This window comes from Sinohyriopsis cumingii, chromosome 15 (genome assembly GCF_028554795.1).
Source record: "Sinohyriopsis cumingii isolate HCF-2022 chromosome 15, ASM2855479v2, whole genome shotgun sequence".
NCBI classification, from domain to species: Eukaryota; Metazoa; Mollusca; class Bivalvia; order Unionida; family Unionidae; genus Sinohyriopsis; species Sinohyriopsis cumingii.
Window position 1 is genome coordinate 66,058,747 of NC_142975.1, and position 122,348 is coordinate 66,181,094.

General features: G+C 34.7%; 2 protein-coding genes across 4 annotated transcripts; both read left to right on the forward strand.

The window, feature by feature from the left end:
* The first annotated feature begins 6,658 nt into the window (after positions 1-6,658).
* Positions 6,659-46,325, forward strand: LOC149781968 (OTU domain-containing protein 3-like). Its single transcript, XM_089936156.1, has 8 exons — positions 6,659-7,335; positions 16,281-16,429; positions 30,524-30,636; positions 35,114-35,236; positions 35,657-35,776; positions 36,253-36,346; positions 37,548-37,756; positions 44,138-46,325. Exons 1-8 carry the CDS (start codon positions 7,112-7,114, stop codon positions 44,315-44,317), a joined length of 1,212 nt encoding a protein of 403 aa, XP_089792282.1. The 5' UTR covers positions 6,659-7,111; the 3' UTR covers positions 44,318-46,325.
* An 18,280-nt stretch (positions 46,326-64,605) lies between these two features.
* Positions 64,606-113,514, forward strand: LOC149781969 (NACHT domain- and WD repeat-containing protein 1-like). Of its 3 annotated transcripts, none has more exons than XM_089936158.1 (30): positions 64,606-64,683; positions 71,855-71,951; positions 74,967-75,218; positions 77,726-77,928; positions 80,825-80,940; positions 82,535-82,710; positions 83,523-83,651; positions 84,247-84,384; positions 84,929-85,131; positions 85,561-85,703; positions 86,167-86,269; positions 86,649-86,861; positions 87,422-87,752; positions 88,364-88,516; positions 88,929-89,078; positions 89,914-90,121; positions 90,859-91,015; positions 91,603-91,774; positions 98,280-98,450; positions 99,100-99,303; positions 99,974-100,195; positions 102,136-102,412; positions 102,752-102,863; positions 104,418-104,595; positions 105,753-105,859; positions 107,272-107,533; positions 108,913-109,059; positions 110,986-111,146; positions 111,941-112,079; positions 112,679-113,514. In XM_089936158.1, the coding sequence occupies exons 2-30, from the start codon at positions 71,888-71,890 to the stop codon at positions 112,744-112,746; spliced, it is 4,959 nt and encodes a 1,652-aa protein (XP_089792284.1). In that variant the 5' UTR covers positions 64,606-64,683; positions 71,855-71,887; the 3' UTR covers positions 112,747-113,514. The 3 variants fall into 3 exon arrangements, with proteins under 3 accessions (XP_089792284.1, XP_089792285.1, XP_089792283.1); XM_089936159.1 differs by having other exon boundaries at positions 84,247-84,378; XM_089936157.1 differs by having other exon boundaries at positions 64,613-64,683; positions 84,247-84,435.
* Positions 113,515-122,348: the final 8,834 nt, after the last annotated feature.

Below are 122,348 nucleotides of genomic sequence, written 5' to 3' on the forward strand. Positions count from 1 at the left end.
TAGTATATACTTATAGTTTGTACGCTGTAACAATGATATACCACTCGCTGCATAAATTTATCATTAAAAGGAAACTTGGCCAACCTCGTTTCCTTTGAATGAAAAATTGATACATCTCGTGGTATTTCATTCATACAGCGTACATACTAACATATGTTCCCTCTCTCTCTCTCTCTCTCTCTCTGCACACACACAATAGTAGTGCGTTGTATCGAAGGGGTCGGACGTTGAGCCTTCGTACTTCACTGTGCCTTTTATGTCTGTGTGAAATAACTGTGTCATGCTTAGCAGCTTTGGAGAGCATCCAATCTTCGCCAATATTGTAAAGAGTCCGTCTCTGCTGACCAGATCATACGCCTTGGTCTATAAAGGCCAGGAAGAGGGGCCTGTGTTGTACTCTGTATTTCTCCTGCAGTTGCCTGACGGAGAAGATTATGTAGATTGTGGACCTCTCTGCGCGGAACCCGCCCTGCGCCTCTGGATACACTCTGTCAGCAACCATCTGCAGTCTGTTCAGGATGACGCGTGCGAAGACTTTACCCACGATGCTGAGAAAGAATATGCACCTGTAGTTGTTTCAATCACTTCTGTCGCCTTTGTTCTTGTACAGGATTACAATGTTAGTGTCTCTCATGTCCTGAGGCACTGCACCCTTATCCCAGCACTGACAGTGGAGGTCGTGCAGATGTGTGAGCAGCACGTTGCAGCCGCACTTGATTGCTTCTGCTGCGATGACATCCTTCACTTTGGCTTTACCGAAGGACAGTTTCTCTAAGGCCTTCTTGAGTTCTGCCACAGTAGGTTTTGCGACCAGTTCGGTCATGAGAGGGAGGTTTTCAATAGTGTTGAGGGCATCGTTGGTCACGTGGTTTTTCCGGGAGTACAGTTCAGAGTAGTACTCCATCTGCTTGTCCTTGTCGTAGATGGTATATCCTGCGGAAGACTTCTGTGGTGATGTCACTTTCTTCGTGGGACCCATTGCTTTCTTTATGCCGCCATACATGCCTCTGAGGTTTCCGATATATGCTGCTGACTGAACGATCTTACAGAGCTGAAGCCAGTATTCATTGGTGCACTAGCGTGCTAACCTCTGCACCTTGCTTCTGGTAGACATGTATACCTGTAGTTTCCTCTGGCAGCGGGGATCGCTTGCATTCCAGGTGAGCACTGCGACGCTCTTCTATGGCTGGCGTGAGTGTGGCAGAGTTAGTTTCAAACCAGTCGTTGTTCGTTGACTGCTTCTTACCAAAGATCCGTGTGGCTGTTCTGTACACAGTCTATCTGATGTGATCCCTTCGATATCCTCAGTGCGTGAATCAACAATCAGGGACATGCTCTTCGCATACGATGCTGCTCTAGCCACTCACACATAAGCTGAGCTACAACACCTGATGGACCGCTTTGATAAGGCATGCGATGAGTTTTGGTTGACCATCAGCCTATAAGAAAACAAACGTGATGGCTTAGGACGCGGATACCACAAGCATCATCATCAACATCTACGAACTTGAGGTATTAAGTCAGTTCACATACATCGGATCTCCCTTCACCAACAACCTCTCGTTCGATGCTGAGAGCAACAAGCAGATTGGAAAGGCATCAACAAATCTCTCCAGGTTGTCGCATAGAGTGTGGAACAACAGTATGCTGACCATGAACACTAAGATCACCATGTACCGTGCATGCGTGCTAAGCAGTCTCATGTACGCCAGTGAAACCTGGACTCTGTACGCTTCACAAGAGAAAAGACTGAGCGCCTTTCACATGTGATGCCTCCGACGCATACTCGGGATCACCTGGAGCGATCGAGTAACAAACAACGAGGTGCTTGAGTGTGCCAAGATTCCCAGCATGATCACACTCCTCCGCCAACGCCGCATTAGATGGCTGGGCCATGTACGTCGGATGGATGACGGACGGATCCCCAAAGACATTCTTTATTCGGAACTTGCCTCTGGCAAAAAGTCGATCGGACGGCCACATCTCCGCTTCAAGGATGTCTGTAAGCACGACATGAAAGCCCTTGATATCAATGTCAACACCTGGGAAGAGCTCGCTCTAGACAGATCAAGCTGGCGACATGCTCTGATCACTGGTCTGAAAGCCGGAGAGGACAAGCAACGCTTGCTAACTGATGAAAGATGATCGCAGAAGAGAAAAAGCAGCTCCAACCAACACCTGACGCAACCTTCAAGTGCAGCAAGTGCGGCAGGGACTGCCACTCCCGCATTGGACTACTTAGCCACAGCAGACGATGCACAACCACCAACCGGGACGTCTCTCGAGACTAACGGATGTCAACTGATATTGATATGTTTACTGTGTATATAATTTGATATGTTTAGAATGTGTACAATTTTGCTGTTTACTGTTAATAGCGTATGCTGTTCATCTGTTGATTACTTGTTCTTTCAAGCGCCCAAATAGCTGGTTAAAACTTTATGTATCGAAAAGGCAAGAAATACAAAAGCAAAAAGCGAAATTCTGTCTTGCCTATATTGTCTTACGTCTTGAAAGATGTTGAAGCATATTTCATAATAAGTAATGGAAGTAATATGCCGCTTTATATCAAGCAAGGAATGCTTTGTTGCGTATTAGTCAAAGTTGTTGATTCAGATTCATCATGCTGTACCTTAATCTGATTAGATCAATCACGTTGTACCTTAATCTGATTTAGATCCATTAAGTTCTAGCTTGATCTGATTTAGATCTATTAATTTGTACCTTAATCCGATTCAGATCCATCAAGTTCTAGCTTAATCTGATTTAGTTCCATGAAGTTGTACCTTGATCTGATTCAGGTTCAAGTTGTACCTTGATCTGATTTAGATCCATCAAGTTGTACCTTAATCTGATTTAGAGCCATTAAGTTCTAGCTTGATCTGATTTAGATCCATCAAGTTGTACCTTAATCTGGTTTAGATCCATCAAGTTGTTCCTTAATCTGATTCAGGTTCAAGTTGTACCTTTATCTGATTCTGTTCCATCAAGTTGTACCTTAATCTGATTTAGATCCATCAAGTTGTTACTTATTCTGATTAGATCCATCAAGTTGTACCTTAATCTGGTTTAGATCCATCAAGTTGTACCTCAAAGTTATTGAGATCCTCCAAGTTGTTCCTTAGGCTGAGTCAGATCGTTCACGGTGTACCTCAGGTTGATTCATATCCTTCAAGTTGTACGTTCGTTAAGTTCTTGTAGTTAGTAGGAAGCGTTCTCCGTCTTAAATCCATTGGCTTTTGTATAAGACTAAGAAATCTCATGGCAAATGGTTCAAAAATCTGATTGCGGCACCGTTACTGTCTATAAAATTTAAAATATGTGAGATGGCAAAAAATCTAAGAATTGTTAAAGCTAAATTAAGAATAATTCTATGTATATGCTTAGGTGTATGCATTTTACGGTTTTAAAATGTAATGTCTAATATTTTTGTCTTGTCTACATGCTTTGTATCTACATCTCACTTATATGGTTGTACTTACAAACAGCTGCTAATAGGGATTATACAAATTGTAAAATTAACTTCGTGTTTTGTCTTAAGTCCGCACTAAGATTCCATGTACTTCATATCGGGTGGCAGCCAATCGCATATTCTTCGTGTGCTGTTTAGTCCACTAACACCAGCTCAGTAATTCCTGCATAGTGATTGTTTTTAAAATTACAGTATTCTTATGAAATGAGTTTCCTATAATCGTCTTCGATTTCCTGCTATGAGAAGGGATCACTCATCAGTTAAGAAATGTCTTTGCTTGAGGTAGTAAGTCAGTTCACATACATCGGATCTACCTTCACCAACAACCTCTCGTTCGATGCTGAGAGCAACAAGCAGATTGGAAAGGCATTAACAACTCTATCCAGGTTGTCGCAAAAAGTGTGGAACAACAACATGCTGACTCTGAACACTAAGATCTGCGTGTACCGTGCCTGCGTTGTAACCACTCTCCAGTACGCCAGTGAAACCAGGCTCTGTACGCCTCACAAAATAAAAGACTGAACACCTTTCACGTCTGATGCTCCCCACGCATACCCTGGATCGACTGGAGCGATCGAGTAACAACCAGCGAGGTGTATGAACGTGCCAAGATTCTCAGCATGGTCACACTCCTCCACCAACGTCGCATCAGATGCCTGGATCATGATGGATGACCAAAGACCTTCTTTATTCGAAATTTGCCTCTGGCAAAAGGTACATAGGACGGCCAAATCTCCGCTTCAAGGATGTCTGCAAACGCGACATGAAAGCCCTTGACATCGATGTCAACACCTGGGAAGAACTTGCTCTAGACAGGTGCAGCTGGCGACATGCTCTAATCAGTGGCCTGAAAACCAGCGAGGACAAGTTACGCTTGCTAGCTGATGAGAAGAGATCTCAGAAAAAAAAGAAGCAGCTCCAACCCACACCAGACTCAACCTTAAAGTGCAGCAAGGAATGCCACACTCATGTTGGGCTCTATAGCGACAGCAGAGGCTGCACAACCAACAACCGGGGAATCTCTCATGGGCGCACTTCCGTCATCTCTCGAGACTAACGGATGCCAACAAGAACGCTGGATCAGTGATATACCACGGGATGTATACATTTTTCGTTTTTGCTGTATGTCTCATTTTTTAGAATTTGATTACAGATACTTTTATTTGGCTACTGTTAGCATTATTATGTACCACAAAATCATGTAACAGAACGTGGTAAATTGTAGACACGACAACCCGAAAGTTGTGACCCTGATAAAACCTTACTGTGGTTCAAATCCTACATGGTCAACAGGACAAACATTGTATCTGCAAATGGATGACACTCCAGCCCAGTTGATCTATGTTATGGTGTTCCACAGGGTCTGTTCTTGGACCTGTTCTCTTCATTCTGTACACTCAGTCACTCTCAAGTGTCATAGATCATCATCCAGTGTCTCACGAATTGTACGCTGATGACAGCCAAATATACAAATCTAGCAACTGAAGTTGATGCTACCATCCAAGGTGTAGAGAGGTGCATTTCTGATGTGAAATCATGGATAACATGTAACAAGTTACAGATGAATGATGATAAACTTGAGGCCATTGTGATCACAACACAAAGACTTTCTCATTCACATCCTTTACCTCAAACAATAAATATCAGCAACACCAACATTAAATTCACACAATCAGCATGAAACCTAGGTGTTACTCTGGACAATACTCTCATATTGTACCAACATATCATGAACATATCCAAGGCTGCATGTCTTGAGCTGAGACGCATCAGCTCAATTCACAAATATCTTTCAGTTGATACCATTAAAACACTTGTGTGTTCATTAGTACTTTCAAGACTGGACTATTGTAACTCAATTATGTCTGGTTCATCTCAATATCTGCTCCAGAAACTTCAAAAAAGTTCAAAACACAGCTGCTCGGATCATACTTAAAGTACCATGATCAGAGCACACCTCCCCGCTGCTCTGTACCCTACACTGGCTATCCATTCGATCCAGAATCAAACACAAAATTTGTTCTCTGTGCTACATTTCACTGTCGGACTCTAGTCCAACATACCTATCCGACCTCACCCATGTGTACATACCAGCAAGATACTTACGTTCCTCTTTTGACAATCGTATACTCATTATTCCAAGTACGAAAACAAAGTCATATGGACAGCGTTCTTTTGCATACCAGGGTCCAGCAACGTGGAATGAATTGCCTACTGAACTTAGACACAAAGGCACAGTGACCACATACAAGAGGGCTCTCAAAACTCACTTATTTCGACTGCGAGAACAAACTTAAAGACCTAATAATGTTTCCTACCTTAAATATTCTCAGCATGTTTTTTTATGTTCTCTAATTTCATGGTGTTTGTTTTTGTAATCATATCATTTTATGTTTTTTATCTTATATGTGTTGTCTAATGTTGTAAAGCGTTTAGAGCTTCTAAAGATTAGGCGCTATACAAAGTCCTCAATATATATATATATATATATATATATATATATATATATATATATATATATATATATATATATATATATATATATATATATATATATATATATATAGTTGAGACCTTTTTTTAATCAGATTGGAAATATATTATGCGCAACTATAAGGTAGAAATCATTAATGAAACCTTATGCATATGTATTCTTTTCTCATATCCATTATGTTTAAGTGGCATGGTATGCATATAGAAGAATTAAACTTTTACGAATATTTGTTGTGTATGTAGATTTCCATATTCAGGTGCATTGCTCACTCTGAGCACACCCCTCCACGGTTTAAAATCAATATTATTATAGGTTTGGTGAGCCTAAGTTGCGAGGCAATTTGGAGTTGTAAGAAATATTATATATATATATATATATATATATATATATATATATATATATATATATATATATATATATATATATATATATATATATATATATATATATATATATATATATATATCTTGAAATAGAGAATTGTTAATCAAAATAGATCAAATTGGATAATTAATATGGGATTTTTTTTAAAGAATAAGAACATAATTTAGATTCAAAACACATCAGAAAATGTTTAAAATATGTCGAGCGGTTTCCTAAAAGTGTATGCATAATCGTACCATGTCCGCGTTATGGCTTCTCTTAGTTTTGGAATAGCAGTTTTAGTTTCACTGATACCCATTTCCGGTTTTATGTGATTGACATTTAATTTCGTAATGTTGGTCAATTAAGTTTTGCAGATCAGAATTGCGCAACTTATAATTAGTTGGTTGGAAATCAAATGAATATTGGAACAGTTCACAATTAAGTTCTTAAAATGTCAAATATACCACTTCTTATATTATTTTTTTTACATAGACAACCATTATAACGCACGTTGCAGAACAGGTTTTTGTCCTGTGCCTGTGGAACGTTCTGCGTGAATGATTATAAACAAGTCAACTGCAGTAGGCCTACCGGGAAAACGCCCCGAGTGTTTTCATTTTCCATATTAAGGAATAAGTAAATAAACCGGGTTTCGAACGAGCCACATGGTAATATTCGGTTAGATGTGGCGGTGTAATCTGTAAATAACTAACCGGATCCACATTTAATTACTGGTATTGTATTGCGAAAAACAGGATTTTATAGTGCTTGGGATTCCAATGTCGGCTAGAGGAATTCAAAAAATCGGGAGGCAACAACTGCTGCTCCCAGCTGGGTTCCGGCAAGATACTGTCACCAGAAAGCGAGAAGAGAGGGCCATTAGAGAAGCTTACAGACATGAGAAAACGATCAGCTCTTATCTATCCGAAGATGAAAATTGTCCTCAGTTTAGCCTGCAGCTGAAGAAGATGGGGTTGGAGTTAAGGGACATACCAGGAGATGGGTAGGTTGCTAGTGTTATTGGTCTTTTGGGTTAAAGCTGCCAAAACAGGCACTTTTCAGTTGCATTCCATTTTAAATCACAATATATCCGCTGTACCTGAGTAAACAAGAGGAACCAGAGCAAGCAAAACTAATGGTTATTCTGATGTTCAGATATGTTTATTTTATTTTTTTTTTGTTTTGATAACATCACTTTAAAGACAGTATAGGCTATACTAATATGACATGAAGAAGAAATGGGAACCAGGTGCTGGTCCCAATGGATATGGATCCAGCAGCCCTGGGATTAGAAATCAAATGATGTAATAATACATGTGCAGAAAACTTAGGAACACTTGTCTTGTATGTATAAAGTGTAAAAGCAATATTCTGAAACATACAATATTGCTGCTTCAATGATTTTGGCAATACTGATAGTTCTGAACATGCCTGTACAAAATTCTCCACCAGCAAAGGAGGTGACACAATTTCTAGACATCATTTTGTCTTCTCCTTATAAAATCAGGTGGAAAAATCATGTGTAAGCTAGGTGGAAAAATGGGGGGAAAGCAAAATATGTAAATGAAAGACACCAGAAATATATGTTTGAAGTTTAGCGAGTGTAATTCTCTTTAATTTCTGTTTAAAAACAGTTGTAATTCTGAAAACTTCCAAGTGTAATTTTCCACAATGCCAGGTGTGTCTAAAACTGCCTTGAATAGCTTTGCACATTGATGAGCATAATTCTGAAAACTGCCATGTGTAACTTTCTACTTTGATAGGGATGATAATTATAACTACTGTGCATAACTTTCCACATTGATGGGCATAATTCAGAAAACTAACAGGCATAAATTTGCTACACTATAAGTGAATGAGCAGTAGGATGGTGTTGGGGTTATATACTGTTGCTTCAAAATCCTAACATCACCCTGGTAATAGTTGATAAAAATGAAGAAGAAAATAACTTTGAGAAGGAGAGAGATATGCATTAAATAACCAAAGACATGGAACAGAAAATATGACTCTGGAATCTTTTCACATGGTTAATTTTTTCATTTAAATTGTGTCCATTTGAAAACCACAAAGTTACAAGACTGAAGAAATTGAAAATTATTTCTGGAAACCATTTCTTAAGTAAATTTATTTACTAAAACAAAAACATTTTGGAACTAACTTTAAACCATGCTAAAAGAAAGTTAAAATTGCATGAAGACTGACCAGACTATGAAATTAGTATCCAGGCTATACAAATAAATTTTTTTAATAAATAGTCTCAATAGAGGGATGACATGATGACCTGTGAAGATGACGATGACATCAATCATAGCGACATGCCATTAAAGCTTACACTCCAGCTGATACTGTCAAAGATATGCTGACATATGAGAGCCTATTGATAAAAATCGAAAGTGTTGATATTGAACAACGTACTACCTACTCTAATAATAAAATAGATACCCTGAGATCTCGGAAATGCTTAATTACGCATGTTTGGACTCAAATATTTATCTGGGATGCAGAACATCATCCACGCAGGAGTCCTACATATGCACTTTTTTGTTGCAAAACAGGAAAGTTTCACCGCACAATAAATATGTTCTTATCACTATGAAAAATGAAACAATGATTTTATTTATTTATTGCCGACTTCCTTTGATCAAAGATCATTGGCTTGCTTTGATAAAGGTGCATGTGTTATTGAAGGTGCTGCTAAAGGTTCATTTTGAAGGACCAAACAAATATCCGTTTGTTATTGCTGCGGCAACATCAGATAATTGTAGAACATTGAAACAAATTTTTCTTTATTTGCTTGGTATATATCAGTGCTTCAAAGGTAATCAGTTTTCTTTGAAGTTGCAGGAAAACTGTTTTTTTCTGTTTCAGTTTTTTTTATTAAATTGCTGTCTTCTGGTCGATTGTAGTCATTTCCCATTCTAACGTTCAGTGGTGGTCGATTGTAGTTAGTCAGTTGCATGGCTATTTTGGTTATATTACAGCATACATTACCATGGCCAGATACCAGCGTTAGTGGATTATGATATAACAATGCATTGTTGGGGTGGTTTGTCAATATGAAAAAATGATTTGTTTGTGTAACAATAGATTCCATTGCATTTTTTATCCAAGTTTGTGAGGGACCTGTCATGGTGCCTTTGAATTTCTTCATTCCAAAGTCAAGACTGTATATACAGTTTTTATCAGCCAAAAATATTGCCACGAAAAATATCTCCAGATGGTATATTTTGTCGCTAATTAGGGGGAAAAGGCGCAATTTGTGACATTGGCGAAGCCCGGTGCAAACCCTGTTATTATGTTTGTTTCTGATTGTAGCCATATAAATATTGCATGCGACCTTGAAATCAAGGCATGTCAAGACTTGGACAAAATGCTGCTTGCAAATTTGGATAAGTATTTTATGGTGAAACGGAAAACTGATGAATATTTTAATGAGATTTAGAACTCTGCTAAAGTTGCTAGAACTGATAGTTCAGATGGGACAGTAGCCAAATGTAAGAAAGTGTGTGATGCCTGGCTTAGTGTTTGGAATAAAAACTTTTCTTGGATTTACAAAATTCATTCTGATTGACAAACAAGAGTTATATGCCAGTGGTGTAAAGAATGTGGAAAATTAAACTCAATGGCAACTACTGGTTCTTCTAATCTGCAAAGTTCCACATTTTCTAAGCATGAGACAACTTGAGACCACCTACTTGCTAGGCAGTCATAAAATCATTGAACTGTACACCGCCAGAAGCCTGTACAACTCAGCTTCAAGGGTACAGAGATTTCCAGACTTTGCAGTCCAAGCTGTGATTGTGTTGGTGTCACCAGTGACATCCATGGCATGCAAGAGAGGCTTCAGTGTGCAGAACAAAATCAAGACCAAGGAAGGTCAAGAATAAAACATGAGGCCTTAACACAAATGATGTGAGTCAAAGAAGAGGGACCTAGTGTGGAGGAATACAGTCCAAAGCTAAGCATGAGAAAATTTTGTGAAATGCGACATAGACAAAAGTGAACTATAGTGTAGTTAAAGAATATGATATTTGTACATGATATCAATTTTAATACATAGTCTTTTTATAGAATAATAAATGAGTACAAATAACTAAAACTTAAAAAGTTTTGTGTCTGTTTATTCTAGGCATTATAATGGACATTTAGCCACTTCATCATGTTTCTGGGAGGGGACTGCAACATCTGCTGGTGAGACTCCTAATTTGTACCAAGTTAGGAGTCCTGGACTCCTAGTTTTAAAACCCTTGTGAGACCTCTTGATACCATTGCCGTACAGTACATAATTTTCTATAATTATGTTTTGCCCACCAATTAAGCTCAATCCCAGCTGCAATACAGTGGTATCATTCGAAACCTGGATGTTGCAATAATTGGTCTCAATACAAATGTCACATGACATAACATGTTACATGATGTAGCAATACACACTGCACCTGCAACAAAGGTGTATATAACCCTCTCACTGATAGGACAAAGTGAACAAATGAATAAATCAAATCAATTCCCTCTGATGAGTTAAAATAGTAATAAAACCAATCAGACCTGGATATCCATTCAGCCATCAGTTTCTAACACTTATTTAATCAGAAGTGAAGCGAAACTGTCTACGGGAGTACATCAGCACTTCTATCCAACTCCACCACAACTACAGTTATTGGAAGAGATGTGAACATTAACAAAATGAGAAAACTGAACATTCCGGTTTCAAAAGGCTAACAGGCCAAGCGTTTGGTTCTACTTAAGTGTCCATACACTTTAACCTACTGGAAAACAATGAAAATTGTATCCTTTGTCAGAAAATAGACATCTTCTAATCTGAAACAAAGATCTCTTGCAGCAATATTAATTGGAAAGATGAAGAATTTACTTAGACTTAAAATTTTGAGCTCCACAGCTGGTAGGGATCAACATCTCTCTTGAAATAGGAGTCCAGGCATTTTTAACAAAGTTTTCAATGCAGTGTTGTCAGTTATCAACAGCAGTAAATTACATGCTAGCTTATCAAACAGGTTTCTGTTTTTCGTAGGACTTTTTCTTCTCAGGCATCAGATTATACAACTGCCTTCATTGCAGTGAACTTCCGCTACAGAAAGTTCTGAGGTCATGTATGTATTTATGCATTCTTCTGATTTTTTTCTTTTCTTGTTTCCCCAGAATTAGCATTCATTCTATTTAAAGATCTTAAGGAATCAATTGTCTAATTTCATTGTGACGTACTTACATTTTGACAAATATTATGTGTAGCATGTGAAATTGCTGCTTGCCCACTGTTTCAGCTAAATTCATTATGTACTGCAGATGGCAGACCAAAATGACTGCTCACATATGCTTGAAAAATCAACCTGAATTAGTCTAATTTAATCTTTCTTTAGCAGTTATTAAATTAAGGAAAACAAATTTTGTCAGTCTATACATGTACTATGCCTGCTTTGGAAAGTGCAATGAATCAGTTACAAAATATATAAAATGTATTTAAAAAAGTCATGGGCTCTATCTTGTTACAGTTTGCTGTTAATGACCAGGGAGAGTTTGCAGATTTTGCTATTGGTACACATGAAAAGATTTGGAATTAAGGCCAAACTATATACTCTATAACACAAATTACACTCATCAATCTTACAGACAGGGCCCTGAGTGGTCTAAAGCGCTCTCCGTTATGGATCACTGCCATCTCACCTCTGTCTGTGTGTGTTCGTGTCCCGATTCAGCCAATGTTGGCAGATTCAGCCAATGTAGATATGTGAGAAAGCATGCCAGTAGCTTCTCATGGGTCGGTGGTTCTTTCCGGGGTTTTCCCGGGTTCTTCCTCCACCATTAATACTGGCCGCCATATATGGCCTATCGTGTGCTGAAAAATGGCGTTAAACCCCACAACAACAACAACAACAACAACAACAACATCAGCCAATGTTGGTATGTGAGAAAGCTTGCCAGTAGCTTCTTGTGGGTTGGTGGTTCTTTCCGACAGTTTTCCCGGGTTCTTCCTCCACCATTAATACTGGCCGCCATGTATAGCTTATCTTGTGCTGAAAAATGCCATTAAACCCTACAAAAATAACAACAATCTTACAGCAAGCTAAAGAAAGTTGAAAATTGTTTTTTTTTTTAAAGCAGTACCTAAGATATACAGTCTGTTTTGAATAGCTATAATAATCAGTGAGAAAAACCAGAGAAATTTCTTTTTCTTTACAAATCTAACCCAATGCAAAATATAAAACTGTACATTGCTACCCATTTGATTTTAGCTATTAATTTTAATAGAATGATAGATATTTTAATTAATAAAATGCTGGCATAATGGGATGAGTGTGTCTGTCAAAGAAAACAGCTATTTCAGGATATATACAGTTTTTATGTTTTATTCAGTATGCAAAAATGGCCAGGTTTTTTTCTTCAGGAAGCAGGTAATAACAATAATAATTACAATGATAGCACAGAGTAACAACAACAGGAATAGGTATAGTATGTCTGATAATAAGATGCAAAATAAAGGATTCAGAAGAATGGATTTTTGTCTCAAAAATTTTCTTTTTCCTTTCTTCTTGTAATTGGTAAAATATTATTTAAGTATTGGTATTGGATGAAAATATATAACAGATGAAATAAAAGAAGATGCATTTACTTTTCTGTAATCTGTGGATAATGAAGTATTATTATTAATATTATTCAAAATGCAGTTTAAATGTGGTAATACTATTAAGCATAACAAAATTGAAAGATAATCTACATGTTTCATTTAAAGTATTCAGAATAGGAGTAAAATGCATACGGGTACTTGATACTTAATTAGTGATATGTAATTACCAAACTCATTTTCTTGTGTTTTAGTCTATCCATGTTCTTTGTTTATTTCATAATAACACACCTGCTGTTTAAATAAATTTTTGTTTTTATTTTTGATTTACATACCTACATGATTTATTAATATATGGACATTACATAATTTAAACACTTTAGAAGGAAACAGTAAGAAAAGGTACAAAATGCAAGAAATTCCAGCATACATGTATATTGTTTCATGCATGCTAAAGTCAGCAAGCTCTGACATATCCATCAGGTCAGGAAAGATGAAGAGAAAAAAAAGGATTGAAAAATCACGAGAGATCGCCAAGAAACTGCAGAATATTTCACCAGTATATCTAGGGATATCAAAGATAGGACTTTGATATTTTTGGTCATGCAGCTGTCTGAAGATATATTTCTGTAGGGGTATAGCACTAGAAAGACATGATTTGTTAGTTTTAAAGTAGAGATAGGTTGTTTACAAACACAAGTCTACTTTTGTTTTATAAATGCTAGTTATTTGTACCAAACAGAATTTAAGCCAATTTTATGAAAAACATTTAAAATAACTTTCTAGTTGTAGCATCTTTCTAATAGGACAAAGTAAAACAGACTAATTTGTTACTTTGAGATTTATATGATTAATTTTTTACAGCATAACTGCAACACAAATGCTTAAATCTTCCATGTCATCCATGTGTTTACAATTTTAGCATGATTACAGTATGTTCTTGCAGCATAATAGCAGTGCATTCTGGGACTTGGAATAATTGCAAAATTATCAAAGTCAGTTTAGCATGACTGAAGTTTGTAAATTAAGCATGGTGGGTTACTATGGGACATGTGGGTAAAGAAGAAGGGTTGATACGTTTTAGGAATCCCTTTCCCACCTGTACCACAAGTTTAAATAATTTATCTTTTTGTTAGTATCATTAACAGTGCTTTTGTTACTGTAATGCTAGATGGAAATTATCAACCGGTTGGTATAACTTAGGAAATAAGTACAGATCAATCAACATTTTTTCTTTACTGTTCGTGAATAAGCAAATTAAATCTGTCACGTTCTATTGTTATGATTTACTTGGCAGCCCTACTAATTTCTCGACCCTTACCCAACAGACAGTGTTAGATTGGCTTCAGTGCATTTGAATAGTTGTAATGTAATACATTTTAATGATTTGACAGGCTTCAGGTTAAATTTCTTTTGGTCTTGTAAAATTCTAAAATTTACATTGTTGTGGTTGCTTGTGAATATAAATAATATTCCTTGTGACTGTCTGAAATATAAGTACAAACTAACCTTTATTGTTATGGGCATTATTATTTATAATATTACCATATAAGTTGTTTCACCTTGATTCCAGTGAGTTCAGGAACAGTGTTCAACTGTAATCAATGTGAGATGAGCCACTTCAAAAGGATATAAAATGAGCCCATTTTTGAAATTTTTGTAAAATTTAATCTTTTTGACTTTATTCATTGGAAAATTATAGAAACAAACTTGACTGTTGAATAGTACATCTCTGTTTTTCAAGTCCAATGCAATGCATCAATAGTTGTTCAAAGTCCAATGTAATGCATCAATAGTTGTTCAAAGTCCAATGTAATGCATCAATAGTTGTTCAAGTCCAATGTAATGCATCAATAGTTGTTCAAAGTCCAATGTAATGCATCAATAGTTGTTCAAGTCCAATGTAATGCATCAATAGTTGTTCAAAGTCCAATGTAATGCATCAATAGTTGTTCAAGTCCAATGTAATGCATCAATAGTTGTTCAAAGTCCAATGTAATGCATCAATAGATGTTCAAAGTCCAATGTAATGCATCAATAGATGTTCAAAGTCCAATGTAATGCATCAATAGTTGTTCAAGTCCAATGTAATGCATCAATAGTTGTTCAAGTCCAATGTAATGCATCAATAGTTGTTCAAAGTCCAATGTAATGCATCAATAGATGTTCAAAGTCCAATGTAATGCATCAATAGTTGTTCAAAGTCCAATGTAATGCATCAATAGTTGTTCAAAGTCCAATATTAAACCAATGTTCATTCTCCAAATCCAAATTACGCATCCTCTGAAACTTTTTAGAGTTGAAAAATTCCACCAGTGATAAGATGGGTGTTATTCGGACTTATTATTACAGGTGGAATTTTGAACCGACATCCATATTTTCATATTTATCCCCTTATTCAGATAGAAAAGCTTTAATTTATGTCTCTATCAATAGGAAGAATTATCAGAATCTTCCATCTACTGCCCATTTATGCCTGTAAAAATGATTACACATGAAGAAAAAAAACTGGATTCCATCTATTGTACAGGTGTAATCTGCCTCATATTTTCATTCAGGTAGTGATTATTTAAAACAATGATTGACAGGTAGATAGATTCATGCCAGTATGATATTTCACACTGGTGAGTAGGGGAAAACTCAAATAAATTTAAGTTTCAGCCCTTATTCATAACTGACATCTGAGTTATGGAGTGGAAATGAAAGTGGTGGATGGTTGGATGGACAGATCGATATAGAAACGAACGGAAAGATGGTTGGGTAAACAGAAATGCTAACACTATGTCCACTGCTTTTGCAAACACATTGGAGATGAAGAGAATTTTACAATATTGAAAGTTTTATTATAAATTAGAGAGGGTTAACTTTTCAAGGGATCATAATCACTGTAATTGTTACCATATTTACGACTTTTCAAGTAAGTTTTATGTGACTATCATTTTTATGTTTTGGAGACATTTTGATACCCTCAGTCCATCCATCTGTATGACTGTCAGTTATTCCTAAACTGCTGGTGGAAATTGACCAAACTTTGTAGATAGGTTTCTCTTGCGATAACCATCCATGCAAGGGATACAGTGTTGGGGCCTCTTCCTCTGCTGTCAGAGGGAGAGGGGCAAAGGTCGAATATATAAAAATTGCAGTTAGAGTGATAATTATTTGCATTTTTTTTACCAAACTTTGAGCATGAAATCATAGCATGAGGACACATTCTGTGTAAGAGGCTCTGGGTTATAACCCATAGGTTAAGGTTAATGTGGTTAGATGGGGGGTGGGGGAGTCATGGGTAGGAAGAATATATAATTAAAAATATGAGGATTTTCCATGTATTATTTTTTTGTTTGTTCAGTATCATTATACATGTATTTCAGGAACTGCTTATTTCGTGCGCTAGGGGACCAGATGGACGGGCATGTGAGGGACCATTACAAGCACCGGCAAGATGTAGTCAGATACATGATGGAACATAGATCTGACTTTGAACCATTCCTTGAGGAGTCTGTTACCTTTGAGAGGCATAGTAAGTATACAAGTACAGTACTGCTGGTGGACTCAAACTTGAGACATCAACTGACACAACAATCCCAACACTTCAGGTTATATTGTGAATTGTTTTAGAGGAACAGAGATGGGGTGGTGGGATGTAAATTTGAGGAACATTTGCATATGAGTGGGGGATCATGGTCAGATTTAATGATAAGAAAAAGACAAGAAACAAGACAATTGTGATCATGTCATTATTACAGTTTCATAGATGTGCTTGAATGGTGACAACTTAGGAAGGATAGCCTAATACAAAATGTCAGTTTGATTTTCAACACCAACAAAAAAACATGGAAATCATAAATGAGTAGAATTTAATGCTTTAAGACCAGACTGTTTTGAGAAGAAGAAAAAAGTCTTTAATTCATTTGTGCTGTAAGTATCTATGGATAGGAAACTAATCTAGATTCAAATTTCAGCTAACAACAAATAAAATTAAAAGATATTGCTGGTGTTTTGTTGAATATTGCAAAAAAATATTTTATACCTTGGCACCTTGGAAGTATTTTAAAAGAAAGTCCTTTGTTTCATAATATGACACAAATTCTGTTATTAAATGTGAATCCTTGGCAGGACATTTTGGGATTACTTTTTCTCAGTGGATTTAGTTTGTTGGACATTTTGGGATTACTTATTCTTAGTGAGGTTGAATTTGCAGGACATTTTGGGATTACTTATTCTCAGTGAGGTTGAATTTGCAGGACATTTTGGGATTACTTATTCTCAGTGAGGTTGAATTTGCAGGACATTTTATGATTATTTATTCTGAATGAGGTTGAATTTGCAGGACATTTTATGATTACTTATTCTCAGTGAGGTTGAATTGCAGGACATTTTATGATTACTTATTCTCAGTGAGGTTAAATTTGCAGGACATTTTGGGATTCCTTATTCTCAGTGAGGTTGAATTTGCAGGACATTTTGGGATTCCTTATTATCAATGAGTTAAATTTGCAGGACATTTTATGATTACTTATTCTCAATGAGGTTGAATTTGCAGGACATTTTGGGATTACTTATTCTCAGTGAGGTTGAATTTGCAGGACATTTTATGATTACTTATTCTCAGTGAGGTTGAATTTGCAGGACATTTTGGGATTACTTATTCTCAGTGAGGTTGAATTTGCAGGACATTTTATGATTATTTATTCTGAATGAGGTTGAATTTGCAGGACATTTTATGATTACTTATTCTCAGTGAGGTTAAATTTGCAGGACATTTTGGGATTCCTTATTCTCAGTGAGGTTGAATTTGCAGGACATTTTGGGATTCCTTATTATCAATGAGTTAAATTTGCAGGACATTTTATGATTACTTATTCTCAATGAGGTTGAATTTGCAGGACATTTTGGGATTACTTATTCTCAGTGAGGTTGAATTTGCAGGACATTTTATGATTACTTATTCTCAGTGAGGTTAAATTTGCAGGACATTTTGGGATTCCTTATTCTCAGTGAGGTTGAATTTGCAGGACATTTTGGGATTCCTTATTATCAATGAGTTAAATTTGCAGGACATTTTATGATTACTTATTCTCAATGAGGTTGAATTTGCAGGACATTTTGGGATTACTTATTCTCAGTGAGGTTGAATTTGCAGGACATTTTATGATTACTTATTCTCAGTGAGGTTGAATTTGCAGGACATTTTGGGATTACTTATTCTCGGTGAGGTTGAATTTGCAGGACATTTTATGATTACTTGTTCTCACTGAGGTTGAATTTGCAGGACATTTTATGATTACTTATTCTCAATGAGGTTGAATTTGCAGGACATTTAGAGATTACTTATTCTCAGTGAGGTTGAATTTGCAGGACATTTTATGATTACTTATTCTCAGTGAGGTTAAATTTGCAGGACATTTTATGATTACTTATTCTCAGTGAGGTTGAATTTGCAGGACATTTTGGGATTCCTTATTCTTAATGAGGTTGAATTTGCAGGACATTTTGGGATTCCTTATTATCAATGAGTTAAATTTGCAGGACATTTTATGATTACTTATTCTCAATGAAGTTGAATTTGCAGGACATTTTATGATTACTTATTCTCAGTGAGGTTGAATTTGCAGGACAGTTTATGATTACTTATTCTCAGTGAGGTTGAATTTGCAGGATATTTTATGATTACTTATTCTCAATGAGGTTGAATTTGCAGGACATTTTGGGATTCCTTATTCTTAATGAGGTTGAATTTGCAGGACATTTTGGGATTCCTTATTATCAATGAGTTAAATTTGCAGGACATTTTATGATTACTTATTCTCAATGAAGTTGAATTTGCAGGACATTTTGGGATTACTTATTCTCAATGAGGTTGAATTTGCAGGACATTTTGGGATTACCTTATTCTCAATGAGTTCAATTTGCAGGACTTTTTGGGATTCCTTACTCTCAATGAGGTTGAATTTGCAGGACATTTTGGGATTCCTTATTATCAGTGAGTTAAATTTGTAGGACATTTTATGATTACTTATTCTCAATGAGGTTGAATTTGCAGGACATTTTGGGATTACTTATTCTCAGTGAGGTTGAATTTGCAGGACATTTTATGATTACTTATTCTCAGTGAGGTTAAATTTGCAGGACATTTTATGATTACTTATTCTCAATGAGGTTGAATTTGCAGGACATTTTGGGATTCCTTATTCTGAATGAGGTTGAATTTGCAGGACATTTTGGGATTCCTTATTATCAATGAGTTAAATTTGCAGGACATTTTATGATTACTTATTCTCAGTGAAGTTGAATTTGCAGGACATTTTGGGATTACTTATTCTCAGTGAGGTTGAATTTGCAGGACAGTTTATGATTACTTATTCTCAGTGAGGTTGAATTTGCAGGATATTTTATGATTACTTATTCTCAATGAGGTTGAATTTGCAGGACATTTTGGGATTACTTATTCTCAGTGAGGTTGAATTTGCAGGACATTTTATGATTACTTATTCTCAGTGAGGTTGAATTTGCAGGACATTTTATGATTACTTATTCTCAATGAGGTTGAATTTACAGGACATTTTGGGATTACTTATTCTCAGTGAGGTTGAATTTGCAGGACATTTTGGGATTCCTTATTATCAATGAGTTAAATTTGCAGGACATTTTATGATTACTTATTCTCAATGAAGTTGAATTTGCAGGACATTTTATGATTACTTATTCTCAGTGAGGTTGAATTTGCAGGACAGTTTATGATTACTTATTCTCAGTGAGGTTGAATTTGCAGGATATTTTATGATTACTTATTCTCAATGAGGTTGAATTTGCAGGACATTTTGGGATTCCTTATTCTTAATGAGGTTGAATTTGCAGGACATTTTGGGATTCCTTATTATCAATGAGTTAAATTTGCAGGACATTTTATGATTACTTATTCTCAATGAAGTTGAATTTGCAGGACATTTTGGGATTACTTATTCTCAATGAGGTTGAATTTGCAGGACATTTTGGGATTACCTTATTCTCAATGAGTTCAATTTGCAGGACTTTTTGGGATTCCTTACTCTCAATGAGGTTGAATTTGCAGGACATTTTGGGATTCCTTATTATCAGTGAGTTAAATTTGTAGGACATTTTATGATTACTTATTCTCAATGAGGTTGAATTTGCAGGACATTTTGGGATTACTTATTCTCAGTGAGGTTGAATTTGCAGGACATTTTATGATTACTTATTCTCAGTGAGGTTAAATTTGCAGGACATTTTATGATTACTTATTCTCAATGAGGTTGAATTTGCAGGACATTTTGGGATTCCTTATTCTTAATGAGGTTGAATTTGCAGGACATTTTGGGATTCCTTATTATCAATGAGTTAAATTTGCAGGACATTTTATGATTACTTATTCTCAATGAAGTTGAATTTGCAGGACATTTTGGGATTACTTATTCTCAGTGAGGTTGAATTTGCAGGACAGTTTATGATTACTTATTCTCAGTGAGGTTGAATTTGCAGGATATTTTATGATTACTTATTCTCAATGAGGTTGAATTTGCAGGACATTTTGGGATTACTTATTCTCAGTGAGGTTGAATTTGCAGGACATTTTATGATTACTTATTCTCAGTGAGGTTGAATTTGCAGGACATTTTATGATTACTTATTCTCAATGAGGTTGAATTTACAGGACATTTTGGGATTACTTATTCTCAGTGAGGTTGAATTTGCAGGACATTTTATGATTACTTATTCTCATTGAGGTTGAATTTGCAGGACATTTTATGATTACTTATTCTCAATGAGGTTAAATTTGCAGGATATTTTCATGCTGTATACAAGTGATTCGCTTCACCTAGCAAAATGACATTTGCCCTGGGTGCAGTGCTGTACAGCAGTCCTTGACCAAGGCTTATGTTAGGGCCTAAAAATTGTGAGAAGTGACTTTCCCTCCAGATAAGAAGAAAGAAAAGTGCAAGAATTCATGATAGAAATTAAGTACTGCATTTGTTTTGATAAATTAGGGTGCAGAAAACCTTGCTCATATCCATGCTTGACACAGGAGGAAACACTGATATTTCTATCAAATAAATCACATTCACGTTCTCTACTTTCATTGGAACTACTTTTGTCAGTTCTTTAACTGCTGACAATCCTCTATAATTGTTTACACAATGTACCTGATAATCTCCCACTCATTTCTTTGCTGGCATTGATGATCGTGTCAGTGTTGTCAATTGTATGAAGGGCTCCTGGTGGTTCAATCTCTTGCACTCACCTTTACTGATTACCACATTAACCCCTGGATTTTTTTTTTCGTTTTCGTCTGAAATTCGAGTAGGAAGCACATTTTGAAAGCTATTTCTGAATACATCCGAAATCACCAACTTCCATGTGATCTTCCAATAACAAACTGCCTAGTTGTGTTAGAAACATCATTTTTCATTGGTTACTTGGCTCACGCATGAGCAGAAAGTAAAAGTTGAGTTCTTTTTTTTTTTTTTTTTTTTTGCTTAACAGACCCATTATTTTCATAACGAGACCACACTTTATTCCAAATGCCCATCATATCCTACTTTTTGCAAAGGTTCACCTGTCTGTTTGCAGTTCATACCAGTTTGCCTTAGATCTGAGACCAAAAAGTCTAAAATCCAAACACAAAATTGGATTCTGACCACGGGCAAATATTGGGTAGAAATAAATCGGGTACAAAAAATGAGTTTTTTTCCCCCTGTATTTTGTAGTGCAACTAGAAATTCCAGATTAATTGGTATCATTGTAGAGCTACATCTGTCTACTTTTCTATAATACCACCCACTTTAGTGTATCTTACATGCCCTTGATGCTATAGAGCTCTGCAGTAGGCTACTACCTCCTGCCACTTAAACTTGGGACCCCGAGTGGCCGAGTGGTCTAAAGCGCTCGCCATTACAGATCACTGCCATCTCACCTCCGTCTGCATGAGTTCGAGTCTCAGCCTCTGCTAACGTTGGTATGTGAGAAAGCCTGCCAGTAGCTTCTCATGGGTCGGTGGTTCTTCCCAGGGTTTTCCAGGGTTCTTCCTCCACCAATTATACTAGCTGCCATGTATAGCCCATCTTGTGCTGAAAAATGGCATTAAACCCTACAACAACAACAACAACAACAACAAAGCCACTTAAACTCATCACCAGGGGTTAATGTATTACTGATACATCACCTCTATCTGCAGGGTATTTAGTCTTTCACTTGGCCAGGACGAATGTGAGAAAGGTTGCCCATAACCTAGTGTGTGTTGTTGGTTCTTTGCAGGGTTCTCCCAGACTCTTTCTCCACCCAAAATAATGGTTGCCATGTATAGCCTATTATATAATGAAATATGGCATTACCAATAAACCCATAGCAACAGAAATCTCTTATTTGACCATATAGAGCAATCAGAGTGTCCATGTTATCATAACCAAGCTGTGGTATGCCGCTAATGTTTGCAGGATAAATGTTAGGTGTAAATATAGTGAATGCATTCAAAATGTTTAAATTCTGGAATCTACCATGTACAGTTGCATGCATAATCCATATACACTGTACTGCTATAGTTTTAAAGTCATTGTCATGTGATGAACATATTAGTTCTGTCCCCTTGAAATGACTGCTCTTGCAAATAGCAGTAATAAACTCATTGCAAAGGATTCCAAGGTACAGAGCATCCATTGATGCGAAAAATCTGTTGCCGTGTTACGTTGTGGTAATGTCAGGCAAATTTCTTGTCTGCAAATGTCAGCTAAAAGTTATTGATCATCCATTTTTGCGCTAAAGGCTTGCACTTGACAATTCATATTTTAAATGGAGTAAAACGGATAGTTATTACTATCTTATCTAGGCATATAAAAGCCTACTAATTATAAACAAATTTGTATGATAAACATCTTTACTGAAGTTTCCCACACTGTTCTTAACTAGAGGATTAATTTACCCTATTCTGCCCCCACTTAGCCAGTTAACTGTGAGCATTGTAGCCTTCAGGCAGATGAACTGTAAACAGGCTTAGTCAGGGACACCTGTTGTTTGCATGGAAATTAAACAATATGCAAACCTGACCTTGTTACCTTTGAATTAAGTTTAGTTGGCAACACCATTATTTATTGAACAAAACAAACAATCTGTAAACATGACAGTGATTTGGGTTCCCCATAGATATCAAAATGGAAGAATGATTTTACCCTTGATCCCCAAATCACAAGAAAAAACAGTAAGAGACCTAAAGTTGAAATCTCAGAGTTATTAATTTTTTATAGTCATGAGCTCATAGCTGGGTTTGTTCATTATTTGTGAAGCAGACTGATATTTCAGATTTATTGTCTTGTGTTCAATAAAGACAAACACTTGTACTGTATTTTGTGTGCGTGTGTGATCTGGATTTTTAACGTAGCTTTAAAAAAAATCAGTCATATCAAAACAATGTCTGCAGTGTGACAGTTTATAGTTATGTCCAGCACTGGAGCATCATGCCGCAGACATGTAGCATGATGTCCCACTCAGTCACATTATCCTGACACCAGGCCAGTCAGTCTTTACACTAACCTCTTCATGCTGAGCACCAAGTGAGGCAGCTGTTAGTACCATTTTTGTAAGTCTTTGGTACCACTCAGCCGAAGATCGAACCCACGACCTACCACATTCACTGTATTTTATAAGAAACATTCAAACAGACAGTGAGACAGACGGGGCCATTACTGATTTTTGTTTATGTGTTTCTTTTGCTAATTAATATGCATGACTGGCAGGTGATTTCTGAGACTGAGACAGAAAAGGAAACACACTTCAGTGAGTCATTGTGAGTTTACAGTTCACAAATACATCTAATATAAAAGATCTATTCCATCTTGTTATTCAGTTTTGTGCAATCCCAAACAGTGTCAGACTGCGTCAAATCCCCTTGGTGCCAAAACTGGGATCAGCTTGTCAATTAAACAACAAACTTTGTCAGAACTTGGGGTCAAGTAAAAAAAAAATTCACAGATACATCTAATATAAAAAAATTACTCCATCGCATTATTCAGTCTTGAGTAATTCCAAAGTATGTAATGAATCACTGAGCATAGTATCTGGTAAATTCTTATGGAATCATATATTAACTAAAATACTCACATTTTGTCATGTGTCTCAAACTGAAGGAAATTAATGACCAATAAAACACAGTCTGTCCACTTAATTTTACTACTGGCTTCATGAGCTGCGATATTTTCCAATTTTGTCTAATTGATTAAGCTTTGATGGACAATAATGCAAAACAACTATTTGATTAAAAGTTGATCCATTCAAGTCATAACTTCTCAAGCTATTATAAACTTCAAAGATAATCTAAACTATGTGTACCTATGTGTGACTTCAATGGCCTATTAGCTGTGCCTAGTTTATATTAACTAATAATTGTGATAGTATTGGCTGATATGGTGTTGTTGTTGTTGTAGGGTTTAACGCCATTTTTCAGCACAAGATAGGCTATACATGGCGGCCAGTATTAATGGTGGAGGAAGAACCTGGGAAGACCCCCGGAAAGAACCACCGACCCACGAGAAGCTACCAGCAAGCTTTCTCACATATCAACACTGACTGAGCCTGAGACTCGAACCCACGCAGACATAGGTGAGATGGCAATGTTCCGTGACGGAAAGCGCTTTAGACCACTCGGCCACTCGGGGCCCCGGCTGATATGGTGTAAAGAGTAGACTAGCGAATATCAGTCATTGGCATTTATTATAAATTTGTTAGGGACAGCATGCGCTTAGTAGGAAATTATTCCATTGGTGAATCAAGGTTAATTGAGACTGATGCGCTGGTCCAAATAAATGTGCATAATACAAATGCACAGGTTGGAATTTCCATGTATCAGAAGTGGGTCAGGTTTAAATTCCAAGCATCAAAATCTGAGGGTACACATCTATTGAGAACCCTTGTGGCCTTTAAATTTACTTTGTTACTTTCACTTTTATTGATAAACAAATCAAAGGCAAGTTATAATAATGATATCTGGGACATCCTATGACTCATGTCCATTTGCTCTGGAAATGTTTGAACTGTCTGCCATGTCCGTCATCAACAGGGATTTATGAAAGCCTACCAACAGACACAGACACACACACACACACACACACACATCTCCCTTGATTACAAAGAGGGTCAGAAAACATAGAGTGCACTATCTGCAAGTTACTGGGGGACTTCTGAAAAGTTAAAAGAAGAGGGTGCCGTCCCATCTAGACATAGAAAAGACCATGGAAGGGGTTGGGTAATAATACTGTGTAATAGCTGAATACTCATTTTATAATTGCATTGGGAATATTTGTCAATAAACAGCCTTATCTTATGACATTTTTCACTTTTTGTTGCAAATTATCTATATTTTCAAGATTACCAGTCTCTGAAAGATCATAAAAATAAACTCCCAGGTGGTTTCAATATATCACATACATGTGTGCCTTGTTATGTACCTTCAAAACATTGTTTATTACCTCACTGTTTTTTGCAGAACTAAACAAGATTCCTTTAGACAGATAATAGAAGCATTTGTTTCATTGGGAAAGTGAATGTGAATGCTTTAAAATTCACCAATTTTTGGTAAAGTTTTACAAATTAACCAAAAAAATAGATTGTTTTATGGGAGTTTATGAAATATTTCTACCTGTTTGTGACTAAATCAATTCAAATTAATTACAGTCTGCTGTTTCTGCTGGTCTTATTTGAAGTCATGTGACCCATGTTCATGGTGTAATGGCCAAAATGGGCATTATCCATGTTTTATGCAGCCTGACAGGTTTTGTTTACCATTTATGCTGGGATTTTGTTTCTAAGGCTTTTAATGACCGTAAGCAGATTTGTATGCTAATGGTTGATGATGAATGTTGGCTGAGTTTGAAATCTGCTATGGCACCTCAGTAACTGTTACCTTCTTCAGGCAAATCTAGAATTACATGCCAGTGTCACGCCAACAAGATCAAGTGATGTGCATCTTCCCTGGAACTCCTCATTTTGAATTAGTGATCTTGAAAATATAATTGCTCCACTTGTCATGTAAAAGTGACTGAAACCATTGCAGTATATCAGAATGAGATTTGTAACTAGGCAAGCTGCTAGTGTCAATTGCCATGCTTCAGTTAGGGAAGTTGCTAGAGTCATTTTGCCATGCTTCAATTCCTGTCATAACCAGGCATGTTGCTTGTGTCATATTGCCATGTTTCAGTTCCTGTCATAACTAGGCAAGTTGCTAATGTCATTTTGCTACACTTAGTTCCTGTCAGAACTAGGCAAGTTGCTAGTGTCATATTGCCACACTTCAGTTCCTGTCATAACTAGGCAAGTTACTAGTGTCATTTTGCCACACTTCAGTTCCTGTCATAACTAGGCTATTGCCACACTTAGTTCCTGTCATAACTAGGCAAGTTGCTAGTGTCATATTGCCATTTTTCAGTTCTGATGTACATGCTTTAACTTTCATTATCAGTAACTGTAATATTGTTAAAAAAAGTTACCAGTAAGTGGCATCACTTTCAAGTGCTTGTTCTGTTTTTGAGACTGAATGCAGACCTAAATTGACAAATATTTCATTTATTTCAGGGTTGATTTAATGAAAAGGGACTACACTTCTAGACATACACAAGTTGTGTTTTATTCAGTGATTTCCTAGTTTAAAAAGAAAACTAGTTCCAAAAAAATGGGAATTATTATAATAAATGCTTGTAGGTTAGTGAATTCTGAGGTTAAGTGAAACAGTGATCTGGAATGAAAAATTCCATAGTGCTGCTTGTTTGAGGTGAATCAGATATTCAAACCTCTTAATACTTTCATGAGTACTTCATAAAACATGTACTGCAATAAAGTAAGTGCCCACAGAGTAAATGATAGATAGTACAGTGCAGATGACAATGTTACCAAGGTGGCAGAGCAGATAAGATTATCCAATAGTCTTCAGTAATTATGAGTATATTATGTAGGTACCTTATGCTACATTTCTTTATCCATTAAAATATTGTATGTTCCCCAGATTTGGAGGGCATGGGATGACCCGTGCCCTTGAGATTTTATGTATAACACTGATGATGTCAAGAATCATGAAATTTGACTAGGAGATGCAACCTGATATGTACTACTCCCTTATTGTATTGGTAGATTATTATGGCCCATGTTTTATGCTTCACTGACTTGGAGGAATGTAGGACATAGTGTGCAAAACTGATGATTATCAAGAATCATGAAATGTGATGTTAGAATGCTTCTTGATATGTACTACTCCCTCATTGCAGTGTTAGATTATTTTACCCATAGTTTATGCTTCACTAACTTGGGTTACATTTTGTATTTGACATTCATTTCTCACCCTTTGTTCATGCTACTATCATGAAATTGAATATGATATGCATCTCTGTCAGTTCCACTGACCTGTATTTCATTGTTTACTGGCTTTGGTTAAGGTTTTGCATTTTGCTCATGACTACATACTATATGCATACTATCCTGCCTTGGAGTGTGAAACTTTGTGAAAGGGCAGACATCGACAGATTTCACGTAGTTGGTTTGCATTACATAATTAGAAAGATTAGCTTATTGGGGCAGTTTTACTGACTACAGTATAAACATTAAAATAGCAATTAATTTTAAGAATAAGAAACAGTGATTCATGTTAATACACACACATGCACACACACATAAATACATACTTCTGTACCTTGTTCACTGCTCCAGTGGCCTAGTGGTTAGAGGATCTATGGGAGGTCATGGGTTCGAACCCCAAACAAGTCATACCAAAGACTTATAAAAACAGTACTAACAGCTGCCTTGCTAGGTACTCAGCATGAAGAGGTTAATGTTAGACCTGGTCGGCCTTGTGTCAGGATAATGTGACTGGGTGGGACATCATGCTACATTTCTGCAGCATGATGCCCCAGTGTTAGACATCATTATAAACTACCACACTGCAGACATCATAGCAATATGACTGAAAAATTGTTAAACCTACATTCAAAATCCAGATCACACACACACACACCCTGTCCTTGTTACTAAAAATCTTGTTTCTATACTTAAAACATATACCTCTCCCAGTGTAATTTCTGTTTAAAGATTAAATGTAGAGAAATCAAATTAAATAAATAGATTTTATAGTAAAATTGCATGCAACAATAAAATATACATGTGTAATGACTAAGGCGGTAGCTAAAAGCTATAATTTACAAGACTACATCTCTAAATGTGTAAAAGATTATAGCAGTTTTTCTGTGTCTTTATATGGAGCATAGGTCATTTACAGTGATTTAAAGTGGTAACACTTCGAGATTGTTAGAGGATTATTGGGGAGATTATTCCTGAGTTTATCTGCTGCTTGCCTAAAAGATTGTAGATTGGACATTCTAAGATTTGGAGTTTCCAGGTGTATTTCATACATAAATGATTGTAGCCCTTACCTGGATGGTCTTTCATTTGAATTCAGCAAGTTGTTTACATACCTTAAAAACTTAAAACACAATACCTGGATGTTCTAATATTTGAAGTCTCACGGTGTTTACTTACCTAAAAGACTGTAGATCAATACCTAGATGTTCTAATATTTGAAGTCTCACGGTGTTTACATACCTAAAAGACTGTAAATCAATACCTAGATGTTCTAATATTTGAAGTCTCACGGTGTTTACATACCTAAAAGACTGTAAATCAATACCTAGATGTTCTAATATTTGAAGTCTCACGGTATTTACATACCTAAAAGACTGTAAATCAATACCTAGATGTTCTAATATTTGAAGTCTCACGGTGTTTACATACCTAAAAGACTGTAAATCAATACCTAGATGTTCTAATATTTGAAGTCTCACGGTGTTTACATACCTAAAAGACTGTAAATCAATACCTAGATGTTCTAATATTTGAAGTCTCACGGTATTTACATACCTAAAAGACTGTAAATCAATACCTAGATGTTCTAATATTTGAAGTCTCACGGTGTTTACATACCTAAAAGACTGTAAATCAATACCTAGATGTTCTAATATTTGAAGTCTCCAAGGTGTTTCCATACCTAAGAATTTTTTTGAAACTATCAGATTATTTAAGTATGTTTGGGATGCATCTTGGTAGAACTAAACCTGTACTGCAAAAAGAGATCTCAGTGCCCCATATTTCATAGTTCAGTGATTTTGTTGAAATTTGTGTTTAGTTTATTTATTGGGTATTGTTTATGATCCAGTGTAAAACTTGATAATTGGATGTTACTCAGCTAGTATTACGCCTTTACTAACATATGGGTCCAGTATTTGTGTTTAGCTAATGACCACTCCAAAGGCACTTTCTGGCCAGTTTTCATATTAATGACTATACATTTGATATGGTGATACCTTGTCCTCAGCAGGTTATGTATATTTGTGCTTGTGAATGAATATAGGATTACTATGGATTTATTTTCTGCATGGTAACTGGTTTACAATGGTTACTGGAGACCACTTAAGGGTTCTTAGAGGGGAGTTATTTAATCACTGATTGCCCACTGGCACAAGTTGGCTTGAATAGGTTTATGAAATTCCAAGTATGTTCAACCCAGTCATGAGCACATTTTACTACTCCATTGAAATTTAATGGCTGATTGCTTTTTACAAGTAAACAAGTTTATTTTCTATTTCATCTCATAAAGGTAATAAGAGTGTACCTTGGTGTTTCACCTGTTTTCAGTAGTTACCTGTTTTCAGGGTTACTATTATTTGCAATAACAAAGTCATGCAGGAATTTTGCTGAATCAAAGAAATAAAATAATATTTCTTTATAAAGTTTAATGAATATATCTTGTTTCTGTGGTATTTATTTCTAACGTATGGAAGCTGTTTTAAGTGACTTGTAGACTTGAAGTTGACAACTGTGCACATGCTTTGCCCTTTTCTGGCAAAGAAGTAACTTCACATGAAAATCTTTAGACCAGGTAGAATGGACCCATCTGATCTGTCGCAGTTTCTCTATATACCTCCATGCTTTTTTAGCCATATCCCACATCTCCAGCATCCACATGACTCAAATTAAACTACAGTCCCTTATATGTATAATTAGCAGCCAGCCAGCCACCTAGTATCACAGGTGTCAAGACTGGGACTCAGATTTGGGATACTCTGCCTGGGTGCTCAACATAAGTTACCAGCCAGTTTCAAAGCTTTATTTAGTCACTTTAATATTGAGGTATATCGACCCTATAGTGTTATTTTAATGACCCTATAGTGTTATTTTAATGACCCTATATTGTTATTTTAACATAGACTTAATGACTAACTTTAAAGAGTTTTGAAGGAGTTGGTGTAAAATAAATATCGAAATCCTTGGATTTTCATGTATTTTGATTGTAATGACCCTTTTGTATTTAGAATATCTACACCATACAGTTGTAGTTTTATTCTCTAAAAAAATAACTTTATACAGTTAGATTTCATTATTTGTCTGTATATTGGTTTCATTTTCAATTTATGCAGGTTTTTACTGAATAAAGGTTTTAGGAAAGTCAAATAGATTGCATTGTTGAAAATATCATTTTTTACATCCTTATATGGAATTATTTTGTCTTATATATGTTTTTATTATTGCTGTCATTCTTGAAAGCCATAAAGCTTTTCGTTTTTATTTTAAGTTGGCCATATCCGTCAGATTGGTACATATGTTGGCAATGATGCAATAGTGGCATTTGCAAGACTACACCAAGTCAGCATTGTAATCCACCAGCTTAACGCACCATTTTTGTTGGTAAGTATTGGAGACTTTTCTTAATAAAGCCTTTTAATCATTATCAATTTTACATTTGGACTGCTCTGATTTTAAAATGTGCTCTTTTTCTATTGCTCTTTTATTTCCCCACCTTTTGTAAAGAAAGTCAAAATTGTTGGGAGTGTCTTCAGTCCCTAATGGTTGTCAGTCCACGTCATTCCATGCCTTTGTGGATGGAGGTGACTTCATGACCGTTGTTTTGCAAAGATGTATTGGGGCATACTGTCCTTTTTATTAGTAGCAGTTATAAATTAGGATTGGTTTCAAATTTACATAGCCAGTAGCTGTTAATTGGAAGTGTACCATAGAGCTGTGTCATCTGGGCAAGTAGTATACAACGTAGTTGTATTTGCCTTTATAAGAAAGTGAATGACCTTTACAATAACACACTATGGGCCCCCTTTTGTGGTTTATTCATGCTCTAGTTCACACTTGTATGATTACAGTTTTGGTAAATGTGACCAGCATAGTTATAGCCATAATACATTTTTGAAGAGTTGATTTTACATTGTGTATTTTTACCTGGAAAACAATGTTATTGTTAATCTTTTTCTTATTTTAAGTATTGTTGTATGGAATATATATATATAATATATATGTGTGTGTGTGTGTATGTATGTATGTATGTATGTATGTAAATAGTTTGCCAAATGAATTTTGTATGAATATTCTGACCAGTTTAAATGATTATGAAAATTGACCTTTGTTAGAATTTAATTTATTTGACTTTATACCATTATAGCATGTGTAAAATTTTATTACAGAAGGAATTATAGCACATGTAAAAAAAATTAATATAGAAGGAATCATAATTTTCAAGCTTGCCTTTTAAGTTTGACACAGCATTCACTTTCGTATCCATGTTTATATTGGTCTGGTAAGTCTATATTTTCATCCACACTTTAAAGATCATAGACCTAATGTCATCATTCATCCAGTCTAAGGTTTGGAAGGAAGGGAATGATTTGTTAAAAGCTATCAGACATAAAACATAATTTGAATTAAGCAAGGTGTTAGGTTTAAATGATGTTCAGATATTCAGTCTAGAATTAAGAGGTGCCACCCCTTAATTCAGTCCATGAAGTAGTTTGTAATTATGATCTTTTTCTGGAATGTTCCAAAGGTAGTAATGTGGTATATTTGAAAAATTCCGTTAGTGACTAATCTAATAATGACAACATTCACATGTGGCACAAAAATGTATTCCAGAAGAAATGAGGAGAAGCAAGGCTGTTTTTTTAAAAGTGGATCTGAGAAGAAAAAGCATGGAGGGCAAAAACTTGGGCTGAAGACAATCCGACATGGCTTGATGTTAGTTTCTTATGTTTATATTGGTGACTTCATCAAATCTTGTGTGCCAGCTTTATACTGAAATTGGTTGACCCACGGGTGTTGCCCTTGGAAAATGGCAGTGTATCTCATTTTGAGGTGAAACATTGATATTATCGGACATTAATGGAACCCAACATTGTTTAGGACCATTATCTTTCAGTATTCGGTATTATTCAGATGATTGGCATTGGGGCTTTGGTCTGAACGTTCTGGTTTTTTATGTATGTCTTTTCAAGCTAAATGGGGTTGGGGGCATAACATAAAAGGGATCTTGTGATATGTATTATAATGTCAACTTATTAGTCTAATGAAAATAGTGCAAATGGTGTACTTGATCTTAATTAAGCACACATGTACTTGATATTAATTAAAAAAATCATGCACTTGATATTAAATCAGATACATGTTATTTGATATTAACTAAAAATTAATGCATTTGATATTAATTAAACACACATGTACATCAGATTAATTAAACATATACTTCATATTAACTAAACATGTATCTTAAATGTAAGTGGTACATCTAGTGTGATTTTATATTTTTAAAGCATTCATTATGACATGGTCCTGCATACAAATGATATGCTACAGTTTTCCCTTAATATAAAGCCATTCAATATGCTGAAGCTGATGCTTTTACAACATAGATAAAGGTATCATTCACACATCTCACCTCTGTTTGAGTTCAAGTCAAAGCTTAACCAACATGTGTCTGTTGGAAAGTTTGTCAATAGCTTCCCATAGGTCAATAGTTCTTCCTGGGGTCGTACTGAGTTGTTTTTCATCAAATATACTGGCTGCCACGTACAGTCTATCATGTCCTGAAAAATTGTATTAAACCTCACAAAACCAAGCAAACATTAGAAACTCAAACAGCAATTAAAGTAATTTTGATTGCTACTAAGCTTATCAGTGACACTGTGAAGATCCACAGACTGAGAGGAAACAGCTAGCAAACTTTGTCGTATATCCACATTATTTGAGCCAAACCCATGTGGACAGATTTGAGATGTGAGTGTTCTGTAAAGGTCAGCATCTTGGACCACGCAGTAAATGAGTCTTCATGTTGAATTTCTAAAGAAATAAAAAAAATTACATTTAATTATGCATGCTTTAAAAAAAGCAATTCCTCAGTGACAAGATAATGATACATTTTATAAAATAACTGATCAAACTTTAATACATAAGTGGCATTATGCCTTGTTCCAAAACTTTTTATCAATAAATGAATTAATTCATGTATAATGAATGAACAAACAAAAGAGCAAATAGCTTGAAACATGTTTGTACTGAGAACATATTCTTTACCGAAGCCAGTGGTAAAGTATTCATTAAATCCAGCTTCAAGACATTGTTTTGTTATATGTAATAGTTTATTCAGTGGTTTTGGTGAAGTAGTTAAGTCAGAATATGAAACAAGGGTCTATTATACATGGTTCCCTCACATACCATTTAAGTATAACTCTTGTTATATAGATAACCTTCTGTGAGTATTGCCTTGTCCTGAATAGTCTTACTCTCCAGACATTGGGGCCCCGAGTGGCCGAGTGGTCTAAAGCGCTCTCCGTTATGGACCACTGCCATCTCACCTCTGTCTGTGTGGGTTCGAGTCCAAGGCTCGGCTAGCGTGGGTACGTGGGAAAGCCTGCCAGTAGCTTCTCGTGGGTCGGTGGTTCTTCCCTGGGTTTTTCAGGGTTCTTCCTCCACCATTAATACTGGCCGCCATGTATAGCCTATCGTGTGCTGAAAAATGGCATTAAACACTACAACAACAACAACAACAACAACAATCTCCAGACATTAATTTTCCTCTGATTTAATCCTCCTGCAAAATTCTTTGCTTTTCAATAACACATCTGTTTGGAATAAGGTTTCAAATTGAATCATTTTAAGCTGTTTCAATCAAGTAGAGTCAAACGTGTCAACAGTGACCATCCATGGGAAATGGCCAAAGTGGCCTTCGTTGACAGGTGACCTCTGAAGCAGGTTCAATACATGCATGTTTCTAATAGAACAAAGAGTTATTATTCAGGATTCTTATGGTCTTTGAAGATCTTTGACAGTTTGAGAAAAATGAGATAGCATTTTCAAGGCCTTGTAAGTTTGGGAAAATCAAGCAGATTATCCAGAGGTTGTTGTGGGGTTTAACGCCATTTTTCAGCACACGTATAGGCTATACATGGTGTCCAGTATTAATCGTGGAGGAAGAACCCAGGAAAACCCCAGAAAGAACCACCAACCCACGAGAAGCTACTGGCAAGCTTTCTCACATACCCACATTAGCCGAATCTGAGACTCGAACCCAAGCAGACCCAGAGGTGAGATGGCAGTGATCCGTAATGAAGAGCACTTTAGACCACTCGGCCACTCAGGGCCCCCTTATCCTGAGGTCTTAAAAGTCTTTGAAAATTGAAATAAACCTAAACATTTGAATTTCTTTCCATAATCACAAATAATATTGTTCCAGGTTGTTAGATTTGGATGTAGTCGAGTTTTCCTGGTTTCTTTCTTTTGATTAATTATAGTTTGAATTTCATCATTAAGCATTATTGTAGTATTTTGCATTCATTGTTTTCTCATATTCATAACTTGCATAATTGGAGTGGTCAGTGCTGATACACTTTAATGAGTACAGAAAGCAACGTGAAACCATTTATTGGTTAAGAAATACCTGGCCGCCAAATGCAGAAGATAGGGTGAAACCACTGCTTGGTTAAGAAACACATGGCTGCCTGCTACAGAAGACAGGTGGCTGCTGATTACATTACAATTATACAGGCAATTTGCGGGGCGGGGGGATTAGAATGGCCATTGTGACCTGGTAACTGCTGAATTCAGGTGACCATTAGGACAGGCTTGACTGTAATATTCAATATATCAGTACATGTACTATGAACAATATGTAATCTCAGCTTCATTTATTACTTTGTCTCAGCATCCAAATTGACATTATATGAGGCTGAGATCTAAGCATGTTTCATTTTTTGTGAGTTTTATACAACATTTATTTTATTTAACATCTCTTGGGGATCAGTTTATATATGTGAGTTGTATTTAGTTCACAGAACAATTGTTGTTTCAGGATTATGGTATTTCGAGCCAGAATTTCTTTTCATTTTAGATCCAGGGATGTCAGCACCCAAAAGCCAGGCAGCTTCACATTGCCTACCACAATGGGGATCACTACTCCAGTGTCAGAAGAGTCAATGACAACACAGAATCTCCAGCAAATATTAGGATAGAGGTAATACAGAGAATCAAGACTGAGATTAAGAATGCTTTATGATAGATTTAATCAATGCATTTCCATGTGTTTTATGCCCACTTGCATTCTTGTCTGATTGAATTTGAAAACCTGTTTTTCTTTGGTTAGTGGGAATAGGAATTGAACTCATCATTTTGGTAAAGAATCCAACAAACTGGGAAGAAAACTGCCAGAAAAATTTTGCTGAAATTGGTAATTTTGTATAAGTTTTTAATCTTTCTCCTTGATACATGGGTCATTTTTTGCCACTAAGAACCCCTAAATCTTTTGTGTGTAAATGCCATATAAATATACCAGAATTCTGATTTGTGTTAAAATTATTGCATTTTGTTTTTTGTGCCATAATGAGCAAATTGATTTACTTACACATTTCACATTTTAAATTCTTTTCTTGTCCAGGTTAAGGACCACAGAGACTCCTTAGAGCACAAAAATGGTCTTATGAAAGATGGTGTAGTAAGAGCCATTAGAGATACAGATAGACTGACTGAAGAAGTTAGACAGGCCACAGGCTGTGATGTAAGGAAATGAAATAAAGTAACTTCATATAAAACAGGAAAGAGACTGAGAAGGAGGGATATTGTTTTAAGATTGATTTATGTTTAGTCTTTGGATTGCCTTTGCAAAGTTAACGAAAGTCTGACATGCTTTTTCTCACAATTTTATTAAGCATTTTCAAATTACAATATCTTAAATATCACAAAATTGAGATTAAGGTGTGTAATGAACCATCCTGCATACTAGGCAGATTCTTTGCTAATATCCTTTTATTGTCATGAAAAATCGGGCTGTAATTTATAGCAGAATGTGTATTTAGTGAATTAGTTATATGTTAAGTCAACAGTTTCATGTGTTTTGTTTTACATAGGTTAGAATTTGTATTTGCTTTTTTAATTCTCATATATAGTAGACAGAGGTAATGCAATTTCATATTTAAGATCAGTTTTATTCTGGATGTAAACATTGCACACAGTAAGATTCAGCATATTTTTTAGGATGAAGAAAGGATATTGGATGCCTTATTAGACAGTAGTTATGACATTGATGCTGCCATTGCCATCATTCTTCAAGAAATGGAGACAGTCAGTGGTAAGATGTATAGAGTTGTCGTTGGTAAGATTTTGAGAGCTAACTCTTCATTGATGGAGAGTCAATGGTAAGATCTAGAGAGTTTTTGTTATTAATGGAGACAGTCAGTGGTAAGATGTAAAAAGCTGACTATTTATTAATGGAGACTCGGTGGTAAGATCTAGAGAGCTGGATTTTGATTAATGCATGCCTTCAATGTAGAGTTGGTTATTTATTAATGGAGACTTGGTGGTAAGATCTAGAGAGCGGGATTTTGATTAATGCATGCCTTCAGTGTAGAGTTGATTCTTTATTAATGGAGACTTGGTGGTAAGATCTAGAGAGCAGGATTTTTATTAATGCATGCCTTCAGTTGTAAGTTGTAGAGTTGACTCATTATTAATTGAGACTGTCAATGGTAAGATCTAGAGAGCTGGCTGTTAAGTTGAAATTAATTTAAAAATAAAACATTTTAGTTACCAAGATGCAGAATGAATACACTGATTGGCACAGCTTTTTCTAAAGCTTGAAGCAAGACAAGGAAGATAACTCTTCCAATTTGAAGATTTTTGTTTTATCACTGATGGAACTGAACTGATTCTCTTGTGTTGCATTCTGAATGAAAGTGAGACTTTTGCTGTCTCAGCTTGGTTACATAATGTCTCGCATTTACAAGCATCAGTGATAATATCATCACATCAGTGATAGTCTTCATGTTTTATGTATGCCTTGACAAAAAGAATTTCAAAGCTTGTAAAGATTGATAATTGTCTACCTGAGTCTAATTCCAAATAATATGTGAAATGGTTTTGGACCATACATTTAGCAATGGACAGAAGGTAATTGGTTTTTAAATCCATTCATGAAATGTATTTGCATTTTTGTTGTGTTTAATTTACCATTCTGCATTTTGCTTCAATGATTTTTGTTTTCTTCAAAGTGCATTAATCACGTAATTTACATTCATTCATTGTTTTGTTTACATTTATGCTGCATTCCAGGCTTGTTTCACTGGTAGAATTACCCATTTTGGGCATGTAAATAGATAATAAAAAATCCACACAGAAGGCCATATGTAATTCACCCTGATTCTTAAAATATCATACTAACAGTGTAGTCTCAAAGTCCAGCCCTTTCATACACTGGTGTACAGTTTGACATGCACTAGTGAATACCCACATATTCCTGTAATGGAACAATGGAGTCTAACTTCTATTGGCAGGTGCAACAGATGAGACTTCACAACAAACATTTACTAATAGTAGAATATTTATTGATGGAGCCTCAAGTCTGGGACATGTTACTCAAGTAGCAGTGGAGCATGGTAGTAAAGGCCATTTCCGTGAAAGCAGTCTAGATGACAGTTCAGGGTATGGTTCAATTAGCAGTCATAATGGTGGAGCTAGGACCAAAGTACAGATAGCTACTAAGGTATGCAGTATTTTATATGTGTGATACATCTTGCATAAAAATGTATTAAAAATATATTGTTTCAACCTGACTGGTTCATTGCAAAGTGTACTCATGGCATTATTTGGCATTGGACATGTTTTGGCAGCTCATGAGTGGAAAGCTGCTATTTCTTCTTCAAATGCATGACTTTATCTAAATGTGCTTGGAATCCTTTCACTGCTTTGCAGATCCAGCCCTCCCAAGTGAAAAAATACTTTAACGACATCTTTTCCTTGTTTAGTCTTAAAGGTGCATAAACATCATCAGTTCATGAAGATGGACATCAGACAAGATTGGTGTCCTGAATAGAGAGATTGATGCCAAATCCTGTAATTGTAATTTGCTGTTTACTGTTTCTGCTCATGCCTTGTCAGAGATTTTGCAAATACCTTTTAGTTGGTGTTCTTTCTCTGGCTTAAGCGAGCCAAGGAGTTTTCGCATGACATGGGAAGTATTTGTATACTCGTCTGTTTTCTCACTGACTTTAAGTAAGCAATTTCTAATATACAGTGCTGTAATTAGACTAATTAATCTGACCCTCCAATTTTTGAGATTTCATCATTTCCACATTTGTCAAAATGTTAAATCGACAATAAATTTCCATACATCTGGTATGTGCTTTTAAAGCTGACAAAAAAATTCAGATTGGAATGTTTTACCTGTATTGTAAAACTGATGCTAGAGTTGCTTCCCACTTGGTCATGAAACTGTTTTAATTGTTCTAATTAATGTGAGTTATCTGCAACTCATGATCAAGTAATTACCTAAACAAAGATAGATGCAAGCTTGCTAAAGGCAATAAAGGCAAAACAACCATTCATTTTAAAACACTGTAAGATCAGTGGTCATCAGTGTTACACCAAGCCAGCATGTAATTGCGGGCTTGATTTAGTTTACCACAGGAGAGCATATAAAAGGAGACAAAGCAGTCATGGACATTGGTTTATATGTTATTTGCAAGAATTAATTGCAGTACACCTCTCCCTCGATAACTCGCACACATCGGGGTCCAGAAACACAGACCACACTATAAGTGAGGGTGCGAGTTACCAAGGGACCTCCAAAATATCTGCTAGACAGCCAGAGAACTGCAGGGTTTAGAGGGGAAGGAACTGGGCTGTTTAATGACTGGATCTTTGTTTTATAATCCCCATGAGAATAAATGTCAATAAAATGTTTTTTCTGATGAAGTTTTTCGTTATTCTGTGTAAAATTACATTTATTTTCAAAATGTCCTACATCTGAAATAGCGATAACATGATTCCACCTAGTTTCAACAACCAACATGGTACACAAAAGTTTTTGTGTATAATGTCAATGCATTTTATTTTGTTAAATAGTCGGGGTTTTGTGAAACAAGGAGTCTGTTAAGCAGGGAACCAGACTAACTGTTGATACACCACCAAACAAGATTCCTTTTTCAAAAACACACAACATTTATTTTGTGTGACAATCGTCTACGTCGAAACTCAATTTTTATATTGTTTGATCAGTAAAATATGATGCTGAGATTTCATTGCATGTAATAGTGAAACTTCTTATCATCCTTAAAGATATCTTTATGTGCAAATTCAGGAATTCTCTGAAACTCATTTTCCCCACAATGATCCGTATCTGTGAAGCAAAGTTCTTTATTTGCAAAGTTCTCATTTTGCTTGGTTGCAACACTGTTCGATTGATCGACTAAAATGAGGTAATTGACCTATGACTGGGGTCGCTGGTTCTTAAGCATGTTGGATTTGTATGCCTTTTAAAAAAAATTGTATTCTACCTCCTGCATTTGATTCAAAAGATGTAATTAACATGATAATAGAAATGGAGGCCAGCTTTTTATTTAGTGAAACAATACAACAAATGGTGCTGCTAGTCCAATATAAAAACAAGGTCGGCATATAGTTAGGTTCTCAGAGAAATGCTTGCGTGCATAGCTGTTACAGTAGATTGATACAGTTTACGTTTAATTACAAGAGAATACATTGCATTTATGATGATTACATTTAAAAGGAACTAAAAGATAGAACTAGAACACAAATTTCAATTGATAAAAAAATTATTTAATTGGTATTTATTTATTAAAGTACTGTCTCCACTAGGCATAAGTGACATTTCCATTGATTGGAATTTCCTTGAATATTGTTAATTATGGTGTACTAAGAATGTTGTTTGAAAAGAAAATATAGCAAATTATATGACTTCTTATTAAAAGATAATTCATAATGTTGATTAAATTTCCAGGTACTATCTACCATTTTTTATGATAAAACAAGCGATATATCGAAGTTTCCATTACCAAGTTCAACAAATAGGGAAAAATGTTTTGAGTATTTTCTTATTTAAAAAATGGGATCCACCCCTGACCCCACAAGTGGGTTCGCAAGTTGTCAAGGCACAAGTTATCAAGGGGGTGGTGTATAATGTGTTTAAATGTGTATGCAGTTTTTTTTTTGTTATCTCTTGTTTGTTAAACTGGGTTTACATTTATTTGCAATAATGTAGTCAACATCATGAACATGCAAGTTTCAGAGGTTCTTGTGGTCTCAGATTTTTTAATGGTATATTTTGGTTGGATCAGTCTACTGCAATAATAGTACCGATATTCGTATTCTGTAATTAAGTATTTTTTAAAACAAATATGGATTATCTTTAAGATTTTTGGAGCTAAGATACTCTGAAAAGATGTATGTTATTTCTGTGGTACATTATATTGTTGAAGCTATGAAACAATACTGATTATTAGAATTGGGTCATATTTCATCAATAATTTTCTAGCATGATTTATTGTGTGTGTGTGCGATTAGGATTTTTAATGCAGCTTTTAAAAAATTTCAGTCAAATCACTACGATGTTTGCAGCGTGGCAGTTTATAGTGATGTCTAGCACTAGGGCATTATGCCACATACACGTAGCATGATGTCCCACCCAGTCACATTATCCTGACACTAGGCCGGCCAGTCCTAACACTAACCTCTTAATGCTGAACACCAAGCGAGGTAGCTGTTAGTACCATTTTTGTATGTCTTTGGTATGACTCAGCCGGGGTTCTAACCCACGACCTCCCGCTTCCGAGGCAGATGCTCTAACCACTAGACCACCGGAGCGGTCTGCATGACATATTACCAACTGCAGTACATGTACAAGATGAAATAATTGTCATAGTTTTATAAACAAAAACAAAAACAAAGATCAGAAATGCAACCAAAAATTATTATTTGTTAAAGAAAATTCTGAACATTATCATGAATATGTTGTTTATTGGCAAGCAAAGATCTAGTGCAACCAAATTTACCAACCTAAACCACTTATGACCAGCATTAAACCTGCACATTGCATAGACACACAATCCTTGTAATAAAAATGTTAAATTTTCTGGGCAGAATATTCAGAAATATTAATTTTCATCAGTACATGAATTATCTGGCAGAGAGAAAAAGTAGTTATATTTTTTATTATTGTGAGATTGTAAAATTTTGAGTTGTTAAAGTATAATAAATCTTTAGTCAGACCACACTTATTAAATTGTACACTCTGGTCAGAGGATAGATGGGTGATGATTTTGGTGAAATATTTGTTCAAGATTAGTGAGATAGCCCCAAACTGGTCCAACTTCCTGACGCCATATGGGCATTCTTTGCCACCTTGGGTCCCTCACATGACTCCAGTATCACATTTGCCCACTTTGTCGTGACCTTTTCAAGTCACACCAGTTCTAGACAGACTTCAGAGTCATTACCACTATGGTATTTTGTCTCATATGGACTAGCAGTATGTCCCAAATGGACTAGCAGTATGTCCCATACGGACTAGCAGTATGTCCCAAATGGACTAGTAGTATGTCCCATATGAACTAGCCCTGGAGAACCATATATGTTTACCTGTATGGCTGTTGTGCTCTGTTCCTAGATAACCATAGTGAACCTCGGAACTTGATGTTGTACTACACTGGTACCTAGCAATTCAAAAAGCAGCATTGGCATCATCATATCAAATGCATTTACCTTTTCTAGAACCATGGTATCTATCTCAGACTGTTATTGATACTTAGATCTGATGCTTAGAATGGTTCGTTTTATGGCACAACAACACTTTGAGACTCCCAGCTTAGTGTACCATTCTTGACAACCTGTTTTCATGTTCAGTCACGTCTACCATTCAGCGATGCTTTGTCATTTCACATTCATAAAAACAAAGATGAATAATCACAAATCCTTTCTTATGAGCTCAGTCTGACCAATTATTTTAATATTTTGTCTTTCTTGCTGACATAGAACAGATCTTCCAACTACTGACCCAGAATTCTTCCTCCAGTTGCTCCAATAATTTCTTCCAATAGAATTCCTGCATCTGTCAAAATTAGTATTTTTGCTGCATTTGGTTCTAGTCACTGACATTTTGCACTGCATTGAGAGGGAAGTACCTAGTGTCAAACAGGCCTTTCTGCTCAAAACGATGTCTCCCATGCAATTTCACCTTGGTCTTTTGCAAAACTCAACTGTTTTCCACACTGAAGCCTGAGTCAGTGATAGATGGATGTGTCAAAATTGTCATCCATATGAAGCATCATAGCTGTTGGTTCCATGCTCATTCTGGTTTCTCTTCTAACTGGCTGAACATTGCCCAGAACTCGTCATTGAGGCTTCCTTCGACAGATACACCTAGCAGTCAGTCTCGTGCATGGCTCGTGTGCTAAATGGGGTGACCACTTTGGTGGCCTAGTGGTTAGAGCATCCGCCTCTGATGCGTGAGGTCGCTGGTTTGAATGCTGGCCCAGTCATACCAAAGACTTATAAATATGGTACTAGCAGCTACATTGCTAGGTGCTCTAAAATTAAGAGGTTAGTGTTGGGCTGGTCTCAGGATAATGTGATTGGGTGGGACATCATTCTTCATTAATGGAAATGGAGATGGTTCAAATTCTTCTTTCAAATGCAAATTATTACCCACTCCAGTGGCCTAATGGTTAGAGCATCTGCCTCAGATGTGGAAGGTTGCGAGTTCAAACCCAGGCCAAGTCATATCAAAGACTTATAAAAGTGGTACATACAGCTGCATCTCTAGGCAATCAGCATTAAGAGGTTAGTGTTAGGACTGATCGGCCTGGTGTCAGGATGTTGTGACTGGGTGGAACATGATGCTAAATGTCTGCGGCATGATGCTCCAGTCATGCTGCAGTCTTAGACCTTGCTGTAAGCTGCCAAACTGCAGGCATTGTAGGGATATGACTGAATAATTGATAAAGTGACGTTAAAAATCCAAATCACTCACACACACACACACTAAATGGGGCAGCTCAACACTTGCTTTCCATTTAATATCTGTTCCTGTTAGCCTCATCTTCCAGAGAGGGATGCTTTCTTATCCACTTGTATGCTGCTCTTAGATCAAACAGAATGGCCTTTATATTCAACCCTTAATATCAAGATCCCAGTTGTATGTTCCTGCCATTTAAAAAATGTATACATTTTCTGAATATAGGATGGATTTAACAAAGAAAAAGGGTTTGACTTGAAAATATGATGCACTATTTTTGTTCATATTGTTGATTTTTTAGCATGATCCTCTTTTAAAAATAATCTCATGTAATTATGTGTCCTAGAGAAGAACCTGTTTGAAAGCATCATGTTTGACATGGTCAGTTTGGGTTTCATACATATAGTAAGTAGCATTAAAAAGTAACTGTTCTGGATTGAATCCCTTAACCAGTCTAAGTGATTTTACTTTTGTAATGTTCACTTGGACCTTCAGGATTGAATTCCTTAACCAGTCTAAGTGATTTTACTTCTTTGCATATTTGGTGGATTCCTCACCAGAATTAAAGTTGTAATGTAAAAATATTTCAGGCAGTTTTGTCTTATCTTTAAATGTTCAGATATAAGATAATTTGAATAGACATTTGTAAGTTTGGTGATACAATCTATTGTTACAATTGCAGGATTAAAACTCTTTCAAAGTTAGAGATTAAAACTTCTAGCAGTAATTGAGACTTGTTGTACTTTAACAAATTGTTTAAGTTGATTAATTTTGTCCATTCAGGCATTTTAGCAGCACAATATTTTCACAATTTGTGGACTTGTCCAGAGTGTACAGCAGATGAAGCAATTATGTTATTTAGGGCCAGTCGCAGGGAATATTCGAGTACTAAGAACATTTGTCATCAATTGCAGTACTTATACAAGAATGCACTGACTTAGTTTTTCGAATAAAAAGAAGAAAAAAACACCAGAACTGTAACCAGAACTGTAAAATAAAAGGCTAAAATATTAAGTGTCCTTCAATTGAAACAGAAATTTTTTTTATTGTTAATTCTTTTACGTTTTGATTTAAGATTAAACTTTACAGACATTGAGTTTATCTGTATTGTAGAGCACAGAAAAGATGTCATCCAAGCAAAAGAAAGAGAAAAAGAAGCTGGAGAAGAAGAAGCGAGCAGAGGAACGACATCGTCAAAAGTTTCTGGGAGGCAAACCACAGGAACTTAGCAGTGATGATGAGGAAAGTGTGATGACAGTCATCACCAGAGATCTACAGATTGCAAAGATTTAGGACTATTTCTACAAATGTCTCATCTATATACTGTCACATCTATAATACCAAATAAGATTGCAAAGATTTAGGACTATTTCTACAAATGTCTATTCTATATACTCTCACATCTATAATACCAAATAGCTGAAATTTGCTCACATATCTAAATCAGTTATAATCAGTTTAATGTTTAACTGATGCACGTATGATGTGATTGTCTGTTAAGACAGAGGTCCAGTAGATCTAATGTTATTGTATTGCCATATTTCTAAATAATTGTGGTATGACCAACAAATCATTCATACCTCCTATAATTGATTTCTCGAAGAGGTAACATTTAAATTAATAAAAATTATATGCTGCATTGGTCATTTTTTTTAATAAAAAAATGTCCTTGCAGGTGCCCTCAGTAAACACACCCTGCATGGGGAGATCCATTAGTACATATTTACATCCATTAGTACCTGTGCAGTGACAGCATTGAAATAAAAATGATTTAGGTTCAGCCCTACTGTTATGTACCCATTCTGAATGCGTATTATAGTAATTGTTTTCCATGAATGTTTTCAGCCAGTAAGTAATCTTTTTTCTTTTAAATATGGTATTTAATATGCTACCAGGCATAGGCTGGTTCCCTGTGCAAATGCATTTGAAAACATCTTGTAATTCAGTCATTTTTGTAGCACTAAAGAACTTGTATTCTTATTAGCTTGTTAAATGGCAGATCACACATTAGTAAAAACCTGCTAATGATGAGACTATTTCATTTCAGTCAGTATAAATGCTGACATTGGATTCAAATGGCAGAGTAATCATTCCATTTTAAGTGCCTTTAAATACAACCAACCAACCAACATCAGTGTAAAGGAAATATTGGGTATTTCTGACTATACTTATGAGGTAGGCATTGTGTATTCAAAACATCATTTAATGTGTTTATTTTTTATCAAGCCCACCGTAATCAAAATTTCACATAGCAATGATTTTTGTGTCCATGTAAATACCCTAAATTAACCTCCGTGTCAAAAATTTGTGTTTGGTCCATTTCTACTAAAGTAAAGTTGTCCACAGGGTCATGTTATCTGGAATGTGGATATGTACAACACTAATTAAAGTCCGTAATCAACACACTGTTAACATTTATCACCTGTGCATTGATACGATGAATGTGAATTAAAGGTGTATAGTGACATCAATAACCATCATGGTCGTGGCAACTAATTTATGAGCTAAACTACCAGCCTATGTATGGTTGAGTATTAAATACCCTGTTTAAGAGAATGAAGGTAACTTACTGGCTGAAATTAATTACTAGAATATCAAGCATAACTTTTCCATTTAATCCCAAATTTGGGTTAATTAATAGTAGGCTTGGATCTAAAACAATTTTGGTTTATCACTTAATCGCTGTCACCACACAGTCTCAGCTGCAAATGAGATCTGAATAGGCCAGATTTTGATACTGTGACCTTTAAAAGAATTTTCTCAAAAAAAAACAATCATGCATATGAATTGCATCCTTTTTGAAGTTTGGAATAAATTACTCATATGATGTAAGAGTGTTTATCAACTTTATATTAAGTGCATTTTCTGTGCTTTCATAGTTAGATGATATGATATTAGGAATTATTATTATTATTACAAAAATACTGGCCAGATTTTGTTGAATTATATATGTGTTTACTGTGTACATGATGAACTTTTATTTTTGTTACAAATGGCAGTTGTTGACTTGTGATTCTCCATTATTGGTAAGAATCATTTTCTTATGATCATTCCAAATGAGTAACCAAAACCCAATGTTTTCATAACACCTTTTGTGTTATATTTTTGGCTTGAGAGATTTGCTCCAGAATGGGTGTGCAGGGCACTTCTGCTATAAATTATGTAATGTGATATAATTGTGATATAATTGTATAAAGTAATTGATAGTAAAATGTGAATATACAAAAGACAATCACATTATTTAGTAAAGTGCTTCATATTGTAACTTACTGTGAAAATAAATACGGACCTCTATCCTATATATTCAAATTTTTCCACTTGTTTTTATTGGCCAAATTAGACAGTAATTCCATCTTATGGATTAGATATGTCTGTTGGTTCATACGGCATGAACACTCGGGTAAGGGTTTGCATTTAGTTCATTTTGCCAGACACTATTGCTTGTTGAGTTATAGAAGTTGGCATTTTGTTATATGATGTGGAGTACTACATCATTCATTGAAAACTAGATCACTTTGACCCGTATTTCATGATCCATTGATTTTTGGTTAACTTTTGTGTTAACTGATTTTCTCAGGCACTATTGCCTACAGAGTTACATAACTTGGCGACCCTTCAGGTGGCCTAGTGGTTAGAGGGTCCACCTCGGATGCAGAAGGTGACGGGTTTCAAACCCTAGCAGGGTCATACCAAAGACTTATAAAAATGGTACTAACAGCTGCCTCGCTTGATGCTCAGCATTAAGAGGTCAGTGTTAGGACTGGTTGGCCTGGTATCAGGATAATGTGACTGGGGGGGGACATATGCTACGTGTCTGCGGCATGATGTCCCAGTGATAGACATCACTATAAACTGTCATACTGCAGACATTGTAGCGATATGAAAAATAGTTAAAGCTATGTTAAAAATCCAAAACGCATACACATACACACATAACTTGGCCTGTAATTGCATGACAAGGAGTATTGCAGTAATCAGTGACAACTAGATCACAGTGACATATATTTCATAGTTCAGTGATTTGTATTTATTTTTGCATTAAGCTCAAGTCCATCCAAGCTTCCACTAGCAGTTCCATGTATGGAATCAACTGACTCCTAAGTTGGCAAATCCAGGAGTCTTTTTCAGAGTCATTCCTGATATTTGATTTTAAATGAATCAAGATAATACAGTTACACCTTTTCTTTTTTTATCTTTTTTTTTATTAACCCTGTAATAGTACACCTTATTTTTTAGGGTAGTAAAAATATGACTGCAAATGATGCAGATTCTAATCTGTCAGTACATAATGCACAGAGTTCACATCATAAGTATAAAATAAACCAGGGCAAATACTGATATGCAACTACATTGTGCACCAGCATGTATGCTGTTTGTGATAGTATAAACTGCTTATGCATGGAAAAAAGGGCATTAAAATGCAGCTTTCTCCAGTACTTGTCTGGAGGTATATGACAGTCAGTTGGGTAGGTTAGCTAAAACTATTGCATTTCCATGTTGTTTTTTCAGTTCTTGCCTATAGTGATAATGGCACTTGACAGTCATACAGTGGAACCCCTCTATAACACGATAATTGGGGTTAAAAAAATAGGGTCTCGTTAATGCAAGGTTTTACAGTATTTTACTTTTTTCAGAGAACAACTTATTGGCACATATACATGTATTCATGTCTAATGTATATGATGAATAGGGTATCAACACCGTTTATCATCATGCCATTATGGCATGCATTTCATCTATATTGCATGTAATTCCATTGAAAAATTGCACACAGATTTACAATATTCAATAATTTGTTTCCCAGATTGTGTCTGAATTCAGTGTCTAACAAACAACATGAACAGAGTATCAACACCATTTACTTGCCATCTGATATCGTACTGTCGGAGCTTGCAATTAATCCATAATATATGTAATTCCATTGCAAAAATTGCATACAAATTTAAACTATTCAGTAATTTTGTCACACATCATTATGTGTCTGAATTTATTGGGAAAAATTAACAGCAAAATTAGGTTAAGAAAGACAAAGCAGGTGTATGGTTCATTACATTCCAGGATCTATGAACGGTGTCTACAAATTTCATACTGCTAAAGTTTCTCATATGCATTTCCATGTACATTTATCCATTGCAAATTTCCAATAATTAACGCTTGTACGCCTATTCGTTTGAACAATTACAGCAAGAATAATTAACAATCAACACATGCTTTCAGCGTGCATATAAGTTTTACTTCAGATTTTGTGAATATCGAAAGAATAGTTTGAAAACTACTATAGTAATCATTGTGCAAAGTGCAAAGGACGACCTGCACTTGTGAACTTGCTTTTCCATAATGGTATATTATTTTTATAAAAAAATAGGAAATTAATAATGAGTTCATAAACAAACACCATACCCATGTAAAACTAGAGAACTAAGTGCAGTAGGCCTGCAATGGTCACGAGTCACTTTTATAAAAAAAATTTGAGCTGAACACATGTACAATTTCATACCCTTACAATTACCAGCAATAAAGTGGACATGATTTACAGGTCAACTGATTGCGTCTAATAACACTGCCAAGCCCAGCAAACATGTTGGCGGCTTTCGTTTTTTGATGTTTATTAAATTGTGAGTATCTTTTATCAACCACCGCATTGTCTGCTGCTTGGTTGTGTATGCAGTTAAAGAATAACACATGTCGGCTGTTGTTTGAGCAATGATTGTATACAGAATTAATTGTAGACAATCACAAAGATGGCTTACTGGCTTTGCTCATGGATCAGTAATAAGTAATATTTCTGATAACGTTTGTTTTGGCATAACACTTCAAGAACCTGGTGAAATTGTTAAAGTTCAGAAGCCAAGCCACAGTCATATTAGAATTGAATTCATACACAGACTCTTCCCCAAAATGATAATAAACATTTTACACACTTTTTCTCATAAAAAAAATAAATATATTTTTTCCGGGTATGAGAAAAATCCACGTACATGTATTTAAAAGTTCAAGAACCACACCATGATCGTATTATATTACGTATTCAAATTCATACACAGTCTCTTCTACAGAATGATAATAATTTCTTTTTGCGCATAGTACAGAGAATGAATCGCATTTGTGAACTTGCTTTTCCATAATGTTAAATATTTTTATAAAAAATAGGAAATTAATAACTAGTTCATAAGCAAACCTCATACACATGTAAAACCCGAGAACTAAGAGCAGTAGGCATGCAATGGTCATGTGTTACTTTTATAAAATTTTTAAAGTTAAACGCATGTACAGTTTCATACCCTTTCAATTTCCAGCTAATAAAGTGGACATTATTTACTGGTCAACTGATTGCATCTAACAACATCGCCAGGCCCAGCAAATATGTTGGTGGCTTTTGTTTTTTTATATTATTAAACTGTGAGAATCTATTATCAACCACTGCATTGCATGCTGCTTGGATGTGTATGCAGTTAAAGAAGAAACATGTTGGCTATTGTTTGAGCAATGATTGTATATAGAATTAATTGAAGACAATCACAAAGATGACTTACTGGCTTTACTCATGGACCTATAATGTTTATTTTGGCATAACACTTCAAGAACCTGGTAATATTGTTAAATTTCAGAAGATATGCCACGATCATATTAAAATTCAAATGCGATTGCTTCCCCAAAATGATAATAAACGTTTTAAACACTATTTCTCGTATTTAAAAAATATATTCTTTCCCAGTACAAGAAAAATACACATACATGTATTTAAAGTTTCAGAAACCACGCCATGATCATATTAAATTCGAATTCATACGCGATCTCTTCCCCATAATGATAATAAATTATTTATACACCATTTCATGTACTTTGACGATTTTTTTTTCATGTGTGAATGAATAAACAAAATTTTGGGAACCATGCCACGACCGTGTTATATCCAAATTTCACGTTATAGTGAGGCGTGTTACAGCGGGGTTGCACTGTACAGTCGAATAGTTTTGCCAATAATATTGCTGTGGGATGTTTGTTCAATATACACCAGTAGGGATGAATGATAGACATTTGAATATGGAAAGAAAATGGAAATTACACGGTGTTCGACAAAACTGGAAAAGATGTGAAACTGTTGTTGCCGATATATTTACCTTAATATGCCAAATGACAGCATGTGCTGCATCATCTTCGTCAAATCTGAAATTAACACAAAAGTTGGATTAAATGTAATCTATGATTTATGGTTTGCATGTCTGGTTTTATTGCAAAACTTACAGTAAACTCCCAATTTATGAATATTTGACTTACTGGAGTCTTTATGTGAATCAAGATTAACATAAAAGCAGAAAACTACACATTGAGACACGCATTATTCACATATATACTCAAACATGCAGCATGGGTCGCCAAGCAGGAACCACACTTTATTTATGTTTTCAATTTGGCTTACATTAATGGATAGATCGAAGATTGTTGTCCATTTTGTATTTTTTGTGTGCATTTTTTACAATGTAACTGAAAGTTTAGAAATTTATTTTGTACACAATAAATAAACTATTGGCTAGAAAAGTTTTTATTTGGGTGCCACAAATGTGAGGTCTAAGGAACACAATCCCTTACTTGCATAATATTTCCTATGTGAATATTTATCATGAGTCTCGCAAATTCTATATACGTAAGGTATCTCAGGAATGCATTATATTCATAGCTTGTGGGTTTACTGTACTTTATTTTGAGGATGCCCAGGTGGTCAAGTAGTCTAAAGTGCTGCCTTTACTGATCACTGCCATCTCACAAATTCCACGTGAGTTTGAATCTTGGGTTTGGCCAATGTGGTTTATTTGAGAAGGCTTGCCAGTAACTTCCTGTGGGTTGGTGGTTCCTCCCAGGATTTCCCCAGGTTTTTCCTTCACCTGTTATGCTGGCCACCATGTATAAACTCAACATGTACTGATAAATGATATTAAACCCACATCAACACTACCAACAATAGCTTTAATTAAGGTTTAAAATACATGAAGCCACCTTAATAGGTGCTGGGTTTTCTTTTTGAAGCAGGCTTATAGATCTATCCTCATGTCCATCATTCCTTCTGCCTGGCACACATTTTTGTTAATATAACTCATCCCTTGCATACTGATGGATTGCCACAGTTTTTTTTAAATATTATGGTCAGCACCTGAGTTATTGCCCATTTTGACTTGCAGCTGAATTTCAGAATCTTAAATGCAGCTTGTCTCAGTTTTCACTGGATTTCATTGAAACTTGGTCATCATCTGAATGTATGTATATCTACAAATCACTTTGCTCCTTCCATTTTTGTTGCAGATATTGCCCTTGATTCCTGCAGATGAATGCAGTTTATAATACAATGTTGTAAATCCATGTAGCCTGAGAGGGTTTAATGGATACTATGAAACTTAGCCCATATTATGGTCATCATCGAAAGATGCATGTAATGACAAATCATATGATATTTGTAAGAGTTATTGCCCCTATGACTCTCAGCTGGATGCAATATATGACAGAAATTTTTAATGCATGTGCTCTTGTGGTTTTAATTGAATTGCAGCTAAACTTAATGCGCATTATGGTTGTCATCAGAAAATATGCATATTGACCATTGATTTTACTTGCACGTTTTTTTTCTCTTGGCTCATCTCCATAATGGGAGTAGGACTTGGGATGTAGGAGTATATTTATGTGAGTAAACTGCTTGCTGTTCCTTTGGTTCAGTGAGTTTTTATAACAGATTATCAAGAAATGACTAAAATACTTTGTTGTTCCTTTCAGTTTAGTTTAAATTTTGAGACTTGTGAAAGTGGTTTGCTATTGCATGTTTTTGGAAATGAAATCTATCACAAATATGAATAATAGGAAAGATGATTTGAGTTGAATCATTTGAGATATCTTAATGACACTTGGTATACATTGGAGACAAGAGTTGTGTCCTGTATAGGATTTAAATTTGTCAGATTAGCACTTTTAGAGTTATCTCCTAATGTTTGAAAAAGCATTCTTAAGAGTTAACTCCTTTTTAAGGAAGCACTTTTAGAGTTATCTCCCAATGTTTGGGATAGCACTTTCAGAGCTTTTTCCTAATGTTTGAAACAGTACTTTCAGAGTTATCTCCTAATGTTTGAAAAAGCATTCTTAAGAGTTAACTCCTACTTTTTGAGGTAGCACTTTTAGAGTTATCTTCCAATGTTTGAGATGGCACTTTCAGTTTTTTCCTAATGTTTGAAACAGTACTTTTAGAGTTATCTCCTAATGTTTGAAAATCATATATTTGATGTCTCCTTAATTTGAATCTTGTATCATAACCAGACAATGAATCTTGTAAAAGATTTTGCTCAGTGTGATCAGTAATCTATATTTAAAAGTTGTCAATTTGTCTCTCCTCCTGGTCTCATACCAGGCCAACACGCTACACATTTGACAAATGAAAAGTGCAAGAGATTTGTCAAAGGTAATGACTTAATGAAATTAGTTCATTGGTGTACAGGTGTTAATGTGTTATTGGAGATGTTTGACTAGGCGTTAGTGCGCTGGAGGCGCAACTGAAAAGGTTGTTGGTTCATATCAAACCATTGGATCAGTCCAGGTCAGCTACTGTGGTGTCACCTTCGGCAAGGCACTTTAGTTAAATTGTTTCTGCACTAAATAGCCTACTTGTGTTGCTGTGCCGTAAAATACCAGTTAGATATTAGATGAAAATGTTGAATAATAGAGTTTAATTGATGACTGGGAACGTTGGATCATATTATCATTATGTTTGGTGCCAGTCCCTGTAAAAGCATGCCACATGCTGTCTTTTGGAATTTATTCTCTATAACGTTCAGTTTGAAATAAGTATGGCTTAATAGTATTGACACTGTGGTCATTGTTTAACAACTATTCTTGGAATTATTATTATGATAATTATACCTTTTGACCTACATTACAAGGAGCAATATGTCACAGTGGTAGTTACATTTTGGTCATTGTTCAACAACTATTCTTGGAATTATTATTATGATGATTATACCTTTTGACCTACATTACAAGGAGCAATATGTCACAGTGGTAGCTACATTTTGGTCATTGTTCAATAATTATTCTTGGAAATATTATTATGAAAATTATACCTTTTGACCTACATTACAAGGATCAATATGTCACAGTGGTAGTTACATTTTGGTCATTGTTCAACAATTATTCTTGGAAATATTATTATGAAAATTGCTATTTGATCTTCATTACAAGAAGCAGTATCAGAGTATAATCAGCTTTAAATTTCCAGCAGTTATTTGTTATGGACTAAGATTATGAACATTATGCTTTTTGACTGAAAACTTGGAATAGTGTCATATGAAACTTTTCCTAACTTTGACTGTGATATTACCTTTGAACTATAATTGTGTCTCATAACTGATTAAATAGTTTATTATACATGGTCTATAGTCAACTCAACCTATTTCTTTGACTGCCCAATTACCCTACAATTCTAATTGCATTTTGTAACTGATCAGGTTGCTTGTTACATATGGAATAGTATCAAGTCAAGCGTGTTACACATGGAATAGTATCAAGTCAAGCTTGTTACACATGGAATAGTATCAAGTCTAGCTTGTTACACATGGGATAGTATCAAGTCAAGCTTGTTACACATGGAATAGTATCAAGTCTAGCTTATTACACATGGTATAGTATCAAGTCAAGCTTGTTACACATGGAATAGTATCAAGTCTAGCTTGTTACACATGGAATAGTATCAAGTCAAGTTTGTTACACATGGTATAGTATCAAGTCAAGTTTGTTACACATGGAATAGTATCAAGTCTAGCTTGTTACACATGGAATAGTATCAAGTCAAGCTTGTTACACATGGAATAATATCAAGTCAAGCTTGTTGCACATGGAATAGTATCAAGTCAAACTTGTTACACATGGAATATTATCAAGTCAAGCTTGTTACACATGGAATAGTATCAAGTCAAGCTTGTTGCACATGGAATAATATCAAGTCTAGCTTGTTACACATGGAATAGTATCAAGTCTAGCTTGTTACACATGGAATAGTATCAAGTCAAGCTTGTTACACATGGAATAGTATCAAGTCTAGCTTGTTACACATGGAATAATATCAAGTCAAGCTTGTCACACATGGAATAGTATCAAGTCAAGCTTGTTGCACATGGAATAATATCAAGTCTAGCTTGTTACACATGGAATAGTATCAAGTCTAGCTTGTTACGCATGGAATAGTATCAAGTCAAGCTTGTTACACATGGAATAGTATCAAGTCAAGCTTGTTACACATGGAATAATATCAATCAAGCTTGTCACACATGGAATAGTATCAAGTCAAACTTGTTACACATGGAATAGTATCAAGTCAAGCTATTTCTTGTTCAGACTACCATTACACTAGAACCTTGCAGATCCAAACTTCTCAGGTGGAGTATACAATTCATATGGTTGATTTGTGCAGAGCTTTTACACCTAACATCATTTAATTTCACCTCTAACCAACAATTTAGTTTTATGGGAGTCGCAGGTTACTCCCAATCATGTTATGATTTAGTGAAAACGTAATGTTCCTACTGAGTTAAGTGATGAATGGAAGTTATATTTTTACACTGTTGCATTTATTTGTAAGGAAACATTAAAAATCGATAAAATTTGAGGAAATAAAATTTAGTTATTTTTATTGTAAAAATCTATCAGTTATTTAATATTTGGACATAAATTGGTTCTTTGGGTAAAATTTCATCAGTCTATTTTTGCTATAATCATGTTGAATTGATACTTGTGTTACTTTGAATAATTTAAAATAAATGTGAATCTGAAGGCATTAAAATTTTACTTGAGATAAAAGTTTTTTTCTGACTTAAGTAGATATGGTAGCCCAGTAAATTTTTGCATGGATAATTGTTTGTAAAATTTCTTCATACAGTCTTAAGGATAATCGCTATTGAAACCTCAGTGTGTTTATGTTTTTGCAGACTCATTTTGCAGTAAAATTAGAGCCACAGCAATCGAACAACACAAAATTATTGGTAGCTGTGCATTTTATTACACTTGGCTCAGCAAAATTTGTATTCAAAGCAAGACAATAGTTGTATATAAATGGACAGGAAATTGCATCACATAATCCTGTGATCGTAAAATAATTTTACAACTAGTATTTAAAAATCAGCAAAATTTACTATTTTTGAAGATCACATGAGGTTCTCAATTAGTTACAGCATGAAATGTATATATTGCTAAAGTAATTTTTCCATGAGGTCACATTATTACAGTCGCAACTGTGATATGAAGTTGAGAAATGACAATTATGCCAGGTTGCAGATTTTTGAGCATGCAAGCAAGTTTTTTTTATTTTTTAGATTGCTTTATTTATTTTCTTTTACAATAATGTTGTTTTGTTAAAATTGTTTCTGTTCTTATTTTAGTTCTTTAATAATAAAAATTTTTTTAGAAGAGAACAGTGTTGTAATTTTATCACAATACCTTACATTTCTCCCATAATTCATAGCACACACCCTGCCTAAATGTAAATAGTGACATAATAATGCTGCCCTAAAAAAATGATTGATTGATGTCTTCTGGTTTGCACAGCAAATGTTTGTCAGCCAGTAACATCCTTGAATTTACACTTTGAAAATAGTATGTATGATGTATCTACACAATATTATATATTTCTTAATTGTTGCTTATCCAATTAGATCCATGCTTGCATACTGAAGAGTCCTACACATATGTATCAAATGTGGGTTCCTATGACCTACTTTTCACACTACAGTGGTCATACATATTATATGTTGAAGTCAATTTAAGGGATTGTTATTATAGGTAAACTATTTATGTTCATACATGCTGAGGAGTACTACGCTGAGAGATCAAAAGTAAGTTACCATGATCAACTTGTTACACTTCAGTGATTATATATGTACCTTTGATGATTTAGGTAGATATACTGAAGTCTTGGCTTGTACAGTCATCAGAGTAAATTTGAGCACAGCATTCTTTAAAGTACCACATCAAGGAAAAGAGTAACCTAAATCAGTGTTGCCTTTAAATGTTTAATTATGTTTACTTTTTATATTCTTTTTGCATAAAAAATCAATCTGTGATCAAAATTCCATTTTAGTTGAGCCTGTCTTCAAGGAATCTCAATAAAGTGCTCAGTTTTGTGGCCATGTGCATTTCTATACATCTGTTCACACCCCAATATAAGGTCAGAATTTAATTGTTGGACTTTCTTGCTAAATGAAAGGTGAGCTCAAGACAAAAAGTCCCTAGTATTTTGTCTATTTTAACAAATTATATATGCTTATGTAAGTTTATCACATCAGATGTTGCAAGTTAAGAAATAGAGCACATATAATAGTCTTATTTATCCCATTATCCTTTTGTTCTATGAAACTTTTTCTTACACCATAACAATAAATTGCCATTAGATTATAGGGTATGTATGTTTCCTGGTGTAAACATACTTGTGTTAGCCATCTTGTTGTTGCTTGGTTTGATTAATCTGTGTATTGCATATAAGCTTTCTTATGAAATATAGGCATGTTGACATTTTCAATATCCATGAAAACTGTTGCTGATTCTGTATAAGTATTGTATATTTTTTTTCCCCATGTTTCTACTCAGTTTAAGATGGCATTTTGTTATTACCATCTTGAAATTATAAAACATATAGCAGACGCTGACAGTACATTTCTTTGGTGGGGGTGGTTTTATAATTATTATTACAGTTTTAATATATTCTGTATATATACACAGTATATAATGCAGACATATACATGTCTGATTTTGCACAGGATGTTTATATTCCACAATTTCATGCTAAAATTAAATTAGCTTCCTATATTTCAATGGAGATATACTTGTGTATTGTTGATTTGTTAAGCTTTGATACAGCATTATGTTTTTCCAGAAAAGGTTTATAATAAACTGTTCTGGAAGTTGCATGGAATTCTTAGTTTATTAGCATCCACCTTGGATGATGGAGGTCGCGGATTTGATCTCCGACAGAGAGCTGCCTTTCTCGGCATTCATCATTGAGAAACTAGTGTTATGGCTGGTCGGCCTGGTGTCACGATAATGTGTCTGGGTGGGACATCATGCTACTTGTGTGCTGCATGATGCCCCAGGCTAGACATTACTATAAACTGACACACTGTAGACATCTTAATGATACGACTAAAAAAAATTGTAAAGCTTCATTAAAATTCCAAACTACACACATACACATGATCTTAGTTTATTTTGCCCATGAAGGATAGGTGAGATATAATTTAACCTTGCTGGCTACCTATTAATGAAAAATTGTTTTCCTGAATTATAAGTCTGCATGGTAATGATAAAACTTAGAGTAGTCCAAACAGAGGAATATACAGTGTGAGTAGTCCAGTCTGAGTGATCTACAGTATGCACAGTCCAGCCTGAGGAATATATGGTAGGAGTAGTCCAGCCTGAGGAATATATGGTATGAGTAGTCCAGCCTGAGGAATATATGGTATGAGTATTCCAGCCTGAGGAATATATGGTATGAGTATTCCAGCCCGAGGAATATATGGTAGGAGTAGACCAGCCTGAGGAATATATGGTAGGAGTATTCTAGCCTGAGGAATATATGGTATGAGTAGTCCAGCATGAGATATGTACATTATGAATAGTCCAGCCTGGGGAATATAATGTATGAATAGTCCAGCCAGAGGATTATATTGTACGAGTAGTCCAACCTGAGGAAAATAAAGCATGAGTTGTCTAGCCTGAGGAATATACAGTGTGAGGAACAAATGGAATGAGTCAAACCTGAGGAATATGCAGTAACATTAGTCCTGCCTGAGGAATATACAGCTTGAGTAAACTGTTTATATTCATACATGCTGAGGTGTACTATACTGAGAGATCCAAAGTAAGTTACCATGATGAACATGTTACACTTCAGTGATTATATATGTACCTTTGATGATTTTGGTACATTTACAGCCTGAGGGATATATTGTATGTGTAGTCAGGCCTGGTGAATAAACAGTATGAGTAGTCCAGCCTGAGGAATATACAATAAGAGTAGTCCAGCCTGCGGAATATACAATATGAGTAGTCCAGCCTGAGGAATATACAATAAGAGTAGTCCAGCCTGAGGAATATACAATATGAGTAGTCCAGCCTGAGGAATATACAATATGAGTAGTCCAGCCTGAGGAATATACAGTATGAGTAGTCCAGCCTGAGGAATATACAGTAAGAGTAGTCCAGCCTGAGGATTATATTGTATGTGTAGTCAGGCCTGATGAATAAACTGTATGAGTAGTCCATCCTAAGGAATATACAATATGAGTAGTCCAGCCTGAGGAATATACAATATGAGTAGTCCAGCCTGAGGAATATACAATATGAGTCATCGAGCCTGAGGAATATACAGTAAGAGTAGTCCAGCCTGAGCAATATACAGTAAGAGTAGTCCAGCCTGAGGAATATACAATATGAGTAGTCCAGCCTGAGGAATATACAGTAAGAGTAGTCCAGCCTGAGAAATATACAGTAAGAGTAGTCCAGCCTGAGCAATATACAGTAAGAGTAGTCCAGCCTGAGGAATATACAATATGAGTAGTCCATCCTGAGGAATATACAGTAAGAGTAGTCCAGCCTGAGCAATATACAGTAAGAGCAGTCCAGCCAGAGGAATATACAATATGAGTAGTCCAGCCTGAGGAATATACCATATAAGTAGTCCAGCCTGAGGAATATACAATATGGGTAGTCCAGCCTGAGGAATATACAATATGAGTAGTCCAGCCTGAGGAATATACAGTATGAGTAGTCCAGCTTGAGGAATATACAGTAAGAGTAGTCCAGCCTGAGCAATATACAGTAAGAGTAGTCCAGCCTGAGGAATATACAATATGAGTAGTCCAGCCTGAGGAATATACAATATGAGTAGTCCAGCCTGAGGAATATACAGTAAGAGAGTCCAGCCTGAGGAATATACAGTATGAGTAGTCCAGCCTGAGCAATATACAGTAAGAGTAGTCCAGCCTGAGCAATATACAGTATGAGTAGTCCAGCCTGAGGAATATACAATATGAGTAGTCCAACCTGAGGAATATACAATATGAGTAGTCCAGCATGAGGAATATACAATATGAGTAGTCCAGCCTGAGGAATATAGAATATGAGTAGTCCAGCCTGAGCAATATACAGTAAGAGTAGTCCAGCCTGAGCAATATACAGTAAGAGTAGTCCAGCCTGAGCAATATACAGTAAGAGTAGTCCAGCCTGAGGAATATACAATATGAGTAGTCCAGCCTGAGGAATATACAGTAAGAGTAGTCCAGCCTGAGGAATATACAGTATAAGTAGTCCAGCCTGAGGAATATACAATATGAGTAGTCCAGCCTGAGGAATATACAATATGAGTAGTCCAGCCTGAGGAATATACAGTAAGAGTAGTCCAGCCTGAGGAATATACAGTATGAGTAGTCCAGCCTGAGGAATATACAGTATGAGTAATCCAGCCTGAGAATATACAATATGAGTAGTCCAGCCTGAGGAATATACAATGGAATATACAATATGAGTAGTCCAGCCTGAGGAATATACAATATGAGTAGTCCAGCCTGAGGAATATACAGTAAGAGTAGTCCAGCCTGAGGAATATACAGTATAAGTAGTCCAGCCTGAGGAATATACAATATGAGTAGTCCAGCCTGAGGAATATACAATATGAGTAGTCCAGCCTGAGGAATATACAGTAAGAGTAGTCCAGCCTGAGGAATATACAGTATGAGTAGTCCAGCCTGAGGAATATACAGTATGAGTAATCCAGCCTGAGAATATACAATATGAGTAGTCCAGCCTGAGGAATATACAATGGAATATACAATATGAGTAGTCCAGCCTGAGGAATATACAATATGAGTAGTCCAGCCTGAGGAATATACAGTAAGAGTAGTCCAGCCTGAGGAATATACAGTAAGAGTAGTCCAGCCTGAGGAATATAATGTATGAGTAGTCCAGCCAGAGGAATATACAGTATGAGTAGTCCAGCCTGAGGAATATACAATATGTGTAGTCCAGCCTGAGCAATATACAGTAAGAGTAGTCCAGCCTGAGGAATATACAATATGAGTAGTCCAGCCTGAGGAATATACAATATGAGTAGTCCAGCCTGAGGAATATACAATATGAGCAGTCCAGCCTGAGGAATATACAATATGAGTAGTCCAGCCTGAGGAAATATACAATATGAGTAGTCCAGCCTGAGGAATATACAATATGAGCAGTCCAGCCTGAGGAATATACAATATGAGCAGTCCAGCCTGAGGAATATACAATATGAGTAGTCCAGCCTGAGGAATATACAATATGAGTAGTCCAGCCTGAGGAATATACAATATGAGTAATCCAGCCTGAGAAATCTTTAGTATGAGTAGTTCAGCTGGAGGAATATACAGTACTATTTATTTAATTGCTTTAACTGGAGTTAGGTGCATCTCAAAAAGAAACTGGGGTAGGGGGCAGAAAGGGTGATGAAAAAGTTACTTTTATTATCCTTGGTTGTGGTCTGACATGATTCAGAACAATGTGATATATAACCCAGAAGAAACTGACATTTTCTTTCTTGGTCCAGAACCAAAACTAATATTAATACTCAATTCAAAATGACGGAAATGCTACTCGTGACACATTTTGTTGGTGCTGTTGCTTCAGTAGTGTAAATTATTGATCAAACCCAAAACCCCTAAATTATATGTAAAATTTTTTTTTTTTAAGTATTTACAATTGGGAGATATAATTTCATGAAAGTGGCAACGTACAAACTACATGACACTGTAATGGGAATGTGATACAAAGTTAAAATGTGATGCAGCCAGGAATTTAACCAAGTGCATGTGATTCTCAGCCAAATGCACACATCAGTGGGTGAAATGGACCAGACCAGCTAAGTTGGTTAGTAAGTGGCATCATATACTTAAAATTAACAGAAATATGAAATGAATTTTTAAATGTTCCATATTTAACAAAATCCCCTTATTTTATTTTCTTTTAATTAGTATTGCTGTGTCCTGCCATGAATGTGAAAAGGACATACATTATGACACTAATTCGTCCATCCCTCCATCCACCCAGGGCCGCGGGCGATCATCTTTACGGATCTGTGCGCACCCAACGTGGATATGTGAGAAAGCTTGTTAAAAGCTTCACGTGAGTCCATGGTTCTTCCTGGGTATTCCCTTTCCCGAATATATTGTCGACCATGTGCTGATCAATGGCGTTAAGCCCAACAAAACTAAAGCCATTCGATGTACCCATATTTGTACATCCTTCAATCACACCATGGTTATGTTTTATAATCGGGTCTCGTGTTCTTTGAAGACATTTCTAGTTACCATTTGGTTTCAATTTTGTTAAAAGATTGAAATACTGTTTTTTTGTACAAAATAGCTTGATCATATCTTACCAAGCTTTGTTCGACACTAGCTTATTTAGCCAAGGGGTACCGTGTCTCATAGTAGGCCTAATATTTGTATATTACATAGCCTTGAAGAATGACTAATAGAAATAGATATCGGGAAAACAATGTATGTGTGAAAAAGATCGGGAAAATAACATGTATGCACACAATAATAATTCACTGAATGACAGAGAAAGATTTTGTGCAGATAATGTATTCGATTACTAAGGCGATTAAATAGGGATCGGGCAAAATTGTTCCAAGCCTTCATAATTGGGACGAGTGAGTAGGACAAGTTATTCATCACTATCTCCATTATATTCGACACATTACTTTTCCACAACACTGCTTGCGTTTGTACATAAAGAATTACACGTAAGCTTGATTTTAAATTGGGTCCATACGCGGAAAATGTTTCAATACATGTCTCCTTAGCTAAACATATGGTAAGAGACAATGTTTGTAACTCGAGAAATTGTAGTTGCAGACACAACCCTTGATTTGTTTTGAACAATCACACACCTATATATGGAAAAGTAAAGTCAACATTGTAAGATTTTTAGCTTGTTCAGATATTGTTACGCTTACTTTAGATAACCGTTATTAATATTAATTATTGATATCATTAGTACCGTTGTCACGCCAAAGTTAGGACGCCAACATATATTTATTTATGCATGTAATTACTTTTCACGAGAAAATGTTAATAATTTGCCTGAGTGTTTGTGTATATGAGCGTGTGATTTGGATTTTTAACGTAGCTTTAAAAAAAAGTCAACCACATCGCTACGATGTCTTCCTTGTGTCAGTTTGTATCTAGACATCGGGGCTTCATGCCGGAGGCATGTATCATCATGTCCCACCCAGTCACATTATCCTGACAACATACCAACCAATCCTAACACTAACATCTTAATGCTGAGCGCATAGCACGGTAGTTGTAAGTACCATTTTTATAAGACTTTGATACGACTCGGTCTAGGTTCGAACTCGCGACCTCCCGCATCCGAGGCGGACGCTCTAGCCAGTAGGCCTCTGGAGCGGATAATAATTTGCATTTGAAAAGAGAATTCCAACCATCTCCATTTTCATTAACTTTCTCATTAAATGATTAATTATGGTCAAACCTCAGTTCTAGAGAGCTACACACAGGCGCCATAAACATGAAGATTGCTTATTGTTTATTGGCTAAACACTGGAAATGTTTCTAGATCATTAGCCCAAACAGATTTCGAGCAGTCATCTGTTGTCTCGATATCAGCTGCTTTATGAATAGATTACAACAGCATATATTGTGTGGAAGTTGGCGAGGCTTGGCTGAGACCCTTGTATAAATTTGCAACATTTTTATTGTGAAAAGTAATAACATTGCTGTGTATATTTTATTTAATTTAATGGTCTGTATGTAAGTTTTAAATCTGTTATTTTTAATTTCATTACATGTCAACGTAATGCAATTTTGTTTACTAGGAATTTGATATATTCCAGAAACTTCAGTTTGATCTGAATCTTTTCATAAATACAAAATAATAGAAACACTGTTTCAGTTTTTGACTTAGTTCCTAGCCTTATTCAGAAATCACCGAGACAAGTAAGCACATTTTTATTTGTATCTTATTCTTAGATAAAAATGTTCGGTTTTTGTAAAGGTCATACCGGGACTACATGCTTTTAGACGTAAACACTTCTCGAAAATTCTGGAGAGTTGACCCTCATCCGGGAATATGTTTTGCATTTCAGGTTACTATATAACCCTTGCTTATAGAGAAATTCGGCGGTTGGGCTCTTTTGTTTACACTGGAAAGTGTTTGTTGGGACAGTTTGGAATATTTATAAGTTTTATTCAGATTATTTGGATTCTAAAGTATAATTCTTTTCCCTGGAAATATTTGAGTGCTCATATAGAATTCTTGGACAAAGACATTTATTTAAATTTTATTCGGAATTCAAACACCGGAATATTATTTTCTGTGGTTCACAAAGAACTGTAGACATAACAGCACAATACTGACTACAGTATACGTCATTGCCTTCCTTTTGGGATTTTTTCGTTGGGACTCGAACTCAAATTGCATTAGAACAATTCATTACTAGGACTTTCAAAATTTAATTCGTGAATTATTTTTAGATTATTTTTGGATTTCATTCTTAAAACCATAAGTTCAATTTTTTTCATTTTTACAGTGCTTTTCCAGGGAAATAAATTACTTGTTAATTTTTTCAAAGCTGGTTCTTTTTACTGTTTCTTTTCTTACTGTTTAGCAAAGCGTACAAACGTAACATAAGAACATACATTTGGAAATATCAGCTGGCATCTTCCATTTGGCATTATAATGTATCAATAAAGATTCAGTCTTCAAAGTACAGGTTCGGTGAGGCAACTGTAACATTGCCTGACCCGATGAAAATTCACAAATACTTTGACATTCTCTGTTGCTTAACTTCTCAGAGGTCTCACTCAAAAAGATGCTTGACAGATTCATGGAAGAGAAACTTTGTCCGCATCAAAGTGGCGGTTATATTGCCGAAAAGTGTCAATATAAATGCAAACACCATTAAGAAACCGATGGGTAGGTGTGAAAATGCGATATGATTTGTTTATAATGTGTACCTATTTTTATATGAAGCTTTCGTCGGGTAAATGTGTAAAAGAAAACGAGTTCGTTTCCTTTGCAACATCTTCTCGACTGAAAACAAGTAGGCAAATTAGGCTAAGATTATTTATAATCAACGTACGTTACATTTCAAGCGATGATGAACTTCGATGCTTGTTAAGGGTATAAAATGCACTCACAATTATTATAAAGGTGTGACTCTACATCTACTAGGTCCAGGGACCGGTACGTAATAAAGTTTTACTCGGACCAGCCAATCTTACCCTGTTAGGAACAGATGACGAGTGGTTTTCCTCCCTGATCCCTGGACGCGCGCGCGCGCGCACGCACACACACACACACACACACACACACACACACATATACACACACACACACTATTTGTCTTTGAATATTCAGGTAAGTATATTACTCATGTTTATTTCTTTGTATCCAGGTATTAGTATTGATTATCCATGCCTGTATTCAAAATGCACACCATATTGATCTAATAGAATATACAGCGAGCAAGTTTTCATTATGATACCGACTGTATAGGACCTAATGACCCGTGGCGTTAATCAGTGCCTAACGGAACTCGGAGCTAGCTGTACTTATGGATTTGGGACACGTTATGCCAGGTAAATCAGTAATATCAGTAGTTATTCGAAAACAGAGGTTTTATACATTCTTTTAATGTTGTGTGCTTGACCTTTTAGTCTTTCCAGTGTCGATCTGGGCATGAAGATTAGATTTGTCCTTAGATCAGTCGGCTCTCGACCGTTGCTGCCCTGTCTTTACAATACTTAATCGACTTCGAGTCCGCTCTATTCTAAGTAGATTAGGTGTATAGACAAGTGACTCTCTCTCTCTCTCTCTCTCTCTCTCTCTCTCTCTCTCTCTCTCTCTCTCTCTCTCTCTCCGTAACATGCCTGAGAGTGTTTCCCATAGTTTGCAATAAGTCTCCATGCACTGTTGGTACTCCCATGTATAAGCTGCCATCTTTGTGGAATACCCTTTATAATGTAACAGGAGCGGAGACAAGTTCTAACTATCGCGATCGGGAATCGAACCCGGTTCGTCAGTCACACAGTCGGGAGTACATACTAGCGTACGGACCAGCTATGTTGCTTAGTAAGTGGTCTCATATGTAGACCGTTATACTCCCTTACCATGACATTAATTTGTCTTCGAATGTCACCTAGGTTCGCTTCTTAGGGTGGAATCCCATTCCAAACCTAACCACCAGCTATGGAGAGTCAGACGAACCCCAAAATGTAACGGGATCATACACAGATTCTAACTGTTGCGGTCAGGAATCGAACCCTTTTCGTCCGTCGCAAAGGCGGGTGAACATACCATTAGACTAAAAGGTCCGGACCAGCTAGCATGGTTAGTAAGTGTCCTCGTGTACATTGACCACTACAGTATCGCATCTTAACTGAGGGCAATGTTCATTAGTTAGATAATAGGGGCAACAATATCCGGGATTTATTTTGTCGCTACTGTTTTTAATCATCACCATTACTGAACAGAAGAAAAAAAACAACAAAAAAACATTAAGTGCGTGTTTGATTCGACATCCAAACTGGTCAAGCCACCTACCCCCACACCAAACCCTGGCGATGTTTAAATAAACAAAATTTAGATATCATGTTATTGAGCTTGTGCTTTGTCTTTTCTAATAGCAACGCATTATGCCCTACCTTTGCTTGTTGTTATGTTGTTTTGTTTGTTGCTACCAACAGTTTCTATCCAGACATCAGCACAAAATAGCCATATAGCGTACACTATGTGTTTTTCTGATCTGTTATTATTGTTGGAGTCCAATTTTGTTTTTTCCCTAGATATCCTGTCATGAAAATACTGTAGTTCAGGATTTCTCTTAGCTATTGTGATACTTCTTGGTTTTATTGATGTAACTACACCGTTACCAATTCTGTATCTGTACACACACACACACGCACACGCACATACACGCACATATACCCACAAACAGATATATATATATATATATATATATATATATATATATATATATATATATATATATATATATATATATATATATATATATATATAGTGCGTATGCTGCATCAGTTATATACCGCGAGATGTATAAATACTTCATTAAAAGGAAACGAGTGGTATAACATACAAATACATATATTTGCCCTTTGATTTTAACACGAAAGATGGTTTTAATGACAAGAGTAGAGCAATACAAACACTTGGTTAGCTACGCCATTCACATGAACGCTATGCCATTCATATACCATCGCATGGACATTAATGTGGAATAGAAACTAAGCGGAATGGCGAACCAACAAGAGGTAATTACAATATTTTAATATATTTGCAGTTGATCTAAGTCATTATTCTGCTTTAGTAACAGTACCACCGACCATAAATTCTCTCTTTCTCTCTCTCTCTCTCTCTCTCTCTCTCTCTCTCTCTCTCTCTCGTCGGTTTGACTTCAAAATTTGACGTAACTTTTACCATCACTCTTAAATCCCGAGACATCGTGGGATGACACAACGAAAATCCTCGACGCTCATCACATAGATTTTAGCCCATATCTTGATACGATGGTCCTGAGAGAGAGAGAGAGAGAGAGAGAGAGAGAGATTTAATTATTATTATTAATCGATTTTTAGTACATTATAGTTTGTTTAAGAAACAACAACAATAAAACATGAAATAAATGACAGTGTGTGTACTACGTAACCGAGAAATGTACCTTATAATGTCGACATGATTTGCAACTTTGTATCATTTGATAAACACTGTACATAAATCCAAAGTAAAGTGCACACATATCGTTACGACGGATCATATTCTCGTAGGTTACTTGGTGTAATTTATATTTCAAGGTTTTAATCCAGCCCAAATTCCTTTTCTCTTTCACTCCACATTTCTGCATAGTTTGTCCGTTATGCATGAGAGGGGAGGGGTAAAAAAGAAACCAGAAAGGATTCTGTTGAAAATATATACCATGTTAAATAAATTTAGAAAATGGGGATCATTAATACTTTTTATCGTTACTTTCAGACGTCAATAACGATTAATGTGTTAGGAAATTGATCATTGATGTAGAACCAACTGCAGACGATCGTGAGAATGTTTATATATGCGTATTATTGCGCCATCGGTGGATGACAATTTGATACCAGTAGCATTGGTATATAAAATGGCTTTATACCAACACTTTAAATGCCATGTTATTTTTTTATTGTATATGGTATAAATAAATAAATAAATAAATAAATAATGTATATATATATATATATATATATATATATATATATATATATATATATATATATATATATATATATATATATATATATATATATATATATATATGCTGTCGGACATTTCTGCACACCTAATGTTTTCGTCTCCAATATTGAAGTAAAACGCATACCGAATTCGATCGATTGACGAAAATAAAATACAGCAATGCTTACCATTTGAAAAGATTTAATTGTCACCAGTAAATTCTGTTCAAAACAATATTATTTTGGACACAGAGGATACCACACCCGTGTTTTCCTGACTCGCGATATGTCGTCCTATTCTGCGCACAGGTTTGAAAAGATGTAATGTTTATCCATCAGGCTATATAAATTAAATGCATTACTTTGGACTGTTTCTCTCAGCAGTTCAGTCGAGTAATTAGGTCAGGCCCCGGTTTCACTAAACATCTTAAGTTTGAGGAAAATCTCAAAATTTGAGTCGAAATACACACTTAAGATGTTTAGTGATACCGGGCCCAGGTTTATAGATACTTTTACAAAATTCAGCGTAAAAATGCTAATAAATGACGAGATATTAAGCAAACTAAACCGATCTTGTAAAAAAGTTAGTAAAGTTCAACATTTTATAATTTTAAAAAAAGCTGTTACGTGGAAGAGAAACAACAGTGAATAGGATGCAATGTGTTTACAACGTCTTGTTGAAGGGGAAAAGTTACTACATCATTTAGAAACAGAATATACGCCAAGGAATTTCTTGAGAATTTATGTTCTAGCGGTAAGTTGACACGTTGGATATCAGACGATTTTGTACGTGTGGGACAACTTCTTGCAAAATTTGAAACTTGGATTAAAATGCAGTATTGTTTTAAGGAATACATTTTAATCTTTTATATTATGTATTTATTTGTATTGTTCTGAAATATACATAGTAAATAGTAAATCGAATTTTCTGGATTACCGGTTCAAGAAGATCATTGAGTGGGTATTCATGTTGACATTTAGAAATCACATTTTCATGTGCAATTCGAGTCAAAATGTGGGATATTTCTGTATACTTTATGAGTATCACTTTCCTTGATTAAAGTACGATCCTTCTTTTTTTTAAGATACAAAATGGATTTTTGAACCAAAATAACACTTGATCCAATGTGTTTACAGAAATGATGTATCGTTGCACAGAATTACCCGTCGCGCAGAATATATATATATATATATATATATATATATATATATATATATATATATATATATATATATATATATATATATATATATATATATTTATTTTAAAAAACATGAATAAATGAATTTGTCCATGTGTCGGATAATACATTGAAAAATTAGTTAATGTGACAGAAGATCAGAAAAATATCCATGCTTTATTCATTCAAGCGCTTTCGCATCATCTTTCTGGATTGATTGATTGATTAATTTGATTTACGTCGCGTGCGCACAGAAGCGCATATGCGACGGGTTTATTCCCGCACAGCGGGATGCTAAATGTTCTTTGGGGAAGGAATTAGTGCCACATCCCCCAGGCGTTTATGTGCTCAAGGAGCACTGCTAATTCAGCTGTCAGGTCGTAGGGCTATATGTCTCTAACGACCTGAATGAAGGGCTTCATGAGTGGGAATTGATTTGAATTCAGTCCGTTACTGTCGACCTAAGCAGTACGTAACGCCCGTTGCGATTGGTCGCATCGATGACGTCACATCGGGACACCTCGCTTCAGGCGGGTGGAAATTGTTCCATATCTCCGCCGTTAAACGATGTCCGAGAGAGGCAAGAGGGCAACGAACTCGGCAAGCCAGACATGGATGTCGTGCGTTCCCATGAACGCCAGCCCGTACTTAGTCAAATTTAGTATAGTTTTACTAATGGACAATACAAAATGCCAATAATGTGTTTGCCACCTGTGCTATTGGGTCAGATCAAAACAAGTCGTAAAAGTTTCCTACGTCCTAACTATCGTAAAAATTCTAGTACATAGTGTACATTGTAGATGCCCTACAAATTTTTAATAACTAATATGTCTGAGCGACATATAAAAAGTTTGGTCACTGTTAGGTCATAAAGGGTTTGAATTTTGAACTGGTGGATTGAAGGATCAAGTTAGTGTACATAATAGTTTTATCGAAAGGGGATACCAAGCCAAAGTGGTTCCCTGGACAAGAGGCAATATTGGTAGCCCTTAGAAGGGCTTTTTAAGCAGAAGTTCCCCGTTTTTCTTCTGCCTTTTTACATTTATCTGTAGTCCTTTTTCCTCTCAGTTAATTTCCGGGAAAATTGTAGCGTAAAAATGTAGTTAGCTGCTTCTGCTAGCTGCTGGACTGGGTAGTTATTGTAGGCCTCTTGATAGAATTGTGTAAGGATTCGGACACTATAGTGCCACTAGCTATACATTTATTTTTGCTTTTATTTATGTTAGGTGTTTCATGTGCGCATTGCACGCTTATTTGCATCCGACTGAGGCAAGGGAGGACGTGACCAGGAAGGCAGGTGACCATCTGCAGGTACTAGTCCGCTCATTCCAGGGTACTGGTCTAGATGGATGTACTTGCGCGAATTTTGAGTTTTGGTTCTTGTTTCTGAAATTGTTCTAAATATGAGCTAGGTTGCATTGGATGGAAAACTCGGTGCTGCTTTAGTGTTAGTATGGTCTGTATCACAGAAGTAGGCCGCAGTATTACCTTGGCTGTCTTTCATGTTAGGGCTAGGAAGAGAGCAGAGAAGAAGATTTTTTTTATATAAAAAAATATTATTTTTGTTGATTTTTAAGGTAATATTTGGGATTTAAGAAGACGGGAATTTTTTGCTGAGTATTCAGGTCCCTAGGGACGTATCAAAAGCGCCCGTCTTCTATGTGTATTAATCTGGGTTTAGAGAGTATTTGGGTGGGTTATGTATGTCATTTCTTTATGGGTGCTCTTCAGATGAATACATTATTTCTTTACAATAATTTTGCAAATATACACTTTGACGTCATAGTAATATGAATTACGTCATTGTTTATACGGCGAGATATTAACAATATTCCTAGTTGTGTAACGGAAAGACTTTAAAGTTTCCTCCTGAACAGTTACGTGTATGTTTATTGAGTTTCCTTCTATCGTATTTGAACAAGTTTTGCATCTACTCGTACCAATCAAGGGAAATAACCGTGAAAACATAAATCCATCATCAAATGGAATTCCTTTAATCACAACCTATAATCCACGGAATACAAATATCATACCGATGGTACGAACATGTTAACAATTATTAAAACGTAGTGATAAAACGAAAAATGTCTTGGAGAAAGGGAAAATTAATAACAGTAAGAGACAACGCAAATATTTGAAATGAATTCTTACTAGATCTAAATTTGAAATCATTGAATGAGAGGCCAGAGTAACCAAATTTGGTACGAATATAAATATAATAGAAGGAAACTTAATAAAATAAAATAAAAATGGTAAGCTATTTAAAGTTAAACATGTCATAAATTGCAATTCAAGAAATGTGATTTATGCATTAATATGTGTAAAGTGTGAAGCTTTTTACATAGGTCAGACGAAAAATGAACTAATATGAGAATGACAGACATAGACAGCAAACAAAAACAGAAGAACTCATGTTATTAGAAGTCAATAAACTTACATATAACTCTTCAGGAGGAAACTTCAAAGTGTTTCCCTTTTATAAAGTTTTAACTAATAGTGAATCTTGAATTGAAGAAAAGGAACTCTGATTCATAAGTACTCTACATCCAGACCTTAATAATTCAAGCTAATTCTTTATGAAAATTAAAGTATGATATTGGTACATTGTATCAATACACTTATACATTGTATCAATACGCTAATACATTGTATCAATACGCTAATACATTGTATCAATACACTAATACATTGTATCAATACACTAATACATTGTATCAATCCACTAATACATTGTATCAATACACTAATACATTGTTTCAATGCACTAATTCATTTTCATGTCATAATGAATTAATAACTTTCCAGTGATTTTAATTTGTATGACTCAAATTTTACATTGTATCAATGCATTAATGTACCTATATGACATTTCAAAATTAGAAATTTAATTTTGTGTGCAAGTATGGTATATATATATATATATATATATATATATATATATATATATATATATATATATATATATATATATATATATTAAAAATAACTTGGCATTTAAAGTGTTGCTACAAACCATACTGATATACCAGTAATATTGCTGTATCAAATTGTGATCCGTTCATGGCGTAATAATACAAATATATAAACAGTCTTTCAACTGCAGGCCTATAGATCAATGATGAATTTCTACTCATTTATTAATCATAAATGACATATGAAAATAACGATAAAAAGTATTAATTTTAATCTATATGCCCAAAATATTTTGTTTCTAATTAGTTAATTACTTTTTTATTCGTATAATGGGAATTGAATTTTAAATATACAGACATTAATGATTATACACACATTATTTATTTACGATGATGTTTATGATAACATTCAAATCTTACAACAATTTTGTGAAACAGGTATTAGAGAGGTTTGAAAAGTAAAGGGATGTAATGGGTTCTGGGACGAGTAAGGGTGGAGCAGGTGTCGCAAAGAACACTGGTGTAAAATGGAAGGGTAAGTACTCTACATACAGTGAGTCTAGTTTAGAGTTATACACATTCATTAATACTTATCTTGGTAGATGTGTTGCTTTATTTGAATTTATTTGATAAGCATGAAAGAGTTTAATCAGTTAATTACATTCCAAATAATACAGTTAATAATAGATCTGGACCTGACTTTCCTAATTTTCATGGAAACAAATATATTGAACTGAATATCAGATATTTATTTGACTTGCATTTTCTTTATCCCATAGTAGAATTCATTTGAAATTGGGTATTCGATGTAACTGACGGAAACATGTAAGATGGATGTATTAAAGTCAAGTTTCGTATACTGAAAGGATTGGGGTATTTTCATTTATGATATCAAAATACGACATATTTACCAACGAATCCAATGTTTTCAAACAAGTTGGAATCAGCTAGGTTTAAATCGAAAAAGTAAAGTTTTTCATCTCGATTAAGTACATGAGAGCCATCATCTATGTTTACTTGTCGCGTTCAAGTCTGCCGGCATAAATGCCAAGAAAATTGAGTGACCACCCATAAGAACACACATTAAATATTTCAGTCAATGAGTGTTGAAACAATGCTGTTAAAACATTTTGAGGCAGATGTTGAACTTCCTTTGTTTTCCAAGTAAGATTTAAAGAGTATTCATTATAAAGAACTAACTTATATCAAAAGCGTGTTTGTAAAAAAAAAAAAAATTACAAAAGAAACGTAATACATTTTAGTGATAAGTTAGCAAAGCTGTATAAAGTTGCTTTAACACTTACAAAACGAATAAGCTAACTCTTTTAACACTACCGATTACATAAAAGTGTTTGTTTTTGCTACGTATTTATTTTTATGTTTGAAAAGTAAAATAATAGAATAAAATAGAGACAAACAGTCATGCATATAATTTACTCCCTCAAATGTTTTGTTTTCACGTCTGAAATGGCTACCTATACAAAAACGTATTCTTTATTTTAAAGGAATCATGACATACAAGTCTTTAAACGGTCTTTCTCCAGAATATATCTCTAACATAATTGAACTAAGATCATCGAATACTGAGCGTAATCTCCGATCGACGACTAACAACGATCTCCAGATTCCTTGGTCGAAAACCAATCATTACAAAAGCTCATTTACTGTATCAGCACCTACTGTATGGAATTCCTTACCAATGAGGATACGTAATTCAACTTCCTTTGCGTCTTTTAAAATATCATTAAAGAAATTCCTTTTAGACCAGCTGGAATAACATATTAAAAGCTCTGAATAGAAAACTTTAAAATCATATCCATAATTGATATATATTTGTATGTTTCCCAGTATAGTCACACATAGTCATTAATGTCAAATATGTATGAATGAGTGTGCGACAATACATGGTTATGTGCATGGTCTTCCATTGTTTTTTAATTATTTTATTTTTATTACAAAAATTTAGGACCACATGGCAGATTGGTCAGCCATGACCAAATGTGTTATCCTCGTTAAAGAGTTGTTTATTATTATTATTATTATTATTACTATTGTTATTATACTGTTATAAAGGATATACAATATGTCAGTTTACAAAAAAATGATGCAATGTCATATAGTGCATTGGGACTAATGCCATTAGGAGACAAAGTATCTAACTTATGAATCCAATATGTTTCTTTTATGAGTCTATTCATGTCACCTTGCACAATATTTTAGGGCATGAAAGAAAAATCGAGTAGAGAGTGATTATTGGTGTTAAAGTGTGTTAAAATGTTAGAGGAAAATTGAAGAGCTCTATAATTTTTATATGAAAGCGATGATTATTCATTATCTTAGAAACTTATTGAAGTGTTTGTCCAGCATATTGCATGCTACATTTTTTTTACAGGTTATCAGATAAATCACATCAGTTGATATGCAGTTAGTGTTATCACGCAGAGAAGACACCTCCGTTGTATTAGCGCTACTGAAAGAAGTTCTTTCTCTTGTCTTTGTACATTGAGAGCATCGGTGTATCTTACATTTAGATGACGAAAATTGTCTCTATTATTTTCTGTCTGTTTAGTTCTAATTAGAAAATCATGCAAATTCTTGGGTTCTATATAAGCGAGAATTGGTTTATTTTTTTATAGTGATCTCACGCTGGTTTTATTTGATAAATTTAGGTGACTATACTATTTATTAATTATACAACCTATATTAGGTAATGAAGGATTATATTGTATTGTGAAAGGAATTATATTTTTCTCTAGTTTACATTCTGCTGTATTTAAATCCCCATGTTGAGTAAGATTACGGGCTTTGTTCGGCGCAGAATCAATGCATAGGATAGTTTCTATTTTGGAAATATGTTTGTAATTTATTAAACGAATTTTGTAATTAACAATCGCCTGAAATAATGCGTCGGTATCTTTTGGCCTGGCTATACGGTATACCGGTTTTACATGACATGGGATGACATGAAGAATATTCCATATATTGGTGATTATTAGCTTGCTTAGGTGACATGAATAGACTCATAAAAGAAACTTATTGGATTCATAAGTTAAATACTTTGCATCCTAATGGCCTTACTGATAATGCACTATATAAATGTGTCTAATTTTTTAAATTAATTTTTAAACAAAAATTTGTTATATTGTATATCCTTTATAATTATATGTATGACTGTTTGTCTCTATTTTATTCTCTTATTTTACTGATTCAGGTTTCATTAGAGACTCTTGTATCTTTTAGGTCATGGCATATATGTCTATAATTGTTATGACGATGCATATCATTAATCACGTTACGTAATGACGTAATTGTTATTTTAAAATAAAAGACGTCATCCGTTTCTTTCAAAACATTTCATGCCTCAAGAAGCATAAATGCGAAACTATTTGCACAGAATTTTCGGCGTTTGTGTTTTTAAAAAAAATCCCAGTTATGTTTGAAAAGAAAAATATCTGCAGAGAAAGACCATTTAATTCAAAAAGTTAATACAATATTTCCTCCACTTCAGTTTTTGGTTCCAAATATTCTACATTTATGGATTGCTTTACAGATCGAAGGAAGGAGGAAAAACTAGAACAGTTGAGAGACATCATGAGTCGCACGCCAGGGTATTATTTAAAGAAATTATCCCGGAAATTGGACGATTTAAAGAACACTCCACATATCGTTAAGCCGAGTCAGTTGAAGAGCGAGAAACACGTACTTTCAGAGACTGAGAAAAAGGCCCTGCAAGGGGAAATCGACATCGAATGCCCAACCCTCGCAAAAATCGTCCGCATTTTTACTAGCAGCACCTTCACAGGTAAGTGTTTAGCTTTCGACAGTTATGTGCATGATCAAGAATCTAGCTATGTCATTTATCTGTCAATGCAGAAAATGTTCAACTTGAATGAAAAACAAATGCCGAGTCAAGGTAGTGACTACTGGAATACATGTAAACAGTCCATGTACTTTTCCTTACCATAAATGTCAATATACCCTAATATTTTTGTATCATGGTAATTATTTGTTGTTGTTGAGTTTAATTTTAGTGGTATGCGCACAGTGGTGCATGTGCCACTTTTTTCTGACTGCACCGCAGCCTGCTAGTTGTTTCTGGGGAAGGGAATGGTGCCACATCCCCCAGGCTTTTATGGGTTCAAGGAACCCTGATAGTTTGGCCTCAATCTGTGGGTCCATAAAGGTCCCTTACAGTTGAATGGTTGGCTGTCACTAGTGGGAAGTAGAGCTCGGGAACGGTCCTGGTTGCTTCACATCGCTTGTTTCTTGTTGCATTTGCCTGGTGTTTCTTTTTTTTTTCAAAATGTTCTAAAAAGGGGGAGGGTTCTATGCTGTTTATAGAGGTTGTTAATAGAAATCACGTATGAAGAGAGATTTTCAAGGTTATTATGGTATTACTAGTCGGGGTGTTTAAGGTGTGTTTCCTACGTTATGTTATTTATAAGTTTTTAGATATTGCCTCTTTAAGTTATTTATTTATTAATGTTTTAGAGATTGAATGTTATTTATACTTTAATTAGCAAGAGACCGGAGTCTTGGCCGATTACACGGTTCGTTAAGGACATCTAGGACATCCGATTTTGCGGTTTCCTTAGTTTTTGACAGGTGCTTACTCCCACAGATCTGCATCATTGTGATCTAGATTAGTTGTCATTGTGACAAACCTGACACCGATTATTTTCTCACCCCTTTGCAGATCATTTTATTTTATTAATTATAGTCATATAAACTCACATTAATTCTAGATTTAGTACACTTAATTGCTAGCATGCAATGGACATAATATTTGGTACAGTTGAGACCATTAAGCTTTCATGCTGAAGGTGGATAATTACACATATAGACGATTGCTGACACTAGTTAGGTACATATAAAAGCGATTGCTGAAATTGCTAGCACGTATTTTTCACGAGGAGACCGAGAAAACTACTTGTGATAGTCGATAGGAGATAGCCTCCAAAGGAAAGTAAGGATGTTAATTTCGCGACAATCTTCTGTCACATTGATGAGAAATATCAATCGCTCATGAGTGTACATGATGATTTGAAGTCGACTTAATTTGTTTGTAACTAATATAATGTCCATTTAAATTCTGCATCATGTGCCAATATTTCAATCTTTATCTAAACTCCAGCATTTCATTCAGGAATAAGAAAATAATCAGTCGCATGCGCTAGTGTCGGACACGGAAGTAATATCCCCGGGGTTTGACTATTTCGGTGGTGGTGGTGGTGGTGGTGGGGGCCTGGGTGGACGAGCGGTCTAAAGCGCTCTCCGTTACGGATCACTGCCATCTCACCTCTTTGGTGGGTTCCAGTCTTGGATTCGGCTAATGTGGGTATGTGAGAAAGCTTGCCAGTAGCTTCTCATGGGTTGGTGGTTCTTTCCGGGGTTTTCCCGGGTTCTTCCTCCACCATTAATACTGGCCGCCATGTATAGCCTATCGTGTGTTGTTGAAAAATGGCGTTAAACCCTACAATAACTACAGCTTGAATATTTTGGGCATGAACTCGGCAAAATACCTTCTATCCGGAAAGTTCTGACCTCGGTGGGATTTTGCTATCCCATATCACTTCATTTGATGAATTCTATAACGAATATGCCCAAGCGTTGCCGAAACATTAGGTCAAATATCTTTGAAAAGTTAAATGAGCATTCCGAACTCAAGACGACCTCCCGCTTAATGTCGTCTGTTCACCGTTCGCTAGACACTCTTTGACTTGCCAATCATTTTTAATAGTTTAAGAGACTGTTCAGTTGTGGCACATTGTTATGCTGGAAATAAACTTTTAATAATTTTGAAGATCTATAAATAAATTTAATTACAACTTTAAGAGTTAGTACGTGTGCTTGGTTTGTTAAATTAGTCTACCCTTCTGTTCGAAATGACATGCATTAAAATTTGACTTTTTCTACTTAGTCTTACATCAATGCACGATTTCTGGATTTGTGATCCAGGCTATCAGGCCACACCAAAGAAAAAAGGTGTGACCCATCATTAGGCAGTGAACTTCTTTTGCACTTATCTCTTCAAGCAATCTTAATACATTTTTAGGAAGCAAGTACGCAGAAGACCATTAAAAAATCCACATATCTCGGAATCCGTTGAACTAATATGATTTAGTTTGGTTTTGATTAGACAGGACAATAGACTATTGAACATCATATACAGTAAAGTTTGTATTTTCTTAAACAATTTGCCTCAGAGCGTCTCCGTTTTATTATCTACCTCATATGAATCTACCTCATATGAACCTCATTTGTGATTTTAAAAAAGTAAGATTACAATGGAGGATGACCTCATTGCAGATACAAAAGAGGAGAGGAACTATTTGATGATAGACGCCTACCCGCGACTAAAAGAGTTCTGTCAACAGCTGGGTTATGACTTTCAGGTGGTGGACATGCGATGGGGCGTGACCAATGAGGCCACTGATGACCACATGGGAACTGACCTCTGTCTGCAAGAACTGGCACGCTGTCAAAAGTTGTCAACAGGACCAAACTTTGTTGTATGTACTGCTTTTTATTTTTTCTTCTTTCTTTTTATTTTTCGGGCTCTTGAAACTTATCAAACACGTGTAAAGTTATATTCTGTGTATGGTGGCATTTAGGACCATATTACAAATCATACTTTGCCAGAGATTTAATTTGTCATCGAACGTTGTTGAGACAACACGCGGATCTTTACTGGTGAAACTTAATGGGAAACACGATTTTGGTCGAGAAGTAAAGGTTTTAATAGACTTTTAATGGACCCTGCCCCCATCCTTTTGAGTTTCATGAGTAGAACTGAACTATTCATTCCTTATAACAATATATATCGATTTATTAACTTTATTTGGGTTGTCCGACTTTTTCTCTGGAAAATAGTTCATGCCGTCCTACCTTTATTAAGTTCCTAAGTAAAGGCCAAAAAGCCTTTTACCTCAAAGCATGGCATTGTCAACATATTTAGCGGGGTAGACCGCTGCTTTAGGATTACCTTCGTTCATCGTCTGAAAGCATTTACAACTCTTTTGGATGTGCGTGTTTGCGCACTAGTTAATTTCATTGTTATCCAATGCCTCAGAGGGACGGAGATTGATATAAAAGTTTAACGAACCCTAGTTCGTAGAAGAATTTTGTTACCTAAGTACACGCGTTGCGTGTCTATTTAAGTCTGAATATAGGAGAGGGCGGAATTTCAAAGAAGACCGGATACTTTGATGGTTGCTATTTGTCGGGTGCTAGATAGATAGGTAATAGGGAATTCACATTCCTGTGTAAACAGAAGTTGGTGTCGACAACGAAAAATTCGATGCGACTAGACCATTCAGATATAGTTGACTAGGTGGTTTTCAAAGACGAGAGATAAATCGAAAATTAAGCGTAGGCGCGTGTGTTCGTTTGGAGAACAGCTCACCGAAATTTTATTGAGCGCGCACGAGGAACGAATTAGAAGTGTGTTAGAGGATAGCTGCTCCTAGAGATTCGAATGTTTGGAAATGTTGAATTTGGATTGTAAAACTGACGCTTTTGGCGCCGGTTGCAATTGGCGCAGAGAGGATCAACGTGTGCCGAAGAGGACACAAAGAGACGATAGAACAATGTGGGATCTGATGAGACAAGCGAAGGAGGGAAGACGATACATGTAACAAGAACTCAGATGAGTAGAAGGAAGAAAACAAGAACTGTTGAATTTCAATACATATGCTTATGCTATTGTTTCGTAGAGAGGATGCCTTTTGACACAGCAAAATATTAACATGTATTTTGGTCCTATTGAGTGTTTTTTTCTCCAGTTCCTTCCCCACCAGTTATAATGGCTACCAAAATAGTCTATCATGTGCTGAAGAATGGCATTAAAGCCAACCCAACGTCAACAACTAGACCAAGCATACCTTGGCAGACGAATCTCAGGCCACCTGTTGAATGTACACTATTCAAAGCGCAAAATGTGTGTATCAATCTTACCAATATGTACTGTCAAGCATCCAAACAGTTGATCAGCAAAAATGATGTAGTTATAAAGGGAATACATGTCTGTCATTATTAAATCGGACGAGATGTCTGCTCTAATGTCAGTTTATCAACAATCCCAATACTTATAGGAACCACGCTAGGGGCTGATTAAGGCGAATTAGTTACTTTAGAGTTTGTCATTTCACCTAAATAGTCACAAAAAGTAAAATTTATTTTTCATTGAATTGTTGCTTCCATGGCATTACCCAAACCCATTTTGTTTAAGTACAGCCCATTAATAACCAAAGTAAATGTCGACTTTTATGTCATTATTTCCCTAGAAAGAAGACGGTAGAGAGAAAGAAATGGAAATCCTATGTTCTTTAGTCCAATTTTAGTGCTAATGTGAGGATCATAAATATCAGAAATTACCTTGCTGCCTTTTCAGTCTTGCAGAAACGTTTCACAGAAACCTTGAAAAAAGTGAAAACTTTCATTACTGTTCAATCTGCGGAAAATTATGAATAATTTTTCTTTTCCAGATCCATTAAAAATAAAATTAATCACTTTATCCAGTATTTCGTCATAAACAAACATTGGATGAAGTTTTCTTCTCTGGAAATTGTTGCCGAGTTTCAACCGTAACCTACTGTCGAATTTGAGGCTTCGAGTGGACGAGTGGCCTAAAGCGCTCACCGTTCTGGATTACTGCTATCCTACTTCTGTCGGCGTGGATTCGAGTCTTGGGCTCGGCTAGCGTTGGTACGTGAGAAGGCTTACCAGTAGGTTCCCGTGGGTCGGTTGTTCTTCCGAGGTTTTCCTGGGTTCTTCTTCCACCAGTTATACTGGCTACCATGTATAGCCTATCCTGTGCTGAAAATAGCGTTAAACTCGATAACAATAACAGCTTTCGAGTTTGCCATATTCTTTTCTTTTTCTACAATAACTATCATGAAGCAAAATAGTAAGAGCTTTAATATTTTTAATACTATTTCATCATCATTTTAATAACTAGACATGAACTTATACTGAAACATTAATCTAAAATGATTGTTTGGGACTTTCTACACCCCTTTCTCCCTATTTATGCCAACTTCGCGTATTCTGGCTGCAGAGGTAATTTCGTCTAAATATTACGGCCTGCTTAGATCCTGACTTATTGTGACTAAATACACTTACAAGCAATGTCAAACTTGTTATTATTCAAATGACTTCTGATATCAAAAACGTGTCAAATTACGGTTTTGACTTGGTAACGCATGTAACGAATGAATTTCGAAGCATGGAGGGAAAGGTTATAACAAGCAGCAGTTATTGACCTTCGATTCTTGGCCGCCAGGCCGCTCTTATCTATCTATCTATCTATCTATCTATCTATCTATCTATATATATATATATATATATATATATATATATATATATATATATATATATATATATATATATATATATATATGCATGCAGTCCTTGCTGTCACACAAGTACGGATATCGCCCTCTGCCTCGAAGTATTCCGGCGTCTGATTTTGAACTCATCATCCAGAGTGAAACATCTACCATGACGAAATCTCTTTTCTCAAAGTGAGTATGCGATACATTTAGTCTGCTGTTAAAAGAAGACCTGTCATTCACGTTGAAACTCTGTAAAAATATGTTTTGTAATTGCATTCCGGCTTGTTCATTTTTAATATGATAGAAAAATGTCCTCAAAATATTTTCCCAGATTACCACCACAACGTCACAAAGAGCCCCCATTTTAAGAAAAAATTGTCATAACGCTTCTTACTTCATAAAACTTTTAGATATGTTGACAACTTAGCACAAATACCAAGCCCGTAAACTGTGGATATAACCTTCCTAATTCTGAAATTATTTATTACACCCTACACATATATAGCCATCACATCTTTGCGCATGTGCATGCTATTCGGTAATATTTATTCCACATGACGTAGGTGTAGGGCACTGTTAATTGACTTTGTTTTTGTGTAGGCACTGTTAACTGACTGTTTTTGTGTAATTTTCAAATTATGATTTTTTTATATACCGTGATTAGTGTGGTATATTACATTAGTAAATAAGTCATTTGGGGAAGTTTGGAATCCTTATCAAGCCATGTCACGGACATTTTCCTATCTTAGACGACTTCAAATAGAAAACATTATTGGTTGAAAAATAAGTTCCGAAACTATTTGAATAGAAATTAGCAATAATACCACAATAACCCTGAACGGCACGAGAGCTACATGTATGTGTGATTCAAAATATATTTGAAGAGTGTTTTGAATGAATACCACATGTCACGATTGGATGAGTAAGACATGTACGGATAATTCAAAATTTTAAGTTTAGAATTTAGAAATAATTCTACATATAGCCCTTGATAAAATGAGTAGTATATATCTTTATTAACCCTGGATATGGCGAGCGGTACATGTACATATAACCTTGTACTGGAAGAATAATACATTTACGTATAAACCGGGATTGTGAGAATGGTACACGCACGTATAAAGAAGGATTGGAAGAATGGTACATGTACGTATGACCCTGTGTTGGAAGAATGGTACATGTAGGTATATTTTGTGCTGGAAGAATGCTACATGTACGTATGACCCTGTGTTGGAAGAATGGTACATGTACGTATGACCCTGTGTTGGAAGAATGGTACATGTACGTATGACCCTGTGTTGGAAGAATGGTACATGTACGTATGACCCTGTGTTGGAAGAATGGTACATGTAGGTATATTTTGTACCGGAAGAATGGTACATGTACATATAACCCAGGATTGGATGGGTGTTGCATGTGCGTATAACCCATGACTGGATAAATGCATATATGTCAACATATCAACCCTGAGTAGACGAGAGGTGCATGTACCTATTACTCATTCTTAAATGAGTATTACCTATACATATAACGCTTGATTGAATAAGTGCTACATGTACAGTTAACAATCGATAGGATGAATTGTATATGCATGACTAATTTAAATGTTTTTCATTGTCAAGCATTGTCTTATGTATTTTCATTTTGTTTCAAATAATAAATAAAGAGAGACATTATGAGAGCATTCTTACATCATTGGCAAACCTCTATTCCTCTGCTGAGAGAGAGAGAGAGAGAGAGAGAGAGATTAACACACTCATTGGTTGAATGACTGATTTCCTAGATGGTATCATCGTGATGAGAACGCAGTGCCCGCAGAATACGCACTTGATCCCATATCAGCCCACTTTCACAGTAAGACAGACTGGTTAGAGGAATCTGAGAATCTGCACGCGGCCCTGGAACATGCAGCACTAGAGGTCTTGGGACGCGAAAAGGCTCGACAGTATTTTTCATCTGGTAACAATGACACTGTTTGACTTAAACATATTTTAATGCAACAGCTGAACTTTAACATTTATCTGAGACAACGGGTCGTATTATAATGATTTAATATTGTTTCCTCAAACTGAAATTTGCTATATCTTTTGCCTAGCCTATAGTAATAACATTTGCAATGACAATTTTGTATCATAAGTCTTTTGCGGCAAAATGTACTTATTCACATTACGATTAAAAATTTTCATGAAAAAAGTAAATGGAATATATATATATATATATATATATTTTAAACAATTAAATGATTGCAATTTTATATGTCAATTAGCTGTATAATGTCTGGAACAAAGTTGTGTATTTACAAATGTTAACATAACCGAGATATTGTATATTTTAATTCTTAGAAGAATTTTATGGGAACATTGTTATGCGGGACTAGTGCTTGACTTTATTGGTAGTCAGTCTTAGTTGTAGGCCAAATAGAAATCAGACATTAAGTCAACTGCACATTATAAGTACACTTGTATTTAACACGTACTTCATAACTGCACCGTTGACCAATTTATCATTCGTACTGTTCTGATGCATGGCTGAATTGGTATCTATCCAGATAAATTGATATCAACATTATAACACTTTTTGAACGATGCAGTTAAATGATTGATGCTTTATGAACCATGTTATGACAACAACAAAAACCGAAAGAGGTCAAATGCATTCGGATGCATTTTATACGAAAATATTAAAGTATATTTAAATGTGCAGGAAATTATGCAACGTGTTCTTCCCATTGGATAATTCTGACCGACAATGGACAAAGAAAATGTTTTCAGTTACAGAGAAAGAAGTTCGCATGGGAATGCTAGAGGCCCAGAATAGATCCACGTGCTGTTGCTGGCTGAAAAGAAGATTCAAAGGAATAGAAGATGTTCCCAATGGAAGTGTAACCAGAAGATTTATAGGTAACATACTTATATTTATCCTATCCAGGTAATAATTTGAAATGTGTTCATTATTATCAGATGTACTTGTCAGTTAAGAAAATAATAGTTTATTAGATTTACTGCTGGATGATTTTTTTTTAAAATCTAAAGGAGAGTTCAAGTACGTTATTAAACATAGCTTTCAGATAATGTTTTAGCGTTCCAAGTCGTACAAGTTACATATATAATACCAGTATAATATTCAAGAACAAATCTAAATTTAGATGTAAATCTTTGAGGTCAATTTCATGTTAAGATCAATATTATTTTCTTTGATATTAAATTCATATTTTTTATATAGAAAAGGAACGTTCTAATTCTCAGATACTTTGGGAATCAAGGAAATAGTATGTAATGTAGATATATCACATAATAATTAATTCTCTCGCCTTTGCAACAGTAATAGGTTTTGTACAAACCATTTAGAGTACACATATGCTTTTTGAAGGAGTGATATTTTACTCATTCCACTTCAAAATTGTGATCATTGCTGCAGAAGAACCATAGTATTTGATTAATGCCACTAATTGGAAGGGTGTAAGGTTATGATAAACACGAAAGCTCGTTGTTTTAGATTGTGTCGAACCCAGTCAGAAGGAGATGGAAAAGGCATCGCCTGAGGAGAAAAAGAAATTGCTGGAGAAAGCACAGGGATTACAAGAGAGGGCCCGTGCTTTGCACAGGGAGCTCCGTGATGACCTTATGAGTAAATGTATAACTAAAGAGAGACTTAAAGAATATGAAATTAATTGGACAGAAAAAGGTACAAAAAATTTAGACTACTGCTTTTGTGTTTGTTAAAGCAGTTTTTTTAAAGTTTGCGTTTTCTCTAAGGTAAACTTTGGAACTATAACTGATAGCGGAGGAAATTATAATTTCAAAACACGCTTCAATGACATCGTGTCATCCTTTTCTTTAGGACGGATAATTTGATGTCAGGAGGCAACGTGTTTGAATGTGAGGTTCAGATCTAGATGTTCTTAACAATGATGCCCCATTGACAAAGACCTATATACTGATACAGTTTTATTGACTGCATCTGTGTTTTACATTGTCGGCAAAATACTAAGGAAAATTTTCTAATTGTTATGAGGCTAATTACTGAATAAAAATGAATTAGTATGCGAAAAACAGATACCTATTTTAAGGAATCGAAGCATTTACTTTTTGTTTTTTTTGTGGTCAAAATACTTTTGTTGGTATTTTTTGTTGTTTTTGGAAAGCATACATGTCTTTTTTTTTCTTTAAAACTCCAGGTATAGATTTAGATAACCCCGAACACAAGAAATACTTGAAAGATTTCAACGATGACTTTGTTGCTATGATAAAGAAAATGATTGAGACAGCGGTGAGAAGAAAACAAGCAAATAGTGACAGTCTCCTAGAAGAAGTATTTCAACATGTCAGATTCTGTCAAAAAAAGTGTGAATTGTTTCATGGCCGGGAGGAGAGTCTCAAGGTAATTGTCGTGACAGAAATTCTGTGCTTTTAATAAAGGTTAACCATTCTTCCAGATATTAAAGAACATTTGTGAAAATATCTGCTTTTTATTTTTATATTTAAAAATCCAATGCTAAACAAACTTAAAATGCGTTTAATTTATCGATCAATGTACAAAATGTAACAATACAGATATTGTACTGAATCCTATGCCTTCCTTCCAAAGTTCAGCATAATTGTCTATGTCGGAATTTTAACTCTTAAAAAATTAAACAAAGAAAGAAACAACAACAAATTTACATTTATATTCAATGTAAATGTCTACTTTAAAATCATATTTTAATATTGAATGAGTTTATGTAAATATATATTTTATTACTGAAACCTGCATATGAAAAATTAAAACAATTTGAATGCTAGTATTTACATTATCTTCCCTGGAGCGCAGAAAATAAAGGATTACATAACTGGTAAAAGCAGTGAAGTATTTGTCGTCCATGGGCAGTCCGGTTCTGGAAAAACATCCATTCTTGCAATGACAGCAAGGAATATCAAACATTGGACAAGCGGTACGGCTGTTCTGCTGCTTAGGTAATATTATAAAACGTTTGATATTTGGATTAATTTAATCGAAAACACATTTTTTAATGTCGATACTATCTTATTTCTATTGAATTTTAGAGGTTACTCCAAACACGTCCGCTGATATCAAAGCATTTGCTATGGTTATTTAATATTGACTGTAACTCTGCATTCAATAACTGTTTAATTGATTGAGTGTTTTCGCGATACAACGTGACGACATAGATGTATGGGTATCAGTTTTCAAAACAATTGTCTTCGAGATACAGTGTGTTCGCACAGATGTCTCAGTATAGTTTCTCGTGGCATCGTAGTCCATTAAGATTTCTTAGAACCAACCTGTTTGGTACTCTTTACACAAGTTGTAACATTACAAAGCCTCTGATATCTCAGAATGGATCATGTCTTCACAATACGATGTTTTACGTACCGCATCGAAATATGCATTCAGGTTTTGATTTCTGAATTAAAGATTCATTGGAACCAGTCCAGACAGCACATCGATCATCCCACTGCTAACTGGCCTCCTCAAACAGCTGAATAGAATATTCAACGAGCACAGACCCATACCCACTGTAAGTCTGAACAGGTTTCAAAGCTAATTATATTTGCTTAAGTTCTTTTAATTGTCTGAGCATCGACCAATCCTTTACGTTTTTATTTTCTCTAGCTCTTTCCAGAAAATATCGGCAGCTTAAAACAGACACTGTAAACTTACATGTTCTCCATTACGCTCTCTACATATTTTTCACTTATTCCCATTGATTGGTTCTTCCGAAAAAACTTTAGCGTGTATGCTATGATATTATGTTTCTTATTCAGTTTCTGCATGTAATTTATACATTTTCTCATTCTTAAAGTTACTCTGTAGAATTAGCTGGCGAGATTGTAGTTACTGTTGATAGCACCACCTTATCCACTGATTTTATTATTGACGCCTGATCTTTATAATAGAATTTCCAAGAGCTAGTGAAGGAGTTCCACCACAGTTTAACTCAAGCTGGAACACACAGACATACAGTCATAATACTAGATTCCCTGGATCAACTAGACCCCTCCAACAATGCTCAGCAATTAACGTGGCTGCCAAAACCACTTCCTTACAACGTTAAAATTGTTGTTTCTACACTACCCGACGACAAATACGAGTGTCTTCCAGTCCTCAAGGTGAAATATTGGTTTGTTTTTATGGTTGTTTGTCATATTTTGGTAATATTACATGCATATATGTTGTCAGGGAATACACATGACGTGATTAAGGTGATCGACCCTTTTCCATTTTCAAAGCATATCAATAAATAATATTTGATAATGGAACTACATTAATTGATGATACAAAAGACATTATCAGAATTCTCGTCCTATTAACGTTTGTTAATGTAAGCCTGGCTCATTCACCTAAACTGTTTAAACAGCTGACTTCTAATATATCTATCTATCTATCTATCTATATATATATATATATATATATATATATATATATATATATATATATATATATATATATATATATATATATATATATATATAATCTGTTGAAGAAAAAATGCCGCAATATATGTTCAGAAGAAAACTAAATAATTAGAGTTATGAATTGCTAAATTTGAGAATATCTTGAATGTACATTATTTTACTCATTTTTGCACAGATATCATGGACATTTTGTCTAGGTTTCACTGTGAGTAAGCTGATATAATTACATATTTTGTTTATATTCTTTAAAATAGTCGATTGGCGCAACTTCGGAAAATTTCCTTGACGTACCAAATCTACAGGAAGCTGACGTCATTTCTATCATAGATACTTGGCTTGCCTTCAAGAAACGCACACTTACCGAATCTCAGAGGAACCTCGTTAAAGAAAGATTCAAAACCTGTCCGTCTCCTCTCTTTCTAAAGCTATGCTTAGACGAGGCGGTGAGATGGAAGTCATTCTTGGGAAAAGATATGACGGTTCTACAAATGACTGTCAGAACGAGTATCGATACTCTGTTCAAGAAGCTGGAAGGCCTCCATGGTACATTGTTTGTGTCAAAAGCATTGGGTTACCTTACTTGCTGTAAGCATAGCATTTACATACTCCTACAATATACAATTCAATGTCTCAAAGTATTAAAAATATTATTTCTGGAATCAAAGTAAAATTGTGTTTTCTCTTCAATCAATGATTGACTTTTGAAAGACGATACAGTCTGATTAAAATGGCTCATCTACACCTGGCTAAACCACCGGTCAAGATTTCTCGTTCAATATATTCGTTTTACTTTAAATACCTATTAATTAAATAGTGACAAAAATGGAAATGATTTTGTTAACATTTTATTATACAGACATTAATGCGGTGAGAGTGTTTTCACAAATAGAAGAGATTTATTAGTGAAAGGAACTCTAGTTTGTAGTTGGTATTAGTTATGTACACTGATAAGAAATTTCAGTTGAAAGTTCAGGAATTTTTACGAAAGTCTTGGTTTTGTCAATATGTCCGAGCATTTGATTGTTTGCAGTAGAAAATCTCAAGTTGGACGGGATGAGTTTATTAATATCTTTAATGCAGATAAACTAATTGCAGATGTCTTTCTTTCATGTGCATTGCTTATGTTTGCAACTGTTGATATTTTATTTACATGGATCCTTTACTCTTGAAATATCACGTTTGATGGTTCCTTACAGCGCAAAGAGGTTTGTCTGAATCAGAATTGGAAGACATCCTATCGTGTGACGATGATGTCTTGAACGAAATCTTTACCTATTGGACACCGCCTGTTAGACGTCTTCCACCGTTGCTTTTGGTTCGCCTTCGAGCTGATTTAGACCAGTATCTAGGTATAAGATAACACATGATTTTTTTATAGCAACAAATATACACACAAAATATATAATAAACAAAAAACGTATGCAAAAAAAAGATAATTGTGTTTAAATTCTACAGGTCTGAACTGTAAGCGCATTTGCGACAATCTCTAAAATGTTTCTTTCTTTGTTGTGTATTCTTCGTGAAACGATAATGTTTTCTACAAGACAATTCTACTGATACACGGAGAACTAGGACTGCAGGCTCAAACGCTTAGAATCTATGTTCAGGCGTGTTCTTGTGACACAAATTTGTTCCAGTAATTACAAACACTTTAATAGAAAAAACAGTTTGCAAGCGAAGTGGCTTGAACATAGGAGAGAGAAATATTAATTTTACATAAGAAGAGACACCCATTCAAACTCATGCTTCTTTTTGTTTCAGTCGATCGTGGAGCAGATGGTGCTCGAGTTTTCTTCTGGTATCATCGCCAGTTCTTTGAAGCTGCAGTAGATTTTTACTGCAGTAATGAAAAGACAAATACACAACTTCACTGCGCATTGGCGGATTTCTTCGCAGGTCGTTGGGCTATTGGTAAATGTTATCCAAGTATAGATGCAAGATTTGATATGTATTCCCAAATATTTTTGTTACCGATTGAGGAATTAGCAGTGAACGAACCAAGCACCATTTGTATAGCTGTATTTTTAGTGACTGATGATTTTCCTATTCAATGATACCAATTCTGCTAATTAGAAAATTATTTTTCATATAGCCAAAACATTTCTTTCAAAATATTTACTATTGCACAAGAGAGCAAATATTAATTAATAATTAAAATTTCAAAACATCATTGGGCGAAAAATAGTGAGGGTAAAACTGAATTTGTACGTGTTTTAAAGTAAAATCAGGCAAATTTAACACCCCCAAGCATGAAATTTATTCCATAAGAAATTACTTATTGCTCCACTTTTTATAGTGAGCAGGGGTCCCTATGAATTATGAATATGCAACAATTGATTGATGGCTAGAAGCAGGTAGGTGGGAATAAGTAATTCATCAATTGTATACTCTTTTTTTGTTCTTCATAATATGCTTAGAATTGATGATTTCTAGCGATGTGATACCTTATGAAGTGATACCAGGTGACTTGTCGAGTTTCATTTTGGCTAATGGGACATAATTGCTTAGACTATCAGTATTCTCCTACTGTCGAGACAACTTTAAATGTCACAGATAAGTTTAAATTATCAAAAGATGGAAGTTTGTCCAAGAGTGGGCAAGAATCATATTACCTTGAGTTAGAAGCAGCTTCCATTAGTGAAAATCTCAAGGTAAATAAAAACCTGATATATATGAAGGCAATTAAAAATTAAAAAACTGAATGTCACAAATGCATCCAGTTGAAACCACTATTATATTTTAACAGGCAGAAAAAAGCGTAATGAAAAAGATGGAAAAGAAGAAGACAGACATGTATCACAGCAACCTTTAATGTTTGAAAATACAATTAACTATCGCAAGCTAAACAATCTGCCTTACCATCGCATTATGAGCCGACAGCTGGAACCTGTGAAGGCAGACTGTCTCTGCAACTTTGAGTTTCTATTTTTCAAACTAAAGGCCTCTGACATAGAGTAAGTAATTAACTTTTGCATAATAAGAGCTATGTCTGAAAGTAAAGGCATGTCTTTGTTCTATGATATTTGTCAAAATTATCTCTAAGTTCTTATGGTTTAAATTAAATAGAGGGGAATATTAATCAAATAAAAAAATTCTTAAGTTTGTTCCGCACAGCATCACGAATGATACCAGAGTCTGTTTCTTGCTAAATTTTCAAATCATCATGCCCCAAATGCATAAAAAAAAAATTGAATTAGTTTTGTGCACTAATGATCATTCTATGTTAGCATGCATTTAATGAAATGTGTTACTCTCTATGTTCGAATCGAATTAGTTCCATTTAGTTACATTTAATGATGCTAGCCTGAAACTACACTGAGATACAGACGCGTATAACATTCGTGATTTTATCTCTGTTGTCTATAAACATGATTATTTAACTGCTAATGAAGATAAGATGGTATAGGAATATTATGTACCCCATCATTTCATACGTGCAAATTATTTAAAACTTTGAATGGAATACCGTGTTCTCTTTGTGTTTTTGTATGTAAATGTATATATACTACAAATTAGGGTCACCGGGACTTACGAAAATAATCAAAATTGAAGAGGAATGTGTTTTATACCTGCCATAAATTTAGGCCAGTATTGATTTTATCAAAACAATATGGCTAAATTTTGGGGCAACATCTCATATATTTGAGGACCATAATAGACTGATTACATTGTCATTCTTTTTCCATTGCAGGGTTTTGCGGTCTGATTTCTTGCTTGCTGCGGAGATATTCCCTAATGATGACTTAATCAGGCAAATTAGGGATGCACTTCAATTATCCCAGGAAGCTTTGGTGGAGGATCCCAACCAACTCGGACCGCAGCTGATTCAAAGAATTTCACCCAGCAAGGTACATGACCTTGCTATAAATTAGTACAAAAATTAAAAAAAGTTCTCTAAATTTGATTGATAAATATTAACAATTTATTTTATGACAATAATAATGATCAGGGTCAAGCTTGGAACATTGGATTCAAGGAGTTGCACCCCAAAAATTTACATTAGCAAGATATGGTCAGATATGACAATAGATAAAAAAGAACTATAATTCTAACACTGAAGCCTGATTTTTATTTTCTTTTGTTTTGTTATTAGTGTCAAAATATTGTTATAGGGAAAACTGACCTACTTTTATAGTAAAATGTAGGCTGCTTCAAAAATGGTTCAATCTAAGTTATTGGTTTCTTTAAATAATTTAATATTGCTCTTGAAATAATCACATATACAATAAAAGACTGATTTTTCCTTACATATCCATGTGAAGTTTATCTGCTTAGGAAAAACAATGAACTATTATCTTCATTAGTTTTTTTCTGATAATTATTGCTTTATTGAAAATTGACTCTTCAAGTTCAGCTGACACATGGAATACTTGTACTGCTATTAAATGAAATATATTAAACTGTTGCTTTCATTTATTCCTTCTTTTAATGACAGGATACCTCAGCGTTTTTGGAACAATGCAGAAGGAATCCTCTGCCTCATCTGCTACCCAACCAAAACCTATTGAGACAGACAGGAGATCAGTTAACACATTGTCTGGCTGGACACAGCAAAGGAGGAATCCTTCAGCTTGACGTCACAACTGATGGAAAGCTGGCTGTCACCTGTATGTTACGAATGCTAACATTTTAAAGTAGTTAATGACTTTATCTCCACTTCTCTTTGCAGCATTTAGCACAATAGACCAAGACATAATACTTCAGCATGTATTTGGTATTTATGATGCAACCATAATATGCTTGATTATCACACTTAGCTGAAAGGACAAAAATTGTGTCTATAATCAGAAACCATTCCAGACCAATATATCTTTGATTTGGCTTTCCACAGAGTTTGGTTCTTGCATCCATTCTCTTTATTCTGTATGGTCATCCCCTTCCAGGTGTCATATATTGTCATCCAGTGTCACACCAATAGTATACTATGACCCTCAAATATATATATCTAGTAACACAATTGAAGTTGATGTTGCCATCCAAGGCGTATGAAGTGCAGTTCCCATGTGAAATGATGGATAACACGTAATTAGCTGCATATAAATGATGACAAAGCAGAAGCCAATCATAGCACCTGACAAAGACTTTCTCATTCCTATCCTTTATCTCAATAAGTAAGCAACACAGACATTAAATTCACAGACAGTATGAAACCTATCTGTCACTCTTGACAGTTGTATCTTTCTGACGCAACACCCCTTGAATGGTTACCTAGACCTGAGATGAGCCATTTCCTTCAGCGAATTTCTTTAAGTTGATGCCTGTAAAACACATGTGTGTATCTTAATAATTTCTAGATTTGACTACTGTAATTACATGTATTTGCTATCTAGTTTGTCTCCATGCCAATTACAGACACCTCAAAAAGTTCAAAACATTGCTACTCGGATTATCGGATTACTGAGAGTACCTAGAACCGAATGTGCATCCTCTTACTCATTCGTTAGCCTCTTCTGGCTACCCATTTGCTCCATAATCAATCATTGAATCTCTTCTGGCTACCCATTTGCTCCATAATCAATCATTGAATCTCTTCTGGCTACCCATTTGCTCCATAATCAATCATTGAATCTCTTCTGGCTACCCATTTGCTCCATAATCAATCATTGAATCTCTTCTGGCTACCCATTTGCTCCATAATCAATCATTGAATCTCTTCTGGCTACCCATTTGCTCCATAATCAATCATTGAATCTCTTCTGGCTACCCATTTGCTCCATAATCAATCATTGAATCTCTTCTGGCTACCCATTTGCTCCATAATCAATCATTGAATCTCTTCTGGCTACCCATTTGCTCCATAATCAATCATTGAATCTCTTCTGGCTACCCATTTGCTCCATAATCAATCATTGAATCTCTTTTCCTGTGAGATTTCATTGAGTGCCAGCAGTTCTAAACACATATCTGACCATACCAAAGTGTACACCCCTTCTAGCGATTTACACTTGTCTTTTGACAATCGTATTCTCATTATTCCCACTGTTAAAATCCAGTTCAGTGGACAGCATCATTTTTCATATCAGGACCCATGCACCTCTTCTACTTAGGTGCAGCAATACCATGACTTCATTCAAACAGTAATACCATGACTTCATTCAAACAGTAATACCATGACTTCATTCAAACAGTAATACCATGACTTCATTCAAACAGCAATACCATGACTTCATTCAAACAGTAATACCATGACTTGACTTCATTCAAAAACAGTAATACCATGACTTCATTCAAACAGTAATACCATGACTTCATTCAAACAGTAATACCAAGACTTCATTCAAACAGTAATACCAAGACTTCATCCATTCAATAATACAATGACTTCATTCAAACAGCAATACCAAGACTTCATTCAAACAGTAATACCATGACTTCATTCAAACAGTAATACCATGACTTCATTCAAAAAGTAATACCAAGACTTCATTCAAACACTAACACCAAGACTTCATCCATTCAGTAATAACATGACTTCATTCAAACAGTAATACCATGACTTCGTTCAAAAACAGTAATACCACGACTTCATTCAAACAGTAATACCAAGACTTGATTCAAAAACAGTAATACCATGACTTCATTCAAACAGTAATACCATGACTTCATTCAAAAACAGTAATACCATGACTTCATCCATTCAGTAATATCATGACTTCATTCAAACAGTAATACCATGACTTCATTATAAAACAGTAATACCATGACTTCATTCAAACAGTAATACCAAGACTTGATTCAAAAACAGTAATACCATGACTTCATTCAAACAGTAATACCATGACTTCATTCAAATAGTAATACCATGAATTCATTCAAACAGTAATACCATGACAACATTCAAACAGTAATACCATGACTTCATTCAAACAGTAATACCATGACTTCATTCAAAAAGAGTAATACCATGACTTCATTCAAAAAGAGTAATACCATGACTTCATTCAAACAGTAATACCATGACTTCATTCAAAAACAGTAATACCATGACTTCATTCAAAAACAGTAATACCATTACTTCATTCAAACAGTAATACCATGACTTCATTCAAAAACAGTAATACCATGACTTCATTAAAAAACAGTAATATCATTACTTCATTCGAACAGTAATACCATGACTTCATTCAAACAGTAATACCATGACTTCATTCAAACAGTAATACCATGACTTCATTCAAAAACAGTAATACATGTACCATGACTTCATTCAAACAGTAATACCATGACTTCATTCAAACAGTAATACCATGACTTCATTCAAACAGTAATACCATGACTTCATTCAAAAACAGTAATACCATGACTTCATTCAAAAACAGTAATATCATTACTTCATTCAAACAGTAACACCATGACTTCATTCAAAAACAGTAATACATGTACCATGACTTCATTCAAACAGTAATACCATGACTTCATTCAAACAGTAATACCATGACTTCATTCAAACAGTAATACCATGACTTCATTCAAACAGTAATACCATGACTTCATTCAAAAACAGTAATACCATGACTTCATTCAAAAACAGTAATACCATGACTTCATTCAAACACTAATACCAAGATTTCATCCATTCAGTAATACCATGACTTCATTCAAACAGTAATACCATGACTTCATTCAAAGACAGTAATACCATGACTTCATTCAAACAGTAATACCATTACTTCATTTAAACAGTAATACCATGACTTCATTTAAACAGTAATACCATGACTTCATTCAAACAGTAATACCATGACTTCATTCAAACACTAATACCACGACTTCGTTCAAAAACAGTAATACATGTACCATGACTTCATTCAAACAGTAATACCATGACTTCATTCAAAAACAGTAATACCATGACTTCATTCAAATAGTAATACCATGACTTTATTCAAAAACAGTAATACCATGACTTCATTCAAACAGTAATATCACGACTTCATTCAAAAACAGTAATACTGTGACTTCATTCAAAAACAGTAATACCATGACTTCATTCAAATAGTAATACCATGACTTCATTCAAAAACAGTAATACCATGACTTTATTCAAAAACAGTAATACCATGACTTCATTCAAACACTAATACCATGACTTCATTCAAACAGTAATACCATTACTTCATTCAAAAACAGTAATACTATGACTTTATTCAAAAACACTAATACCATGACTTCATTCAAACAGTAATACCATGACTTCATTCAAACAGTAATACCATGACTTCATTCAAAAACAGTAATACATGTACCATGACTTCATTCAAACAGTAATACCATGACTTCATTCAAAAACAGTAATACCATGACTTCCTTCAAATCTTAATACAATGACTTCATTCAAAAACAGTAATACCATGACTTCATTCAAACAGTAATATCACGACTTCATTCAAAAACAGTAATACTGTGACTTCATTCAAAAACAGTAATACCATGACTTCATTCAAATAGTAATACCATGACTTCATTCAAAAACAGTAATACCATGACTTTATTCAAAAACAGTAATACCATGACTTCATTCAAACACTAATACCATGACTTCATTCAAACAGTAATACCATTACTTCATTCAAAAACAGTAATACTATGACTTTATTCAAAAACACTAATACCATGACTTCATTCAAACAGTAATACCATGACTTCATTCAAACAGTAATACCATGACTTCATTCAAAAACAGTAATACATGTACCATGACTTCATTCAAACAGTAATACCATGACTTCATTGAAAAACAGTAATACCATGACTTCCTTCAAATCTTAATACAATGACTTCATTCAAAAACAGTAATACCATGACTTCATTCAAACAGTAATATCACGACTTCATTCAAAAACAGTAATACTGTGACTTCATTCAAAAACAGTAATACCATGACTTCATTCAAAGAGTAATACCATGACTTCATTCAAACAGTAATTCCATGACTTCATTCAAACAGTAATACCATGACTTCATTCAAACAGTAATACCATGACTTCATTCAAACAGTAATACCATGACTTCATTCAAACACTAATACCATGACTTCGTTCAAAAACAGTAATATATGTACCATGACTTCATTCAAACAGTAATACCATGACTTCATTCAAAAACAGTAATACCATGACTTCATTCAAATAGTAATACCATGACTTTATTCAAAAACAGTAATACCATGACTTCATTCAAACAGTAATATCACGACTTCATTCAAAAACAGTAATACTGTGACTTCATTCAAAAACAGTAATACCATGACTTCATTCAAATAGTAATACCATGACTTCATTCAAAAACAGTAATACCATGACTTCATTCAAACAGTAATATTACGACTTCATTCAAAAACAGTAATACCATGACTTCATTCAAAAACAGTAATACCATGACTTTATTCAAAAACAGTAATACCATGACTTCATTCAAACAGTAATACCATGACTTCATTCAAAAAGAGTAATACCATGACTTCATTCAAACAGTAATACCATGACTTCATTCAAGAACAGTAATACCATGACTTCATTCAAACAGTAATACCATGACTTGATTCAAAAACAGTAATACCATGACTTCGTTCAAACAGTAATACCATGACTTCATTCAAAAAGAGTAATACCATGACTTCATTCAAACAGTAATACCATGACTTCATTCAAAAACAGTAATGCTATGCCTTCATTCAAACAGTAATACCATGATTTCATTCAAACAGTAATACCAAGACTTGATTCAAAAACAGTAATACCATGACTTCATTCAAACAGTAATACCATGACTTCATTCAAAAACAGTAATACCATGACTTCATTCAAACAGTAATATCATGACTTCATTCAAAAATAGTGATACCATGACTTCATTCAAGAGCGCCTTCATGGTTAGCTGCAAGAATAAATTTAACAAGACTTAATTCTTTACCTGTAACTATTTTTATCATGCATGGTAATTCCATGGCATCTTGGTTTGTAAAGATTAACCACTGTACTAAGTCATTATTATTATTATTATTATTATCATTATATTCTCATGTGTAATTTTTTAAAAAATATTTAAATCCTGAAATGCTGAAGTGTCCCAGCAAAGCACATTCCTGTGTTCTTGAGAACCCCCATTCATATTCGTATGTCCTTTTTAAAAGTGTTTCTGATTCAGTTACATAGTTTAGGTTTAGTAAAACCTTGAAATAGCTTAGAGGATGTTGACGATGGACAATTAATTTATTTTGGATTTATTTATATTCAAAAATGCTTTGTTTTTTACCATCTTGAAGATCTGCCTTCATATTTGTTTTTGTAAGGCCGAGGACAGAATGATAACCTACATGCACCAATAAACATTCGTTTAATTTTATTGCATAAAAAGAAATGAGTACTGAGTGTGATGTGATGTGATTTGATTTTTGACGTAGCTTTAACAATTTTTCAGTCATATCCATACGATTTCTGCAGTGTGGCAGTTTATAGTGATGTCTAGCACTGGGGCATCATGCCGCAGACATGTAGCATGATGTCCCACCCAGTCACATTATCCTGACACCGGGCCGACCAGTCCTAACACTAACCTCTTAATGCTGAGCACCAGGCGAGGCAGCTGTTAGTACCATTTTTGTAAGTCTTTGGTATGACTCGGCCGGGGATCGAACCCACAACCTCCCGCATCCGAGGCGGATGCTCTAACCACTAGGCCACCGGAGTGGTTAAAGTACTGGGTGTAAGATTTCAATGAGTATCATTGGTACATTTGAAGCTTTTAAGTACAAACATATGTTCTCTTTAAAGTTCTTTTCTTGATTGAAAAACATATTGAAAAACACAGCATTCACAACTAATCTCCCCTTTATGAGAAATTCTACATGATCATTCTCATTTTATGTTTCTGCAGCCTCTTATAGTAAAACGAAGTACAGAAATATATATATATATATATATATATATATATATATATATATATATATATATATATATATATATATATATATATATATATATATATATATATATATATATATATAAACACTAGTAGTTGCATGAATCTGTGATGCTATTTACTATATATATATATATATATATACATGTATATAGTGTTCTATTTCAACATCTAATTTCCATTTTGGATTAGGTGGTGATGGGGAAGTTTGCATTTGGGATATACAAGCTGGAAAGCTTCTACGCATGCATCGAATAGATAACGTCTTTGATGCCAAATTTTGCCTGAATAATACACATGTGATCCTACATACACAAACAATGGGAGATAAGGACACTTTGAGTATTCGGGAAGTTATCACTGGTGAGTGAAACGAAATAATATCTTGCACGAGGGCACTGACAAAATACCACACAAGATTAGATGTACAACTTGAAACGAAGGAACTTAGAAAAGGAGTTAAGAAAGACCTCCCCTTGCAGAATATACATTTATTATATAGTAATGGTATGTTCACACCTGACATAGTGAATGTTACTTGTTATTTTTCCTGCTGAAAAAGCAATGATGTGGAGTATGATTACAACAGGCTGTCATTATCTTCATCCTTAGCAACCATTTTCCATAGTTGATTACTAAAATAATTCCAGAAGATTAGACATTTTAATATTAATTTTGTTGCAATGTAAATAAAGTAAGTGAAATCTTAAAGATTTTTATGGAGCTTTCTATCTACATACAGATATCATTAATTTAGAGGTTATTATACCTTAGAAAACTTTTTACACAGATAAAACATATTTGATTTAAAATCAAACATATTTTAAACCAATAAGAAAATTTACTGGAAAGTTTTCTTCCTCTAGATTATTTTCTATTTTTATATATATAAATAGTTGCATGAATCTGGGATGCTATATATATAAATATTTATATAAATATAAATTTCTAACATGTTATCATACATATGTAATATAATATTAAATGATTTAAAATTTTCCTTTCCTTAAAGGAAGAGTCAAACTAGATGTGCTGGACATTTTATTCAAGCAAGTATGGTGTCTCATAGGAAATGGATGCCACAGAGCTTTGACAATGGAAGGAAATGACGCAGTGATATATGATTTGAATGACGGATCTAGATCTGTAATGGCTAGAATCCCAGGACAAGGGGTTGACAAGGAGGAGGACGGAGTAGAGTTTGAGCGAGTTATAGGTATTTTTTTTAAAATAAAATTTCTGCCATGTATAAATACATGTCACATGTTCCATTTAGCAATGTAAATGCTTGTAAAATCTAATAAGTTTTTGACTTCGAGAGGGTACTACTTAATTGATATAAAAAAACACGACCATGATAAAACATTACTTTACTCAGGATAAGCTCCAGTTTCATTTTATTTTCACTATCTACTTGGTTTACTCTTCATTATTTTGTAATAAATTTCATAGATGAAGTTGCAATTTTTGCTACGATTCCACTCAATCAGCATTGATTTAATCATTTTGCAATGTAAATGACATGAAAACAGTTTGAACCTGTTAATGTTTAACAGATACTTTTGGCACAATTGTGCTCTTGATAAAAACCAGTGGCATATGAAGAATGTCTTTCCCCCTCCTGAAAATGGGAATCATGGCCCCCCAATTGCCTCATCCCTACCACCTGCAGTTGCAGGATGCTTGGGTGATTGACACACGTGTATAAGACTCTAATACGGTTAGGTTTACATATTCTAGCAAACTGTAAATAGCCTTCTCCTCAATCCATAAAATAAATTTACATTACGTACGAGGAGAGACAATGAATCCATGTTGAATCAGGTGTCATTTCCCACATCTTCTCTCGCTGATCTCCCTATATAAACCAATTTTCTTTTATGCAGGATCCTCCAATTTCTGCTTGTACACATGTGATGAGAAGGAAGAGTTCTTCATGAAGTTACTAGATTTAAGGTCCATGAAGATTGTTATATCCAGAAGAATATCAGATATCCGATACAGCATGACCATAAGCACTGACGAGCGATACATCATTTTCAAGGATACGTCTTTCCATCTCATGGACATTGCCACAAAGGCAATTCGAGTTGTCTTAATGAGTTTAGGTAGACTTTGATAAAAGCGTCTTAATGAGTTTAGGTAGACTTTGATAAAAGCATCTTAATGAGTTTAGGTAGACTTTGATAAAAGCGTCTTAATGAGTTTAGGTAGACTTTGATAAAAGCGATCTTGTTTATACATGAGTAATTTGCATTGAAAATATTTATCATGCAGTAAGTAAGTCGGCTGAGTTCTCAGAAAAATTGAGATGACGAAATATCCAATTATCCTTCATTTCTTTCAACCAAATAGATTCATTGCATATTTCAGCACTCTTCATTTGCAAGTATAGAGAAATAAACTTCTGCTGATGTTGATATTTAAATTGGAGCTATAAACTCTTTGATAGATAACTTAAGTTCAAAACATATCAGATTATCCATGAAATAATTTTCATATTTTGTTTTCATTCCTGCATTTTTACATGTTGAAAAATATATCTATATATTTCCACATATGATAATGCCATATTTCTGATTATGTCATTCCCCATTTGATTGCATGTGCTAACATTTGTTTTACCTGCAGCATGAAAAATGAGCATTCTCTGCTCTACGACAGATAAATAGAAACCACATTACCTTGCAGACATGGAAATCAGTTTCTTCTGAAGAAATTTGACTCTACACCTTTGGGTCTCTATGAAGTTATTCCCCTTTATTGTCTATTAACGGTAATAAACCAGTGTGATGCTCAATCTGACTTGGGGTCAGAGTCAAACAGTTGGCAGAATGTCAAAAATAGCGATGACAAACGGTTCCGCCATATTGTAATAAGTATCCTTTTTAAGGCAAGCCTAACTCATTTTCCTTGGATATTTTTACTGTTTTTTTCAAGGGACTATGAAGCAATTTTAATTTGAATAAATAGAAAAAAATGATTAAAATTATCACACAAGATACAATTGAAGATATTTACACAAGTTATGCTGCAATTTTCATGGTAAAAGTAGAACAACTGATTTCAGCGGAACCTTAAACCGCCATATTTATACATCATATGATAGGGGTTCTGAAACTTTCCATCGATTTCATGTTCATTCTCCAATAACTTTTCATGGCTTTAAGCAATTAAAATGAAACTTTTAATGTTATGTTTGTCTTAAACAGAACTTTGCATTAGTGCATATTATTTGTCATCTATATTTATGTACAAAAAATTGTGGGTGTCCTGGTAGCTCAGTGATTAGAGTGCCGTACACCCAGCCGAAAGTTTGTGGGCTATTGGCTCAACCTGGGTCAGCTACCGTGGTGTGTCATTGGGCAAGGCACTTCACTCCTATTGCCTCAGACTAAATAACTTACTTGTGTTGCTGTGCTGAAAAACACTGAATGAAACGAAATATACAAACACTTGATATAATTTACAGCAATATTTATGTCATTTAAATTCTGCCCCTCTCTTGAGTCACTGATATTTTTATGATCATTCTTTGATTAGGTTTGAAAGTGTGGTGAATTTATGAAAACTTTGTTATGCTTGATGTGCTGAGAAATGAGCTTAATCTTTTAAACTTCAATTTATGAGCAAGATTATTGAATAATAAAAAGAAAATGTTCTTTTCTTGCGTTAATGCTAGGAATATTTCATGGTGTGGTACAGCAATGATGTATTTGCCACTTCTTAAAAAATATCACTTACATGTCTTTGCATCACATGGTAATATCAATCTGATATGTAGGGAAGGAAAATATCCTCTGTGTATTCATATTTTGATTCCCTTCATGCTTTGCTGTTTAGCAAGTAGTATAACCTATCCAAACACAGGTTTTCTAATTCTGATGCTATAAATACATTGTGATTTAATTGTACCATTTACTTCCTTCGAGTGTGATTTAAAGTTTGTTTGTTATACAACAAAATTACTTTTTGTTCCATTTAATAAATATTGGAGAATTGTAAATTGAAATTACTTTATTAATTTGCAATGATATTCAACTTTCAGACCCAGAGTTGGATGTTGGCTGGATATATGGCACGAGTCTTGATGGCCAACAGTTGTATGTAAATGCATATGCTGATGAAAACTTTTATGTATTGATATATGATATGAAAACCGGTAAATCATCCCTTGAGCTTCCTCATCCAAAAATCATCTACAGTGTTAAAAGTGTGGACGGTAAATGCATAGTGACCATTGAGAGTATGGGAGTTCTGAAAATATGGGATCGTACCAGATTTACCAAGAAAAGCAGCCATGAAAAGGAGTCAGGGAAAATCAGGTAGGTATTCAGTGTGAATGCGGGTATTTTTTATGGCTGTTTAAACTGTCAGTAAATCTATACCTGGTAAAACTTTGACTTAAAGACACTATCATATCGTATATGCTTGTGACTGTGTAAGATCCAACTACAAACTGCATAGAGCCCGATATGCTGTCACAGAATGCGCTGGCAGGTCTTGATCTGTGCAGTTTTGTAGGAGTAATCAGCAGAACAAACAATATAGATCATCATGTTTTAAACTGGTCAGTTTTGAATTTGTCAGTTCTGAAATAAGCATATTGAAAAGGAAAAGGAAAGTAGGAATATTCTTATCTCTGTTAATGTCATTCATTTCAGTGAAGTTCACGTACTTCCAAATTCGAGATACTGCCTAGGAATTAGCACATCCAACAAGACAGTCATCGTACATGATATCATCAAACAGAAGACTGTTCGAGAGGCTATTTTTGTAAGATATCTTAACATTTTTCATATGAAAACTGAGGTTATCATCTAAAAAAAAAAAAATATAATAGTAATAATAATTATAATAATATTAATATTATTATTATTATTATTATTATTATTGATTTGGCATCTGGCATCAACATGTCCATCCGATATGTCAGACTATATATATATGTATATATATATATATATATATATATATATATATATATATATATATATACTTCAGTGGTAATATCTTTTTAAAATAATTTTTTTATGTTGCATTTTAATCACTTAAACAGTGCTCAGATGATATGATTATTCTCTGTCAATTTTGATGCAACTGCTGGACTCCTTTTAGAAAATAAGTTAATGGTGATATTTTTTAAAAGGGAATTGCATTTGCTGTGGTTCTTCTTCTGTACATAAGTCTCTTTGTTTTGGTTTAGCGGTTTTTGAGTTGTCAGCCAGGGTTTTGAAAACAGGAAAGATTTTGAGAAGTTGCAAACGGTAAAAGTTGAATAATGGTGGACCAGGTAAGAATCAGCCTGATGAGACCCTATGTCATTAGTATACAGAACCTTCTCACTACACAGAATGTAAATATAACCTAGTGAAAATGCCAGAGACAGGATCTCTTTTTAATATAATTTCACAACCAACTAGTTTTAATGGTCGTAAGCAATTAACGGTTTTTAAAAACTCAGAATAGCAACGTTGAAAATAGCAATATTTACTGATAGCGGAACAGTTGTCAAATGAAGCAGATGAAATTCGAAATATTCATGTACATTCAAATAAAAATTAAATTAAATACATGTAATATGCATCCATTGTGCTGATTTTAATTAGGTTTGAGATTTTTCTGTATTTATGCATGAATGTATGTGTGTGTCCATCAATTCATTCCTCATATATATATATATATATATATATATATATATATATATATATATATATATATATATATATATATATATATATATATATATATATGTATGGACTGGTGTGTGCAATTTGTGCCGTTTACCCTCGGAACTGGGTTCTAATCTCCATAGAGTATGAAGTAAAATTTCTCTAACCTGTATTATATAGTATTATTTGTCTTCATATTAATTCTGCCTACTATTATCAAGCATTGTTCTTTAGAATCCAGGGATAGCACTTTCTGTTCTGTCTGGTGTATATTTATAAATATCTCTCTCTTTCTCTCTCTCTCTCTCTCTCTCTATATATATATATATATATATATATATATATATATATATCAGTTAGAGAGTTATTTGAAAATCTTTTTCTAATGAAGGCTTGGATAATGTTGTACCCTAACTAACTCAAATGTTTCATTAAATGACATTGAAATAGATATTGTAACATGTATGTTCCTGAAGAAAGCCATGTTGTATATTTTTGAAGGATGCCATGTTTTATATTTTTGAAGGAAGCCATGTTGTATATTTTTGAAGAAAGCCATGTTGTATATTTTTGAAGAAAGCCATGTTGTATATTTTTGAAGAAAGCCATGTTGTATATTTTTGAAGGAAGCTATATTGTAACATTTATATACTTAAAGGATGTGGAAATTACCAGCTGCTTACCCATAGATACCAAACTGGCCATCATAATCCGATCAGAGGTCAAGGATGGTCAAAAGATACACGATGGATTCCTGATCGACCTTGATGCCATGAAGTGTCTCAAAAGATATCACCCATATAGGGGAATACAACAGCTGTATGCCAATAAAAGTGGTAAGTGCTAACACAGTATATTCCTCCACATCATTTTTTACATTTTACATCTAAAAACAAATTTAATACTTAAATTTGACATGATAAACTATTTGTTCACTGACTTGCATGTTTTTAGAGAAGTTAACATTCTTCGTATGAATTTAGGTTTTTTGATTAGCCGAAGATTACGTACACTGAGTCCTATTGCAGATACAGCATTTATAATTTTACTTTTAAATATTGGAACTAATTGTAATCAGACAACATTCTGGTCCTCTACTTGCTGTATGACTCAACATGCGGAGATTTTGGATAATAATAGAAATGCATGACACCCACACACAGACAGACAGACATACACACACACTAATGACAGTAATTACATTTTATTGTATAATAATGCACATGCGAATGACATCGTCATGATGATAATTATAAATTATCCTGCATTCATATGGGAATGTACAGAAAAGTTAAGGTGGAATGTTGAGACCCCCCACTCAGAATTAAGGACTTTGCTTACAATCAAGTTACTCTCTTGGGTGCAAGACTACTTTGCAATGGCATAACAACACGTAGTGAGTAGTTCCACATATGCAGGGAAATTATTCTTGAGTAATCATTTTTCAACCCTCTTCTTGACACAGACCATAAATTACTTTTTATTGAGGATTCCAATATTTCCCTTACTTGTGTTTCATCATTAATATTTTACTTGTAGATATTGCAGAAAAGTTTTTGAAAAGTTTTTAAATTTAAATGTGTCTGCAAAGATGATATTGCACATTGGACTCTGAAGTGAGACCGGCACTTTTATGCAGATAAAATAATTTTAATATCTTAATTAGATGAAAGACATGGGTAAAAAAAATCACATATCTTGTTTCATGCATGAATAATTATCTTAGGTTACTATGCATCATAGATAGCTGACGTAGAATTATGTGTATGTGTCTATTTTCAGGCCTTTAACACTCTGTAATGTAGTCGTATTCCATAAATTGATATTTTTCTTCTGAAATGTTTAACCTTTGTCTTACTTTCTTTCATTCTTGTTCTTTAAAACAAAATGTCAAATGAGGTCTTTAGGAGATAATAAGGCAAGTATGTTGAAGACCAAGCTGAATATGTTGAGTTCTCATTTCTGTTTTTGTGATTTTTTAAATTTTTTATAGAAATAGCAGTTCTGACGAGAAACAATTTGGGTGTTAAGTGCATGGAAGTCAGATCTGCCAAAGTAATTGGGATTGTACATGTTGGTGAAATCATTGAAACGACAAGTGTATGTATAGTTAGTTGTGATACAGAATTCAAGCATGATGAAACAATACAACCTTTTGTCTTTTATAGGACCAAATATGATGAATTTGCATGAAGTGTGTGTGTGTGTGTCTATATATGTATGTATGTATATACGTATGTATGTATGTATGTATGTATGTATGTATGTTTCCTGCTGATTTTTAAAAGCCCTCATGTTATAATGAATTTATACCTGATATGAAGTTATGAGAACAACTTACATTCAATAATGACATGGAGACAACCAAGCTGTCCGTCTGTATTTATCTTATGCTGCTATTGATATTCCTGTACTTGTCAATAAAATTTCATGAACACTGCAGATTTTAAAGCAACACATTTAACATGGGTGTTGACCATTTAGAAGTAGTCATTAATGTAATATGAGAAATCATTGTGGCTTACATTCCCATAGGATAATTCACAATGAAATGAACAGCTGAATATATTTGCCAATTAAACATGTTTTTTGCACTGGAGTCTGTAAATAAAAAAGTCATTGGAGTCATTGTGACCTTAATTACCTGGATTTGGTTTAGAATCATGCAAGGAAAACTCTATTTATAGTTCCCTCAGTGTTCATGCTTACAGCGAAGTTAATATGTAAAGGAAACGCTCATTAGTGTCAGAAATGTAGGTCACTACTGTCTACATTTTCCCTGATTGAACCTGAATCGAACAAGAAACACTCTAAGTTGTAAGAACCTAACATGCCTAGAGCTACCGAGTTAATGGGAAGACAACTTTTCACACGAGGTTAACCTGTTAAAAAGGCAAGCTCAGTAGTGTTAAAATGATTTAGTCAACACTGACATACAAATCCCTAAGATAATTCAAAATGGTGCCATGAAAACCCCAACTCGGTTTATGAAGCTATCATATGTCAAGCCATCTGCAGTCAGGTTCTTCTCAGACTTAAGGCTTGTTTTCCTGATTCTGTTACAGTGGCAGGAAAACATACCGTTACTGTAGGGTGAACCTAACTACAGACAATGCTGTAAATTAAGAACAATTTTGTCACCACCAAGAGGATATAGCATAAACTTTGTAATACGTACATGTGTGATAATAATAACTTTCTGTCTCAATGCATTCAGTAAGCTCATTTATTATAAAATTTGTTGATTATTGGCCGTTTCTATCCCTTAAAAAATTGCAGTATTTTTACTAAAGTCGTGACAAAGTTATAAAGCATTTAAGGATTCAATAAGAGTTTAAGATCAAATGCTTTGTGATGATTTTAGTATTTAATATTAAATCTTTAAATGATTATATGTTTGTACGGTATATATAGCTAAAGATATTTGCCTGCCTGCATATTTCTGCCAGTGTACTGCTGCAAAGACTGCCTGCACATACTTTTTATCTGGGAATAATTGTCTTAATTACCAGGTGAATGAGGACAGTTATGTACTGACTGCATACACAGAGAATAGAAAAGTCCATGTTTGTGATCTAAAATCTCATCAAGTAGTGAGGACAATTGAAACTGGAACGGAACTTAAAGGTACGCTTCAGCAATTGTCTCGTGACAATAAATATTTGATGCTGAACTACAGGAAGAAGGAAATGGAAGTTACCCTGTTGCCAGGTGGTGGTGAAACAAAAGAGGAGGTTGCTCGTGAGACACTCTTCATCTGGGATGTAGGAAATGGTATGTGCAAACTATGGTTCATTGCCAATTTTATGTTTGTACGGGCAACTAATTTTAATCCTACATTAAGTCGCCCATATGCTTTTAGTTTTGAAAGTAGCACACCATATTCAAATATATATATATATATATATATATATATATATATATATATATATATATATATATATATATATATATATATTGTAATCCATAAAACAATTAAAAACCAAAACATCTGGGTGAATTCCAGTCACATATACTGTATATTTGCAGTATAAAGCTTCCAACCATGTGTAAGTATTTTTACATGCAAAAACATTTATTGCACTAAAATTTAAGATTAAATGTTTAGCGTTAAGTGATATACTTTTCGTATAAGTTTCTTAGGGTTTGGAATGTTTTGTTGCACGACATAATGTGCAGTATAGATATCTAAATTATACAAGTTTTCATCACAGTGAAAAATAAAATTTTCATTTTAACATGGCTGCATGCACTGTAAATTAGAGACTGAGAAAATTGTCATGAATAACTAGAATAAGTATATTGAATTAGAATTACAAACTTACATGTTAATCAAGGAAATTGCAGATGGAAACAGCATTTCTTTAAATGCATACATGTTCCCTTTTGATAAATGTTAATTATGTTATTAATATTCATAAGACAAATGAGATTGATGTTAAGAAATATTACAAACACCATATTCTGTGAATATTCCTTGATCAAATTAAAACTTCAAGTAATGAAAGAAACATTATTATAAGCCAGGAAAACATTTTAACAAAGTACCTGCAATATAGATACAAAATCAAGACTTGGTTTCATAGTAGCAAAAGATGCAATTGGCTATTGGCAAATATGGAAACCCTACATTTCCCTATGAACACATGCATATGAATGGGTTAGAGTTAAGAAATTTGTATAAAAAAATTGACATACTGGTGGGTCATACCAATCAGTGGAAGAAAATATTATTTCTATGTATAATCATCATCTAGCTTGAAAAAGTTCCAACTAATATTTGTGTGAATTATATTTATATTACTTAATGAAAAATTATGAAATTGAAACCATATTTACTAATTATTTTTGTGAAATGATTGTGTGTGCATGATTGAATTGGTCCATTGGGGAAATAATTAAAAATAGGTCAAAACATTTTTCTGTGACATCAGTTTAATTTTAATGGAATGTTTAAAGTTAATCAGCATAGTAGGTATACAAGGCTATTACAGCTAGAACTCTTATAAAAAAGATTTTAAATATGTTGGAGAGAATTTATGATTTTTTATTTTAATACAAGTATAGAACTGTGCAAATCTTGCACTGTCAAAATACAAACAAACAAAATCAGTACAAAATGGTTGATCCTAATGTTTTTATTTTTATTGAAGGGAGGATGACCGTTGACTTTTCAAAATTAGAAAACTACAAAATAGACCATTTGTATGGAATAAATACCTGGACAGTCATCGGGCAAAGAGAAATTTTTGTTGCTCCATTCAGAGAATCCTGGTACCTTAAGATGGACTTTACAACTGGTAACACATGCTTTTCCTTTCACTAACCTTTTTTTTCTCACTCACTTGAACAATAATTGCTATTGACAGGATGTTGTGGTTTGGAATCTATGGTCACAAATGGCCCAAGATGGTGCCTAGTGATAATTTCTTTCAGTGGATGTAAAAAAGATAAAAGTAATTTAAAAATGGCTCTAAAACAAAACTCAACACCATGAAAAAGTAATATTCAGTGATGGGGAATATGTGGATATTAACTACCCTGAAAAACAATTTTGGTAAACTCACCACCACACTTGTTCAATTAGCAAACAATATAATGCTATAATATGGACAAAGTTTATCATTATATTCAGGGTAGAGATGGTCCTTAGATTTCATATTTAGCTTGATCCCATTCTCTCGTGTTGGTTTATAATCAGCATTTAGGCTTCTTGGTGAGAAATTATGCATTCAATAACAGGAATATCAGTATGTGTCCAGCATATTGCATCAGTCATTGGTATTGAGTAGTAGTGATTAGCCATTTTCCTTGAATAAATTCTTCCTTAAAAGTAAATGCTGTCATGTTATCTTGCGTATACTATAGATGATGAACAGCCTTGAGCCCACCTTCCCTTTCAATTGATACTTGCAGTACTGGAGCCCACCGCTCCCCTCCAAATTATATTTGGAGTTTACAAATTCCTTTTTTTGTGTTTTTGGGGAATATTTTGGCAGACATGTCAAGCATTGATAATTTTGGGATTTTGATAATGGGGAATCTTGCTGAAATTAAACATATTACTGGACTCTGTAAATCGAGCTCACACGTTTCCATGGGTTTGTTACCGTTATACATTTACTCAAATGTTTGGCATTTACATATTCTTTATGGTTGGTTTGCTAATTGTACATATTGGTTATCGATATGAAGACAGATAATGACGATGAAGAGATACATATTATGCACAGTAAAGAGAAAACTGGGCAGTTTGATTGGAGCTCAAACCAGGAACCTCAATATCTCTATTCTGGCAATCTATTAATAGATTTATCCTAGATGATGCACCGAACCTGTCACATGACAGAAGCATATAAGGTCATGGTAAGAAAACTCATAATATTATGTCAATTACATATCGGTGTCTTTCATTTGTTTATTCTGAAAAAAGCTACAAGATAAAACTAACCATCCATATTATTCCATATTACTTACAAGATAAAACTAACCATCCATATTATTCCATATAATTTACAAGATAAAACTAACCATCCATATTATTCCATATAATTTACAAGATAAAACTAGCCATCAATATTGTTCCATATTATTTACAAGATAAAACTAACCATCCATATTATTCCATATAATTTACAAGATAAAACTAACCATCCATATTATTCCATATTACTTACAAGATAAAACTAACCATCCATATTATTCCATATTGCTTACAAGATAAAACTAACCATCCATATTATTCCATATTACTTACAAGATAAAACTAACCATCCATATTATTCCATATTACTTACAAGATAAAACTAACCATCCATATTATTCCATATTACTTACAAGATAAAACTAACCATCCATATTATTCCATATTACTTACAAGATGAAACTAACTAGTCTTATTATCCCTGCTTAAGTTTTTGATGGTTTCAATATTGCTGACAGCGTCTATAGCTGCTCGTTGTAGAAGAATTAAAATAGCAAGTCGTTCATTGAACCAAAAGCACTGGACAGGAATTTTAAAAAATGGCAGTATTAAACTTCTTTCATTTAATTATTTTGTTATACTTAATCATCTGGTATTACTTGACCACACTCGTCAGAAACATATCTACATTTAAGGCCCATATAATATTATGTTGTTATATTCTTCCTCCTTCTTCTCACAATAATTATTATTATTATCATTGTTATTATTATTATTATTTTAAGCTAGAAACTTGTTTCAGGAACAGTTCTAGAGCGCACAAAAGACAAGCTTCCCTTTGACCTAGTGTGTGTCAGTCAGACTGAAGAACTCCTTCTGTTGGCGGACATCTACGTGCGCCGGATCTTTGTGCTGGAAAAGAAAAATCTAAAACATGTGGCATCATTCAGTATGGATTACCATGTGCGTATCTTGTGTTTCTGTTCTAATCCATTGCGTATCTTGTTTTTGTGTTCTAATCTACTGTGTATCTTGTCTTTCTGTTCTAGTTCATTGTGTATCTTGTCTTTCTGTTCTAATCCATTGCGTATCTTGTCTTTTTGTTATACCCAATCAGGTGTCTTAAATGTCAGGTATGTAACTTGTTTCTTTGTTCTAAACCATTAAATGCCTTCAACGACATATTTTAGTTAATTATCGTTATTTCCTTATGTAGTCATGCTCATGTGTGAATGACCTTGTAAAGAAAGCAGTCTCAAAAAACACAAAGATGTTTTCAGTAGTTTTCAATTATTAACTGTTTGTTAAAATGGTAAAGTGCAGAAAAAGTCAATGTATGCTCATATAGGACTTCAAATGATCATGATTGTACTACCTTTCATAGCATAGTTAAACTTAATCACATAAGAGAGACAAATCAAATGCAAGAACTCAGATTTTGTAAGGGAGCAAAATTTTTTTTCCACCTAAATGTAACTGCTACCAAAGATTTGATAAGCCAAATTGTAGATGTATTAATACATGACAAAATACTGAGCATTTTCTTTTTACCTATTCTGTTAAAAATCAACAGACTACTATCTTATCACACTATTTATAAGTAAATTAAGACTTTTGTAAAGAATTATAAAGATGCAGTATAACTTAAAATGAATCTTTTTCATAGCAAATTCATGCCCAAAGGTTTGAAATTGAAGATTAGATCAGTTATTCAAATCAGTTGACTCATCACCATAAAATGAATCTTTTACTGCTAGGTCAAACGCTTCCCCATGTTGAGCCAAGATGGGCGATTTGTGGTTGGATGCACCAATTCCGGTCAAATAGTGAAATGGGAAATTCTTCCTTCAGACACTAATACATCAACATATCCGACAGATTTTAAGGAACAGAAAGGTATCTTATATTTACACAACTATAGGGCATATTTTATTTTTACATCATTCAGCAATTAGAATCGAAGAATTTCACCTGGCCTTTTGTCTTGTCTCAGTGCTGTTTTGTGCATTTAAAGTGTTTCTTTCACTGCCGAAGAGCTTTATATTTTATATTATATCAAATCTTTGTTTTCATTTTGTTACCAGTTTGTAGGTATTATGACAAAGCAAATGTTCCACTCATTTTGAAAACATGTTATAAAGAATGAAGTAGTTTGATAAAACTTTTAATAAAATTTGCAAGAAAATTTTCAACATATTCAGCTTTTGAGCTGAAGAGAAAATGCCTGTATGTTCAATAAAAGTAATAAAATACCCTCTTATGACTTTAAATTCTTATGAAATGAAAAGCTAAGCTGTTGTGAAGGATTCTAATTTGATACCAATAGCAAATATAAGATACGTTGGGAATATCAATAAACAAAATATTTAATCTGGCATTTTCTTGTAAAGAGTTGTTTAATTCACTTTGATATTTAAATATAAATTTGAAATTTTTATAAAGTACATGGTTTTCTTTGGTCCCGACATTTGCTTATTTGTTTATTCATTCTTCAGGTCCAGTACTGAAATTGTCTCTAAGCAGTATGAAACCGGAGGGTTCTGATCCAGAAAACTCGAAGTAGCAAGAAGAATGGAAAATGCTCTAACAGTGCTTGACACCCCATATATAGGATTGACAGCTAATATGTGCATCAATAAGACATGTTTGGTGCTTACAAGTGCAACAGCTTGCACATAACTGTGCAACTCTTTTACACAAACATAATTATTTCATGAAATACAGGTGATCACAGATAACTTTGTATACTCATTTTCCCTTTATAATCTAATCACATTTTCCCATGGTTTAATGTGGAGAAGCCAAGGTTATTTCATACATCATCAATGCTATATTTAGCATAATTAAGAAATATGTTTGAATGTGTTAGTATATTAACTTTTTACAAAAAGGAAATAGCTTGGTAATACATGTGAGTTGAACTTATCACTTCAATACAAAGATTACTGCATGCAAGGAATGGATAAGATCCATTATGTACTTACATGCAAGGAATGGATAAGATCCATTATGAAGATTGGAAGAATAAGCATGATAGCATATCAACTGTTATCGTTTTTACAAGAGTAAGAAAATATATTTACTTCAAGCAATGCAGTTACTTCAAGTGTATTCAAAATGAAGGCTGAACAAACAACTGACCGTTACACTCTCACTTAGATGGGGGAATATTATTTTCTTAAATCGTGTGTTGAGGTGAAAGATAAAGTTAGTGAATGGAGAACGCAAACACAGTTAAATGATATTTATAGAAATTCCACCATAATCAACTGGCATACATTGAATGAACAGTATTGATATTATTTACAAAATCGCCTGAATAAAGATAATAAAATAATTGCAGTGTTATTATTTTCTTCTAAAGATTGTTTCATTCGATCCCATTTGAAAATGCAGACCACCAGTCTTCCTATGACATCACTCAGACATGAAGTGTTTATTTGGAAAATTCTTCAGGAATTCAGAAAAAAATCTACCTCACAGTATCAAGATGTTAATCAGAGACAGAAAACATGTTTTAGTTAAGACTGCTGGTCGATTATTTTTATTGGAACTGACTTTAACATTGTATCTGTTATTTGAGGCAAAACAGTTCCTTTTTCAGCGGTGATGGTGCTCTCGTATGTCACAGTCTGTTTCCAAAAATAATTATGTTCAAGTCACTGCATACTAATTCACCTGACTCATTGCAGGGAAGGCTTTTATATCATTTCTGCCTAGTTTAGACAAAACTCGCAGCATCAGCTTGATGGTATGCTCCCTTTTATTGATAGTTCATTTGGAATAGTATGATGGTATGTTCCCATTTATTGATAGTTCATTTGGAATAGTATGATGGTATGTTCCCATTTATTGATAGTTCATTTGGAATAGTATACATAAATACATGCAGACTCTTCATTAATTTTAAAAATATGCACATACTAGCCCAAAGTTGGTATTAGTCGTTGATTCTGAGAAAACTGTGAAATAAGCTGTAGTCAGCTCGAGCGCATCCGATGTTATAACCATTGCGAATCATTAGCACTGTACCTCTCTAATTATCAAAGATGTAAAATAAATACAGTTTGATCAAATTAACTGTAAAACAGACCACGCAATGCTTTTAAGAAGTAAAGTTTTTCTTTTAATTAACACCGGTTTAATTACCATGTACTGGCCCATAAGTCGAGTCCAACTGGAGACAATATAGATCCTGATCTTCTATGGCATAATACTCCTGCAGATCAGGGTCTATGTGCATTGAAGTGAATTATGGGGAGGTAAAAAGAAAGATCAAAGAGGGAAAATGGTTGAAAAATGGATAACTGAGAACAATCTGGTCATCTTAAATGACGGGTCGAACACTAGATTAAACCCTGAGGATGGCACTCTCTCAGCCATAGACCTAACCATCACTACCCCAAAATTGGCTCAAATCACAAATTGGTGGGTGGATCAGTAAGATACGTTAGGAAGTGACCATTTCCCATCACAATCAATATTCAAACAAAAACTCAACACATTCCAAACGAAACCCCACCTAAATGGAGGTACCAACAGGCAGACTGGGACCAATTCCAATTATTACTAGCTAGAGTAAATCCAGATAACTTAGAAAGCCCAAGTATTAACATGTATTATGATAACATAACAGACACAATTATAGAAGCAGCTAACCGATGCATACCAAAGACAACTAATATCCAAAATAAAAACCCTGTACCATGGTGGACTAAACAGTGCACTATAGCACATAAAGACAAAAAAAGGGCCTTAAATAAATATAAACGCACCAAAAATTCTATCTACTTACAGCAATATAAAGATAAAGAAAAAGCACTAAAACAAACTATAAAAACTGCTAAAATTAATATATGGCAAACCTTTTGCTCTAAACTGAGTCTAAAATCAAACTCAAAATAAATATGGGACAAGATAAAAGCCATCAAATGGAAAGCAACTACCTCAGCCCCAAAAATTAAAAATGCCATAACAAATAAAGATAAGGCAGACCTCCTAGCGAAGCATTTTTCGAACATGAGTAGCAACAATAATCACACCAGAAACTTTCAAGAACACAAAAAACTAATGGAGGGAACCCAACCTCAAATGTTTCAAGGCCAAGGAACAAAAGAATCTCACCTAAATAGCGACATCACAGTACATGAATAGAAGATAGCCCTACGATCCAAAAACGAAACATCCCCTGGTAAGGATCAGTTAGGTTACATTATCTACAAAAAAACTACCTATCAATATAACAATAGCCATAATCAAACTCTTTAATAGGATATGGGATAAAGGCCAACTACCCACCAAATGGAAACAGGCCATAGTAATACCAATCCCCAAGCTAGGTAAAGATCCCAACAACATAAATTCGTACCGACCCATCTCCTTTACAAACAATATTTGCAAAATAATGGAGACAATAATCGCAAATAGGTTAAAACACCACCTAGAAACTAATCACCTACTCTCCATAAATCAATGTGGCTTTCGGAACAAACGGTCCACCACTGACCAACTTCTCAGATTGGAAACAGACATCAAACTCGCTTTTAACGCACATAGGAAAACCGATCGCAACCTCATAGCGGTTTTTTTAGACCTAGAAAAAGCGTTCGACCTAGTATGGACCAATGGACTAATGGCCAAATTAAGCCAATTTTTGAATAACTGGACGCTTGTTCAACTGGATTGGCGATTTCCTCACAGGCCGGAAAATTACCACAAGAATAGGCAACACCCATTCGGAAGAAGTTTCACTTGAAAATGGAACACCGCAAGGCAGTGTAATAAGTCCCTTACCATTTAACCAAATGGTAAACGACCTTGACCTCAATGCAGCCTCCGCAAAAATAAATTTATCACAATTTGCAGATGATAGTGGCATATGGAGGAATGGAAATCCTGCCAAAAACATAGTAGTTAAAGAAATCCAGCAGAGCCTAGACAACATAGGGAGATGGGCGGACAAATGGGGTTTCAAAATATCTCATGAAAAAACTGTGGCAATCATATTCACCCCCAAACGAAATAACAACCTAGTCTATCCAAACTTCTATATACAAAATCAATTAATCAAATACGTAACAGTAGTAAAATTCCTAGGAATGTTCTTTAACAACCACCTCACATGGAAACAACACATTGAACAACTCACCCAGTATTGTAACAAAAATCTCAATTTACTCAGTTCATCACAGGGACTGACTGGGGATCCAACCAGGAAACCCTCCTCACGATATATAAAAGCCTAATTAGATCAAAACTGGATTATGGTTGCCAAGCATATAACTCGGCTAAGCAACCTGTATTACAAAAACTTGACACTATCCAGAGAAAAGCCTTACTATTATGCACAGGAACACTCCCCTCAGCATCATTAGAAGAACTACAAACACTAACAGGAGAACTACCCTTAAAATTACGTAGGCAAGAACTGCTCCTCCGATACTTCATTCGATTAGATACCCACCCAGACAACCATCTCACCAAAATAGCTATAAATAAGTGTAAAGTTGTCTTCAAACCCAAAATCATACCCATCACACCAAGTGGCAAAGTAATACTTGAACTAAGAGAAAAGATACCTCTACTAAAAAAAACAGGTAACAAACAATACAGACCAGGACAAATCACCATGGTTACAAAAACCACCAAGGATTAACATTGAAGCTACCACATTAGGCAATAAAGAAGGACAAGAAAACTTACTAAAACCTGTACTGGTAAACGAAATCAACCAAAAATACCCGGACTATGTTAAAATATATACCGATGGATCAAAAACAAACAACCCACCAAGAACAGCAGCAGCAATAGTCATCCCTGAATTCAATATACAAACGGGATCCAGATTACCTGACTATTGCTCCATTTACACCACTGAATTCTGAGCTATACTTGAATCACTACAATGGATCAAAGACAACCAAATACCTAAAGCAGTCATTATAAGCGATTCCCTAAGCGTTATCAAATCGATCCAAAATCGCAATACACACTCTAGGGAACAATTCCTCGACAGAGCATGCCAATTAATCGACGATATCACCACAGCACATCAATTAGTCGAGCTCATGTGGATACCGTCGCACATTGGAATCTCTGGCAACGAAACAGCAGACAAAGTTGCAAAAACCCTGAATTTATCTGTGCCATTAAAATCCCAAACAAGATTTTTCAAACAACCTAATCTCCTTAAGACGATCTGGTTAAATATCCATCATTTAAAAAAACATTTTTAAAAGGGTTGATTTAAATTTGACAAAAGACCTGAATTTTCTGTAAAATTAACTTGTCTTCTTGTAATTCGTTAAAACAGTCCCCAAACCACCATGTCGTCCAATTCTGCGAGTCGTGTAATTCTGCACACCGATACGTCATTTCTGTCAACATTTGATCACGTGTTATTTTTTGTCAAAAATCTGCTTTGTATCAAGAAAGAATGATCGTGCTTTAATTAAGAAGAGTGATATTCATAAAGTATACAAAAATATCCCACATTTCGACTCGAAATGCATATGAAAATGTGATTTCTGAATGTCAAAAATGAAGACCCATTCCATGACCTTCTTGAATCTGTAACCCAGAAAATCCTATTTACTATGCAGCAGCAGAGTGGGTGAACCCACCTCAATAAATCCGAGCAAAGAAGTCTATATGGCTTACCTTAAAGGGGGAAAGTTCCATTTTGAAAAATGAAGCTTTCAAAAAGGAACACACCACTAGAAGGGCCCGGGCAAAAAAGTCTATACGGGTTACCTTAACGGAGAGGTCGCACCGGCTGCTGCTGTCAATTAATATAAAATTATATCAGATAATGTCCCCAGCATTGGAATCTCATACAGTTAGATTAGCTTGAGAGCGACTAGAAGCAATTAAGAAATATATTCCCTTGAGAGATTCTGGTAAACAAAAACTACAAGCGCGTCTAGAATCCCATGTTGAATTTGCGGAAGGTGCAGAACAGTTATTTAGGCCTGTTACAACGGTTTCTGAAAGAGTCGGAACGGCTACTGAAAGTCTTCTTCCGTCAGTGAAACAAACCGCTGAACAAACTGAAAAAATAGCAACAAGAACTAAACAAACAAAAGAGTTTATGAGATCTTCCGACTGAAATAGATGCAGCTCAACCTGTTGTAGGTGAAGAAACACTTGAAAATATTCGTATCGCCGGCATAAAACAAGAACTTGCTCCTAAATCCAAAGTAAAAAAAAAAGAAAATATTGAATTGATTAAAAAATTTAATGAAGGTGTTGTTGAAGATATTAATAATACTAAAGATCATGAATTGCCTGGAATAATACTACTTGGCATGTATGATAAATCTAGAATATTAAAACCTGGTTATCACACCATAAATGATTACAATTTTATTAACTGGATATATCGTGTATAATACAACAAAAAAAAAGTCAAACGTGAGGATGCTAAATACGATGTACTTGTTGAAAAAATAAGAAGACTTGATAAACAACTTCAACCTTTTGTACTTTCTTCTCCACCACCACCGTATCAACTTCCTCCACCGCAGCAACAGATAGAACGGCAACAAAATACACCACCGCCGCGTATAGAAGGTAAACAACCCAGAAACATGTTTACTGATAGTGCTCTTGAGGAATTTAAAGATGAGAATGATTTAATCGATATTGCTGCAAGTGGATATAAAACACGTAAAAATTATTTAAAACGTGATAGCAAAATATCATCTAATAATAGGACTCCTTTAGTATATTTTGCTGCAAAAAATTCACCGATTAATTTACGCGATCCAAAATGTATTAAATTTAAGCAGCAAGTAGAAGAAAGGAGACGAGAACAAGAACAATCTCCAGAACAATTTTACGATGCACCTACTCTAGACTACTGGAAGTGGTCTTATTGCTTGTCCTAACAATATTCTCGATGACGTGCAACGACTAGAAGTCCTTATAGAAGGAAAACGAGCCGGTAACAATTCTCCGGAAATAATCAATGAAGCAGCTGATATTTGTCGACGATTATTTCAAGGCGGTATTATGAATATTAATGTTTATCGGGAACTTACTGATGAAATCGCGGATGACTATTACAGCGATGAAACGAATAAATAACAAAAAAGATATTCATACACAACAACGGTCACCGCAGACCCGTGATGGTCAGAGTAGTAAACTCACGATTACCTGTTTACAGCGCGTATTACGGAGATGGGCTCGGTAATGTTATTCAGGGATTATTTACAAGGATGGCTCCAAAAGCAGCACCAGCACCAATCGCAAAACAATTATCAATGAAAGCCATCGAAGTCATTCGAGAAAAAACTCCTGGTGTAATCGGTAACGTTGCTAGTAGAGCGTTTTCGGCAATCAAAGACCAAATAGCACGATTAATACATAAACCGCAATAGTATCATGTGGTAAAAACAAAATATCAGCCTGATGAGCTTCATTAGGAACGCTGACATCAAAATGTACATGCTGAATAATTTTAGGTGGTGGTAGCTAATTTGCATACTCCCTGTCGTGCTAACCATTTTTCAGCAGCAATACGTGTAACATTTGCTGCTTCAGCGAGTTTTCTAATCGCTGCTCTACCCATCCAATATCCTCTTGGACTATAATAAATCGACTCCATTATAATAATAATCGGTTGATTAATTACCAGCTCCTAATGCTAGTTTACCCTTCATCGCAGATCTCACCAACCAATTAGCTAATGATTCTTATGGAATTTCACGCATGAATTAAATTTACGTCTGCATATTGTAGGTTTTACTTTTATAAGCTACATCATGAGCGTGACACGCTTTATCAATGGCATTTACTGGATACTCACCAGGCCATGGCTGATCTTGGTTATCGAGTCGGATATCAAGTCTGGTACCAGGACCGCAGTAGTTATATCATGGAAGATGTTTTTCACCTGGGTATTTTCCCCATGGAGTTCCTGGCAACTTTGCTAACTGCGCGGCAATATCACCTCCTTTTTACAGTCTTGCCCGATGGTTTGTCAGCGGAAATAAATTTCAATTTCTTTGTACCACATCGTTCACACTTACCTGTAACTGCTGATTTGTTATTTTTTGTTGTAATAGTTGTTACTCCGCTTGTGGGGGTACGCGCCCTGCATTTTACACAATATAAACACATATTATTTATTATATTTCTACAACATGGATGTAATTGATTTCTCAGCGACACGAAAGCAAGAGCCGGTCAAGCATCATGCAGCGCTACCAAATTCTATCCGAATAATCACAATAGGCCCATTTGGGTCTGGTAAAACGCAATTGTTACTTAATTTGATAATGAGATGGTTGAAATGGGATAAGTTATATTTAGTTGCTTCGTCAGTTGATGATCAGAGATGTTACGAAGTACTTAAGGATTTTAATGAAAATGTAAAGTTGTTAAACAAAGACGTTATTGAATTTATTACTGATATCGGTGACGCACCATCAGTGGATGACCTCGATGGGTTTATTAATAATTTAGTTGTATACGACGATGTGATGTTGGATGGACAATCAAATCCAGCTCGGATTTTTCTCGAGGCAGGCATAAAAACACAGACGTATTTATGATACTCAGCGGTATACGCAAATACCTAAAGTAATCAGAGACAACTGTAATATTTTAGTTGTATTTAACGGAGTTGATACACATACTCTGCGAAATATTCACCAGACTTGGTGTAGCGGTGATATGGATATAATTAAGTTTAGAAATTTATTTAGTCAAACTTACATGACCCACGATCACTATATCGTATAGGTCTTGATAAAATTTTTGGATAGCAGCAGCGAATGCGACCTCTCCTCCGTTAAGGTAGGCCGTATATACTTTTTTGCCCGGGCTCTTCCAATGGAGCATTCCTTTTGGAAAGCTTCATTTTTCAAAATGGAACCTTCCCCCGTTAAGGTAAGGCGTATAGACTTCTTTGCTCGGATTTATTGAGGTGGGTTCACCCCCTCTGCTGGTTATGTATCTCTTAGAATCATATAAATACATTATATAAAAGATGGAAATGTATACATTAAATAAATTCTGCATTTTAATCCAATTTTTAATTTTGCAAGAGGTTGTCCCACACGTACAAAATTGTCTGCTACCGAACACGTCAGCTTGCCGCTTAACCGTGGTTCTCACGAAATTTCCCGTGTATAGTCTGTTTCTATTTTCTTTAATATTTTTTCCCCATAAACAAGACTTTGTAAACACATTGCACTCTTTTCATTTTTGCTTCTCTTCCACATCACAGCTTATTTTTTTTATATAAAATGTTGACTTTTACTAATTATTCTACAAGATCGGTTTAGTTGGCTTAATATCGCTTGCCATTTATTGGCATTGTACGTTGAATTTTGTAAAACTAGCTATAAACCTTATTTAATTACTTGACTGAACTGCTGACAGAAACAGTCCAACGTAACGTATTTCATTTCTATAGCCCAATGGATAAATATTACATCTTTTCAAAGCTGTGCGCAGAATTGGCTGAGATATCGCGAGTCATGAAAACACTGGGGTGGTATCCGTGTGTCTAAAATTAATATTATTTTGAACAGAATATTCTGGTGACAATTGCCTCATTTCAAATGGTAAGCAGTCCAGTATTTTCCGTCGAATTCGGTATGCGTTTTACGTCAATATTGGAGACGGAAACCTTAGGTGCGCAGAAATGCCCGACAGCATTGAATAATACAAGGGGCGACAATTTCTTATTTTAGCTCTGAGATTCAACAATTTGGACTACACATTTGGCTTAAAAGAAATAGCAGTCCGTTTTCTAATCCGAGTTTTCTCCGAAGATTCACACCCCATTTTTCATATTTGGACATTTAGGTTGGGGTGTGGAGTCATTGCAACTACATATCGAAATGGCAAGTATCATGATTGTTATGTCGTTAATCCGTTGACAGACAAGACGAAACTATGGCGTAGATGATACCTTTCCCAGTATTCGCGATTTGCTTTACTAGTCACATGACTTAACAAATCTCAAATGACGACATCGGAAGTCCAGTAGTCACGTGATATCAACAACAAACTCCTTTATAATGTTGTTTTACAGAAATTCAATTATATTAAATAAAAGTCAGATACCTTTTGTAAAAACCACAAATATGGCCAGTCTGATTTTTCAAGCAGAGAGCATATGTCAACGTGGTAGTCACGTGATAAAACTCC

What these genes read in the sequence shown, in the direction of transcription:
- LOC149781968 (XM_089936156.1), top strand. Translation starts at nt 7,112, where the DNA reads ATGTCGGCTAGAGGAATTCAAAAAATCGGGAGGCAACAACTGCTGCTC. An exon ending in TTAACGCACCATTTTTGTTG is followed by an intron (nt 30,637 to 35,113) that starts GTAAGTATTGGA and finishes TTTTCATTTTAG; the next exon opens with ATCCAGGGATGTCAGCACCC. An exon ending in CAGCAAATATTAGGATAGAG is followed by an intron (nt 35,237 to 35,656) that starts GTAATACAGAGA and finishes TTTCTTGTCCAG; the next exon opens with GTTAAGGACCACAGAGACTC.
- LOC149781969 (XM_089936157.1), top strand. Translation starts at nt 71,888, where the DNA reads ATGGGTTCTGGGACGAGTAAGGGTGGAGCAGGTGTCGCAAAGAACACT. An exon ending in ACGGCTGTTCTGCTGCTTAG is followed by an intron (nt 85,704 to 86,166) that starts GTAATATTATAA and finishes TCTGAATTAAAG; the next exon opens with ATTCATTGGAACCAGTCCAG. An exon ending in TGGAAAGCTGGCTGTCACCT is followed by an intron (nt 91,775 to 98,279) that starts GTATGTTACGAA and finishes ATTTTGGATTAG; the next exon opens with GTGGTGATGGGGAAGTTTGC.